The following is a 139,583-nucleotide window of genomic DNA, read 5'->3' as shown; positions in this document are numbered from 1 at the left end:
TTTTTTTTTCTTTTCATCATTTCTGTATCTCTCGTGCATTTATTTCGCGTTTGATAAAACGCGCACGCGAGTGCTATTATGATCCGAGCGAAGCGAGTCTTTTTTCCGTTTTGCGTGTACGTAATTCTACAGCTATATAGAGAATTTTTCCAATTGAATTTTCAATCGGCAGGTGAAGTGGCCAAAAATTGGAAAACAAAAATGAAAAAAGAAAGCATTAATAATCGATCTAGAGCTACGTTATGTATTACTTAATTTATAGAAAGATGTTTTTTTTGTATGAATGACTGAAGGTGAACAAAAAGCAAAGTTATTTATTATTAGATTCTCTAAACAAACAGTAGAAATTCGAGATCTTCAATAGTTTAATATTTTATCATAACGAAAAGTAACTACATATAGGATATTATGTGTACCTCCGCATAGCAAACCCATCGATTACCTTGAAAAGTGAACGAGAGAAGAGAGAGATTGCCACGCCCATCAAGAATAGGCGCAAAAAGGAGGAATAGCCCGTAGTAATCTCGTAAAGCGCGTCAGCGTCAAAATAAGCAAGCAGCCAGGCAGCCATGCAGCCATGCAAAAGAAAGTTCGTCGAAGCTTGCAGCTATCTCGGAGACATTAACGAGTTCTCTCTCTCTCTCTCTCTCTCGCTCCTCTAACGAGTTTATCGGTAATTTTCCCATCGGCCTACAACGTCTACGTGGATATATATATATATATATATATATATATATATATATATATATATATATATATATACCAGGGAGAGTAAGAAAGTCGAGCCGTGAGTGTTTTTGCGAAATATCGCGAAAGAGAGCGCGGCGGCTGGTGCATCTGCTGCACTACGTCGACCAGCAAACTGAATACTAATGTTCAAGAGTAAGAGAGAGAGAGAGAGAGAGAGAGAGAGAGAGAAGCCGCTTGCATACAATATTGGCTACAACACAACGATGCTCAACGTCCGCGCTTCATTTATAAGCGAGTCAAGTGTTTACCCATTCCTATCACTCGCATCTGCGTATCACCATACTGTTGAAATAATAAGTGTTATCTAATAACTGACTGTTCGAGACGTAATGCGTAGTACAAGTTTGAAGGAGGCGATATATGTTTGCGTGCGTTGACTTTTGCTGAACCGCAATTCTTTGCGAAAATATTAAAAAATATTTTCTGAGCGTATTCCGATTGTAGTTATGCTCAGCTGCTCCAGGTGGCATCCAATTTATCGTACCTAAAGTAACTGGCTTGTCTGATAGGCGATAATGACGTGCAACGCAAAATAAAACGATTGTTATCGAATAAATAAGTACGCGAAAAATGGCGCGTGGAAAGAGCAGCAGGCAGCCGTCATCAATAATTGGCCGCGTACGATATCAGGCACAGCTATAGCCAAGCGTAGGCGTACAACGATATACGCTCACTGAGATTTGCAAGCGGCACAAGTCGGGCACAACGAACGGATTGCTTCGCTTGAACCGCGGGCGGCGGCATCGTAATAACGTTGCCGCCTCTAATCCGCTGGATGCAGCCGTGTGCGCGCAGACTGCGCGGGCGAAAAGTTTTCACGTACACGCCGGCAGCAGCGGTGAAGGGGGGAGGAAGGGGCGGCTGCGCAAGCGCCATAACGCGGTTTATACTCCGCGCCCACTTTCGGGCTCTCCGATTGTTCGCTGGGCTCACCGGGGATTGCGCTCGCGCCAGCGAAATATGTGGGTTACAAGCCAACGAGCCCCGCACACGCACACACACGAGCCGCGCGCTAGTTTGCGCCACGTCCGTCGAAACCATGGCTCATTATTCATTGATACAAATTTTAAGGGCGTCTTCGCACGCGTATCATCATACTTCGTGAGCGCGCATACGCGGCCAAGGGATATAGTGTTGTATTTCCATGCTACTCGCTCTGTGCTTGTTGTAGTTGTATAGCCGGTGAGAGTTGTTTAACTAATTATAGTGATGAGCAAAGTTCGCTGCTGCGCTTACTCAACAGGGATTTATTACGGCGTATACATCGGTTTACGTTGATTCGCCTTTGATCCCTGTTACGTAGCTACCCTGTTTAATTACTTTTTGCGCAAATATTAACTGTAGCAGAATTCAAGAGACATTTCAGTAAACGCGGCCCGTAATAAAATATATTCCAGTGGTCGTAAATTTCAGTTTCGTCATTCTAAACATTTTGATGAACGCGCGATGTAATTCGTCTCAATTCTACGAGAAATGATTACATTCAACTTATAATAATGTGCTAAATTTAATTTGACATGGCCAATATATATAAAGAAAATAATCCATAATCGTTGCAAGCATTCACCTTTAATGACGATTACAGTCATATTGCTCCCATAGGAAGATTAACCGCAGAAGCACCCACATGAACGCGTAAGGCAAGTATGCAGAAGCGATAGAGACGTATGCAAAAATCGTATCCCAGACCAGAACTTAGATGGTATAGGAGGCGGCTGTGGCCACTTCTGTTGGCTATAATGGACGCGATTAGTATTCACTCGGTTCCGCTGTGTCAGATGCAACCCAGTTTGCAGCTAGAGAGATGAGCAGCCGCCTACGTACATTAGAGTAATTGCGACTACGACCAAAATCTACGACTAATTACCGAACGCAAGCACGCTGCCGCCGCGGACCTGTGCTCAAGAGTGACCCTTGCACAAAGTAGCCACCTCCTCTTTTTCTTTCGCTGTAGTCGCTGTCTGACACCGCCACTCTTGAATTCTTTTTCCCGTCTCTTCTTCTCTGCTCTATCGCGCGCTTCATATCGCCTTTTCGAGTATCGCGCGCCGCGGCAGACTGTTTGCTCTTCAATGCACTCTTCTACGATATTCTCGCGAATGCTTTAATATTTATGCACGCGAACGCGCTGCCTCTGGACCTCTTTGATATTTTCATCTTTTTACATTTTTTTCGTGAACTTTTCCATTCGTTATTTAGTTTATCCATGATTAAGGTGAATTTTAATAACGGACTGTTGGATATTCCGCATTTTTTACTAGACGAGAATTTCAGTGAAAAAATAAACTGGTTTTTCGACAAACATGAATTGTTCGTATGAGAAAATAGTTATTTGGAATATTAGCATGAATGGCCATAATTATTTTTTTAAATAAAGATATTATTGATTTATAATTAAAATGCAATTAGGAAGATAATTAAGAAACGTGAATGATATTTAAAGTTGAATTAAAATAGAACTTCTTCTGCCGACTGAAGTAATTATCACGGCAATCCATTTTCTACAGCAGAGTTTCCAATTTAAAGCTGCACTACGTCTAGATTGTAATTTGTAAATTACATCCTATAAATAAGAGGATTTTTCTATTCGTATCATTTCCAGGATAATCTTCATTATTTATAAAATTAGACAAACTCGAAGCTCTGTTTATTTGGAGCCGGAGTATTCGAAGCATTTTATCCGAGTGGAATCAATACGTAGGATCTGCACTCAGTGAAATAAAAATCCCTGGCAAACACATGCAAGTGAAGCAGGAGTGCAGTTTGCCGTTGAAAAATCGCACGAATGTTAAATTCGCTTATAGCGACATCCTTATTGCAGCGATACGTGCAATAAAGTTGGCAAATCGAAGTAGAATGGTTGAAAGGCAAGTGTTGCCAGGCGCACACTGCACATGTCGTTTATAGATATATATTTACCCATACGCCATCCGCGATCGCTTGCGCGTGTGTTGTACAGGCAGTGTACGGGGACAAGGCTTATGAATAAATTTCGCTTTAAATGTAAGTCAAGTAACGGCAGAGAGGAAATAAGCTTCTTCGATGCTTTACGGTTATAGGGGCCAATGCAAAATGTTTCTTAAATTTCGAATATCTTCTTGGGCTGAAAGAAGAAGCAAGAGGAGGAAAAAAGAGAAGATCGAGTTTCTTATTCTTCGAGTGGACGCGCGAGGTCGATGTAATTTCAAGCATAAGGGCAACCGAGTTCAGGGAAAGTTATTCGACCGAGGGTGGAATATTTATTGAGTGCGGCAACGGCCGTTTATAGCTTAGCCGAACCATGTTTCAAATATGTGCGAAGCCAAGCAATCGCGAAAATCTCCGTTAAGAAATAATGATACATATGTGTGTTTTTTTAGATAAGTCAATTGTGTTGTCGTTCCACGATATTTGTCAGAAGCTGCTGTTAAGAAACATGCTGTGCCATATTTTCATAATCGAGATGTAAAATTATTTGATTTTAAACAGACGGACAGAGAAAGGGAGAGGCAGTATACAAACTCCTCCGAAACTTACATTTTATTCATTCAGAAGTTATACCCTATAAACTTGAATAACTCCTTGAAACATTCATTGACTTGGAATTTGACTTTCAAACTCTATCTGGGGCTGACTCTCTGACAAAAGCCGCGCGATAACCGTACGTCTGTTCCCCTTATTTCTACATTGAAAGCTTTTGAAACAATAAGAGTAGTTTTCTTATTACTTTAAATCCAAAATGGCATTCACTGGAACATATGCAGGCTAAATAACATTAAAAATGGCAAGTCAGAAGCAGCAACAGCAGCAGTTAAGAGTAGAGAAATTTTTCAGCTATAAATCACAGAGGCAAAACAGCGAACGTAGAGCGTGGGAAGCCTAGGAAAAGCCATTAACGAAAACTCGGACACACACGGCGTCAAAGGCTCTTTTCCCTTGCTCGTGCAAAGCAAGCATTTCCATGAGCGCGACCCTGATTTCGCTCGCATGAAAACGGCCCGCAATTATAGCGGCTTTCTAATTTGCCCCTCACTGCGCGAGAGGGCACCGAGCTTACGGTTCGTGCTACGATCGAATCGCAGGGCCGGCTAGAATTTACGGCTGCCATTGGTATCGAGCCAAAAAAAAACCAGAAAGAGAGATTTCGATTAGACGAATCGTTGCTTTTTTTCAAATAAATTTTTCCTCGAATCGTCAATTTTTCAGCCTGAAAATCACTATTTATTTTAGTGAAAACTCGGCAGTACAGTCGTTTACTCCTAACAATAAAAAAGAAGAGAAGAACCCAATTGAGTCCTTCCGTTCGCGTTTTTTGCATAAAGTAAACAAAAGTCGGTCTCGATGAAAACAAAAAAGCCAGCCAATTCCGATGAATTAAAATAAACTGCGCAAATCCCGCGCGTGCATCGTACGTGACTTTGCGGGAGCGCGCTAAACAATCTTCATCGTTCTCCTGTTCTGGCAAAACCGCACGGAAAGCTCCCGAGAACCCAGTGGAATTCGGGGAAAAATAAAAGAACTTTTGCATCGCACGCTCTGACGCTCGCCACTAACAAGCAAAAACAAAAAAGAAATCTAATCAGTGGAGCGTATAGAGCTTCGATAACGACGTCACTCGTGTGGGATTTAAAAAAGGAAAAAAAAGTCGAGATAGAGAGACAGAGAGAAAATGCGCAAAACGCAACAACATTTTTAGGCGCGGCGGTATGCCGCCAAGATAAAAAGGGACGTGATCTAGGTTGGCGTATGGTAGCGCTCGCGAGCTGCGTACATAGTGCGATTCGAGCGAGCAAAACAAGTCAGTATATAAAGAGAAGACGGTATATAGCGGAGAGGGATGCTTCCTTTTTACCCTTACCTGTATTTTCGCCTCGCTGCTCTGGTAAAAATCTCAAGAATTCCGAACGCATGCACTCGACTGTGTTTACTCGCCACGTGCGCATCTCTCCCTCTCTTTCTTTTTCTCTCTTGAGGCATGCTTGTGAGCTTGCAAAATTTGGGTGAACTTCAACATCACTCTTCAGTTATTTCATATTTTATATTCGACTTTCTCCCCGGGGATGAGTAAACTAATGCTATCTCATGTTTTATGTTTCAGGTGAGTTACAATTTTCACGAGGTTACGAAAAGATTTCAACACCTGTAACTCGTAAGTTTTATGTCTTAATAATAACATTTTTATTTTTATCAACTTGTGTGTCGAATTATCGTTCAATTAAATCTGTCCTCGGCTGGAAACAAGATCAACGAATACAGAGTGGCCTGACTATCTTGAGGCATTCATACGTCTCAATAAACTAATGGATTTACCGCGGACAGCGAATCCATTATCACGTTTGCAACTCTCATGAATAAATAAACGATGTGCGCGCTCTCGTACTATTTCAAGCAAAATCTGCAATTCGCTATAATGAAACATTAAAGCGTAAGCAGCTTTATATATTTTCCTATCGCATGGCAAGCGAAGCGAATAAGTGGGACTATAGAAAGCAGAGAAAGAGATAAAAAGAAAGGTAGCAAAAGATAAAGAGCAGCGGTGCAGGAAAAACTAATGGTTACTCGACGAGAACAAAGTACCACGCGAGAAAAAAAATATATGCACAATATACCCCACACCTACTCCCTCGACGTTCATTATAAAATCAATTCCGCTAAGTGCTTTCGTTTTCCACAACAATTTGCCCTGTCAGCTGTGACTTAGTATACGTCGGCTCTATACGCAGGCATTGATTATCTGCGTACAATCGAAATGCTTTCTCTTCTCGTGCAAGTCTTCAGGTATTCAAATTCTGCGCGTGTAGCAAAAAGTTTCTAACGAAGAGAGGCAAAAGCAATTAATCTGCAATTTGCAAGTGGCGACTATTTTTAATTAGATTTGTGCCCCTGTTAGTACCGAAAGCAATTGACTCGGTTGAGTTAGCTCCGTTAATGAAACATTTCCTACTCCGTTTTATCTGACGAACGCGTTTGCCCTTTCTTTTCCCCTTTTTATCGAAGAGCTCAAAAAAGAGCTTCGCAGCTAGCGTCTCTCTCTCTCTTCTCTCTTCCCTCCGGTTGATCGATGATCTCTTAATTGCCCATCTCACTTTTAATTCCTGATATTACGCTATTTACTTTTTATTTCTGTTGTGACTCGCATTACACTTGAAAAAAATAGACGTAGAATCTCAGCAACGATCGCCGGCATAAACTGCAGTGAGAGAACGACTAGGTCGTATAAAAATAATAATCTGAGCGCTCGATGTAAGTACCATACGAGAGAGCAGTCGATAAATCGCCGAAACAAGACGAGTAAGTCGCGAGTTCACGAGAATCGTGACTCGCATTGAACTTTCTTATTTACTCTCGCTTTTCTTCTCGCAGCTTTATCATTTTTTATTCTAACTTACAAATTGGATTTTCTTCTAGATCTATTCATTTTTATCTGTTTCATCAGTTGATTTGACAATTTAATGCATATTTTATTGCAACAATTTTTTAAATGTGAATATTTATAACAAATTATATGCAAGAATCCAAGTGTGTGTATAAAACTGTTGTTTTCGAGTTTGTCTGACTTAATCTCGAGTATAACTACTTCTATTACAATTGTAACAAAAAATAAGTACAAGCAGTATGATACTTATAAAAAAGAACATAAAAATTTGATCAAAAATAGATCAATATCAAGGTCGTATAAATAAAAATTTTTGCATATCCTGGTTAAAATTTAACTTTTTTCTTTCGAATCCTTATTGCTTAAATGCACTAATTGTACGACGTGAATCTAATTGACGAGGCAACGTGAAAATAGTTCGCTTCAATCTCGACTCCAAAATACGTTCGAATGCTTGATGACAAAATTAATAATGAAATATATCTTGAATAGAAGTATTACAATACGCTTCTTTTGGGATACTATATGTATTAGTTATATAATTATGAATCGCGCAATGCAGTAGCTACTTTAGGAAGAGTACAGTCTCCTTTTCTTGAAAAAGAATATGCTGCTAATAATAAAGATATAAATGAAACATGAAGATTACCTAAAGTTATATTACTGAGCTTGCAAATCCAATAATTGACGATATATTTTATATAATGCAGCTTTTATCAATTACCTTTACAAACCAAGTAATGTTTATAGAAAAGAATAGAGTTAAAATTTTGGATCGAAAGTTGTTTCTAAACTTTACACCGTTACTACGAATTAAATTTAGCCCACTTTCTCAACTCTTCCAACTAAAAATACTTTTTCAACGCAAGCAACAACTTTCCATACATCAACTCGCTGAAATAACTTTATTAACACACGTCGCTCATTAGCTGCACGAAACATGGATACGAGGGTTACCAAAGAAACTCGAAGCGGAATATTTCTCAATATGTGTGAGTTTGAGCAACTCAAAAGGCGACAAATTATTCGCAATAAATGCGAGGAGTTTTTCTATGTGTATACATTGAAAACAACCACAGAAGACTACCAAAAATAAGTAAAGCAAAAAGGATGAGAAATATTTTCAACTGTGAATCAGTCGAACCCATATCTCGTTAAGGCCCGCATGAACCACTCACGCGCGCGAAGCCATAGCTTTTCATTTACTGAATGAGAATTCATTTGAAACTCGCCAATGGAAAATGTTCTGTCTGCCATGCGCGCTCGCCGATTTTTCATTGTCCCATATACACGCTTCGATTAAGCCAACGCTTGCTCTATGTATAATAAAATAAAAAGGGGAGGAGGCATAAAATGTCGTGCGTGTAACTCGGATAGTAGGAGGGAGAAAAAGGAATAATCGACAATCGAATCAGCCATTGTCGTCTGGAGCGAGAATTCACAAAAGTTGTCCCCGATATATCGTTCATACTAGCTCTATCGTTTTTTACACCCCGAAGTGCCGCGAGGAAGAGGGATCGCAAAAATCAAGGTTTATTATAACTTCTCTCTCTCTCTCTCTCTCTCTCTCTCTCTCTCTCTCTCTCTCTCTCTCTCTCTCTCTCTCTCTCTCTCTCTCTCTCTCTCTCTCTCTCTCTCATCGAATGAATGTAGTGCAGGAGTTTGGTGTTTTTCGATTACTACCAAACGTAATTTATTGAACGATTAGTTTCTTTTTATCGTTATCGTTATTGCTTTTATTGATTGCTCAAACTGCATGTTTGAAATGTCCAGGAAATTGATTATTGCTTATTTTTAAAATTGAATGACATATCAAGAACAAAGTTTGATAATTGATATCTGTCCAGAAATATATTTAGAAAAGTCGATTAAGCAAATCAAGCAGTTCGAGCCCAGATAGATTCGCTTGGCCAAAGTTGGAATAAATCTCAGAAAGCATCTATACATAAAACGTCACAACCTAGTTTTTATCTGCAGAACAGTCTAAAACTATCAAAGTTCCACATCTGAAAAAGGAACATTTTTCTCCGTCGTGTGCGGCAAACACGCGCGCTCGATCGATCGTCTCGCGCGTCGCGTCGTCTTCGTCCAGTATACCCGCGGTCGAGATTCGACACTAAAGCGCCGCGCGCAAGGAAAAGAATTGCTTAGCCTGATAACTGATAGACGACAGCTTTCTCGCAGTCACCCTCCACTCTCTCGCTTTTCATCTTCTGCGCAGTGCAATATTCCCTCGAGGAAAATGTAATGAAGTGACCATGCACCAACTCGCTTTTCTCTCGCGATAGAGACTTTAACCTTGCTAAGGCTTCTTTTTCTTTTCTTCGTCTTTGGCTGGTATCAAAGCTCGCTCGATTCCCTTTCTCTCAATTTTCGCTCCTTTGTGTTATGTACTGATTTAGCCTTTTGTCACTGACACTTTTGTTCGTGTGCGTGCGTCTCCAATACTTTTAAAAGAACAATCTTCACCGCCGTTCATTTTGTGAGGTGAACTTTCCGTTCATCGACATCGTTCTTCTTAGTGGAAGACTTTCCTTCGTGTATTTCTTATTTAGTTTTTCGCGGGCAATTGCCATTTAGTCGAGCCAACTGAGAGTCGAGAAACATTCTCAACTGGTGATCCGCAAAAAAACTGCTCCTGCATTTGGAAAAAATTGGCGCAATTCACCCTTGAAACGGTAAGAAACGGACAGTGGAAGCACTCTTTACGAGCTAAACCCTCTTGCAAACGCAATAAACAGCGAGAGTCCCCGAAAACCAATCGGCAAAGTGTCTATCGATGGCGCACAGTATGGTTTCACGCTGTGCCATGGGTGTTCTCGAGATACAATTGTTTTCGCGAAGAAAGTGGTATTCAGAATAGTGCTCGGTGCCGAGCCGGGGTCGATCGGTGACGACAAGGTGCTTTGCTGCGCTCTACCTCCCGCCAAGAGGCCCCCCTATACACCTAATAGAAATGCAAATCGCGTGAACGTGCGTGCGCGTGTGAGTGTCGCCGCCACCGCCGTAGCGCGCAGCGAATTGATGGGCGCAACGCTTTACCTGGATACAATCTCGAGACCAGATTACCAATCGGTCGTTCATCCTATATAGGCGCAGCGGTAGTAGTAGTTGCAGCTGCTTGTTGTCGTTGCAGTTTACGTGCAAGGGGGTGGAGGCGTGTCGCGTGTGCTGTGATCGGGGCTTTGTGATACGATCGAGTTGCTGCTGCTGCTACTGCCGCTGCTATCAGGCGAATGTTGACCGAACGAGTTCTACTTCGCTGATTTTTTCGTCGTCGTTGTCGTTTGTAACTTGGTTATTTCGATGCTTTATTTCATTGCGTGCCACAGCATCATTTCGACTTATATAAAAGGAAGCTCTAAGATAGATGTTTTTGAATTTGAGTAGGAAGCATTGAAAAGGCTTACGTATTGAATTTATAAAGTAACTTGAGCTTTGTTCTTAATTGGAAATTAATCTTGCTGTTATTATGGCGTTAAAAAATAAATGTTTCTTAATAAACAATATTTCTAATGCCGATCGGAAAAGCAAGTTAATTCGTCCTGAAGAATAATTAATGTTGTGAATAATTCATGAATGAAACACTAAACTGCTAGGAAATAATAATTGAAAGAGCATTTGAGATCCATCGGCATTCTTCAACAAATGTTGTTCGGGATGGTATGAGACGAAGTGTCGCGAGAATAAGGTTTGAAATCAATATGCGCAACGACAAAACGATTGCCTGCAAACGCACTTTTGTTTGCATTCTTTCACCCAATTCTCATTCGTAGAATCCGATGCTTGACTGGCGCGTTGACATCTGTTCTAGCTCAGCGAGAGAACTAAGAAAATGTGACTGAGCGATCAAGTGTCGATCGCAATGAATGCGTTTTCGGTTGGGTAACACCGGATAATCTCTCTACGATCGCGATATGCCTCCTCGAAAGAAAACAAACATGTTGTTTTACTCGACTGAGCGTATTTTTTGTTTTTTAAGCGGCGATCTAGTTTAAGATATTTATAAGAACTGTAAATAATGTAAGAAGCGTGAGCGTGAGCATGAGCGATTTGAGCGGTGCGCCCTGATGCAAGCCAAGTTTTGTTTAGTTTTTGTAGTGTAATTAGTTGAGGCGAAACGTTGAGTTTCCTTCAATTTCGTTCCTTTATGATCACGTTTATGAACGTGTATTCCTTTCTCTAATGCATAAGATCTAACGATTAATCCGTCGTCAATGAGATTTATTGTGCGTGAAGCCGCTGTCCACGCCCTGCAAACAAGCACATCACAAAAACAGATGCTGCATTTGTTTCTCAAACCAGCAGGTAAGAACAAGATGGTTCATGACCTCATCTGGGTCTCGTAATTCGAGCTCAAGGTTGAACGGTAGAGGGCGGAGAACGTGACTCTCTCCCGAAAACCAAAAAATTGTTGTTGTATGATTGGGGGGACAGCAGGCATATTATCACCATTGGCTGCGGTGCAATAAAAAACAAAGCAACGCCCATTTGGTCTTATCTTGAGCTACGAAAGTGGGGAGGAATTTCCAATATTTTTCGGCTTGCAGCTAGTGACGCATTGTTCAGAACGCTTCGAACGCTCGATTAGGCAAGTCCCTTTCCTTTCTAGCGCTAGAATTTTGTATCACTTAAAAAGGCATTTTGATTGTTTAGTACTATTAATGGCTCTTTGAGATTGTTTATTGCGATTAATTTAAGTTAGTTTATTTGTGTTTATTCCATAGTTTATTGTATTTAAGTAATTTATCATAAGATTCTCTGTTCTCTAATATTATATGGTTATATAATTAAAATTGTTTGTTCTGAAATTCATTAAAATATTCTCACTCATCCTCAACCCGAACAAATGTAAATCTTCACGTCAACTGTACAAGCTTCGAATAGAGACAACCTCGGTGTTGCAGCCAGACTGTATTAAAGGAAACGTCTTTCTGAATGGATTTTATAATCGTGAAATCCTGCAAAAGAAGAGCGAGAAGATCTTGCCTTGAGAATTCGAAAATAGCACGGAGAGATGCCGATAGTACATCAGAGCGTTCTGCGGTAAAAATTGTCCTCGACGACAAAAAGGCTTCGCACCATGGGAGTCGTTGCCTCCCCGCCATGCAAAATGTTCCTAGACGTACATTTATCAAGTGACCACGCCCCACGTATTTCCTCTGTGTGTATAGTAAACTCGCTCTCTTTGTCGATATGCACATACACTCTCCGGAGATTTATGAGCAAAGTAGCCTGCGCAACCGAAGTTATGAGGAGCCGTTTCAATTTAATTTCACGAATAAACAAGGTAAGGCGCTCGCTGCGAGGCCTCCCACACAATTGTCGCCTAAGATGGAGTTGCGCGTTCACGGGGAAAGCTCTACTCACCGCGTTGTATACTTGTCTCTCTCGCTCTCGCTCTCATCCCTGGTGACGCCGGAGAAAGTGAGACAAACGTACGTCCTCCCCCCTCCTCAACCCCTCGCAGTGTACAAAGTCTTGTTTGCGAGAGTTTCAAGTTACGCTGTTGCTGCAAAGCGACGACTTAATATTGGCATCTGCGGTGTACGCGAGCACGTCTTTGAATTTTGCCCGAGCATCCACATTGTGGATAACATTGTGAACAAAAGACGTTGCCACAGTTAATCTTTGCGAAACTCTGTGTATCATCTTTCGTTAGGTGGCGTAAGCTTTATTTTAAAAGCAACATATCGCATTACTAATGAGATTCCAAAGCCAGCACAATGCTACAAAGGGTCGCGCTGCGTAAGTTAATATAACATAGCGACGGTCTCGCAGCGAGGCATTGACCGCATCGTGAGATTACTTATGCGAAGGGTAGCGTAGCACTGAGAGCAAGCTAAAGTTCGAAAGAAACGAGTTCGCTCAACTACTATTCATTCTTTCTCTTGACTTTGACTGTCGTTGCTGCGGCTGTGGGTCTTCCTTTAAGACCATGCGGCTTTAATAACCGCAGACTAGGCCGGAAAATTAGCGTTAGTTACACTCGATTCCATTCTTTCTTTTCACGAGAGAGAAAGAGAGAGCTAATTGCTCGTTAGCTTCGGTTCTATATTTCTCCGCTGGATTATACGAGCTGCGGAAATTTAAATGTGTCCGATGAATATGAACCTCCAACATCAGGATGTGTGGTCAGGAAGTTGAAAAATTTTCTGGGAATCAGCCAACGGTGAAAAAAAAGTTCTCGAACGCTGCCAAATGTGCGTTTCAATCGGCGGACTTTGAAAAATTGATTCGATGTGCCAGGTAGCCAATTCCGGAACTAACACTAATTCAATGTACTGTCTATTGAAACTAGGACCAGCGCGCGTTTGCCATATTTTATTGCGCGTAAATGATTAAAAACCCCGCGACCTATTCGCCAAGCGATCGATGGATTTTTATTACCCAGAATAGAAGTTTTACTTTTCGGCCAAGCTAACAATATTCTTTTCTATTGTTTCTTAGCATTGCAAGTTTTTCGCGAAATTGCTTGAATTCTAAACTGAAACATTTACTGCACGCGAAGGTAGAAAAAGATAAAATGGATCGTTGGAAATTTGCGTGACGTTAAAAAAGTTTACGTCCGTCGTATTTTCACCTTATACCCTTCTTACTTCGATTAGCAACTGGACATTTTCTCTTGTTTAATCTTAGCTGTGTATTTTGCCAGACGCGCGTCACATATCTAAAATGTGTCGGATTATCCAGTCTTATGAATTATCTCGTCTCTCTCTATCACTCTTTATTTCGAAGGGGTTCACTGTACGCCGAGCTGTCGATGTTTCTCGACAGCTTCGGCATTAACCATAAGAAGCTCGTGGATGCAAACTCGCTCGCTCTTAAGATCGATACATCTGAGTTATCTCTAAATTGTCCTGTGCACCTTGTTAAGCTATGTCGCGTTATAAAAAGGAGCATCTTCGCGCAATAATTCTCAGGTAACTGAGCACCCACATGAACTTCGCGTTGTCCGTCCTTTTCGAATGCCAATCGGGCCCCACAAAAGGACATGAAAGAGAGGGAGAGAGAGAAAACGAGAACGTAAATTTCTAATTTTTTCCATTTTTGGCTTTTTTCTTTTAAGACGACGCGGCCAACTTCTGAGATTCGCCCGAGATCAAATCTATACCATAGCAAGCCTTCTAGGTTTTCGAAAACAACTGTAATTCAGTTTTGTTAAATTTATGTGAGCATTCTACGACCTCATGTACCTTGCTATCTACGAGGCTGTAAGAGGCTAGCGACGACAATCCTTTGCAGCACTAGCAGAGGCTGACATATCTCCTCTGGCCACTAGACGGTATCACAGGGAGAACTGTCCTATCTTTCAGGAATCGGGACTATGTGGCCCTGTCCTTTATAAATTACGTCTAAAACAGATCAGAGATAGAGATAGTTTAAGAGAGTTCTCCATCACCCGAAGCGAATAACCATTCAACCGTAACCTTTGTAAAGGCTCTGCGAACTTACGGTTAACTATAGTGTTATTGTAATTTTGTAATTTTAATATAATTTATTTAACATTCGTACTTTTTTTGAGTTCACTATAATTGTCTACACTCTTTCAGCTTTTTTTTCCTTACTTTCAACATACACATACATTCTCTCTTTCTTAGATAAACTACACATTTAGAGTTTACCTCGTCCATCGTAGACATTCGTTTTTTTTTGCTTGGGACTTGTTTCAACTTTTAATATTAATTATTTTGCCTTACGACTTTGATCGACTATATTTTTATTCTTGGCGCTTTGATTTCTTTAATAACTGAATCGTAGAGGAAAAAATAATCGAAAGTTATATGTGCAGCACAATTGATTCACCTTTATGGCTTACACGGTGACTTTACTGCATGTTATGCTCGGCGAAAGCCCAGGAGAGAACAGAAAAATAATAAGTTACGCGGCAACATAACACATTTAATGTAGCAGATATCAAAGAATAGGATAGAACAAAATTTATTTGTCACAAATAAATACAGTAACTTACGTCAAATATAATTACAGCACTTTCTCATAGAGGTGTACTAGTTACCTTTATGTAAGATGATAAGAGAACAAGAGAACTTTATTATTTCAATGAAAGAAATATTTTACACGCAGACATGTTCTTAAAAACCCACATTCACATGCTTTACCAGTAGAGAAGAGTTGAGAAGAGAGAGCTCGGAGAGTTTCATACTCTCAAGTGTGTTTGAATTTGTTGCTTGAGTTACCTTAGTTACTTTAAAAAAAAAGCATAAATGTCATTCATTTACATAGATTGCCATAAACCCTAAAAGCAGACTCAACCGACTAAAAAACTGATAGTCATGTAGTTCGAACACTACCAATGGAATGAATCTACTTGCTCACGAATTTAAACTTTTGGTACATCGGTTTAATTTACTAATACCAATTTACCATTACTGATCGAGTCGCTTAAAATTTAGCGTTGCATTATAATTGATATTTTTAGATGCTTAAAAATACGTGATTAACTGAAGTACTAAAGTCGTTAAAATAGTCGCAGTGCCGAGCAAAGGTAAATTTGCTTTTTGCAGTCCCCCGGTTTGGCTCTCTGTATTTTCATAGCTTTCATCTCACGAGTGTCACCCCAAGTTCAAATTTCTATTCCCTAGAAATATTCTCTTTGTCACATCCACGTGTCATCAAAATTCGGCTATGTGATACATGCTCAATGAATTTGTTCTCAATGCTTCGATGAACGATGATTTTCGCGTTGAACAGATCTTTTAAAACTCAAGACTCTTACTGAAAATCTTCAAATCATACGACATGTAGCACAATAGTTAATTTTGAAATTATATATCGAACGACAATGATTGATTAAGCTCTCTGTGACTACTCACATTTGCACAAAGAATTAGTTATCCAGTTGTTCTAAACTTGTCATTCACTGACCTTGATTTATATTTAATTTAAACTATGCGAATGTGTAATTGTTAAAAAGTTAATTGTATAGTGCGTATTTATTTTTTTAAATTAAATTAAAAACTAAATTATATTATGGCAAACATAATTAATGTAAAATAAAGGTAGTTGAACAAATGTAAAGATGAGATGTATGGAAAATTGTAGGTTCGGTATAATATTTTGTTTGATTAATCTATTAACAGAGAGTACTAAAGAATTATAAAATCTTAATACGTTGTTATTCGCTATTACCACTCAAACTCGTATCTTCAACAATTACCAAATCGACGACAGGTAAAATTTAACTGCGACAATCATGCCCTGTTCAGTTACAGCTGATTACACTCAAGGTTTCACTTAATTTTAAGTTGACAGTCATTTCCTGCCAAATTAGCGCGCTGCACTGTTGAGAAAATAGTACTATTAAAGAATCGATTCTAGGTTTTATGCGCGTTGAAACGTGAATGTATACTTTAGCATGCTTTACGATAATTGTGCATGAGAGTTTATTACTAACAATCATGTTTTTACCGTAAGCTCTTTTAATCCATGAAAGTATTGTACGATGCCTCTCGATGACGAATACTAATAGGAAATAATTGTATATCTTCTTTTTTCAAATTATTAACAAAAAGGGCAGCTTCAGTAAAATTCGAATGAAACCAGTAAAGAAAAAAAAATAATTTGCTATAAATTGAATTCACGAGATCGGAATTAGTAGATGTAAAAAATAAAAGCCAAAATGTCATTAAAGTGCCTAAGATATATAAGACGAATAATTAGAATCAGTTAGAGAACGCTTAGAAGCATCCGATCCCTATTTATGATAAGGCCAATTAGCTAATCGGCTTATTTAACCCTTTAGTGTGCGCCATATCTCCCCCGACGCGACATATACTCGCACACACTTTTCGATGTGACGACGACGATTCAGCGCATTATTTACCTTAATTACCACGCTCTCTCCCTCACGACGGTTACGTTATCCCCTTGAGTCTTGTGTCGTTTATACGATACTAGAACGCGGTTATTCGGTTGAATATGTATGGAACTTCTGCGGATTTTCTCTTTTCGTTCTTGCTTTCCAGGATAGTGGATTTTTCAAGTTGACTTAATCACTGTAATTCGTACAATATGATGTGTCGAAGATGCGAAGTAGGAGGTATTACGTGGAAAAAAGTGCAGGATGCATGCAATCAAAGTAAAAACAATATGCGAATCCCTATTTGTCGACATACGTAAAATAACTGACTTGTCTTAATGGCGTAAATAGTTTGACGAAGCGATTTACACCATTAAAACGAGCTCTTTTTTGACCGCATTCTTGGCACGCCATTCCCCGCATGACTTACTAGCAAACTTGCAAATTTGCGGCCGACACCCGTACACAAGAAACGTGTGCCACACGCGCGTTACTATGCACATAAACAGTCCTCGTCATACCAAAATCTGAAACATTCCACGACAAGAAAGAACAAACAGAAAAAAGTCACTGTCGCGTACGCATAGACCCTCGGAATATCAGAAGAGAAAATGATTTTTTCGCGTGACATCGTTAGAGCCCGTCAGCTGTCTCCGCGTTTTCATTCTTCTTTGTGAACTGACTGAGAGATATATCTAGATGAATGGGAGACGCGTTTATGCGTTGAGTGACAGCAGTCTAAACGATCGGCTCAATTTGAGGACCTAACCTGGAGATGGCAGGTATGACAAATAGACGTAGCAAACGGTTTTTAATATCATACCACTGGAATTTGAATTAAGAGCTCACACTCTCGTCCTCTTTTTTCGATATCGATTTTCTTTCCTAAAGCTTTTTCTCCAATTCACAATTCGACGCATATAATGAAGTGTACTCGATCGGACGTTTCGTACTCGATACGACATTACGAAAATGTAAATAGTTTGTTAACTAACAATTTTACGAAAGTTCAAAATGATGCAATCAAATGAAGTTTAAGTCATTCAAATCTGATAACAGTTTGTGACATGCAAGATATTTATTTCGATCGTGTCTATCCGTGTGATTCTATGACAAATAACAATGAGCAAGCATCACGTGTAATTTCAACCATTGCTGATAAGACCAAAGGAATATATCAGGCTTACAATAAATTTCGATAAAGATGTATACAAAAGAAATAGCAAACATACCTATAATCTATCTTGTCATCGATGACTATGCATAATATGAGTACGAGTCACATCCATCCGAAAATTAAGCTCGTGCTACTTATTTATGTCCCGACCGAAAACGAGTTCGTCATTGCACGCACACACATGTGCACAAATTCACATGCGATCGTCGTATGCAAATACCATTTGAGAGGTCGGTGTTTACAATGTCGCTCTCGGGCAGCGTGTACATCACACTTTTATTGGCCGCAAGCTTCCGCGCCTTCGTCGACGAGGATTTTCCTTTTACCGACAATGGTTGAGACGTTTGCTTGGACGATTGATCGTCTCACTCTTGCACGCTGCCTAGCCCTTTCAATGCTTCGTTCTTTACCCCATTGTGTCGTGTTGACTTCGCCTCTCGCCTCCAGCGATTTACAGACACAACTATCGTGACAGTTGCATCTTGCCTCTTTCCTCCGTCTGCTGTCCTGTCACAACGTTTATATGGCTGAACTTGTCGCGCGCGCGCGCGCGCGCGCGCGTGTGTGTGTGTCTGTGTGTGTGTGCGCGTGTAGGAGCTTTTGAGCGAAATAGATTCGAAAAGTCGATTAAATACATATATGCATACATTGATGCGCTCTTTAAACAGATCATTTCGTTGATTTATTTCTCCAAATAAATTAAGTATATATGCTGCTCACGATCCGTAAAAAGAGAGAAAATATAAGTAGTGTAATTCTTTTAGTTTATAATACTGCTTCATAAACAATATTCGACAATCCGACTAAAATATAATCATACATATTTAAAAATATTTTTAAATAATCACACTGATACTGCAATATATTACGTTCATTTCAATAAATAATGAAAAATGTAATCTATGGAAAAACGATAACAAATACAACAAACGTGAACTCAATATTCATTTCCAGGTAAAACGAGAATATATCTTGTATGTCGTATAATAAGCTCGAATGAAGCACATTGAGAAAGTAATCGCGTATCTAATCCTCTTAACTAATCCTCATCCATATACAGAAATTTAATTACAGCTGGCAACGCCAAAGAAGTGTAGCTTAAGGTCGTCGCCTTGTGCGTTTTATTCGCAGTGTACAAAACAAAACTGTTTTCAGCGATGATAAGAGAGGCAAAAGTTTGCCCTAGCAGTTCTTAACTCATTCTGCGTTTTCAGAAAGTTTGGACTAACGGTGCAATAATCACGGCAAGAGCGCTGTGTATATACCAAACCAAACCCGCGTCTCTTGTAATCTTCTTGCCAGCAAACGAGTGAGAGAAGGCTTCGCTCAACTTCGAAGCCAAGCGATACGACGTTTACGGATTCGCGCTTGCTAAGTGGTTTGCTTTGAGGGTGGGAAAGGGGGAATAAAAACCATTAATAGAAACTTTACTGTTCATGAGTGGTATTCTTTTTCTTCGTCAACCTCGCGTTGCGATAGACGTCGTATATAGAGGTTGTTTTTTCGTGAAAAAATTATTGTTTGGTTTTATGATTATGTCAATCAAATTTTAGTAATTTTGCAATTCTTTTTTGATGTCCATTTCACGATTGCATTACTGTTATTCTAAATGAGGTTAAAAATTTCAAAAGCGGTCTAATGAATATACATTACGTGACTAAGTAACTTTGATGAATATGCTACAATTCAAATGATATAGCTTTCGTATAGCTAGATAAGCAGCCGTAGACTACTGATAATAATTATTTCTCAATGAAATCTTGGAGCATACCAGCAGCAAGTAAATCATCAAACATGTTAACGAGTAAAAGTGACACTTCCTCACCACCGTCTTTATCGTGCCATTCACTCATCGATTTCACTTCAACAATGTTATGTTCCCGATCAAAATCGGTCATCATGCCACGGAAGAACGCGGCAATGACGAATCCGAAGATTGCACATCTACGATAGTCACACCAGAAGTTCTCGAACGAGTACTTGCTTGCATTCCATATACCAAGTTCTTTCATACATTCTACCAAACTCGAATGGTACACTTCCACGAGACCCCTGGAAATTTAAGTTCGTTGTTTCAATTTACTCGAAAATAACAACATTTATAAATTTACTTACCTAGCGCGATCTCTAATGTCTTCTCGTCTACAAGTCATATATAAGAGAGTTACAATATCTATATTTGGAGATGAATGCATCAATAGTCCAAAATCGATAAGCATCGCTTCCAATTGTAAATCCTCCTTATCTTTCTTTTGCCATCGATAAAGTAAATTATTTATCGTACAATCGCCGTGAATTATGGTACATAGTGGTTCTTTTTGTCTGACACATTCTATCATTACATTGACAAAAGCATCGTCGAGGATATTGCACATTTTTTTCGTAAGTTCAGAATTATCGTTCCTCGCTCGAATTTTTTGAGTTGCTCGCTTGACTCTTTCGTTGATTATGTTACGAAATTTCTCATTGATTGGATTTTCTTTGAATCTACTGTCATGCAAAGACTGAATACATTTTTGAAATTTTTCAGGTTCTTTCTCTTTTATTACATAAGAATGAGCGTGAAACTTTGCGATTGATTTCAACCCTGCTACTATGTAATCCAAATGTACGTTTACTTTGTCTGGACTGTCAACGTAACCTCGAGGTCGCACATCCTCTAGTACAATTACGTTTTTGAATACTGGATCTTCTTCAGCTTGAAGAAAATAATTTGTAATTAGTTTCTTATTGAATTAATTAGTTTCTTATTAATTGTGATCTACTTACCTAAGTAGCATTCCGGATAATGGCTGTGACCACGAGCCAATGCCTTGTAAAACAAAATTTCATTGGCAAAGATTGCATCATAATTAACAACAGCAGTGATTTCGGGATTCTGGGATGGTATTTTGACCAATATTTTTTTTTCACCTTTAGACGAAATAATATTCATGAAGAACGGCTCTGATAAAAAGTAATTTCCACTTGGTCGTTCAATAATGAACTCGACATTGGATTCGCCCTTAACCAACCGAGGAATCAAATGATTCCGAATCCATGGATCTATTATGCGTGATTCATCCATGATTCGTCCACTTTGTTCTTTATTTCGTTTTTTACTTTACGCGTTATCAAAAAGTATTATGCATTTATATTGCAAAAAAAAATACCTACTTGTGGACTACGCGTAAGTATTTAGTAAACTAGATACCCGTTTAGCGTTCACAATTCACTGTTCATACAAGTACTCCGATGCAGGTACATATATTTCCTAATTTTTATAAGCTTGGAAAACATTTTACCTGATGCTGAATGTGTAATCAAGATTTGTTGATTGATTAGATAAAATCATTTTATATCTAACCGTAAACTATATCTGGCATAATGCAATAGCGAGATTGTGAATCAATGTGAAAAAAATGACGTATCTTATCGTATCTTATTATAATCTTCTCTTACTGTAGTGCAATCTTTCAACAAGTCAAGTCGAGTAAATCAAAATTTACTTGATAAGTATGTTTAACTTTAATTAGTGCGTATTAAAATCTTTTAATATCGTTTCCAAGTCACTTTAACATAATTATGCATACTTATTAATTGCACTTAACAAGCAGTTTTGTGACAAGGAGACAAATCCTCTTTTACTAAGAAAAGCTTTGTCTTTTGAACTATGAAAAATAATTCTTTAAGTAATAAGGCTTTGTTCTTGATGTTTTTCAAATAAGAAGCTGCAAAAATGATATAAAAATAGGTAGGTCTTATCACATGGGTTAACAAGTGAAAAAAGATTAACCCTTGTAAATATAATGAAGCATATAAGTAAAATCAAAAATATAAAAATTCTTTAATTTGCTGCATATTTTGAACTTTTGAAAAAAACTTTTTGTTGTATTAATTTCTGACCGAGACTGTATCAAGGACCAACTATTTGCTTAATTGAAAAAGAAAAACTTTTCAGTGCAGTTTAGTTATTTCTCATTTACTGTTTGCTATACCCACATTATTTAATTTCATTTCTCAAGTAAAATAATACTGAACATTTCATAATTTGTCAAGCATATCAATCGAATAAACGAGAAGATCTTAACCTTCAATGCTATCGAAATATTTTGTAATCAACAAGCAACATATCTCATTAAAAAAACATTATCGCGTACATACACTATATCACGACAAAACGGAAAAACGCAGCTGCGCTGACTTTACGGGAGATCTCACGGCCGCGGTACTTTTGCCAGAAGGCTTGTCGAGAGTATTTGTTAAAATGTTCCTAATTCTATGTTCTTTTATACAGATAGATTTGTTGAAGTGTAATTAAGTGAAAAGTGAGATGGCGGATTCATAGATGTGGTAGATAGATGTCTATTGCTACATTTTTCTAATATGTGGGTGCATTTCATGTTTATCTGGTTTGTATTTCGATATAATGATTTTTTTTTAATTGAATATGAATTAAATTTTACTTTAAAAGTGTATAATGCTATTTAATTTTAAGATAATTATTTGAAATTTTTTTTATTACTAACTTTTGTTTGTAAAAATAAATTTTTTTCAACGAAGTTATTTTGCCATCATAATCCTTAGACATTTTCTATAAATAATCGTATTAAGATTTTTATACATGGCAATTATATTAAAGTGACAGGGTTTTGTTGGATTCGAACAAAGTATTATTTTAAAAATTTCTGTATACGCCAATGGAATATACTTTACGAATTTTCATATTCTGATCAATGGTTGTAACATATAGATCATATTGTTATTAAGGAACAATAAATATATTGTAAAAAAAGCTAGAGTTACATGTATACAGTCGCCGAGTGACGTGTCGACGTGGAGTGCCTCAATTATTTTTATTGTTTATATAGAACCCGCAATTGATGTGCACAAAAATAGTAATACATTTTTGTATAGAAAACGGACCAAGGAATACGATAAGAAAAGAATTTTTTAAATCAAAATGTGATTCCATTGAAAATAATTCATTTTTTACAAACATAAGTTAATAACTTTTAAAAACTAAACATTGTTTGTTTTTAAAAATATCTTAAAAGTACTATTCGTATCTTAAAATATAATTGGTATCAAAAGCAGTCACTTCGATGTGATGTCAATATGGTAAAATTCACGAAGTAATAAACATTAACAATACCTATCTTTTTTATTTTTATTGCGTTATCTTTATTTTTTAGATTTGTCAATTATATGATTCAACATTCCAGATATTCGCAAATCGTCCAGCATATTGATCAATTCATCCATAAAATCTTTACCTTCAGTACTCTCAAAAAATTGATCCGCTATTGCTTCAGAATACTCGGGTATAACATCATTTTTCTCATATATTATCATAAAGTACCGGAAAAACACGGCTGCACCAACGTAACCAAAAATTGCACGATCACAATAATCTTGCCAGAAAACTTGTCGCGAATATTTGTTTGAGTCCCAAACTCCATGTTCTTTCATAGATTCTATTAAACTGTCGTGGTAAATGGTGAATAGCTCCCTGTAATATTCCAAGCTAGCATTAGTTCATGTAAATAGAAATTGCTAAAGTGTTAACTCACTCTAGTCGATCTCTGATGTCTTCTCGTTTAGCAGACATGTACAAAAATGTAGAAACGTCAGTAGCTGGCGACGAATGCATCAATAAACCGAAATCAATGAGCATTGATTCTATTTCGCCATCGTTTGATGTTCGATAAAGAATATTGTTCATTGTGCAATCGCCATGAACTATTATAGCAAGTGGTTCAATTGGTTCAGCGCATTTCGTCAATATATCATTGTATGGTTTTTTAAAAGCTTTGCAAATTACTTTATTGAATTCGGGATCACGATTTCTGTCTCGAAGCGCTCGTAATAGTCGTTGAAATTTACCATCTACGTCAACTTTCAATTTTTTGTCATTAGAATCATTTCGATACCTAATTCTGCAAGTGGTCTTTATAATTTCACAATACATCTCTGGATCCTTCTCTTTTATAGCATAAATATGTCCGTGAAACCTACCAATAGCTTTCAAACCTGCTGCTATGTAATGTATGTCAGCGTTAACTTTTTTAGGGCTAACTGTGTAACCTCGTGGGCGTATATCTTCCAACACAATAACACTTTTAAATATCGGATCATCTCCAGCTGAAAATAAAAGAAATTTCACTTGACTGTCATGTAATATACTGACACTTATAACATCGATCTAACGTACCTAAATAACACTTCGGGTAATGTTTATGATAAATATGAGCGATTTTATTGTAAAACAAGATCTCATTCGTGAAGAGCCCATCATATTCGATAACAACATTAACTCCAGGATTACGAAGAGGCAGTTTGACCACGGCACTTTTGTCTTCACTATTATCCGAGTGAATGGTGACGAAAAATAGGTCAGATATGAAGAAAGCTCCAGTTGGTCGCGAGATGGTGAACTTGGCGTTGTTGGACTCGTTCCCGGTTGGCAGCAGCAGTGGAATCAGACGTTCCCGTATCCATAAGTTTATCTTGCTATCGAGTTCCTCCATGACTTCTTGTTTACACTAGTTCCTCCTATTCCCCTATTCCTCGGTCTTTGTTTTCACTTCGTATATAGACTTGAGCTTTCCTTTTCTTTTTCTGGAAAAACTATTTCCTGAGCGAATAATGCTAATTTTTTGAGCATGCGAATTCTTTAAGAAGAAAATACTTCGCGGTAAAGTTGATAACGAAAACGTATTCGGTGGACTATCTTTTTTTTTCTTTTTCACATCGACTACATACAATAATATTTGAGATGAAACTGTTTGTATAAGGCTGATAAAACACCATCTATGCTAGTGTTTTGTGCTTACAAACCAAAAATTTAGTTTCGTTAGATAAGATTAACTCATTTCACGATTGCACAAAGTTGTATTCTATTTTTTAATACTCCACAGATCATTAGTCTCATTATGTAAGTTAATTTTGTACTTTTATTTGAATTATCAGTATAATGCATGACTTGTAGAATCTTTGACGATTTGCTAACGCGCTCACTGAAAAGATGAAGCAAATAGCATTTTTCGGCCTTTTTAAGTATTGATCAATACATATTGTGGCATTGACGTACGTCAATTATCAATGCGCATGACCACAATATTGTAGTTATTAATTTCATTAGCATTACGAAAAATTGACACAAAAATAGTACAACTACTAGTGCGCACGATGAACGGGAAAAAGATTGCTTTGAATCCTCTTAGGAAACTTGAGCCCATTAGATAAGAGTGAAAATTGTCTAGCAAATGTTATCAAGAAATATTAACTGAATAATTCAATCAAAGAAATCATCGCGAGCAAATCACTACTCTTTCTCACTCTTTATCTTTGCATTTGCAGTGCATGAGTAGGCAATAATTTTCTCGTCATTTACTCGTCGGCACGCAAGATCTATAAAAAAAGAAAATAAAGAAAAAGAGGTAAGGGAGAATATTGCTATACTGCATAGCGGATTAGCAACACAGACTCTTGAAATTGATCGTTAAGTAAAATAGTGATATCGTGTCGTCACGGACACAACAGATTCATATCACTAGAAATTTCGATGTATTACGCGTACAATTGCAATCGCTTGCGGACTGTTCGTAAGCGGCAAGTTTGTGTAGTTTCGTCGTGGGCTACTTAGCCTCAAACTTCGATACTCGTGCTCCAACTATTGGGCGTTTGAAAGGATTTGACGCGAAGGGCGGAACTTGCTCGCGCGAGCGCCACGAAGCTTAAGAGTATTAGAGTTGTTTGCACAACCCAAGAATTTTACACTTACTATACACATATATAGCGAGAGAGATTGGTTCAGCTGTTAATTAATTTGAGACCTTGACGAGGCGCTACCAAGCTCTAGGAATTCTCTGTGTATGTACATATAATAGGGGGCTCGGCCTCTCTATTTAGTCCTTTCGCTAACCCCTCAAACGCCGAATAAAAACTATACTAAACAAGAATGCACAAATTTATTAAAACTGTAATTATATTAATAAAAATAAATTATACATAACATTAAATAAAAAATAAACTCATATAAAATTAAATTATAAATAAAAATTTCATCAAGGATGACGATAATGATAACAAATTAGAAGCTTAAGAACTATTTCTCCGTACTTCCAGAATTCAACAGTAAATTCGTGACCAATTTTCTGTATAAAATAATTTGTTATATTTTGAATTAATTTATATTTTTATAAACAATTAATAATAGGAAAGAAAATTAATTTTCATAAGATGTACGATTTTAATGTTGAAATTATAGAAACGCAGGTCAATATTTCCATTTCCTACTTTGACTTGTGCCGTAAACCTCTTGTTTCGTCAAAAAGCCTTTTCGCATCAGTTAGAAACAGTATTATTCCGCATGAGAGCCGAAAATAAGCACCGACGGTGCAAATTGGAGGTTAAAATACGGAAAAGCTTTTAATCCAATACTTGAGACTACTCATATCGTAGTTTTTTATTCTGTTTGTAGTTATATAACATAAAGTATAGTTTGCATTTGCATTATATGCATTTGTAGTTATATAAGATAAAGAATTTATTTTCATTATATAAGTTGAGAATTTTTTTCGAAATTAAATTGAAGCAACTATTACCCTTTTAAATACTATTTTTATTAACTTTAAATAATTTATTTACTAACAAGCACTGAATGCACAAAGATACATACAAAGAGTAAGAAAGAATAACGTAAATTTTGAATGAATTTCTACTTTATTTCATGAGAGGCCAACCTTTCAAATGTGATGGAGTATGGAAGAGTGTGGAGGTTTGGAGATTGTACTTTTCATTTTTATAGTTTATATATGCAACTTGCAAACAAATTTCACAATATTGATAATATTTTGTTCTAAACCCACCACTTTCTTTACAACTTGACGGTTCATTATTAATATGAAACTTTTGTAAGGAAAGTACAATACTGTTATAAAAACTTGGTGCTTTTAGCGATAATTTCTGCTTTCAGCAGTATATGGCTAAGTGGCAAAAATATAAAGAAAATTTAATATGATTTTTAATTCGAGTTCCAAAAACGAAGTTTTTTTTGCGACTAATTAGTAGTAGAACGTTCACTAACTAATAATAATTTCTATAAGATTCATTTTATAATAACGTAGAGTAGATTCATAGTGATACAAAGTCCAAGCTTTACTGTATAATTCATTCTTACTGTATAATTATATACTGTATGTTTACTGTATAATTCGTAGAAAATAATTTGCGGTATAATAGAGTTTTCAGTATTTGGTATTTGATTGAAATGAAAAATTTAAACGACAAATGTTCTCGCTTTTTAATAGTTTCAGATAACAAACACTTAAGCGAGGATTATTAAATGTGAGGTGAAAAAAGAAAATCACGAAAGAAAAATTACTATCTAAAAGTATCTCTCTCTCTCTCTCTCTCTCTCTCTCTCTCTCTCTCTCTCTCTCTCTCTCTCTCTCTCTCTCTCTCTCTCTCTCTCTCTCTCTCTCTCTCTCTCTCTCTCTCTCTCTCTCTCTCTCTCTCTCTCTCGTCTCCTCTTCTATTCAGTCGACTTGCCGGTGTTATCTTCATCAAAACGTGCGCGAGGAATTATTATTTATGCAAGGAACGTAGATTGACAAATGCTAATAAATGACGAGCAAAAATGACGTAACAAGTATGTTTCTACAATCTCATCAGAGCACGGCTTTGACTTGGTGGACTAAAATTGAAAAATACAAATGAGTTCAGGATTAATCCCTGAATTCATTTTGTATTTCATAATTGTTACAAAAAAGTATTTTTGCGTTTTATTTCAAGCTGGTGGCCTAAATCGCAAGAGAGAACGAAAGAAAAGAAAGTCTCGTTTAACCTAATAAAGCAAATTTGATCAAATCCAATGGTTCTCTTTTGCCAATAGAAGTACTCTATTAATCCCACCGCAGAATGATTCCTGGGAATTAGTCCAGGAGGCCGATTAGCGTCGCTCTCTTGCGCCTGAGCTTTTATTTCCCAGCGTTTACCGCTAATTGCTCTCCCGCAAGCATCTACCTACCTATACCACGCTTACAGTACTGCCGCGAGCATTTTGTCGATCGATAGGGATGAAAAAAACTTTTGAGCGAGTTCTTGCTTTTTTTCTCACCCACGCTAATGACTCATACGATGCTAACGGCGAAAATTCGATTATGCGAGGCAATTTGAGTTACTCAATTTTCTGGAATAAATGCGTGACAGGTGAGTTTTCTTATTGTCAGTATGTAATAGGATGAAATTAATTAAACATAATTAGACTTGAATAGTTCCTCGGAGAATGAGACGAATGAGCTTTCATGAATTTAAATTCAAACGTGTGCCTTATTTTGGTCGTATGATCGAACTTTTTCTGCGTTTTTGAAAATACACTGTAAGAGTACTCAAACAACCATCTTAGGAAGAATTTCATTCGATTCGCTTGGTAACTCGATTTTCAGTATACATATTCGATTACATACACGCGTGTATCACAGTAGCTATACTTCAAGTCAAGTTACGCAGCCAATAACCACGAATTCAAAAACTTTTTCTATTACCCTACAATTTCCTTACTTCTCCATTTGGCTCAACTAAAAACTGCTTCGTAACTCTGAACTTGGTGCTATAAACACATGTAAAATCTCCTCTGCAGCCGCGGATACACACGACCAAGTTAGGCATCTAAATGCTCCGCTTAAAAAAGAGTTTGAGGAATATGCATTCTAAGTAGCTTCATATTTTTCGTTGCGTTTGTTTGCACATGTGTAAAAAGATATGTTAGATTAGATAAGGCCCTGAATCAGATTAAATTCGATTCAAGAAAAAAATCGACAAGCTTATATGTTACATTGCACTACAGCTTCGTTGAAATTCCAAATAAATTTGACCTAAAAAAGAAAATTTAAGTTTATTTAATGCATTCGGTATTTATGCAAGAATTTTTCATCCTTCATACTTCAGCATCGTCATCTACCAGAATATTCTCCGCTTTATCTTTTTACGCAGTCTTTTGATATCAAAATAATTCGATGGCATTAAAAATGCAGACACGCAAATTCCATTTTCTTTTGTGAAAATTTGACTTTGACACTTATCTATTATTTTTTAAACAGAAATCTCTAGAAATACGTTTTCTCGATCAATATGTTACAATCGATACACGGCAGGTAATAAATCAGATGAAAAAAAAACTTTTTTGACGCCAGCATAATTTCATCGAGATATATCGTATCATAATGGCGATTTGCCATAGAGAGTTTACGTTCTCTCGTCTTTTGGGAAAAAAACATCGTTCTACGTGCCATATCGTGCCGTTTATCTTCGTCTTGCGGGCTACTCGGGATACTAGATATTTTTATTAGCCTTTATACGCCATGTACATCTTATCTCTGTTTCTCTGTGACTTTACTGCTTTCAGAAAACTCTGTGCTTGTTTATCTGCTTTAGCGTCTTTTTGGCTTGTGACTTCTGCGTGAAATCAAAAGGCGAGCAATAAAAAATATATTACGATCATTTAGTTTTTTAGTTTGCGGTGGCTAATGTTTACATAAGCACATTTTCATCCTACGTAGATTTGACTATTTACGTAGTGACTCATTCGCAGTCATGAACTTCGGAATAGAATCAGAATTCGCAAAACCATTCATTTGTTATTTACCGAATTATGTCACCCGCGATCGATTTAAACCACTCGTTAACTCATGCAAAAGTAGTACTATTGGACACACGGTATAAAAATTATTAATAAAAACGCATCAAAGACATTTTACAAACACTCAAAAATTTACAACTGAACTCGCGCTCATGCAATAACATTTCGAAAAAAAAGGAAAAGAAACCAACGCGGGTAGCTCTCTAGCTGCATCAGGTGCGCGCGGGGGCACGAATATTTTACGACGGAAGTACGTGGCCCGTAAAATCTCGAAATTTCTCGGGGATTTTCACAGCAGCGGCGGCAGCGGCAGTGTTGAAGCTTTACGAGCCGCGAGCGCGAACAAGAAAAAAAAAAAAGAAAAAGAGAGTGTAAGCTCGGCGGCCGGTTCGCACCTTGGAGAGAGTAGCGCCTAATGGAGCAACATCGTGGAGATAAGGCGCTTGTGCGACACCCTAATGGATCTTTGATCGGCAGTTAAAGACTTTTTGGGGCCACGGCTCTTAAGACGTTATCTACACACATATATATCTTATTTGCGTCTTCGCGTGCGCCAGAATTTCCAAATCCATGGAGTAATTCGTGTGACCTACATCACGAGGCCTAGACGAATCATAGTTTGCCCGATAATTTGTTTGATAATTGCCGCGCAGGCTTTCAATTACTTTACAATTAACTTGTACCTAACGTGCTGATGAAACAGTTTTAGTTTATCCAACCTTGACTTTCGGCTCATTACGGTGCGCGTCGCTTCAATTTCAGTATGAGAGCGTTAATAACAAACATTAAAGTAGATATTTGCTAAAGATTTTCTATAGCTTATTTACCCAGAAAGTCTAAGTATTTAGATGAATAATATACAAACTTCATGCATTTTGCTTATTTCGGTTTGGAAAACATTTTCATTTTTTTGCAGAGCTTCTGAAAAATAATAACGAAGCCGTCATGAATTTTGCCAATTAAATATATCAAAAGTTGATATTGGAGCTTAGAAAAACTAAATTGTTTACCGAGTGACACTTTTCATTTTCGATTGATGTCCGAATAAACTGTGCCAATATCTCTCTCGCCGACAGCAAAAATGCCAATTGCCAGAGATCAGCCGACTGACCAGAGTAGTTCAAACTCTCACGCTCGCGAATCAACAATTTCGTACTATATATATAACATCGAGCATATTTCCACATGGAAAAGCAAATTCGGAAAAAATTAACTTATCTCTTTTTTCAGCATTGTTGTAACTGGGGCAAATTTCTCGTTATTACATAAAACCTGTTATCATCGCGCCTCATACCTTCGCATTATATACCATTCCGTATATGTGCATACGTACATATACACATAAGTACCAATTTTATACTCGATTACAGGGATATTCCTTATTTTCCGCTCTATTAAGGTTCGTTTTATTTTTCAACAATGACCTAGCATTAATAAGATATTATGCTGATTTATTTTTTAATCTCGCTGTAAAAGCTTACGATTATGTTTTTATAAGAGTGCCGGAGTTGCTTTAGCGTACTTTTAATGTCAAAGAAAAAGTTCCGTGTAAATGTAGATACTTCCGCTTCTTTAGTAGTTTTTAAGGTAAAATCGATGTTCTTTTTACTCGCGATATTTTTCATTAATTTTACTTGAAAATAAAACTCAAAAGCAGAGAATGATCGCACAACTTGCAGAACCTTATAATTTATTAAAACGTTTATCCATACAAACTCGTATATTTTAATCTCAGCTTTCAGAGAATATAAAAAAATGTAAAGATAGATTTGACATATCTCAAAATTACTTGAGTTTTTATACCATCGCTCCCACGGTTTATTACCACATTAATGCTTTATAACTACGAAATTACACGTGTAACGCATTATGCTCTTTGAAAAAAATGTAATTGGTTAATTAAAAACCACTGAATAACAACACATCACTGACTACGAAAAATCGAACCGCTAAGAGTTAAATATTTAGCAGATAACGCGGTCCACACAAGTAAATTAGAATAATTGTTGGGCGCAGCTTCCCCTCTCTCTTCAATTACACGAGATCTCGTCGGGTGCGAGAGTGATAATACGACCAATGCACTTTCCCGACTAAATAGCTGCGCTTGCTTGGGCCTCTCGCGTATACGTTAATAAGTGAGACGCAATTGTTCATTTTGCCGCCGCCGCCGCCGCCGCGTGGTTTCGACGGACGCTTTGATTAGGTCAGCACTTCACAGCGATATGGCTAAGCCAGTTCTGCGAGCGGGAATTTTAACGAATCTGTGTATAACTATCTGCATTTGGGCAACATTACGATAGTAATAAGTTCGGGAACATACATTGGTAAGTTCGATTGATAATCTAATGATGTTCATTGGAAGAATTTATCATCGAAAACTGCAGAAGCTTACTAAGTCTATTGAAAGACAAAATTCTTATAGATAATTTAACGTCTGACCCTTCGAAAGTCAACTTTTTGATTATCGCAATAATTATATTGGTTCGTTATTTTTATAAAAAAATGTGTTTGTGTCAAATAATAATTTCTCTATAATAGATCTATATTTTTAATTGCAGTGGTTCACGTATCGAGTATGCTGCACAGCAGCAGCGGCAAAGGTGCTGAGAGCTACCAAAACACATTGGACGAGACGTCACGGACGGGTCCGTACATCGACAAAACTGCGTCGAAAAACGTGACGGCACTATTGGGAAAGACGACTTATCTCAACTGTAGGGTGAAGAATTTAGGCAACAAAACGGTCAGTGTCTTTGCATTCAAATTTTTATCGTCGTATCCATATACACATTTTATTAATGCGGCTCTTATTATAGTCACATGCCATTCGTAAACTCAGAATAATTTCAACGTACCACAATTACAAAATCAAAACTTATTAAGCTTTTCTACGAATATTCCTGAATTTCATTGAAATATCAAACTAACTATTTGTACGTATCTCGTAAAAATTATTTTTGATTTGGAGGTATCAAAATTTTCGCTAAGTGTGTTATTAAAATTTGAAAATGCTTTTTGGTAAATTGAAGTTGGTCTAGTATTTAAACTGATAATAATATATTTTTAATGACAGTAGAAAAACGTAAAATATTTTTTCATCGCTTCTTTTTTTTATTTATAATTCCACCTGACACAAGCGGAAAAATGTGACCCAATTTCAAGTGAGAAAATGTTTTCCAAAATGAAGACCTTTCTTACTCGCGCGCGAGCGCGTCGAATGATAAAAGAAAATATCTCTTGATAAAGGATTTCCAATCTCGAAGCCAATATCCTCCCTGTTTTACGTCAGCGCCTCTCTGACAATGTCCAGCAGTTGTCGATTTCACAGAGTTCCTTCGCAAAATAAGATTCAATTTAAACTATAAGGTTCCTGTTCGATGACATGAGAAATTGCAACGGCACGTACAAACTGCACACTTACTTTCAAGGTACATGGCACATAGTACTTCAATGGTCACGCGTCCTTTTTTGTATTGATTTTTTTCTCTGACAATTTTATTTGGATTTTTTCGCAAGTGCAAGCTATTTTTGTTACGCGAACAACCATTTTTCTTGAATTGCCATAGAAGCAATCTTTTGTGGAAACCGTGAATAGGACTTATAATTTAATTATTTTTGTTATTAGTTATTAAGTAATTTCGTTATTCTTGCATTTGAAACATGATATATATTTACGCCAACGGTAGGGCTGATAACAGGCTTTATTTTAAAAACATAAAATCAAGGAAAACCTTTTTCTTTATTAAGATTTCAAAATAATAATAATTTTTTTAATGACAAGCTTCGGATGTATCTTAATGCATTGCGAATAGCAGTTAGTGAAGTCTAAATATTTGTTGTCTCGTTAAGCACAGTCAGTCAATATTTAGCACGAGTAATGGCTTCTTTGCATTAGACATCAAATGGCTTGAACCCGAAATGTTAAAATTACAAAGGAAAAATCGATATACGAACGATAAACCTTAAAGTAGAAGTTGAAATTACGGAAAAATCCGGAAAATATATAAATTTATTAGAGCAATTTGCGTATCTCGAGCAGGAATGAACACACGTAATCAATATCTGTAGCAGACATTAAAGTTGACTTGAAAGCATAAAATCTTCTTCATTTTAGCTCCGACAATGAGTATTTGACTGCGCTGATAGTATTGACATTGCTATATATATGTCGACTGCATGCTTTTCATGCTTCCTTTTTTTGCACACTCCGCTTCTTATTCGTTTCTTCCTCTTTTCTTTTTCGCCAGGAACGCGTCGCAACTCGTATTAGCGCTAAAACGTTCCCAGACTTACTCGAACAAATATTTACAATCGATTAATCAGTCGCTGATGGAAAATTTTCTATCTAGCGAGCTTTTCGAAACCTCGACTGTTCCACTCATAGATAATCTCTTCGTTAAAGTTCACTTGTAGCTTCGATTTTTGTGATTCGAGGTTGTTGCGTAGTTTGAGAGAAATCACAGTAATGATCAATTACCATGTTTGGGGTCAATACTTGGATTTGTTTTACACGATATTTCTAATCAAGTTGTTTTGATAAATAAAAACATTTACTTGACCAACCACTCAAGGTTAACCATTAATTAATTAATCCTTTGAGCAACATTTTGAATACGCGTATTATTGTCGAGACGTCTAAATTGTACATTAATAAACCAAATAGCATAAGCATTCCCAAAAAGAAAAGATAATTTAAGTTTTGTTAACCTGCATGCTTTGCGTCCTCGCAACCAGCCAATTCAAAAGTTGGTTATCTCGAGGCGATAAATCAAGAGTCGAGAGTCTAGGAAATCTCTCGAGAGTGGCCATTATAATTTGCATAAAAAGAATAAAAAGAAAAAGATGAGAAGGAAAAAATGAAAAATACGAAGAGGAGTAAAAGAACAAAAAGTATTCGTAGAAGCAATCCTGAGTAGACATATAGAATTCGATTGCACCTCGGGCACAGCTGAGACCGACGCAACTAGGCAACCAATGCATGTGCACGTCAGTTCAGACGAATAGCATTGTCGATGTGCAGAGAGAAGCTTGTTACATCGAACGGTTAATGCTAATATTTAACCGTGCATGCTCTGTCTCTCTCCCCCTCCTCTCTTTCTCTCTCTCTCTACGTATTCGGTAATCGGATGCTGTACTTGTTGAAATTTTCATTAGAATGATTGAAACTCTCAAAATAATTGAAATAATTATGATATTTTAGGTAGTTTATTTTATAATTGCTAATATAAATAAAAATTCAAAGTGAATAGTATAGATTAAAATTAAATAAAAACATTATCATTTTTTTCTATGAAATTTCCAAAATAATTGATGTATCTTATCAGTATTCTGAGTATGTTGATGAATCTTACAGATTTGATACAAATCGTTTCGGACGTAATACAATCGTCAACCGCACGCAGAAATAAAATGGAAAGAAAGACATCATCTACACGTTCAATTGACATGACTGATGTATTTTCTCTTTTCTTTCAATGGATTTCATCTGCACACATAAAAAAGGGTCCTCTTTTAGAGATACACCCGAGGGTTCGCGCATGAGATCAATATTATGTTAAAATACGTATGCGACGCCTTTTTTTACGTCTTAATTTGGATGATGCGCCATAAAGATTTGTGGCCGATGAAAAATGTAGATTGAACGCTTGATTAAACATTTTCTCGCGCGCGTGTCGTGATTAAACTACGTATACTACTGCAGTGATATTACAGCTATATTTAGTCAATATTTCTGTTGGACCTAAAATACTGGATTGATCTCATCAAGGCTGAAAATAAAGTGACTTATTTGGTAACCTGCATATATAGGATCAAATCAATAACGAAGCCTTATGGATGTATTTACTTTGTATAAAAAATTCATTGATAAACGCAAAATTGCCGTTACATTTTAATTATATATATATATATATATATATATATATATATATATATATATATATATATATATATATATATATATATATTATTTTTATATATATGTATAATTATATAATTATTATATAATTATTAATATTATTATATTTATTTATATTTAATATTATATTTAATATTATTATATATTATTAATATTATATATATTATTAATATTATTATATAATTATATATATTATATATATATATATATATATAAAAATAGATTATGTATTTGACGTTCAATTATATATATAATTGAACGTCAAATACATAATCTATTTTTAATTCTTGAATAACGTGAGAACTATTCAAAGTTTAATTCAACTTTCACATGTCTAACCATCCTAAAAAAATTCTCTGTTAATAACGGGTTCACACTTTAGACATGTCCCTTGGCTAACGAAATGCCTCGGATAGTAAAAAAAGTTCTCTTTAAAGTATCCCAAGCCCAATGGATTTTTTTAAAATTATATTATTTAAAGTGTTTTCATACATTACTTCGTGGACCAGGCGATAATCAGGTCAAGTTAATGAAACGATAACAATTGACGTAGTGAGCGAGAATTCAAACCGCAACTCCCTGCATCTCGTCGCTTGGGATTAGTTCTATTTGTTAGCTCAGTTGCAGTATGTGTATATGTGTGTGCGTATGCGTCACGCGAGTATCTGTTTTTCTGTGTATCTTCGGATGATGCCACGGTTATCCAACTAATTAACCTGTGGCCAATGTATGCATTTTGTCGCCAATTCCTATTAAGACAGACGAATCAAGTTTATTTATCCACGTAGCTGTGGATTACTGAAAATAGAGTAACTAATTGAAAATAGAAACACAGAGTTCACAGAAATTTCATAGTGTTACGGATTGATTTATGTAAGAGAGTTTAAGTAGAAAGTGAGTTGTAAAATACGATTAAAAAAACTTGTATTCATAATCCAAAGTAGCATTCGAAATATTTATTGAAAATTCGTTAATTAAGACTTGCAAACTGCATAAAAACATTAAAATCGAAAAAAATAACCAAACAAATTCAGAGATTCGAAAAAATTCTTATCGTTCGGGTCGAACAAGAACGAAAAGCTCAAAAGCTCTAGCATTTACAATACGTAGAAATGGTACGTACAATATGCGCATATTTAAGCCTGCACGGATTTGCGAGACCAAGTTCGAATGCAAATGTCGTACTTACTTCATCGCACCCTTTACCATCAGCAGCAGCATAATAAAAAAAAGGGAACGCGGTGACCACCCTCCATTCCCTACCTTCCATGTAATTTTTCTAGAGATATTAGAAAGCACGCTTGCGTAGTGCCCTAATGGCTGATTTATTTTTTCAAAAAAACGAGTGGTCGCGCGCAATAAATAAAGGATGTATGAAAGCTCGAAAAAACAGAAACGAATCATGGTGGATTACGCCGTTGCGCGTTTGTGTGAAAGTTTTCTTTTTTAGTTTTTTTTTGCATGCGTTATTAAAACAGAAGGAATTACGTACAGCGATGCAAGTTATTAACAAATGTTTAGTTAACGAATGAAATCAACTTAATAAATATCGTAGACAAGCCTCCTATTCGATTTCGATTTCTCTTTATTTTAGTGTTGTTGTTATTTTTATGTTTCAATATTTTTATATAAATTTAGTTCTATGAGAGTAGTGTTTGCTTATTCGACTACTCTGCCATTTTATTTATATATTTATAAATGAAATCCAGTTACTATATTATTTATATATTTATAAATGAAATCTAGTCATTAAATAGCTGCACGTCTCAACAAATGTTTAAAATGATAAATTTGCTCTATTTTCACTCGATATACATCAGATTTTAAAAAAAGTCAGACGGGAATATCAAGTAGTTCACGCAACATCAAAAACATCCGCAAGCTTTGCATGAGTCGACAAATACAGTCCTCGCGTACGAAATACACGAGTAAAAAAAATTTCCAAGCGTCAGCGTCGTCGTCGTCTTCGTCGTCGTCAAATGCAAAGTGTATACGGAGCCATCAAATGTGACATATACACATACTTGACAGCAACGCGTATAAATGTATGTACGTAAGTGCGCCAACGACATTTGGACGATCGCACTTATACATTTCTTACGAGCAACATCCTTCATGTTTACGGTAGGCTCGCGCGCGCTCGCTGAGGAAAAGGTGTTGGAGAATGAAAAGGTGCGAGCAAAGAGAAAAGAAAAAAGCAATACGATGATGAGATACGACAAGAAATACGAGAGAGTAGTGAGTGAGATATATCGTTGGGAGAGACCAAGCAAATTGTTAACTCCGGGTAATATTTATAATGTTTAAATGTCCTGTTAGATTATTACTGTTATTAGTAGGGAGGTTTGTATTGATGACAATAACATTCGTCATTATAAATTCTTTAAATTTTGTATGGTCTTCACGTATCATCAATCAAGCAGTCAAACACAAAATCCGAGCACTGAAAATTTTATTTCATATGAAGAATCAAAGATACTATATTTAAACGACTTTATAGTAGTCTAATAAAATATCATAGGATTTACTCTGTCTCTCTCGGTAGGCATGAGATAATGATGCGTATAGTTGTAGGCCAAGCGTAACGTGGATCGACAATTTCTTGTGTGCGGCACGAAAAGCGGATGAACTTGATGAATTTTCATCTGGAAACTTTAGAGCCTTCGTAATGCCGCTAGTACACGAAAGTGAGATCATATCCGCGAGAACGTCATTCAGCTATATACTGCGCTTTTATGTACTTATCATTTTCATTTTCACCATAATAAGAAATCGCTTATCCTACATAATTTTATATTCCTTGTTCAGGAAAAAAGGAGGCGAAAAAAAAGACGTTCAAGAAATCAAAAGTTTATCATTTTTTTCTTTTCCATCGCCCGCGTAGTAGTAACTTCCTGCGAACTCCGTAGTGGGATGGTAGACTTACATTTTGTCGAAGACTACTCTCAAGTTGATTAAGCGCGAGAAAAGTCATTAGTGTGGCTGCGGTCGAAGTATAAAAACTAATAATTCTTAGCTCTGCTTGTAATTCAACTTTGCAGGTCAAAAAAATCCGCTCTCCGATGTAATTACACTTGAGACTCGAGAGCGCGCACACAATTATCTCGAATGATTTTCTTCATTATTAAACTCCCAGCGATCTTTTTCTCTTACCTCAGGTAAGCAACGTTGCTCTATTTGAATTACGCAAATGTAACTTCAAGATTCTAATCAAGCTTCAAGAGTCTCTGGTCTCGTTTGAATTGTCGTATTATACTTCACTTTTTTCCCTCTTTTATCTCGACAATGTCTTCCTCGGACTTGAGAAACAAAGAGTTCATAATTATTTAAAATCTTTGTAATGTAATTTCAAGTTCATTTTTCACTTTGAACAATCTGAACCCTCGTGCAATATCAAACGTTAATAGTTATCATAAGCTCGTTCTCATCATTTTTCCGTGCAGCATATAATGTTTAATCGACTTATTCAATCGATATTTTATTAGAAAATTGAATTGCTGTTACTCTAGTAGAGTGAATTAGGAAGAGCCAGCGTAACTCAATAAAACAAGTTTTATTGACACGGCGTCGTCCGATAATTTTTACATCGCGCTAAGAACGAGCAAATGTGAGAACACGAGTTCTATAGCAGTCTGTACACGAACTAAGGAAAATAAAATCTATTATTATTATTATAAGCTGCTTCCTTGATTATTGAAAGCATTAATTACGTTATTAAGGTCTCTAACAAATCTATATTTTCTTCGGCTGTTTATCTCCGACATCGTTCAACTTGACAATTCAACCTCAAGCGGTTTTTCCTAGTCTCTACCTCTGTATAGGTACATCAACCTTCTGTAAGTATTTTAAGATTTTAATGTATACATGAGAGTAAGATAAAGAAGGCGTAATTCCGTTTGAGTCGTGGCCTCGCGAGAGTACTTGCTTGTACGCGACAAGTATTTTTAAGTGCTCATGAATGCATTTGCGTTGCTCTCTCTCTGTCTTTCTGACTCTCGGAAAATACCAAAGGAGTTTCATAAAATTAATGTTGACTAGAGTAGACCATGTACACACATCGTGTTTGCTTATATGAATGAAAGATTTGCAGAATTCAATTAGTTCAGTTACTTGAGGAAATGATTGTAGATATACTTCTCGATGTGTCTGACTAAGCTGTGAGCAATCTACTTTCTACGGCGGCATTACTCTAGAGTAGTATCGTAACAATATGAAATAATTTCATGTTATAAAAGATTCTGAATAGTCGTCTTTCTGTAAACTTGTTACCGCGTATGGTAGAAGTAGCAGCAGGCTATTTCTTTGAAAAAGACGAAAAATTCGCACCGAGGACTCCTTGGGGAATTGACAGTACGCGAACGAGAGCGAGGAGTGCGCAGCTCGGGTAAAAGAGAATGAAAAGGGATGGGGAAGTTTGTAGAAAGAGGGGAGAGAGAACCGACCAAGAAACTTCCGGAAAAAGCGCAGGGCGCCATAATCCAAAGATAAGCTTGGGGGTTTTACTGCGGTCCATTAAATTAGGTTATGAGGCACAATTTATTAACGAGTCGCTGTTTTTTCGTTCGCCTCGGCTTTTCCTTTCCGGCTACGTGTGGTTCGTTTAGTGACTGCGAATATATACTTTGCACATATCTGCGCGAAAATGCCTCATGAACGATTTAAAAATGTTCCTCATTTACTTGGGCCATTTCTTTCTTGAGATAAATATGCAACTTGATATTCTGAAAAAAATAATTAATTTATAAATCTAAATGTAATTATTTATTACAGTAGTCAATGTGATTGGCGAAATTAAAAACTTCTCATTAGTTCGAATGAAAGAAAATTGAAAATAATTACTTCTAACCAAGGGATTTAGACAAGGGATTTATTATACAATTTAAAAAATTTGCTGAACATAAAGACGACAAAATATGGACTAAAATAACATTTGTTGAGCAATAGCAATTTCAAGACTTTTTCCCTAAATAAGAAAATAATTAATCATTTTTACTTCGACATTTGAAATGAGTCTTTTATAAAGCAGTTATTTATACAGAATTTATACATTTGCCGTAAAGCCGTTATTTATACAGAAGTTTTATTGGTACAAAATATCAATTCTATAGATTCACATGCCATTTTCAATCGATAACAAATATAATAATTCACTCACGACGCAGTACAATGAAAACAAACACATAACAAAACACCGAGCTGATTCAATTATTCGATTTCTCATTTGAGTTTTTCCATTCTTATAATTTAAATCCCTGGAAAATAATCTCCCTTGTTTTCGCCGAAAGAGAATGCAGTAAAAAACGAGTAAAATACAATCCGCGGGCACGAGCGAGAAACAAAACGATACGATTGGGATTTGTTTGCGGTGGCGCAGTATATGTACAAAACAAAAAAATATAAACCGAAAAAAAAATAGATAAATTGTAACCGTCGCGGGTATATGGTGTATGCGCGATAGCGGAAGAAAACTCAATTTTCGGCGAGCAAAATTTTCCGAATGAAAAAATCTCTCTCGCATAAAGTGCATGTGTGCACACACATGCACATCGTTGTTGTTATTGCTCTTTCTCTCCCGCCAGGCATCGTTAACCTTTTCATTTGTCTGACAAGCCCGAGGATCACCGAGGCTTGCGCGAGCCACCTACCAATGCACCATTGTTTTCTCCACTAGCATTTCACGTAATAGATTGCTCGGGAGCGAGGCTCGGCACTTCTTTGTTTGCTTTTTTCGACGATCCCCGTATTATCTCACCGATTTTCCGCGAAGCGCGTTTCCTATCTTTTCAATGCGCGGACGAAGAACAACAATACCAATGTCTCTGATTGATCAGAATTTCGGATTAATACTGAAAGTAATCGTCCTCTTTTGTACTAATTGCACATGCAACGTATCGTCAAATAATCATTGTATTTATGAAGGACGTAATGAATTGTTTTTAATGTATTTTAAGAAACTAAGCTGTAACGGTTATCAATCTCATTTTCAAAAGTATTTGCCCTTTTTTCACTGAACTCTGATAATTCCTAACAATACATCAATGCTGTGAAACTAATTCTTTAACTAACGGCCGAAAATTTATCACGGAAAACTAGATCATTAATAAAACTCCCTCACGTTGACAAAGGAAGTGTCGTGCCCCAAAGTCTTAGATTCACTAGTATCTATTATGACGTGCGATTGCTTATAATAAATCACGCTAAAAATTGTAGTTTTTTAAAGTGATTGTTGTTTTTTACTATTCATGGTGATTGAAGGAGCCATCCCTTTTTATTTCATGGAGCCACAATAGTCTTCTAAAGATATTCAATTAATAGAAGAATTTTGTCTTTGTCGTCTTCGATTGACTAGCTTGAATTATTGCAGATACATTGAAATGGATGATGAATATTGAAACGATGACTATCAATAAATAAATAAAAATAAGCTACGTCAACTATTCTCCATTGATTGTACATTTATAAACGTACAAGATATAAAAATCAAATATAAAAATATTAAGCACAACTCAACTTGTGAACTATGAACAATAACTTTCACTTAATTAACATACATTTATTTGACAGCATTGTTAAATCTGAATAGTAAGACCATAATTTAAACGTTAGAACTTATCATCAGATAATAATCAGGCAGACTGGCTATCGCGAACAAATCTTTCCCAAGATCACGCGTTGTCGCATTATTCGCGGTGGCGGCGATATAAATTGGAAGAGCTCGCGGCTAACCACACCTCTGGCAGAACGTCGTCATGGCAGTAGTGGCCGTGGTCGTCGTCGAATCTAGCGAGCCTAAGCGAGCGAGCGCGTCGGGTCGATAGAACGTATATTTACTCTATGCGAGGCTGCGGACCCGCAGCTAGTGAGAGAAAAGGCAAATACAGTTGAAAATGGTCGTCGCGTGTCATTTCAGTGCAACGAGGACATAGTATGAGTATTTTCTGAGAATATTAGTTGAAAACAACTAATTTATTTACTACGATTTTTTTCGTGAAATTTGTCAATTTTATATTCGATTTCGGTTGCAAAAAAGAATGATAATATTTTAGATATGAACATTTTTTTCTCCGATATAGTTTACAAACTAATGCGCTAAGGAGTTGTAAAGTAAATAAAAGAGAAATATTTCCTCAACACTGCAACATGTAAATGAATATCTAAATACATCTTGTTACATCGTAGTATATTAGTAGCTAGAAGTAGTTTTATTGCATTAGACGTTATGAAAAAACTACTTAAATAATTATACATAGCTTTGTTTATGTTATAGTTATGAAAGTTTGTCGAAAAGAAAAATTTCTATTATATATAAATGATATTTCAGCAAGTAGATGATAGATTAAAAATGTCACGGAGTATGTGCAATTGAATGGTTATAATTCCAAATTTAATCAATTAACGCTCACAGGATGGTTTTTCGAGAGCTGAGTTCGAAGGATTACCACGAAATGAATTTGAACGAGAAAAATTCAGAAATTACTGTTCCCTATGTTCTCGAGGGTGCTCTTTCCAATGATGTTGATCAAAAATCTCAGCAAATAAGTTTTTCCATAAAAAAAATAAAAATAAATAAAAAATGCTTAATTTTTCGATAGAATTTTTTTTTTCAAATAGACTTTTCGATCCCTTAACATTTTGGACATATCTAAAACCTCATTATATTGCGGTCTCGATGTCTAAAATAAATATTAATAAGTTTAAGCGAACATGCAAATTTATTGTTTAAACAAAATGGTGGCCGATATCAAAATTTTTTTTTAATTTTACGAATTTTTTCCTTGAAAACTATAGATTTTTGTAGAAATTTCCTTAGGACAAAATTATCTTAAAATTGATTAAACAATACTCTTAAATTTTCTTTGAACATTCTAAAAACATTTGAGGATATTCTTTAATTAATTTTAAGATAATTTTGTTCTAAGGAAATTTATACAAAAATCTAAAATTTTCAAGGAAAAAATTCGTAAAATAAAAAAAATATTTTGATATCGGCCACCATTTTGTTTAAATAATAACTTTGCATGTTCGCTTAAACTTATTAATATTTATTTTAGACATCGAGACCGCAATATAATGAGGTTTTAGGTATGTCCAAAATGTTAAGGGATCGAAAAGTCTATTTGAAAAAAGAAATTCTATCGAAAAATTAAGCATTTTTTATTTATTTTTATTTTTTTTATGGAAAAACTTATTTGCTGAGATTTTTGATCAACATCATTGGAAAGAGTACCCTCGAGAACATAGGGAAAAGTAATTTCTGAATTTTTCTCGTTCAAATTCATTTCGTGGTAATCCTTCGAACTCAGCTCTCGAAAAACCATCCTGTGAGCGTTAATGGATTAAATTTTCAAAAAAGAGCTAAAAAATCCAATTTAATTACGCAAAATTAAGATCTAGACTCAAATAAGGTCTTCAATTCCAAAATCAGCGACACGAACATAATTGCACCTGAATCATTCACTGAGACGACCACCTGTAGTAAATCGCTTTTATTCCTTATCCAACGTGAAATTATCATGGTAGCAATTACTCAAACCGACATATAAATGTATTATGATTAACATTGTAAGAAAAGTGAGCGCGCTTGAATTGCAAACTTAAATTTAATTACAAGCGAATAACTTTGATTCAAAGTACGCGAGCGCGCGCGCGGCAACCAATTAGAACTTGAAACTTCTAGTACAAGTAGTTTACGTCCTCGATTAGTCAGACCAGTCTGTCTGGCACTGGACTTGGCGATGTTTGTCTGAAAGTAAATTTTCTGCTCAATTAAAATTACTCACAAAAAGCGAGCAGTAAGTCCGTTCTAAGTACACACGAGATTGGAAATAGCTCTTGCCTTTTCGACTCGATCACCATTTAAAACATCGTACGACTTTGAATTCGTCTGCTCCTCTTTTATTTATTTCTTTTTTTGTAGAGCCTCTTGCTATCGAATGAAACTGCAACACAACACGGTCGCAGAAATGAAATTTACACACGAGAATAACTCAACGTCCAACTATCTCACATGAGGGAGAGAAAGAGAGGCTAATGCAAATGAAATTCGTTGGCGTTCCGCAACGCAACCGCATGAGCGCGTGTAAACTTTAATAAAATTTGGAAAAGTTACGCGGGGCCCATAAACAGCGACCGAGCGAAAGTAAACTTTTACGATGCAAAGCCAAACATTCTCTCTATCGCTCTTTATCATGCTTTTCAAGTATGGTTCGAACAGGTACATTCTCTCTCTCTCTCTCTGTCTTCCTGACCGCACAGCGAAATACAATGCATATACGCACACACACGTGTTGTAAATAAATTATTCGCTATAGCTCTCTACCGCAACCGACAATTTTCATGAATTTCAAGTATTAATTAGCATGCTGCTGCGTTCGTGTACATATACATGCGTTGTTTGCAGGCTCTAATTGTTAATTTAAAATGTGCGCGCTATGAAAAATACAACGAGAAAAGTTGTATTTAATGAGACATGTGGTAATCGCTGTCGCTGTACACCTGAAACTTTTCTCGCGGGATTTAAACGAGTACTACGAACTTAATACAATGGATTTCCTTTTTTAATTCTCTGTAAGATACTGCGCTGCAGTTGGATACTTAGTATGGAATAATAATTTTTTTTCAATCTAATAATCAATTATATCTTTTATAAGAGATAATTTATTCTTTTGTCGAGGAAAAATTATTACATCTCGGTATCTTTCCTCGAATCAAAAAGGAACGTCGTTTTTGTTACATTGTAATTATTTGTAAAAATGGTTCATCGTTAGAAACCTAATTATCGATTGACGTGAAGATAGCCTTATGTGCATTCCCTTCGAACTAACAAGATTTATTCTGCTATATAATTATCGTGGAAAAATAATAAAACCAAACCATTTTGCATTAATACCCTACAAAAGACCAAACTAATAATTATGACCGTACGTTTCAGAAAGGCGCATAGAGAAATTAGGCAAAAAAAAGAAACGAAAAACCGCCTCAAAAGAAAACAGTTATACCTACATAAAGCTCCAAGTCGACCACACAAACATACAAAATAGAGAAGCCCGAAGTTCATAACAAGGGACCAATTAGGTATTTCCTTTTTCGAAAGAAGGGGAGTACTTTACATCGTAAAAGCGAAGCCGAACGCAAAGGCTGCACCAGCGAGCTCTAGTTTTCTCTCTCTCTCTCTCTCTCTCTCTCTCTGTCTCCCTCAACCCTCGCACATTTACGGTCGAGTTCCGTTTCAAATTTAACGTCAGAAGGCATATCTATAAAGTCGCGACCTGCAATTTGCAACAGCAGCAGCTTAAATGGCCATATACACCGCAGTAATTTTCTGAGCAACGCGACCAGCCCTTTTCCCCTCTACACGTGTGTGTACACGTATGCAGCTTGGAGTTTCTCTCTTATCTTTCTTGTTAAGCGCTGTACTTTCTCTATACATTGAAAATCCACCACCTCCTCCATATATGTTTTTGGTTTTTCTTTGTTTTTCACTCTAATTTTCTCGTGCGGGGCGTCTTTGTTGCGAACCTTTTTCTCGATTTGTTGGCGTGAGCGCTGCGACCTTTAATCCAACGCGAGCTGCTGCTTTCTTTGACTTTGTCTTTACCTTTTCCCCACAGATGAAAGTATATAACGTGTTACATACGAATGTTTGCACTCATATTCCATTACTAAATGTAGGTCGTTGACGAACAAAGCCAATGGAAATATACGTTGCATGTTTTATCTTTCCTAGAACCATTAGTTGATTAATGTTTTTTAGAAAGGGAGAGTTTTAAAGAAGGAATAAAACAAGCGTTATCGTTGAAGCATGCATATGTCGAGACTTGTCGTAAATGTAATACTGCAAGTCTTACTCAAGCGTTGGAATTACAGCATGTGACTCGTAACGTTGGACCTACAGTCTGGAGACCCGTAGCATTGGACGTCCGACACTTTACGAGTACATCTCATGTTGGATCTCCAACATTGGAGCTTCAACGAGTTGTGGGTTCTACACTGGAATTCTATATAATACCAATGCTCGGAGCGTTATATTTGCCCCTGCACGTCACTGCTTACTTAGATATATTTGAACTATTTTCGGTACACACGTGCTCCAATGATTAAGGATGGCTTACTTTTACTTTCCATTAACTTGATACGATTGCATTGAATCCATTTCGGCTCTATAAGTTTAACAAATTTGCCTTTGTAGATCTGGACGGGGTATTATGAATAAGTGATTTGTAAATAAACCGAACATGTACTTTTCTTAAAAGCTTACGAGGAAAGCACCTTTTAATGGTAGCTGACTTTTATAGACAAATGATCAATAGACTCATAATGGAAAATGCGGGGCCACACGTACACACTCACACGAGCAATAGTTTTATAGTCCACTACTTTTTCTTACCGCAAAAAAAGTAAATCAAAAAAGAATGTTAGTTCAAAATTATGATTTACGAGAGAAAATTTTTAAGAAATAGTTTTCAAATATCGGTTTGACCGAAAAAGCTGAAATCAATTCAATATAATTGTTTTTAATTAATCTATAGAATTACGGTTTCTTTGCGACATCATGCTTAGCGGAGGACAAATCAAGGAAACAAATTTCTTCAATTACATATATACTTATTCAATATATACATACTTCAATTTTTCATTCATAGCCCGATGAATAAATAATTTCGAAAACTGTACAGACGAATATTAATTACTTACTCGTCGTAAAATATGAAATCGCACAATGTTTTTATTCAAATCCAATGATGAATCAACCTTCATTAAGCATAATAGTAATGATTAATTACAAAAAGTGACATTCCACTTCACTTCATTTTCTTTGTATAAGCGTCAGCAATGCACTCGTATAATGGCTCGCGCGTAAATTATTTTTGCACCATTAATAGTCTATAGCTAATAACTCGATAGCCCCTGTGAGAACTCAGTTGGAAAGGTCCATTTCGAATTGATTATTTCATTGGCTATACGTATTTGCAATAACCTCGTAAAATTTGACGATGCTCAAATGGCTGCTGAAATTTTGAGTAGAGCACCATTCTCTGTCGTAGTCGTCTTGAGCGAATAATTATACTTGATACGCACATGCACTTGCTTTTGTTTTTTCTTTCTGTCGTAAGGAGGATTTGATTTCATGGCTCTTTGTCAAACTGTCGCTGTTTTCCGATTTCTTGAAACATGTTAATTTCTGCGATAAATAGTAACGGCATAAGCACTTACTTGTTGTGAGAACTTTAACGTTTGAATCATTCACACTTGCCAATCATATTAATTCACATCGTCGATAGCGAGTAGCTTAAGAGTAACTTTTCTCGCAAAACGTGTTCGCAATATTATTAATAATCCTCTTTATAGGCATTAATATGAATTTGCAAGAAGTCCATAAGCAGATTTAGCATTAAGTTGCGTGTGTAAAAACTTTCGATCGTATATAAACAATTGTATAAAAACTGTTACGTGTTCGAGTAATAATGGGTCACGTATAAATCTTATATCTATCGAATAAATATTCTCGATAAACAGCGGAAAAACGGTCAAACACAAATGTTTTCTGGATAGATTTTACTCAATATAACCGAGCAATAGCGATAAAAAATCATTAAAAGAAGCATCGGTATAGCATAAGGTCCGCGGATACGTACAAGCAATGTAGCATAGGCGGGTTGGACCGAGGCCATTTGGAGGTTTGCTCGGGCGCAAAGAAGGCGCAAGCAAAAGAAGCCTTAACGTAAGCGTGTGCGCGCGAGAAGCAACTTGAATAGCAAATAGGTAAAGGCTACCGTATACAGCATCTCTATCTCACTCACCCTTTAGCTCGGCGCACGTAACCGCAGCATCTCTTTTTCTTACATCGCCGACTTCGCAATTCGTTATCCTGGCGTAGCAGCAGCCGCAGCCTCCTCCTCGTCAATAAAAGAGAACTGAAGCTCTTTTTTTCTTTGTCGGGGAAATTCGCTGACTCGTTCGGAAATGCTTTTAGAGGTGAACGCGTCGCTGTGTATAGTCTTCTTTCGGCACACGAGCTATTGTCGGTCGAAATAATGCTTCCGCTGGACTATAGCCGCTCGTGTTCAATTTGAATGACAATTCTGTCGATTGCGATCTCGTAGTGACTATAAGTATCTGATCAGAACGTTGAGAATTCATTGAATATTAAACTAATTAACAACTGTGGTGGATACCCTTGGAGACAGTTCGGTAAAAAATTCTTATCCTTTCACTTAATTTTGTTTTTTTTCTTTCTGAGCGTAGAAGAAAGTCTAGCACAAAATCCATTAAAATAGGTAGGAATGTACGAAAGAATTTAGCGCAGTAACCGCGATTATTTCCAAATCACGCTCGCGTATCTTCCCCAGCATTCCCGACGAAAGAATGACTTTTTTCGAAAAAAAATAATTCACCAGCGCACTATTCTAAGCTAAAATTATAACTTGAGTTGAGCTATAACCACATGCAAAATATTCGTCCGTTTTTCATCAGCAAACTTTAGCATATTGCGTTTAAAAAAGGCTGGTAACATTGAAGCGGAATGGCGATTCATATTTTTCAAGAAAACAATTAATTCTTGAACCTACGCCGTAATGATTATCAACCGTTGACAAAAGTAAACTTCTATAGCTCGAAAAAGTAAAGGGGGAAAATGAATTAATGAGCGACGATGACTACAACGACGAACGTGATCAAATCGATCTCTCGTCTTCGTGGTTACCGTGTAAATACGGTATCTGTCTTTCATCAAACTTTCACGTATCAACGTTAAACCGTGTTCTCGTATATCCTCTTCTCCAGCTGTAACGAAATGTAAACTCGACTGGAATATAACGATCGCCCCCGCTGTGTTATTTACATTTTTGATTTTTTTTAACGTTTTACGTACAAACAACGGCTTCTTCGTTCAATCTACAGCAATTGAAAAATTTTTCCATAATGTAGTTTAGTCGTGCTACAATATAGGTCAAACTTAGCAGGAAAAAATAATTAATATAAAGTTTTAGAGTTCTATTTCCATATGATAAAGTCTAACTATCAACAAAATTGTCTTGTCCCAAACATTTCACTGGTAATAGTTCATGACGTAGAATAATCTAATTCTTCGAAAGTAGCACTGCTGACACCATCACATACTGATGAACTTGTTTTCTCTTGGTTATCAAACGCGTACAAGTTGTATATGCAAAGAGCGGGAGGAAGAATGGGTGAAAAAATTATCATAAAATATCAAAGCGCGAGTTAATTTTCTGTTCACTGGCGTTTTAATTTGGTTGCATACGCGAAGGGTGCGAAGAATAGCCGCGCCAATTTAATTGTGGTTAGCGGCCAGTCCCGTCCATCCATTTTTTTCTCCTTTGCCCGCTATACTATTGATTGGGTGGAGTAGAGTAGGAGTGAGTAAAGTGGGGGATGATTCGTTGAAAGGCTTCATTTCCTGCAATTTTAACGGGGCACGAGTGGATTATCGTGTCCGGGGCTTGAGGCACCGCTACTGCAACTGGACGATTGCTCGTTGAATACTTTGATGCGAAAGCGAGCTTCTTGTTTTGCTTTTTTATTTTGTTCTCGCGCGCAGCTCGCTTGCGAAAGGTAATTGTCGAGGGCCGAGAATAGCGCTTGAATGAGAACCGATGGTCGTTTGAGGAAAACAGCCTGTGCTCCGCTCTTTTATTCTTTTTTTTTTTTTCGATCGACTTCGGTACAACTTTCACATGGAACTAGTTTATCGAAAAGCACTGTTCAACTTTAATGCAGACAATGAAAAGCTTAAAAAATCTACAGTGATACCCATATGGAAAACATACTCGGACAATTGCAATATTCAAAATATGCCTACCCTTTTCGGTATTTATAAACAACTGCGCGTGCGTAAACATTGATATGCATGCATATGTGAGAAATTACAAAATCAACTCACCGACGCAGTAAAATACATTAGGGATGCCCATCGTGAACGCATTTAACAGTCGACTATTTACGAATGGCATGTTTAATCTGCATGTGAATTTACCGGATTGTAGGCATTCAAATGAACAGATGAAATAAAATATTGGCATAATTCAATGTGACTGTGGCTTTTGTGTGTTTGAATTAACATGCGATATTCGCCGTTTCGTTTTTTTTACTCTGTAAAAACACAATACATTTTGCAAAACAATGATACATACAATCACCCAAAACAGAACAACAAGAAAGCAAAAAAATATGGAAAATAAGAATTGCCGAAATAGTCCCAAAAAGAGCCCGTGAATTACAGATGTCTCCTCTGCAGGTGTCGTGGGTGCGACACAGGGACATTCACTTGCTGACGATCGGCCGTTACACCTACACGAACGACCAACGCTTCCGAGCGATACACCACGTACACTCGGACGACTGGATGTTGCAGATCAAGTTTCCACAACATCGGGATAGCGGCATCTACGAGTGCCAAGTGTCCACGACTCCGCACATGAGCCACTTCGTGCATCTCAATGTTGTCGGTGAGTACTGTGCTGTTTACTCGTTCTCGCTCTTTTCGCGCGCTGCAATACGAGCACCGCCTCCGCGTGCACGGGAATTTCTCTTAGTTTGCCAACCGTACAAATTGGCTCGGCCGCGCGTGTATAGTTTCATCGCGCTCAGACAACTGGGAATACACGCGGACACACGCACACACATACAAAGTACGACTGCCGTAGTTGTATGACAAATTTGATACGCGCGCACGTGTATTGTTGGAAAGCTCGGTGCTCTCACTTCCTAAATCTCGTGTTTGTTGATTCTGGTATAACGCTATTTCCAAAACCTGTAATCTAGAGATGTAGAGATGCAATTTGGCTGCACGAATTCCGTAGTTGAGCTGAACTAATGCCACTTGAAATGCCGAATTCAATTTTTCAATGAACATTTTCAATATGTACAGGTTTCATAAAGAAACTCTAGCGAATTGTCTTATGTCTATTTCAAGTTATAAAATAATGATGAATGATTCTTTTCAATAAATATTGATACTATTTGTAATTACTTATCTCTTTCAAATCTTACCCTGAGATTTTTAATTTAGAAATGGTTGTATTCCAATGGAAAAACATTTTATATTATAGTAAATTTACATTTGTTTAATGTCCATTGCCTATTTCTACGTATGTTTGTTTAATGGACCGATAAATTATTTTGTATTAAAGTAAGGTAAGTACATCATGACCTGCGATTTCCCGCACCCATAGATTATACCATAGTCAGAATTTTCGCATTCGAAGAGACAATCAAATATGCCAGCGCTATTCTCATCAGTAAAAATTATTCGAGAGCTAATTAGTAATTTCTCACAGAACAAGCATAATCTTCTCACCCCCTTCTCGACTACCCATGATTATTCAATCACCAAAAAGGCCAAGAAGCAAGCGAAGCGTGCGGATGTAAAAGAAAATCCTCGAGTGAAAAGTTCATTTGGAGCTCGCTCAAGCAGAGCACTTGGAAATTTAATCATGCTCGGCTCAATTAAGCGCGAGCAGCAGTAGCGCCGGCAAGAGAGGTATGCGACGAGATATTCACCAGCCACACCCTCTCCTACTTCTCTATCTCGCAATATAGCGACAGAGAGGGGAAAAAAGGAGTTTTTTGCAAGTATTCTCATTTCTTCGTCGTAGCGCTGAAAATTGCTGCAATGGCTAATCGGAGCAAAGACGCGCAAACCAATTTCGAACATAGCTGCGGCAAACTTTCATCCGGTGACGGCGACGGCAAGTTTACTCGACTCTGTGTCCAACATCGCTAAGATTACCGTTCGAGCAAAGTTCCTACCAAGGGAATCTTGTTTGACGTGTGTTGCAGCATATCTTTCGATAGATACTTTTCCCTTGATTGGAGATGGTTTAAAATTGTAGGAAGTTTGTTTGATAAAGTCGAATGGATTGATGATGATTCGCAAATTTTTGATAGCATTGAATACTTGAAAACGATTGATTGCTCTTGATACGACTGGCAATACGGAAGCTACAATCAAATTTCATATCGAAATGATCTTGTGAAAATTTTCATTTGTATATTTTCAATTTCGATGCGGAATTTTTAAATGAGAAATGTCGTTCATGCTCAACAATTTATCATACAATTTTGTTCCTACCAACAGACAGGATATATAGTTATTGTTTCTGACACTTTAATTTATTATTTACACAATTATTACATAACATAATTTACATAATTTATTATTTACAAAACAGGTGGATGTATTTTAGAAAACTGTTATGCAGAATTTTAACAGCTTTGACACTTCGAGTACAAATGCACATAGCAACTTCAGAGACTGCCACCAGTCGATCATTAAAACGATCCATTTATCCAACACTCATTTTCGGTCGTCAAAATACGAGTATATAAATACCTCTATAGGGAAACTATAGGCCAACAGATAGAGAGAAAGAACAAAAAGTAAATAAAACGCAGTGCCAATTCAATTTCGAGAAGCCATAAACAAAGCGAGCTGTATATAAAACAGCGGAAAGCGGAATGAAAAACCTCGGAGCACACTTGAAACGGAAATCAAGGGGATTAGCGTTGCATAATTCGCACAGTACGAGTTGGCCTCAAGTTCCGAACAATGGAAACCCAACGGGATTATACGATCGGTTCTATAAGGGAAAATAGCTACGAGCGCATAGTAATAGTAGTAGTAGTAGTAGTAGTAGAAAAAAATCTCGAGCATTATAGAAGAAGCCATTATTTTATTCGGCACTAAAATACTGAAGAAATTCGATCATTTCAATGCAATTGAGTGAACGGTTGCTAGACATTAACACCGTCTGGCTAGCTGATAATGAAGGTAACAGGCTGCGACATTTTTATCCAACGTTGGACTAAATAAAAAACAAATGCCATGATTAATACTTCCGTTTGATCTGCTTTTCTCCCCCAAGTCCAATTTTCATTCGACTTTTTAGCGTTGAATCCGGTTTGTACACGAAAGGGAAAAATTGTCATTGGCTTTAGGTTGTTCTAATTTGCAAATAGCGTATGTGTCAAATATAATTTTGCGAAATTCCCATTTCTAACATTTCAAATCAAATTCGACTAATTGGTTTCGAAAAGCTAATACAACGTACTCCACGTGTCTTTCCCTCCTTCATTACACATGTATTATCCAAATAGGATCAATCCACTTGTTCCAGTTCAACGAATACACTTCAAGACCATTAACCATAACTAATACAAGCCGCTGTCACTCAATGAACAAACTAACCTGTAACCAGGCCACTCGAATAACCACTACATCACATCTCGTTCTCTTTCGTTCTACGTGTTTTTGTTTCACTTGTCATGGGAAGTGTCAACTCTTTTTTACTCGTATAATTCATTGAGCTTTTCATCAACGATATACCAAACATCTCACATCAAATGAACAAGAACATTTTTTATCTTCTGTGAAAATACGAAACGTTCTCATGTTATGTTGCATACGTTCAGTATTAGTCATGACAAGAGTCTTCAGAATTGGCTACATAACATTCCATCTATGTGTTAATGGTTGGTTCTCATGAAAGATATTTTGGAAAATAAATTATATTTCAAATAAAACTCTAATTCATTCACGGCCACTAGACTTATAAAAAATAAAATATCTATTGTAAATAAATTACAAACCAAAAATAAGTAATACTTAACTGTTATTTTTACAATATATACATTTTTAATGTAAATAATATTTGAACAAATACATTATTATTTAACGAATTATTACCTTTTGTAACTGAAAATTCAGTAAGAGATTAATTAATATTCCATCTTTATTTTACATCAGGTTTAACATGAAAATTAATACTAAAAGCAAATTCACTTATATAAAAATAATAACAATCGTATTAATTTAACTTTTTCATAGTATTTTGATTGACAGGAGTTTCCATTAAAAAAAATTTCAAAGAAAGATATTTATAACCCAAGCAGTTATCACAGGCAACACCACCTAATTCCTCATCTGTTCGCCTGAACCTATACACTGCCGCAAACTTTCAACAGTCACGTGAGCAATATAGAACGCTCGCTCAGGCCTTTTTACTCGTAGAACAGCAAAGAAAACTTAAAACACTCTCACAAATACAAACATACACACACACGCGCGCAGACATACTAAAAGTGGTTTGTTGGTGGTACTCATCGCGAGGTTCACCATCTTAAATGTACACACACACGCGCGCGTACACATACATAGTGAGTAAGGGAAAAAGTAGGCGATTGCCGAGTGTCATGCCACGCGAGCTCTTTTTTCTTCATTTCTTGTTCCGCTCCTTCGTGAGACTGCACGAATCGCGCTCACACGCATTTACAGCGACAAGCTTTTCGTCGTAAAAGTCTGTCGCAATGTCAATGAGATTTATGCGGTTTAATAGTACCGCGGAAAAAAACAGCTCTACGATGGCTTCGACACTTTCAAGTTACCAGGTCATGAGCGCATTTTTTTAACGCACGTTCGTCTATTCCGATGACTCTTTAAAGATGAGGTGGTAAAAAAAAAGATTATTTAAAATTTATTTTCATATACACACACATATAGCCAAATTTTCCAAAATCAGAGTAAATCAAGTATTTGAAATGCGTTAAGACTTTTCGTTGAACAATTCTAACAATTCACGTGGATTTTGAATTTCGTGCTACCATTTGTACATAAATTACAATAAATTCAACTAAATAGTATAATATTCGTGAACGTGGCGATCCGTAATTTCGTTTTGAAAAATTACGTTTGCTTCGCACATAATTGCGCAAACGCATGAATATTTATTTTTGATAAATATTTAGCTGTAATGTGAACGAATTATCTTCAATATACTAATATTAATAAAAGCAAATGGTTTTGGCGAAGAATTAATAATGACATGCAATAATTGAATTAATGCACTTTCTAGCAGGAGAAATAAGCTACGAATGCTTTTAGGTTGCATAATTAAAATTTGTACCTTCATATGTATTGTGACAGGGTTGATAGCGATACTCGCTAACCCTGTGTGCGGCACTCTCCTCGCACGGATGTAGCGGCCGAGCGTGGCTATGGTTGACATGGCATTCACGCGCTCGTGTCGTTGCAGGGCCTGGAGAGGGGAGAGCGCGACTGGCGGAGAAGACGGTGCGAGAAGAAGCGAGAGCGCGAAGAGCGTGAGAGAGAGCGAGAGAGGAAGAAGAATAGGCGAGAACGCGGAAAGCGCGGCTCGCGCCGCGAGAATTATGAGAGCGGGAGAGAAATTGAGGGCAGTTGGAGAGTGACCGTACGCTAAAGAGGTCACGGCGCGAGAGAAGTCTGAGACGACGCGCCAGGAGAGAGGAACCCCAGGACGAGAAGTCTTCGCGTGGTAGATCTCCGGCTGCTGTTCGAGCAGCCCTTCAGCGACCATCATCAGGCGATCGAGAAGCCGATCCCGGCCGCTAGCTGCCAACCAGCCGCCGCCGGTGATTCAGCGAGCCCCGCTGCCAGCCGGACTGCGATTTCGCCGTCGTCGGCTTTCCACCAGCGAGCCGCGGGAGGAGCCACCCGGTGGGTTTGTTCCCTTATTGTTTTGCGGATCTCTCTCTCGCGTACCAGCTCTCTCCCGGTACAACGCCGCGAATTGAGTTGTCGCGATTATTAGTTGAGCGAATCCGCTCCTAATCATTGTATAATTGTCGCGTATAATAGTTGAGCGATTACGCTCCTAATCGCCGTTTGTTGTCGCGTTTTGAGGATTGAGCGAGCGCGCTCACCATTTCGTTTGTAAGAAACCGTAGCTGTAACTTTTATTGGCGTAAATAAAAGGGATCGCCTCTTTGTACTTATTTCGATTCTGTCAGTTCACCTTCCCCGTCATCGCGGTAGGTTTGCTCCTGTGGAAGTTAGCGCCGGCTTCCTTCACCGGAAAAGGACCCTTAAATAACTCGCAGGGGGCATAGCAGTGGCGCACTTCGCTATGTTCCGAGGATAAATCCCCCCCCCCCCCTTTGCAGTATGTTACGCAGTTTTTTTTTACCACAACAAAAATTCAAAAAACTATACATAAATGAATGTGGTTTAAGAATAAATATTATGATTTTACTTTTATATCTATACAATCTTGACGAAAGAAGTAACTAAAACATCTCCAATCCCAGTATAGATACATGTAAATACTTTTTGGAAACAGATGAAAAGCGCATTCACATTTGTTTTAATCGCACCAACGGCAGCCGTATGTATTATTCAATTTTTAATTATTTTCGGGTGAAATGGTTACAGAAAACAATCTAACAATACTTTGGCACCAAACTACATATAGAATAAGCCATTTGTTACAAATCTGCCGAATTCTAATTTAACACTATCAGCGAATAATCATGGAGTAAAGAGTTCTGAAGACATTTGTATATCTATGTAGAAATCAAGGGCTCCTTTAACAATTTCTTCCTCCACAAAGAAGCTAGATTAAAGCGAAAGTAAGAGTTCGCGAGAAGAAAAAGAAAAAAAAAGAGAAGTCTCTCTCCCGCGTAAATGCGCCACTCTCAGCCGGCGCACGCTTTCAATGCATAATAATTCGGAGGCCCTCGACGAAAATGCAAATGATCAGCCGCGTGTTCTTTCGGCGTCGAACACAATTTGCGAGCGGGTAGGGAGCGAACGAAGATAGTTCGCCCGTTTTCGCGTATTGCCTTGTTGGTTTGCTGCGTGGCGGGCGACGACGAGGACCTCGCGCGCGCTACCGTGATTAAAACGGGCTGCTGTGCGCCGCGGCCTCGCTAATTTCACCACTTACGCTCCTGAACCGTCAAGCGCTTTTTGCTGCTCGGGATTTGGAAATCCAATGAAAGCGCACCCCACAGTGCCGGTTCAGTCGTCGCTACTTTGCAAGCTAATTACTTTCTAGCATTGTACTTTTTTGCGCGTTAGGATTGTTCTATCGGTCTCAGATTTCAATTTTGAGTCGTCTTGTGAAAATTACAATGATTTGAATAATTTCCAAACACGACATTACTTTAATGTTACTGACTGTTTAATGAAATTTAGTAATTGCTTGGTTTCCTTTGTGTGATCTGGACGTGCAAATTTTCCGACTCTCCGAATTTCTCGTGAGCGTGCTATTTAAACTAATTTAGTATAGCTAAACATAAAATATTAACTACGACATACCGTTCAATCCGCAATATAATTTACTCTTTCAAAAACATAGGTCAGACATTTTTTAAGCACTTGATTAAACGTAATACCGCCCGATTATTACTTTTATTCGAGTAACATTAGAAAACGTTGTTATATAAATGATGTTCAAAAATTTATTTGTAATAAAAAGTTATAGCTGTTTGAAATCTTAGAGACGTTATGAGATAAAATTATGTATATCTATAATCAATGCTATGATATTCGAATGTCAATTGAAATCCACATAAGGAACTATTCATATAAATTGTACGTATAACTGGACGAAATAATCAAGAAATAATTAGCTTTTGATAATCACTTTTGTAGAAAATGTCATTAATGTCCAAAATCTAATTTCAAGTTTGGTCAGGTATATAAGCTCTCTCTCTCTCTCTCTCTCTCTCTCTCTCTATATATATATATATATATATATATATATATATATATAAATGAAGTTGCCTCATTCGTAGAAAATTCATAAGTAAAGCTTGTGCGCGTACATCGTAGCGTTCCGATCAATTAAAATAAATCAAGGGCGCGCGGCAGTAATATCGCGTCTTCGTTTAAAATTAAGTGAGGCCATTTCGCTTCGGTAAAAATTGTGCGCTCGCGCATTGAGCAATAAATTAGACTGTATCGTATATTGCGCGCGAAAATTTAATTTTCCCCTAGAGTCTTGAGTGCGCGCTCACGCCGCAGGTTAATTATGAATCAGCGCTATTAAAACTTTTGGCGAGCTAGTGCGCGTAGAATATTCGTTATGTTCTAATTGGATAATTGATATCGTTGTAACGTACGTACGTGTAGAGGATTGACCGACTGACCGTATCCGAACAATTGGATACGCTCCCTATCCCTTTGTATAAAAATTGGAATGCATGCGCGTCCGGTCAAATGTACTTCCACTCCTCGACTTTAAAGCCGAGCATTGCCAATTTACAGTTAAATTAATTTAAAAATCGCACTTAAAAATAGGAAATCGATGGTGAATTACGGCCAAAGGAAATCGTTGTTAATTTGAGGATATATGCCGATAATCAGAAGCGAAAGCGATCGATAATGACAGGGAAGAGAAAGAGAAAGAGAGAGAGAGAGAGAGAGAGAGAGAGAAACGGAGAGAGGAAGCGATAAATAGAGCCGAGGTTTTGTTTCGGCTACGTAGCTATAAGCTCGACGATGCGTGTGACTTTGATAGCTGCTCTGTGCACGTAAGCGAGATTAACGAGCAGAGAAACCTTTGAACTTGAATTTAATTTCTACGGATTTTCCCCTAGCGTGGATAAGCTATATACCTATAGTTGATCACGCGCCTAAAAAAGAAATTAAATCTGTGGATTCCTGGCAGAACCAAATAAATACGTCTTTTTTTCTTTTTGTCATTTCGGGATATTCAGCTTTGACGTTCAAACGAATATGGTGAGTTCAGTTTATTACTTTTTGACCCTTTATGCTGAGCTAAAATTATCCATTTATACTCTCTCAAATAATTTGATACCTATATCAGAAAAGATTCAGGATCTTTCACTTCATCAATGATACCTACGAAGATACAAAAAATATTGTGTATTAATTTTCAATAATAATTACTTTGCAACCAATGCATTTAGTTGACTTATTCAATTATGTTGGCAATTCTCTTATTGAACATACCATAATATTATTATACATCGTCATTTTATGGAAATCTACAATTTTTTGTAAATTGGCAAGTAAATATTTAGGTATTACAGCAATAAAAATGGAAATTAGAAATAGCTATAAGAAAACCGAAGTATTTTCAAATCAATTGCAATGGATCAAATAACGCAGCAGTCACGTTAACTTGATCGCATTGAAAGCTCAAACGCACTAGAAACAACTTGAGAATGAATTAGCCTTTTATATCAGCACCCTCTCTCTCTCTCTCTTTTTCTTTTACAAAGTCATGGTAGGCGTCAAGCGAGCTCGCTAAAAGTTCAGTCGAGAGCTTATTTGCTCTATAGATCGAGCCGTGGTGAGGAAAGTTTCGGGGCCACTTGGTCCGCGAGTTTCACAAAAGACACTCTCGACTTATTTTTGCAACGACAAGGCGTGGCAAAGGCAAACGAGAATAGTTGGTCGAAAGAATGTGCAGCTTGAGTCTTACATGGACAAGAATTTCATTTGACCTGAATCTCCCGACTTTACTCGTGAAGAGAATGAAAGGGTGAGAGAGAGAGAGAGAGAGAGAGAGACGGACAGATAGCAGACCGAAAAAATTGAGTATGGCGACGACGCTTTACTTACGTGGAAAGCTATAGTTGCTCGCGCTTTAAACTCCTATATGTGTTTCTTAAAAAATAGGATGAAATGAACTTCATAATAGAAATGCCTTGAAAATATGTCGCGAGCTTGCTTTTTTATTGAGCTATTTCTGGATAACCGAGTTATGTTCCGAATTATGTTCATGGTTGCATGATCTTTACGAGGATAAGAGCTCACAAAAGCATACAAATAATTTTATTACTTTTTTGTGCATGTGCACAAGTTATGTTATGCGCTGTCATTTTATCTAAGGAAATGTATGTCAAATATGATAAACAAATGACCTTTCTGGGGAATTTGGCTTTTGAATGATTTTTGTAATATTCAAATGTAGGATATCGAGAAGGGTGAATAACGTACTTTAGCAACATTAGGAATTCTAACGTTGTATGTGCGATAAAGTAACGTTTTCTCGTTGACAAATAGTATTTACCTGACCAATGCAGAATACTATAGCATATCTAATAAATGCAATAAATTTACCTTGTAAATAGGACTATTTCAAAATTTACATGATTCGTAATGTCGGGATGTTATAAAACTCATCATTATTTCTTAGTCACATTGGAGATAAGAATAACATATTTATGTTCCCTACTTATGTGTTTTTCGAATCAATGAATCTGAGCTCTGCGTGGTAATGCAATTAATTAAATTAAAAATTTGCTCTGCTTTCTTGATTAATTATACAATTACCTTGCTGTGTAGCTTAAAGAAATTTTATTTCCATGATGAATAACCTCAATCGAATAAGAAAAGTACACGCGGTATCCAGCTTGATGTAATTAAATCGCCATGATTAATCACCATGATTGTCGTTGATAACATTGGTTGTAGAAAGCAATTAATTACTTTTATTTCAAGGGCTTATCCGTGGATTCACTGATATTTGACTGTTTTAATTGTAGTAAAAGCAGTAGTCTTGCAGAACTTATTGGATTTTAATTAACTCTATTACGAATTTTAGCTTAAAAGGTGAAAATAACTAAACTATGGTTAGCGGTGAAAACAACAGATAAAATTCCTATCGTATTTTTTACATTATATTAATTTTGCATAAATACATCCTTTGAGAAATTCTAAAAGAAACCTGTTCTAGAAATCGTAATGTATTATCAAATAATGTTAGTTACTCAGAGGCAAAGGCAAGACTGGTATCTTTTTCCATAATTAATTAGTATGTCTAGTTCTCTGTATCTTGCTTTAACTTAGGCAATCGACAAGGCCATTGAAGTCAAAAGAGAAGTGAGGCGAGAGAGAGAGAGAGAGAGAGAGAGAGAGAGAGAGAGAGAGAGAGAGAGAGAGAGAGAGAGAGAGAGAGAGAGAGAGAGAGAGAGAGAGAAACGTGGAAGAGAAAACGGAGCATTGACGCGCATCTCATTACATTTGCATTCACTTACAGAAGAGACTGGACAATTCCGTAATTTCATTCGTGCAGCCTTGTTCGATGACCGAGTCAAAAGAAATGCGATTAAAAAGACGCTGATCCGAGCGAGCGAAAAGGGAATTGAATTGATTCGCTCGCATGTCCAGTGGGAGGAGCAAATAAAAAAAAGGAAAACCCGAGGACAGATGCGAAACGACAAAGGCATCACAGATCAAAGTTGGTTGCGACTACCGCGGAAAGAAAAATCTTACCGACGATTTTATCAGCTGCTAGCTGCGCCTACATGAGTTTTTCCTTCGAGAGCAACTTATGCAGGAGACCAACTTTCTCAGAGCTCAATCTACTAAGTGAAAACCTTCTCTCTCAGTCTTCCTCTCGTCCTCCCTATCTCGTCCTCTGTCTCTCGCTTCGCTATGAGCTTCACTCTGACCTTACTTACATATTTTAATTTTCTTTTATATCTGCGCGTCTCTCCATGCACTTATTTTTTTTTCTTTCTCTTGTCTTCCTGGCTATTTCACAAGAAGTTTTTTCGTCAGTGAGAATCCTCTTTTTCCGTGTGAAATCACATAGTTGTTACCTGGTGAAGTTACGTGACACGGGAAATCAAACTTATCAAACTTCAAAGCACTTTTTTTTGTTTCAAAACACTACTCTTTCGTGCTTTTACAATGAGCTAAGTTTTTTGGATTTCTGATTTTGATATGCATGAATTTGACCTTGTTGAAACGGAGTATGTTTGGCCTAATATTTATTCTAACATTTTTTGTTGTAACAAATTTTTCACGGGTACTTCTCCACTGCTGATATACTGAAATGATTCACGGCTGTATATTTATTTATAAACTTGAGGAAAAAATCTTTTCATAACAGGAAGATCCCTTGGCCTAGAAAAATATTTCTCATGGCACATGCACGTATCAAAAATATTTGTCATAAAAATATGAACTTGTGACGAAAGCAGGCAGTAGTCTGCTTCTCGCTAGTCCCTCTCCCTCTCCCTTCTACTTTTGGCTAGGTGTAGTGGTCGGTATTGGGTGCACTAATTTTCATGCGCCTAATACTTTACTTCTTTTCCAGCTGCCGAAGATTGCTGAGATGGCCTGAAGAAAGAGAGAGAACGCTGCAGCTGAAGAGAGAAAGAGAGAGAGAGAGAGAGAGAGAGAGAGAGAGAGCGCATATGCATGTACTACGTAGGTTTAGGCAGGCGAGTGACGCGCGACCAATTAGCGTGTTTTGTCGCACGCTGTCTAATAAGTGGGCTAAGTGGGGATCGTGCGGCAAGAGTGTGGTTACTGGCCGCGCGCTGTATTTTTCCTTCTTCTATCGGTAACCTTTGAGGAGAGAGTTTCTTGGCTTGCTTGCCAAAAGGAAATAGTTTGTCTCACATTCGCTTTTGTTCGTTGGGTTGTTCCTGCGAGTGCTAGGCTATGGGTATCATTCTGTGCGACGTATATTTCCCGGGGTCAGTCCGTCATCGAGTGCAGCAGGACGCCTATCCAAATCGATGGCAACAGCGACGGTGAGAAGTCTGGCGATTGACTTACGTGGTCGCTGCCACCTTCGCCTCCTAGGAATCACCTAAGAGACTTCAAAGTCAGGTTATCTCTCGCCCGGTTATTCTCTCCCATAGGTAGCCTGGCAATAACTCGCTGGTTAACTTGATTCAACTCCTTGCCGTCCATTATTTGTATCGCGATTAATTGTATGCGCACATTAGCTAGGCGTTCACTTGCCGGCTAATTTGCAAGGTCTTTTGTTTTCCAGTTTTTTTTGTATTAGAATAAGTCTCGTTTGTGTTCGATTAGCATACATAATGTTGTAAGTATTCAATTAATAGGTTTATTTTGTGATTAGTTTAAGCGCGCATTTTTGTTATAAAGTAATAATAAGGTTTTGACATTTTGAAATTATTGATTGTGGTTTATTTCCTCGCCTATTCTCCCGATTGCATTTAGAGCGAAAGTGCCTCTCTTGCCTTCCTCTTTCAAATAGGTAGCAGTGCGTCAAATCTGCTATAAACTTGTAACAACAAAGCCAGTGTGTTACGGATCAAGTTCCCGCAATTACGAGCGAGAAATTTTCAAACGCGCATGTGTCCAGCAGATGTTCGGAAAAGGATTAAGCAGAGATCTTTGTTTCCTTTTTGTCGTCGAGCGCACACCGGTAGTCTCCATTAATTTAGCCCGCGTGGCCTTTAGAGCGAAACCCCCATTAAATATCGACGCCTGTTTGTTTTATTGCTCTTTTAGTGTTCTTTTTTGCATTATTACCCGTCGTTGCTCGTCTGGTTTCATGGGCGCACGTTTAGCGCAGGGGGGTCTGTTGACACGTTTTCTTAGACTGGTTTGAAATGTTGGAAAGTCTACTCGTCGTGGACAATCGTTAGAATGATTGCGGCATATGCGATGAAGCTGTAGTCTTGGGTGTGTGAGTTGAGTGTAGATCAACGTTTACAGCGCGAGATGCGAATGGCGTATGTATCAGAGAAACATGAAGCCGAGAAAAAAATGGCAAGCGGTTTGGGAGGGAGGCGCGTGCTCGCGTGGGATCTGGGAAACAGAGCTGCAATTATTTATATTAGCATGCGTGAAGAACTGTTAATCTCCTCTTTGCCGTTGCTCGTCGTGACCAGCAAGGTTACTGTTTAGTTCGTAACCTAGGCGGTGAGCCCAACGACCCAGACATCGACCTCTGAACCCAGGCAGAGGGTTGTACAGCTCGGGCCCTGCAAGCGGGCGGGTCCGAGGCTGTATTGACAGTCTACGAGCAAGTCGAGAAGAGAGAGAGACAGAGAGAAAGAGCGCGCTAGCGCTATTTGTTTTTTCAGGCCCTCTACGGGTCACGCCCCAGGTTGGCGACGTCACCAAAAGAGAAGGGAGGAAAATTTGCTTTCCCGAGAAAGAGAAACTTTGACGGCACTCTGAGCTCAGATCTCGCACGGGCAAGTTGTTCGTGTCCTTTAATTAGTATAACTTGCGTGCGATTTGCGTCTACCGTAATCACGGCCGTAAACGTATGTTTATTGTGTATCGCTTCATTTGTATTGTATTTGTAAATTAATTTAATCTTATTTGTGTTTGTCAATAAACTTGTCAGCCTTAATTTCGAATTTAAATACGCACATTCATTCTTATTCACCAACCCAAACACAGTGTAACTGTAAGTTTGAAATGTTTTTTTGTGAACATTTTATTAAAATCTCCAATTTCGTTGACCTTTAAAACCAGAATGAAATAAAAAGTCATTAAAACAAAACTTTTTGTTCTATAACCAATACAAAGACCAATATTCCCGGGGAAACGTAGCAACTTCAATCGCACACTTGACAATTTTTTGTCATTCAATCGTTCCCTTTGTCTCTTCCGCGTACGCTCGTAACATCATTCTTTTGCTTCTATTTCACTCTCCCAACTGGTTTTTAGAGTAAAAAAAGAGCTTTGACGGTTTCACGCTCGTGATCCAATAAAATTAGATCGCGCAACCACGTCAAAGAGCAAAAAAAATCTGCTCACAAGAATCGAGCGGCTTTCGGCTTTCCAAAGACGCGTAACGAGTCTCATATACCCGCCTTTGGCATTCTATGCTTTTGTGCATGCTCTTGTGGTTACCACAGCAATAAGTTAAATTTGTAATTTGTCCTTGGAAAATGTTTCATAGATAGCTCTTCTTTTTTTCTTTTCTTCCTTTTATGTATGCATAATCTGTATAAATAAGATACTGAATTAACATTTTTTTTCGTCTTAACGAATTACTATGCAGTTTTGAATTCAAAGTTTTTGTCAATCATTCGCATGGGATTATTTTGATCTGAAGTTGAAAATGGCCGAAATTCTTAATGTAATTATTTAAATAAAACATTAGCACACTACAGTATACATACGTAATTATTTACCAGGATATTTGGCTCTTCAGCTTACTCAATTTCATGTCAAAAACTCATTAAATTATCGTTTGATACTCATAGAAATACACTATAGTTTCTTCATCACGATTATAGCAATCTTTATAAAATATTTGACTACGCGTTATTATCCATCATTTGAAGAATTCATTATTCTACCTTTTTGATAATTACATATACGCACTAATTTCTTAGAATTCCCTATTTTTTTTAAATGTCTCTAGGCAACAATTAAAGAAAGATGCAAGGTTAGAGAAGATAGGGGATCAGCAACGTATTCGTCGGTATACGGCGGCGATTTGCCCAGTTTTTCCGTTGGCGCGCCCGCGGGGCTTAAAGTTTTTCCGAAGCCAAGCGAATGCGACGCGACGTTTAAGCCCCTCTTTATCTTCTGTCTGTCGTCTCTTCGTTCTTCCTTCTTTTCCTCTCGCGAGATGATGGCAAAGAATTTATGCTCGTCGCGCTGACCTCTCTGTCTCACTCGCGCGAATTTATAAGTGAGAGTCAAAAAGACCTAACGCGAGCGGATAATATCGATCCACAACCCTTGTAATCGACACATTTCTTTGCTGGCATCTTCGATTCTACATATGGTAAAGGTTTGTAAAGGTGTTTTTCACATTTTTTGTGACCATAATTCTTGGAGCATTTTGAATGCTTCGACATTCTCGAGCGCGATTTCCGATGGAATTTTTCCGCAAAACTATCGTCGAGATCTTGGCAGTTAACATGCATCATTAAAATAAATGATCCGAGGACGATTCATAGGAAAATTTACCTACCGTCTTCTCTTCTTCATCTACAATTAAATAAAATTCCAGCTCGTGCGTGTAATCTGCCACAATTTCAATTTGGCAAAATCGCACGCTCGCACGCGCTTGTGAAAAATCGCCATAGAGCCGCTGAACAGTACGCTTGTATGGGAGTTTCATCCATGGGAATTGAAAATTTGTCAGTGTTATACCTGCTGTCCGCGCAGCGGCGTCGGCGGGAGAGAGGAAATAAATCACTGCGCGCGCAAGTAGAAATTTTACAGCGGTAGTTCTCGCTTTCCGCATTGCAGCCATTACATCGCTCGACTGCAGCAGCGCGACGCGGCTTTCACGCTTAATCTCGACGAGGCCACATAATTGCACGCTCGCTCGCTCTCCGCCTTATTCTTTTCGCGTTTATCGCCCGGCTGCAGCAGTAGCTAGCAACCTTATCCGACCTATGAAAAACGGGATTGAGCCCCCTCCCTCTCCCTGGCATTTATATGTAAGGTCACGTAGTTCATACTATCGCTAGATTTGCCATATATAGAACGCCTTTTTCCCTCCCAAGAGACAGACTGGCTCCCACTTGATGCTCCGCGCTGTAATACCCTAAGCAAGAGCGTAAAGCGGGATGGATGAAGCCGTAGCGTCAGATTTTATAAACTTCAATTTAGGGGATATTTTATGAATCATAGTTCAAAATTTTTAAGTCCTGGAAGTAAACAAAACTCTATTTTTAACTATTCAAAATACGACGTTCTTCTATATGTGAGCAAAATTCAAATGTGAATAATAAATCTTCGAAGGTAATCTTCACAGGATGTATAGAATAAATTCAAAACTTCACTATAATATTCTTGAGGAAAGTTTCGAAAAAGAGATCAAGTCAATTCTATGTCTAATCCTACCTTTTAGCGTGGAAATATGGGAATATTTATGGGTTATGCGCAGCTGAATAATCCATAGGTAGTCGCGTACAGCACAAAAATATGTTCGTTCTTACCCGCCGAAAGATAGCGCGCGCTGGTACTTTTAAAGTCTGGATGAAATGAAAGCAAAGAGCACACATCCTCGCCGTTGCATCCGGTAAATCGCATCAATCATAAATCAGGCAAAACTAATCGCGCTGCACGACCTCGTCGTTAACGGATATTCCTTTATATGCTGCATAATCTCTCGAGCTTCTGTAATACGCTGAGCCGCACGGGATGCGTCTATTCGCATTACAAACCGTCGTTGCCGTCGAGCTTTCTATACCTATATGGAAAACTGAAGCTTCGTAGTAATCCCATCCGCCTTACTTCCTGTGTACCGATGCTAACTTCCTATAATTATCGAGTCACTTGGAAGGTATATATGCTGCCTCGACGTCGAACTCATCACTTTTCCTATCACCGCATAAGAGAGAGAGAGAGAGAGAGAGAGATTCCGTAACGAATATATCGACGTCAATCGCACTCGCCTTGTAAATTTGTAATTTATGCTCTTCAGCAACTACAAATTGCTTTCCGTTAACGAGTTTTCGATGTTAGCACGAACGAGCTCTATATCTAAGATTATAAATACGTTTTCTTCGTCTCACTCGCTCGCACTCCGATATGATTATTACCCCGTCGTTAAAATAAAATTGTAGATGCGAGCAAAAATTTATTATTTTTTTAATCTCGCTTGATTAATTAATGGAAAATAAAATTTCTTTTCTCGTAAATCTAATGAAAATAACTCGCATATATTATTATTATGACCCAGTTATGTTCCACCTGAAAATGGACATCTCGCTTGGTATAAATCAAAATCAGTTCATAAATGTCTCTCGTATACAAGGGTCGTTCAATAAGTCCTTGCAGTGACTTCTTATAAAATAGTGCTGTTATCATAACATATTTTATACTCTAAGAGACTCCTATCTAGTATGAGTGAGCACATACAAAGTTACAAGTTAGTACGTTTGTTTGAAAATTCTTTTACAGCTATTTAAATTTAGTTACTTGTTGTGTATACAATACATGAGAAAAAGCGAGTTTCGTGTGCTTATTAAACATTATTTTCTACGAGGAAAATCAATCGAAGAAACACCTGGCAGGATTCAAAACTGGTTTACGAAATTTCGCTGCGGCCGTAAATGTACAAATGATACTGAGTGTTTGACCATCCAATAAAGGTGACTACTTAGGAAATAATTGATAAATTTTATGATATTGTGTTCGCTGATTATCGATTGAAATTACACGAGATTAATGAGGCTCTAAACATTTAAGCAGGATATACATCAAACATTTTACATGAATGTTTTGGTATGAGGAAGATGTTTGCAAGACGAATGCTGCTTTTGTTCACAGCTGATAACAAGCGAGTGTGATTACGTCTCAGCAATGTTTGAGCATATTTTAATGTAATCCAAAGGAGATTTTTTAACGTAACATTACTGTTGATGAAGAGTAAATTCATTGTTATACGCCAGAAACGAAAAATCCGTCGATAATCTGAACCGAGCCTAGCGAATCGGTATAATAGTAATTTTCTGTTTTGCAGTCCATAACCTGCTTTTTATCGCGTAAATATTTACATACGAGATGAGTAGGCATTTGTTATTGTGTTGCCATTTTACGTGCGTGCACGACTGTCTTTTTTGCTGGTTTATACCGGCCAGCGCGTTCGCCGGCAAGAAAGAGAAAGCAAGTATTAGCCGAGAGCTTACAACTCTGTCTTTTTCACTCTCACGCGCACTGACATAGAGAGACAAAGAAAAAGAGAGAAGGAAATAGCAGACCTACCAGAGACTAGCTGTCTCTTTTATTCGCGAGTGCTCGACAGTGTAAGAGAGAAAGAGATAGCAAAGCTATACCAGAGACTCTATAGTTGTCTCTCTCACTGGTGAGCGCGTGGTTAGTCAGCGAGAGTAGCACACAGTATACTCCTTGATCTACATCCTAGTGATGTCGTCCAAGGAGTATAGTGCGTGCTAGGTGAAGAGTATAGTGTGTGCTCCCTCGACGACATCCTAGTCATTACCCATTGAGCGTGCTCTATACGAAAAAAGCTGGTTACGGACTCCTAAACTGAAAAATTATTAATGCTATACTGAAGGAAAAACAGCTCCATCTAGCGAAAAACAAAGGTTTTTTTCATCAAGACAAGGCACCGGCTCATTCAAACAACCGCCAAATTATTTGATTTGCGCTACGAAATACTTTCTCGTTTATTTTATTTTCCAGATTTGGCCTCTTCGAATTATTTTTTGTTTCCTAACATGAAAACTTGGCTTCTGAGTAACAGATTTTCATGGAACGAAAGAGTAATTGCTGCGAGAAATGAGTATTTTCAGGAGTTTGTTAAAAATTATTTACAAAGGTCATACAAAAGTTTAAACACCCCTGTGATTAACATGTAGAGGTAAAAACGGACCATATGGAAAAATGAATTAGAATTATTTAAATAGTATTATTTATTCCAACGTTACCGATTTATTGAACGGCCCCCGTAAAAGCCGCACTTCAAAACTTACAACCAAAAAATTAATTGGGCAAATAACAAGAGCCGCAGTATAAAAACGTACATTTCGAATCAATCCCAAAATAAAAAGCCTTTTTTGGAAATTTGTTTCTAATACTATGCTTCTGAAGCTTTTCCTTCTACTCATTTAATGCATGTAATGAAGGAAAACGCTCGTTAAGATTAGATAAGTTTGCAGGAACTGTGTTTCTTTTGTTATTTTTATATTATAAATAAAATTTTTTAGTGGTTTTTTAGTGGTTTTTCGTGTTTGGTGCTTTTGATATAAATCTTCTTTTAAAATCATTGCAATCGTATTCTCCGCCAGAAAATATATCTAAAATATGTCAGAGCTTTTGAAAATAATGTTAGGTTGTCCTAAGATTAGAAAAAAAAATAAAAATTTACACAATTAATCACTTGAAACAACCAGCGTCGAATATTATTGCTGAATATATTCAGAACTACTAAATTATTTCGAAAGATGTGATACATTTTTTGCTTATACTCTATGGTAGTAGATTGGTTATCAGACCTACTTGAAAAAATTATAGGGGGTGAAAAACTACACGCATCCTGTAAAACCACTATTTTGTTTTGAAAAAAAATATATTTTATCACATTTTTGTAATCGTTAAGATTTTTTTAATACTAATATTATAGCCTAAAAAATTTTAGGAATGCTTACCTTCATATAAATAATTATTTATATGAACCAAGTTTTAAGATAATCGACACCTACGTTTCATCTCAGGTGAAAATCAACCATACACACAATCGACGTTAGGATTTCTGCGGGGAGCAAGCAAGATTTACCCAAACGATCGTGCCAAAGTCGTGTGTCTCGCGGCTTTGCTAACTTTCATGGCTCCCTCGCCAAATGTACACATACACGTGTATACTCGGAAAAGCGCTTCTCGATTTACATCCGACGTTAACCGCCCTGCTTCTGCTGCTACTGCTACTTGCTCTCTGTGTAATCTTGCTCTTCACTGGCTATTGAATGCCTCAGCTATTAGTGTGAGCTTCGTGTTTAGTTTTCGAGCGCGTCGAGTCATCTACCTCTCCTCTACTAATTCGCCCGGGAAATTGTATTATCAGGGTTAATTAGTTTACGTTAGATTTTCAGAGAGAAGAAGAGAGGGAGCGAGTGAGTGGGACTGAGAGATCTGTGAAACTTTCTCTTTGAGAATTAATACGTTGCCGCCGAGAGCAGGTTTCATTCACACTAGTACTCTGCCACATATTCGTTGTGTGTGTGTATGTGTAGATTCTCGCTAATTAATTACACACTCCGCCGCTCAGCTCTCATACTCCAACCGCACTTCTCTCTTACACTTCTATTGCTGCCGTGTTGCGCGTAACTCGCTATTTGTACATTGTCGGAATGAGATGCTACATGTCAAAGTTGAGGTTACACATTGGTGTATTTACATGTTCTCGTATGTTATTCAATTATTTTACTAGTTAATTTTTACGATTCTTATTATTATCTTTGCTGATACTACAATAAACTTTTTTCAAATACTAACAATTTTTAGTGGAACTAGTCAATTTTAAATCAAGCGAAAAATCTTGCATTAAAAATTGCATGTAAGTAGAAAAATCAGTTTTTAGTCAGACAGAGATCATATAAATTTTTGTATCTAGAACCATTTATAATAAATAAATTTCCGTAAAAAGTTTTAATTTTCTGTTGGTTTAACATTTGATAAAGTTAATTACACTTTATTGATTCTAAACTGTTAACTGCAATGATATCACAATAAAAAGATCAAAATTATATGTAAGATATTTAATAAAACGCATTACAGAACAGTTTACGGACGCTGTATTTGTAATATGTAACCGCAAGCGCGAGTGTGTGTGTGTGTGTGTATGTGTAAGCGGCGATGAAAGAACAGATCACTGGCTAATCCGCAAAGACTTGAGCATCCTGATCAGAAAGCACTAAAGCTCGAGAAGCAGTATAGCAACACCCTCCTGACCTATTTAACGTTGCGATGCACCTGCTATTCTCGTGCTTGCATCGCTATATGGCCTTCGAAACCCCGAGATTTATTAATCTGTTACGGCCCTTCTCCTGTGCATTTACGTTGTAAAAAATTTAAAATCACTTGACTTACAGACATGGAACTTACTGAGTTCTCTCTCTCTCTCACTCTCTCTCTCTCTCTCTTAGTCTGATGAGGGTATAGCATAACCATACACGCGAGAAATTGGCTAGGTTTACTATATTAATCTGTTTTTCTAAATATTTGGTAATTTGCAGCGCCGATGCTATCCGTCCTGGTTCCATAAATCTGATCTTATCCCTCAAGCGCTCACTGTGGTGGTTCCATCTGAACGACTGCTTGTTCTTGACCCATTTTGGATACATTTTCCGTATTCTCTCCACGCCTTTTCACGGTTCGCATTCAAGGTTCTCTCGTTGCCAACTTATCACGCGCGAATATTCGACTTAAAAATACAGCTACGACTGTCATTAACACTTATCTATAAATATATTTTTGATCGATTAAAACATTCATAAAACGAGGGAAAAACTTTCAATGATTATTCTTTATTGATAAAAATATATTTATATCGAGATGTAAAGCTATCGTATTTCAGGTGAAGTGGTGAAGTTTGTTCAATTGATGAATAACACTAGTACATAAGTTAATTCAAACTCGTGTGTCGTATGATAAGTAAATCGAAATATTACAGACACATTTTTATCGCAACTTGTGTTTGTATATCAGTAGGATCAAAGAAGAATGAAATTCCTCTCAGAGTAATTTCAGGTAGAATTGACAAAACAGTCACGAGGTATCATGAATCATATGCAGCCGGTAGCACCCCAGGACTGTCAATCGAATTTATAACGTAGGTATAGCCTCAGGGATATAGGTACGTACGTATGTACATCGTTGTTGCCGCCGACTGTCGGACTTGTTAATTTTAACTGTCGACTTTGACCGGGAATGCGTTTTATTGGGATCGACATACGACTGCATGACACTCATCCACTCTTAGTAAACTTTTGTGTGACCTGGTTTATTTTATTTGGAATTTTTTTCGTAGCTTATGAATTGTTTTGTTTTACTTTCTCGATTCGCTCTCTCTCTCTCTCTCTCTCTCTCTGTCTCTCTCTCTCTCTATCTCAAGATCTTTAAATGTTAAACTCTATATTAATTATAAATTCTATTTACGAATACTATTTATTAACTTTATGTAAAATAACTCATTTCAATTTTTAATGTATATTTAGCAATGTAGCTCTTATTGTTGATTATATTATTCTTCACTGCAATTGTTATTGAGTGCAACTATATGACACATATCAATCTTTGTTATAATTATGTTTAAATTTATGTAATTGTTATTTTTGCCATAAAGTTGCAAAACAGTCATTGCATTAATAAACGTTGTCTCACCTAATCGCTTTTTCTCTCCGTCTTGAACGTTTCTTTTTTTAGTTTTATTTTATTTATTTACTATATTACTGGTTACCATAGGCGAAATACGTAAAAAAGAATTGAGTCCTAATTTTTAATAATCAATACTCAAAACTTGCTTCAGATAAGTATTTTCGAAAAACTTATTCTTAGCCGAGTCATGAGTTATAATTTGCTCCAATTCATTTATTCAAGTATTTATTTAATAAAGTGCGATAAATATATATTCCCCAAACGTAATGCTTAATGCCAATTACGGCGATGTATTTGCGGTGAGAGAAACGCCGTTAATAAGTCTGCACCATTTCGCAAAGCCGCTTTAGAGCGAGTGAAAAGGAATTTCTTAGCAAGAGAGAGAGAGAGACGCAGACTTATTCTACGTTCTCACCTCGAAACAAAAAAAAAGAAGGATGGAAAGAAGAAGAAAGAAAAAGAAAAAAAAGAAGCATGGCAAAGCCTTCTCGGGTTTCTCTTTAAAACTTTCTACTCCGGGCTTCTTTTTTTTACACTTTTCGCGCGCGCCACCTGGGACAAAAGAGGCCCACAGAGCCGTCGCATTGTTAATTTATGCGGCGGCCAGTTCGTCCCGATAAATTACAATGTTTTCTTCTTTTTTTATCTTTTTTACTTCGAAGCAACAATCTGCTCGTTCTACTTTCCTACGAAGGTGGAGAATCGTTAGGTCAGGCAAACTCAAAAACGCAGTCTACGCGTAATATCAGCGATCGAGTTTTACGAGATGCAGAGTTACGAGCGTTGCAAATTTACCTTGTTATTTTTCTTGCAACGCGTGCGTATCGGCTTGAACGATCAATTATAAGCTTCGCGCGCAAATCAATGTATTCGTAATGTGTAAATCTTTTCGAACCAGATTCCTTTTTCACGGTGAGCTCTAATAATATAGCTTTTGAAACTTGTACATTTATCGAACGTCTAAATCGTTTATCACTCATTCCATCCATCCAGGTACTCAGCATTTGTATAGAGGTAGTTAGTAGAGCTTCCTTGCGCCATTTATTTCCAAGTGTATCGTTTTTCTTTTGTCAAAAAAAGTATTGCAAACTTTCTGTTCACTCTAAGCAGTTAAGCGGGCGATAAAAAGAAAGCAACGAATGGTACTTTATCGCTGGCTCTTTCAAAAGAGGTCGGTTCGCGCGCGAGTGCAAAAAAAAACAGCAACAAGAAAAACAAAGCAAACAAAGTAACGCAGTCGTGCTATACAAGGCGGGGGGGGGGGGGGGGCACTTAATTTACGGAAAGCCAAAAAGTAGCCCGTAACGCTACATTTCTTTGGCTTTCACTTACACCTTTTACGGCATCATTTGTCAGCGACACACAATGGCAGTGTGGCGACTGTAAAACCGCAAAAAACCGAGTCACGCGCGACTCCTCTACTAGGCCCGTGGGTTACAAACAAGTATTTACATCACTTTTGTCAATGCAATAGTCCGTGAGATTTCTCTTTTCTCTTCTCTCTCTCTCTCTCTCTCTCTCTCTCTCTCTCTCTCTCTCTCTCTCTTGTTATAAGTCAGCGTCTATTAGACGGATGCGTTATTTACACGTGTCTTTTCTTGTGGGATTTAAGAGTAGCCCAATGGAAAATTATGGTTCAGGGAGTGTCGTCGTCGCGCTCGAACAGAAGTCTGCTCCACCTTCTCCTCCTCCTCCTCTTTATGTGTGACTTTTAGCGGCTGGTGTAACCTCGAGTTACTTTCTCAGCCCCGTTGACTTTCTTCTCTTACTTGGGAAGGGGGCCTAACTTAGAGAGAAAATGCACGCGCGGAAATGCGACTTGGCACTCTACTTGTTCGTTTTGGCCTTCTCTCTATGCCCTTTTTTCTTTCTTGTTTTTTACGTTCCATTAGTCGTCCCAACGCGCTTCACATCTTGGCATCGGGACAGATAATTCTCGCGAGACGACAAACTTTTCGAATGCTCCTGCTGCCGCCTGCTGAGCCGCTGATGCGTGTGCATTTGACGATTCTCTTGATATATGCCAATCGTAAATAATTTTTAAATATTTTTCTGGAAAATTGCAAATCTTTTATCGCCATTTGTAATGTAGCTCTTAAATAAAAGCATCACGATGGTACGGTTGTTACTCACTTAGTTAGACCAATAATAAAAGTTGCAAAACATCTCTGTTGAGGAAATGGATAAAAACGATAAGATTGCATGCACTCGGGCAATTTTTCTGCATCGCAAAACGCAAATATTTGTATACACACATAGACACGGACAGAAGCCGTCGAGCAGCCTACATATGTAGATTTATCATTGCAAACGTTTTCGCGCTGTCATGGCACACGCAGCAAACGTATCACGTCTGATTAATGGACCTGGAATTCAGCATAACCTAAATTATTTGTGATGAACGAACGCACCGCGCGTGCGCGCCAGTACAAGCTGTGCCATGTGCATTTTTAATTGCATATTATGATTATTCCGAACGGACATTGCCAACTCGTCAATCAACAGTGTCCATTGCGAATTTACCAATGATCAACGTTTGAATAATATACAATGCTATAATGCTGTTTGCCGCGAATTGACATCAAGAGCAACTAGCTACTGGCATGTGATTTGTCAAACTCGTTACGTGCGGCGTCGAACGAGTCATACAAGCTCAACGAAGTTTCGATCGATTTCAAAAACAGCAGAAATACACGCCGAGGTGTATAAACTTTACAAAGTTCAGCTTATAACGAATGCTTGCATATATCACAAATACGGTTAGTACTTATACCTCACAACCAATATAAGCTCGGGTTAAAAGTGAGATTTCGGGTAGTTGTGCAAGCTTAATTGATGGCAACAATAAAGTTTAGATCTATTCCGAAAACAACGGAAATATTCAGTACAAACTTTATTGCCCAACAAACGTATACAAGCACACGGTAATCGAATCCTATTGATACAACTTCGCCAGTGCATTGAGGTCAAAGACCGTCAGAAACAAAAATGAAGAACGTAAGAAACCAATCGGAATCGTGGGGCGATAAAAGATAATTACTTTCGAAAGCGCGACAAGTTCTGGCAGCCTCGTTATCATCTTTCGCGTGCTCGAGGAATAAAGTTCTTCGAGGTCGGAAGGAAAAAGGGAAGCCGTAAAGATTAATAAATAGAAGCGCGCTCGCGCGGCGTCGGCCGACTCGTAAAGCGCGAAAGCAAATTTCACACTCAGCCGTAAAACACTTATTTGACTTACCGAAGCCGTAACCGTACACTCTCGCCCGCGTATGCCTTGTGCTCGTCACCGTACTCCAACCATTTTTAATTCTACTCGCCGACGGCGTTAATCACTTTGTTCAATCGTTCACTTCGCGTTAGTGACGTTTATATGATGATGGCTTTTGCTTGCGATAATTAGATTTCTTTTTAGACGAAAAATCTCAGCGTTGGCGCTGAATCGTTGAAGTAGTGAATTTTTTATTTTTTTCAGCAATTTTAAAGCGTTGTTGTGCTAAATAATTCGTATATTCAATGCCAATATTTTTTGGAATTTATTAATTAAACAATAGCTAGAATTTTTTTGTAAACACCTGACAAATATTCTGCGAAAATATCATAGGAATATATTGCTCAACATTATCAATTCGTGCACATTTAATTATGAAAAAGAGTACATACCAACTACTTCATTAAAAGCTTTTAGCTCATAATATTCTGTTTTTCTTTCTTGCTCAATACTTTTTTATATCACCAAAATATAAATTTTTGTTTCGATACGTAGATAGAACGTTTAATAATTCCAGCCATTTTTTCGACAATCAAAAAAGTATCCGTAAAATATGTAACATCCCGTCATTCAATTCCCGGTCCATTGCACTGCATTTAAGTGAAAAGTTAATTTTACGGTTATTTAAGAGCCATATACCTACCTTTCTGAAAAAATTAACTCATATTCCTACTGTTCAAGGCAAGAAATGCTCTACATCAGCAGTAATATCATTTTGCAATCCAATTTTACCGAATGATCACCTTCGAATGTTAAATTTTTAATTCTATAATCTAACCACCTCTTAAAATCTATTTGAAATAATAAATATGGTGTACAATATCCTTTTATCAGTGTATTATACAAAGCTGCTCCCCCCTTATTATTCCTGAATTCTCAGCTTTTAATCTGCGAGCTTTACATAATCACATCTCAATCTGACATGACTTGTGGTAACTTCAAAGAATATTGCTGGCTTTCGTGCTCGTTAGGTACAACTGTATTAAAACCCTGACGTCAATCGAGCGAGTCTCATCAAACTGGTGGCATGATTACTAGAAATTACTCAAAGAAAAAGCATCTCTTTATCGGCCATCATTACCTTATACATAAAATTGTCATTATACTGATATTATTCTTTTATTAAAAAAAGATTTTCTTCGCTTCCGTCATTTTCAGTATATTTTTCAAAAATTATCCATTGAGTTTGGCAATCGGCATAAACTTGTAGATGTTAAATAGAATTAATACGTACAAATTTTACATTTGAAAATTAGTTCGGAAATTTATGTAAAAAAGGTTACTGGAAAATTTGGCGACTGGAGGGATTGTTGACATCAAAAATTGTAAAAAATATAACATATGCCCCCAGAAGGCGTAGAAACGAGCGAGTACTAAATTTGAATAAAACCTGGATTAAAAAGGAAGAGGTGGAAAAAAATGAGATAAAGCGCGAAACCAAGACAAAGAAAAGAATAAAAACGTTTAAAATATGTAGGTACGAGGAAAGAGAGAGAGAGAGAAAGCAAGTATAAGTGCATGTGTGTTGTACGCGTGCAGACGAGGCGCAAAAGTGACTGCTGAAAATAAAGAATGGACGTCCACATGGCGCGTCGCCGTGGCTCTCGCCTTGACAAAACTTTAGTCGTATCGCGCGCACGAGCGTAAATAAATTTATGGGTAAAGTTCAAAAAATTGCCTGATTCTCGTTTATCATTTTTTTTTGTTCCTTCTGCTCACCCTCCGTAAAATTAGGTTACGCACGCATACAGACAAATAACGCAACGAAAATTCTTAGCTCTCGATTTAATTAACTCCCGCGCCAAACATACAACGTACGTGTGTGCGTTGAAAAAAAGGGGTACGATGTTACTTTGTAGAAGGAAAAGCTGATAACACACTGGTAATTTGCCAGATGCAAGGTAGAGACACTAATACACGCCTTCCCTGTAGCGGCTGCAAAATTTATCAAACGCAGAAAACGCTGCGACGTATTCCCTTTTTCCGCTTCCTTTGCCAGGCTTTACACCAGCCTTCGAGCACTTTGTAAGCTTTAAATGAAAAAGTTTCCAGGCCAAACTCTAAATGTGTGTATGTGTGAGCATATTGTTCGTAAAACGTGAATTTTTTTTTTCAAATCGCTTTAGCTCGAACGTTTCAATTGACGGGTCTCGCTCGCTTTGATTCATTCACTGACTCCCCCTTCTTCCTCTACCTTTTTAATGCCTCGTTCGTTTGTTTTTCATTAAAATTCTACCAGTTTGAGCGTTTACGTGCTCTGATTAAATGAAAATGTTGTTCTAACGGAGCTTTATTCTATCTGTGCTTTACTGGAAAACTGAATTCTACGTATCCTCGTCACTTTTGCCAGCGTTTATTATTAAAAGCATTAAAAACGCGAGGAAAGAGAGAGGGAGAGAGAGAGAGAGAGAGAGAGGAGAGAGAGAGAGAGAAATAAAATTGTATGAGAATATATAATGAAGAGAATTTGAAAAGCTTACACGCGCACTAAAAAAATCATATTTAAAATAAATTTGCACCCACGAGGATATTAAGCTAAAGTTACAATATAACATTCATCGAGTTGCATTGAAAACTTTTCTGCGAAATCCCATAAAAGGCTGTATGAATATCCAATTAGCATGAGTCAAAACTAAATCTTGTCAAAGCATCGAAAAGTCAGGCACGAACGAATTCTCAATCCCCGAAAAGGATCAGAGAGAGAGAGAGAGAGAGAGAGAGAGAGAGAGAGAGAGAGAGAGAGAGAGAGAGAGAGAAGAGGCAAAGCGCTTCTCATGCAAGCCGCTAATAGATTAGCCTGCGCACAGTCGAAAATTCGACTTTGGAGTATTCATTCCAAGCGCATACGCAAGTAAGAGAGAGAGAGAGAAAGAGAGAGAGAGAGAGAGAGGGAGAGAGAGAAGGTCGAAAGCCGAATGGATTCGGAGTAAAAAGCCATCGATTATGTGTGATTCCGCGAAGTCTCTTTTCGTGCGCGCTGCCTCACCCCTCGAATCGCGTATAAATCCTGTCTCACGCTTCGCTTGCCGTTTATATTCATCAAGCGGCGGACTCGCGCGATCGCAACTTGCGAAAGTTTCTAGTTGGCGCTGGGAATATTGACCGCGTGCGCGCGCACACTAACACGTACACGCGCGTTCTGTACCTTAAAATTTATCACGCAAACTTTTCGACTTCCTTCGTTTATTTTTTCAATTAACATCGCGAGACTTGATCTTTTGACGACTTTTTTCGTTGTTATTTTTCGGTACCGAAGATACATCAATCAAGTCGCGCTCGCGCACGCCTGCAGAATTTACGGCGCGTCGAGTATTTCTCGGGTTTGACGTTGGCCTCTGCGTGTGGGCGCGATATTTATTTCATAAAGCTGATGCACTGCACAGCCAAGCGGGTGTGTTTTGCTTTTGTTTTGCAAATGCAAAAACTTTCGTCGGCTTCGTGCTAGATGTCTTGATGACTAGTAAAATCCGACGATCAAGTTCATACCTCTAAATATTGTTTTCGCGTTGAAATGAAATTTGATAAAAGCAAATGAGTTTTACGTTGTATTCATTTAGGATTATAACATCTTATTATTTATACATTTGCACATATAATTTTAACACTTTGAAACGTATTATTTATATTTCATTTACGTTGTGTATGATAACAGATATGAATAATAAAATTACTCGATACAGAAATATTCCAGGTTGCAGTGAAATACTTGATGAATTTACAGCTCGAATGCATTCGATTCTCAATTTCAAAAGCAGATAAAATAAAATGGTCAAACTCCCACAGTCATACAATAATAAGTGACATTTTTAGTTATAAAAAGGAATAAGAACGGTAACTTTATTTATAAAACTCAGAGCAAATCATATCTCATCATAGCTCATCAGAGCATGTCATATCAGTAACGAACTGTCAACACTACTAACTAAAAAAACTAAAAATCAACTAAAGTAACTTAGCAACGTAATTGTTCTTTTTTTAACAATCGAGCAATATACAACAATATGTCGTTATTAAAATACATGTTATGTTTTTTTAATTCGTGTTATGACGATACTATATTTTTACAATACAGCATACAGCGAAATAAATTTCTCTATATCGCGGTAAGAATGGACGCTCTTCGCTCTTATCTACTCAAAGGATTTTTATGAAACCCAATACTTAATGAGCGTTTCCAATTTAATCGTCTGATTCACAATCAATTATGAAATCTTTGAACTCAGACAGAGCTTTGTGCAATTACTTGAAAAGATCGTCTTTCTGTTAAAAACGAACTCGCAGTCATATGATCATCATCGTCTTGAATTGCAAGATGAAGCAGCTTTGAATTAATGATCCAACTCATCAATGATATCTCTTTACGCGTACTTCCACTTGCAAATGCTCTAAATCATTCGAAACGTGCATCAAGACGGAAGGTCTAACGATCATGAAACTTTCAAACGCAAGTAACGAAGATACTCAACTGTGCCTATCCCTAACAAGAGAAAAAAGCAGCAGCGTTGTAATGTGCAAAAATGAACGTTGCTTTAATATTACCTTATACAGAGACCTTGATGGTTATTTTATATTGATCAGAGCTACAACGGCGGTAACATTCTCGCCGCAAGTTCGGTCGTTTAACGCTGCACCTCGAAAACGAACAACGCAAAATGCATAAATTCATCAAAGAGAAAGATAGAGAGATAGAAAGAGAGTGCGAGAAAGAGAGAGGGAGATAGAGAGAGAGAGAAGCGTCGTAAAGCGCTTCGCCATCGTAACGCAGTCATCATCTTTTGCTGCTGCTCTGTAGCCTCCTCGCTGTTTCTACTGTCAATCTTATGCAGAGACATGGATATGAATAGATTAACTTCCGCAAGCTTCTACCACATCGAAGATGATTTCATTGAATTTGTCGCCATTGCCCCGAGCAATTATCTAGTTGGATTCGTGAATTCAATAAGTCAGAAGTTGTCAAATGTTATTTCTAAGTCAATTGAATTTAATGCCGCTATTCCGATTTGAGTGGAATTTCAAAAGACGAAGTATAAATTTTAGATATATTTTTTTTAATTTAATGAAATTTAAATAATTAAAATCACAAAGAATACGATCTAAAATATAAAAATAAAAGCTAAATTAATGACTAATCAATAGACATCAAAAACCTTACAGTGCACTGCAAAAGCCGACTGATTCACAAGTTGATGTTGAATGGAAAACTAAGTACAAAATAAAAATAAAGCTCGACGGAGATTGTCAGACTTAGTGACTTTGTGACTTGACTAAACGGAGTCTAAACACCGAATGAATTCTGTTGAAAAACGAAAACTACCTTCCCCACTTAACTATAGCCGCGCGGCACTAAGCCTTAGGTGTGCATAGTCTATACATGCCTTTGCTCTCCGATTTTTGTTCTCTCGCTCGCTCTTCTCTTTCACCTTACGACTTAAAACTATATTTATCAATAGCCTACCTGAATGACCCGCGATGCCCGGACACCACGTGTTTTCTCGTGGGGTCTAAAGACCTTTGGTAATCATAAACAATCCTCGAGGGCGACACTAAAAGGGCGTTACGGTAACGATACACAGTGCACTTGTTCACGTCATCAAGCTCGCAAAGCAGTTCAGAGCATATTACGAGGCATACAACTCATAATAATTTACATAATTTCGACGCATTATAAATAGCCTTAAAAACAATTCATTTTTTAAAACTGAATAACTATGTATCCTAAAATTAATACAGAAAGTCAAAAGCAAAACTCGCACACTTTCTAATTTTGGTTGTCGTCAATATTCCAGTGACGCATTGACAGAATCAATAGCATTTACAATTTTTCGAGTGCCCTTCCAAACAGATAGAAACTCGAACTCGGCCACGCGTGTAGGAAAGAAACGCGGTGACATTGCAGAGTGCACAAAAATAAATGGAAACGTGAGTAAGGATCTACGCCGCTCAGTGACCGCTTAAATAATTTTATTGCCTGGGCCATTATGTACCATCGCAATTTTATCTTTTATTCCGGATATTTTACCGGTGACTAAACTGGCTTGTACATGCGGTTGTTTTTTCTTCTCAAAAATAAATCACTTATAACTAACTCATAAAATAGAATGCGCTACACTAATCCTACGAACTCGTTACTCGTGTAAAAAAAAAAGTCCGACGGAAGTCTGACTTTAGCCACTATGGAAAACTTTTTTTTTCAGTTTTACAAAGTCTGGGGAATTTTTCCAAAACTTTTTACCAAACTTTTTTTAACCCCCCTAAAAATAGTCTGGAAACGGCAACCCAGACTTTTTCCCATATTATTTGCTATTGAAACTATTGCTATTCTATATATCTTCAATCTTTCATGTAAAACTTAAACAGTTTTTAACAATAAATAGTTTGGTAATTTTTTCAAAATAATCAGTGTATAGAATCGTATAGTAAAACTACTTACATCAATTTTTTAAAACTATTTTTATTAAATATAAAGCCAGGGCAAAAATCTGGCAAAATTTTCCTAGATTTATATAAATAAAATTGAATCTGAAAAAAAGGCTGGATTGCTGTTCCTAGACTCTTTTTGGGAGTTAAAAAAATATCTGGCAAAAAGTGGTGGAATAATTTCCCAGACTTTTTAAAATTGAAATTTACGCGGGTAATAGCGGCTTTTTCAACGGAATAACGCACGTACCTGTACATTTAGTGGCGTATTGGATATGAAACATTTTCTACGATATTCTACGGAATGACATTGTTGAAACGGTATGTGCTATTTACTCGTTTAATACAGTTAAAAACAGCAATCTAGTCATCCACGCTTCGATATATGTAGATCAAGTTACTTTATAATAATATCGTTTTATCAACGGAAATAAAGCGGGTACTTTAATACTTTACATTCTTTAATCTCAAAATTGATAGTATGGTAACTGATGGATTACATTGGGCAAACCAAATTGGAGTGCGTGGCGTCAGCAGTGGCGGTGGTAGTCTATTCTCCGTTAATATTGATCGAATAGTCATAGAATCAATTAGCGTCAGCGATAACCCTTAATTTAATTTCATGCACAATGTGCCCAATACTAATGGAACAATCACTATTATTACCTTGGTGAATGCCATCCTACCCTCGTTATCTTCATAAACATCCATCGATTCATTATTGGCAGCACTTGCAACTAACTGTCGTCGAGTTAGATGTATGTATGCATGACGGCATCTAATGGGGGTTTCGACAAAGGATTGATTTTATTTTACGTAATTTCAATTTCAAATAAATTAGCAGTTATGATAAACCAAATAAAATAGAATTGGATACCCACGTGTTTTGTGATGCCAATTTTTCATTTTTTGCGAGACGGGTTCGGATTGATCTTTACGTTCATTCGAAGATTATTAGGTTTCCTTCGCGTCATTCGAATACTGAGTTTTTTAATAAGAGACCTATTTTGTATTCATTACTACTCGAACTACGAGAAAAATATTAATTAAAAACATGACAATTCCGATTCAGTTTTCTAAGTTCAGCTTCACTTCATGAAAATAATTTATTATGAGAAAAGCCTTTTAAAAAGACTTTGTTATTACTAGTCTTTCTCAAGCACATCGCTTTATAGGAAATTATAACTAATAAAATTTGTCATTAAATACATATTACGATAACATGGCTATAATAAATCTCTCAGAAACTGTATCATTTTCTCGTTTTTGTAAAAGTAGCATTTGTTCCGTTGAAAGAATTCGAAATTAAAACCATCTAGGAAATGAAAAACCATAAGGTAATATTTACTTTTAGGTAATACCTTTTCTACTTTTAATGAAACTTGCTTTAACTTTAAATAATAAATTAATTCTTTTTTCTATCGTTTTAATCAAAAACCAATCACACACGATCAGATACTATTCTTTTTTTCATACGAGACACATTGCATTTACATTACCCAATGAACTATAATTCGAGTTTAAAAATTAAAGCTAGACCATCTGAAGGTCAACTTGTAAACAAGGCATTCTGAGATTTTTTAAATAATTTCTGCTTTATCAGAATCCCATATTATTAGTGAAAAAAATCGAAACATCCTATCGTTCATCCACTCAAATTTTCCTTATCACTAGCTACAACTAATTGCAACAGGCAAAACAAATCGCAACGAGTACCGGCAGCCGATAAATGGAATAACATCGTGTTTCGCGCGTTCAGGCAATTAATCGGGGAGGGGAGGGGGGGGGGGGGTAGAGCGCCGATATATCGGGACGATCTGATGAATCGGCGCTAAATCTCGCGCTTGCGTAATTGCGCACAGCGTTACAATGATTAACGGAGGCTAGTGTGTGCCTCTATTAGCGCCAAATGCCGTTTCTTGACCCAATAGTATTACACACTCTCACTACCGTCGACTAATTGCCGTTGCCATTGCGATACGCTCTAGCGTTAGCACTGATACCATTATTTCGTGCCTATTTGTTGGCAATATCGTAGATACCCTGTTATCGTGCGTTGTTGCTATTTTTTTTCTTTTCAAAAACTATCGATGGTTGTGTTTGGATTTGAGATTCACTGGTATTGAAATTATGTGTTTTGGCGTATACATTTAATTAAACGCGTATGCAGTCACTTTAGTTTTCCAAATAAAGTCTATACTACATTATTATATATATATAAAATTGAATATATAATATCACGTTAGTTTTAGATTAAAATTTAAAACCAACCTAGAATGACAATTTGATTGATGAGTTGTTGCAGACAACTCTGGGACACGCACGACAAAATCTCGCTCTAGAAAAAAAGAGACTTGCCTAATTGAAAGGTCGAGAGGTTCTGTCTATGTTGCGTTTAACGAGTCAAGAGAAAGTGTAGGTTTTTTCCCTCCCGTTTTCCCGTCAGTTTTCTCTTTTGCAAGTCAAGTGGGGCGTCGCTTAGTTTTGCTAATAATGGTTGATTCGCAAGTTAACATCAGTTTTGACAATGTGCATTCTTGATTTGAGTTTACGAACTGCGGCTTTCGCTCGTACGTGCAGTTCAAACCATTCAACTTATAAATCTTATATTTGAAGTTTCAAGGAATTCTACATACTGTTTGTTTTAATAATCTGATGAATTTAAAAATCAACTCATGTCAGCGTATATCACACAAAATTGCTCATAACTCATTCAAAATTGCAGCTCAACCTATTATTTTACATCTCTGTGCTTATTTTTGCACCCAAAGTTACCAACTCTTATTACTTTCAAAATTTATATTATTTGGCATAGATTGCTTACAATCTTTTCTTATAAACTATCAAAGGATCAGAAACATTTTCGAAGTTGCATTTTCTTACGCTCGTATTTTCGTATCAGGTACGACACTTAATGCACGCGTCATTCATTCAAGTACAACGACGAAACGAAACTATGTTTTATTGCTTTTCAATGAGGCTCGTGGAAATTTGAAAGAACACATCTGTGTGTTCGTCAGTCACCATCGGGCACTAATTTTCTTGCAGGTGAAATTCGGCGATGCGGTAGTAAATTATTCCTATGCGTGTTCGGTACATTTTTTAAAGATATAACATAAAATTTGGATATGAGATAGTTCAAATATGGTTACATAAAAGTTATGTGTGTGTGTGTGTGTGTATCGCGAGCAAGCATCTAATCGCCCGCATGTAATTTCGCCTTGATTATTTTGCAATTCAATTTATGATGTTTAGACATCCAGAACGTCACACGAATAACACATAATAAAATTATTGCTTTATTTCAGTATTGTAACTTGATCATTCGTTAGAGATTCGGTTTAAAAGACGAGGACGAGGTTTCGATCAATAACTTCGCTGATATTTTATACAAGACATTGTGAATTATTTTGTAAAACTTTAAAAATAATTAAAACGTCCAAATATCAATCTAGTACAAAATATAATCATTTTATTGATTTTCAAACAAAATTCTACCTATCATAAAGTCCAGTAATACTCTTGCAAGTAATTTTTTTCGGTACTTTTGTGCGTAAGAAGATAAAATAAAAGTCTCGCAAATGAAACCAAAATAAATTACGAGATAAGTTATTTTTTGATATTTTTGTTTGCAAATATCATTATTGTCTGCTTATATTATCATCAATTTACACCAAAAGCTTACAATTCTTTACAAGCCAAATATATGAAATATTAACATAAGCGAAAGAAAAGAAAGTCTTATGCTTTCTTTTGATAGCACACGCAATTGTTAGCTCTTATTTGTTAGAAATGCCTATCTCACCACGAGCTTTCCTTTCTTTCTTGCTCGGCTATTCTTCCGCACTGCTTACAATCAACAAAGCTTTTGTACACCTTAAGCTACTTATGCATCATGGCAAATGAGCTACTCATACATCTACTGCTTGCAAATGATGATACGAGATTTTCTTTTATACGCGTTGTGCAAAAGAGAAAATTGTTGAAAGCGGTTCTCCCACAGCGACAGATACGTATTATCTGTTGCACTTTTTCTTAACAATAGCGCGGTACACAGTACGTATCTATCTTGAAAAGTGCTTTCTTGGTATGTCATTGTGGGACTTCGCATCAGCATTAAATCTAAAAACTTTTGATAATTAAATGTAACAATTACTTAATGGCATTAATCAAGCCACCTATGGTTAGTACATCGAAACAAAGGGTGAACGCAGTGCGTGCGCTCATATATATGTATAGTTTCACCACAATATCGAATAACTACACGTCGCGCTGCGTCCCGAGAATGCTTGCGCGAGAACTACTAGCAGCTAGCTTGCTCTTCGTCATTCCAAAGCGTGCAATGCTCGGTCGGATTCCGCATGGATCTTGCGCAAGTACATCTCTGTTTCTCTCTCCCTCTCTATCAAAGGCATTCCTTCGCAACTTCATTTCAGACAGAACGCGCCAAGCTCGCGCGCATAGTGTATGTACGTGAAAATGTAACGGCTTGTATTTTTCATGCCGAGAGCGAGAGCGAGAAAGACGCTTGGATTTCTAAGCCGAGTAAACGAGGGAATTAACAGTAAGCCCAACAGTTTATTATGCTGTGAGCTCGGAATGCTGCTGCTGTAAAGTCTCAAACTGTTGGGGCATGTTTCTGCGATGCCTCGTCTTCTGGATGAACAAATCTTGACTTGTACTACTTGGCTGCTGATAAGTTTGCATTCGATAACGCATTTTTAATATCAAATTGATTGTACGATTCAGCGGTATTGGTAACATTTCTTTAAATTATTGTTATTGAAAAAGGTGGAATTTGTAAGTAATCTACCAAAAGTGTTTTCTTCTAAAGCAGTTGTGGAAATGTAAGTTTATACGAAATCAATAAAATTCTTCGATCAAGAAATCAGTGCAGCTAACTCAATGGAAATTATTTTGAATCTAGAAGAAGTGATTGAATGGGAGAAATATTAGGTCAGCGATGAGCTCTTCCCGCGTGCAAACGCTCACAATTTTGATTTTATCACTGGAACACTCGATCACTTACCGAAGTGTATAATGCGATCCTTAACAACTAAATAAATTCGAGGGCCAAGTCTCTTCGACCACTTCAACAACAACGACGACGACAACAACAACAACAACAACAACAGCAACAAAAGCTCTATTATCCATCGTACAAACAACTTTCTTTGAACGTTAGCCGGAAAGTCAGCGTAGGACAAGAATACGTGCTCGCAAAACTTTTCAATTCCCTTTTCTCTCGTCTCGACAAAGACCGTGAGAAAGAGTCTTTTGTCCCTGCGTAAATTCTTTGGCTAGTAAGGAAAAGAGGAGTGAAAGATCTGACTGAAAAGAAGCCGACCACTTGTACAGGTTCGCTGCAAGATTATAACGACGAAGAATCGCCGTACTGGGAATATTCCTCCCTTCCGCCCTCTCTCTTTCTCTTTTCTCTCTCCCTCTCTCTCTCTCTCTCTCTCTCTCTCTCTCTCTCGGCCTCGTAAAGGTTCCTCGAGCGATGAGGCTTTTAGCGTGCGCGCGCGTGAACCGCGTAACTCGATTTTACGACGTTGCCTCTCACTGGAATTCGGAGCCACCTCTCCGGTAATTTTTATGTGCTCTCTTTTTCCGTCGAATGCTGTGGAGGTGCCGCAACGATAGTATAGTGCGGGTATTAAGCGCTTCTTTACTCTGAACATTTTAAGGTCCGCAATTAGTTTGAGGGTGTGACGATCGTTCGATGGCTCGCTTGCTTAAACGCATTTGCGACGAGCATTTTTTCATTAAATTTTCGCCATCAGTTTGTATTATCAAGTGAAATTTTCGGCAGTTTTCTCGTTTTATAATTATGCAGCTAGATAGTATGAGGATGTGTGTGTGTGCGTATATGTGTGTGTACATGTGTTGAGTCGTTTAGTTACTTTTAAATTTAACCTTAGATTTTAGTTTTCGAATGAGTAATGAATTGTACTAATTATACTTTCATATGTAAACGATAATAAATTACCAGTTTCAATGGAAATATTTTAATCGGTTACATTTTTTTTTAATTTTCTACTGTTATCAAGAATCCTCGAAGACTGTAATGAATCATAAATAAAATTAAAGACGAAACGAATTATGGAACATTTTCAAACTCAAACTAACCGCAGCATAAATGCAATTTTGGACTCTAGGCGCAACGAGAGAGAGAGAGAGAGAGAGAGAGAGAGAGAGAGAGAGAGAGACCACCGCCGAATTTTCGACGAGGCGGCTTGCGTGAATGATTGATGAAGGAATTTGCGCCAAGCTCTTTTGTGCCGACAATGACAACGACAGTGCTGCAAAGTGAATGCCCTAGCGATTTTCACCTGAACCCGCCCTCTTTTCGTCTTTCGCGAGTATGTTAATCAGAATATCTTTTGTGTGATACTATAAAGCTTCTTTTCTATACGAGAAGATGATCGTCACTGTATAATGAAGGTTGATTAAGGCTTACAAGGAAAATTCTTCATGCACGATTACTCAGTTCGACGTCAAAGTTAGAGTTATGCAAAAAGTCTCAATTGAGTCATTCCCTTACCGTTCCTGATTAATTGACAAAATATTTGCACAGCTTTCGAACAAGAAAAGCCGCAACTCATAATTTAAGCAAACAATTTAATTTTCTCAACTACCGAACTGGAAAATTTGCCGAATTATTCATTTTCTCCATGTAAAATAGACTTGTACGTGCTATTTAAACATCGAATTATTCGAGGGGAAAGGGTTAAAGTTTGACGTAACCTATAAGCAGGTATATACTTAGATAATGAAACTATCGGATTTTAGCAAGCAGAGAGACAAAACAAAGAACAAGGTCGACTACTCTGATCGTTGGCGCACTAACTGCGTAAGTTTTGCAAAATGGCACGAGCGAGAGAAAGTCCCAGGTTCGCAGATTAGGCCTCCTCCGAGAACGCTAGAAATTTGCGCATCCATCTTAGGGGGCTTATATTAGTTAGGCACACGATAAACATAATAAACTCTCTCGTGATGCCCGAGGGGAGTAATAAAAAGCAACTTCAGGTACGCACATACACTGCTTCAATAACGCGTTCTCTTGCAGTCCCATCTCCGTAACACTATATTACGATAGAATTTGTACGTGTACGTGGATATTACAATTGGAATATTTTCTAAGAAACAGTGACGAAACTTTTAGACAACGATAGAGTCAAACGGAGTTGGTTCTTCTTCCTGTTCGGAAAAGTCGCGCGATAACAATGACAATGTTGGATTGAAAGCTTCGAGTATAAAGTTTTAATGCTCGACCAGAGGCGTATTCTTATCAAGTGGTGATTTCTCTCTCCAACGGAAAATAGGAATTTATCTTGCCCTCGTAACCTTTCCCTTCGATAATTTTTTACACTCGGCTACATTTAGTTTCGCGAAATGCTTGACCGGTGAGATTTTTCGTTACTTTTTTGCTGAGATATTATTCACAAACTTAGCTTATAACAATAAATATTCTTTGAACCATATGAATAGAGTTCATTTAATGAAAAATTTTTATTCCATTGTTTTTTTATAGTATAATTTATTATATGTTGTTACAAGGGATGTGCTATTTGATAAAAAAAAATTCAATACAATATTCGCGATTTAAATAGATTGTACATTTTCGATTAAAAAATCTTATAATAAATTTATCTGTTTTAAAATCCTACCGGTAATTTTTACATTTTTTTAATTATACGTGCAGATATTAAGAGAATGGAGCACATTTGAGCTTCGGTAAAAACCAGTGTGCTTCAATAATTTGCAGATCAAATGAGAGATCTCAGTTATCTCACATTCTTTTGTACATCATGAATCACCCTAATTGAGAGAGAGAGAGAGAGAGAGAGAGAGAGAGAGAGAGAGCGTAACAAAATCTACGAGGATATCCATACCCTGCGAAATTTTGTTATGGCTGATGTACGTTCAGCATTTAGTTATTTAAGAGATTTTATATGAACAATAACCTGAGGATTGATATAATAATCTGCAAATACTTGAAATAGATTGAGCATAATGGTTTCAATAAATTTATAGGTTAGGCTGAACTCCGTTTTATTCTTAAATAATCAAATCAATACATGTTTCATGCAAATAAATAATTAAGCAAAATAAACCAACAGCGAATCTTGAATAAAAAATCGAAGAAGCAGCCACGGACTCTATTAATAAAAGATAATACCTGTCTGATGAGCGTATCAAGCTGGATGCGATCGTCCGCTCACACGAGAGCAAATCGCATTATAAAGCCATAACTTCAGCGGAGTGAACGGTCGTGTATCGCGGAAGTTATGCGAATAATCATCGTTCCATGAATAATAAACTCGTCTCTTGACTTTCCTCTCCCGAAAGCTCAAAGCTCTTATTTTCTGGCCTGCGCTGAGAGCATATTAACGAAATATATACAGCGCGCAAAAAAAGAGAGCGAATAGTGAAGCTTGCAAGCGCATTGAGGGAGAAAAACTAAAAGAGCGAGCGATAGTGCGAGGTAGTAGCACGTTCATTTCGGTAACAAGACCGAAATGAAAGGCATAAATTCGCAGGAGGCTGCGAATTGACAAAATTTTTTACGCGCCCAAGTTATCCAATGTTGAGGCTTATAGAATTTTTTAATATAGAACAACTCGATGTCGACCTTGTTTTCATTACGAGATGGAAATTATTAAACCAGCAACAAGTTTTTAATACATATGTTTATATAATGTTATTTGATTGTAAATAACGTATGGCATAAAATTAACAAAGTCCCGCTATAAATCTGTTATAACGTACATCCGGCAACCCAAGCTTTATGATGAAAAATACTTTATAGCTGAACTCACAAAGATGGTAAATGGTTTAATAAACTAAAAATTACAAGCAATAATAAAAGGGTGCTATATCAAGAAGAATTTCATAATCCACTTCACCTCCTTACACCCGACCGGTATGTATTATATCGATACCTGCTTACAAGCCGTACGTGTGTAATGGTTTATAGCACAATTTTACGAAGCGCTCGCTCTCTTTTTAATTATCATCCTATGAATTTTATGTACTCAACCATATTTTTTTATAAGATCGCTTCTCAGCACACATTTCCTCTACGGTAACCTTCTCTTTATTTCCAGGGGTGGTTTCTAGAATGTAAAACGTGTAAGAAATGAATTTAACTGCAAAGCAAAGGGTCACGTTACCTAAAAAATTTCTTAAATATCATTGATGAGCCCAGAGTTCATCATCACAATTCAGTTAAAGCTGTCAATAGAAACAATAAAAAGACCCCTCGGAAGTCGCATAAGAAAATAATAATAAAATAATAATCCCAGAAAACTTGTCTCGGACAAAACCTCGGTGCAGGGACACAGAGAGTTTATATTCCATTCATGATAACGCGGCTGCGTAAGCTTTTGTCAGTAGTATATGTATGCGCGGCGACAGAAACGGAGGGGTTGACTCTCTTTATTATGAAAGTGTAGTCGCGCTTGTAGTTGTGTTTCGGCGATAGCACGTCTGCTTTCACGTTTGATATACCTGACTGCTCTTTTTCTCTCTCTCTCCCTCTCTCTCTCTCTCTCTCTCTCTCTCTCTCTCTCTCTCTCTCTCTCTTTGTCACTTCTTTTACGTTGGTAACATTCCCTCTCCGGTGATTACTTTGATAAGAGTTAGTTGCGCTTTTCGCTGATATTATTTATGTGCTAAGGTTATACATAAAACAATTCTCTCGTATAAATATTCTCTATGCTTCTTAACGATATTTTAACTAGGTGTTTTGTCCAAGAGATCTGAAATACTGCTATACTATACGGCGTGTGGACTCATTTCTTTTTCAAAAACGACAAAACAAAGAACTTTTACTATCTAGATATTGCATCTGATCAAGTTATTTATTCACATTTACCGTGATGACTGATAAAATCTCATTCATTCGATTACATATAAGATATTCAAATATTTGCAATAGACGTAGTCTTTGAAAATACAAAATGAATTTACGGTGTCCTTTATCGTTTTATTTTATTTATTATTTATTTATTTTTTGAATAAACTGTATCAACACTGAATCATTTATCATTTTCCAAAATTATTTTTCTCGTTAATATATGATATTCTTCGAACCTTTCGAACTTATTCACGTTTTTTCGAACATAAGCACATATAATTTGAATTTTAACTTAATGGTCAGATTATTTGATGAACGCGGAAACTCGAATATTTTGATAAACTAGCAGTATCAATGCGCGGTGAGCAAACTGGATACCTATATTGCGTTTATCAGATAACAGTATTCATTAATTATCGTTTTAATAAATTACTTCTAGTTTGCATAAATTTATGATTTACTTCATCCATTCAACAACAAATAATAAACACGGGTACTATATTTATTATCATCGTTTTAGTTAGAAAATAGCTATAAACTTAAGTGTTTAAATTTCAATTACAAGATCAATAACTCCGCATCCAGAAAAAGCTAATTTATACTTAGTAATGTAAAAAAATTATATATATATATATAATTCTGAGAAGGCCTTGCTAGAGAAAACAAGCGAAAAAGAAACAACTAAATAAAAACTAGCAAGAAACAAGAGAAATAGTAGCAGTCCTATAGATAACAATATTATTAAGAAAAGACAAACGAGCATTTAGAATTACTGACTCGGTATACAGAATGCACAAGTAGAAACAGAAAAATCACTTGAAGTATTAGAAAGTTGAAGAAATAAAATATTAGAAATAAATACAAATAACGGAAATATCTCCAACAAAAATTCTCCAGTACTAAGGAAAATAAGAATGATACAAAGATCGTCGCCAATCTTCGTAAACAGTCTAATAAATATCTCTAAAATAATGACTTGATAAAATTTCCAAAAAAAATTATAATATAAAAGTTCTCTAAAATATTAAAGTTAAAATACAGACAGCAAATCCAAAAGCATTTGTCCTAATTGTTACAGAATAGCAAATAAAAACACGCTATAAATTTAAAAAGAAAATAAACCATACAAAGCTATCTTAAAAAACATGCACCCATCGGTCGATATAAATGAACTAAAAATTGAAACTAAATCACATAATCATAATGTTATTAGAATCACGAACGTCAAACATAGATCAAAACAACCCCTTCCGCTATTCTTCATATAATTAAAAATAAAAGAAAATAATATATAAAGAAATCTTTGAGATCACAAGACAACAGAATTAAATCATTATCTTTGAACCGCCGTGTAAAAAGAGAAATATCCCGCAATGCACTCACTGCCGGGATTTTGGCCACACCAAAAACTACTGCCATAAAATTCCCTTTTGCGTTCAATGCACCGAAAATCAGCTTACCTTCGAATGTTCGTTACAGACAAAAATTAAAAAAAAGTGGCCAACTTCAATGGCAATCATATAGCAAGCTATAAAAAATGTAGCGCAAGAAATAGTACTGCCACAAAAACTATTTTCTTTGCTAAGACCAAAGTAGATATCACAGGCAATTTAAATTGACAAAAATAACGTTAGGGCACATCTCACGTGTGCGTATGCACTAAATAGTAATGTTTACAAAACACAAGAGGAATCAGGACAAACACACTCAACCATCACTCGTAAATAACAGTCAGCTGGAAACTATAGATACAATGCTTAATCTGACTACAACGCTCGTAAATAATATTAAATGAACGTAGAAATTAAAATAATAATTAGGAATGCAAACGGATTAGGCTAAAAAAGTCTTGAACAAAAAACTTGTCTAATAAACAATAATATTACTATAATGTTAATATCCTAAACTCACTTCATGCATAACATTTTTTTAAATAATGCGACATTGTAAATATAATACGAATCGCTCTGACAACAAAGCACCCGTGGAACAGCAATTATTATTAAAATACACATTAAACATTATGTAAACGAATCTCACAAAAATGAATACGTATAAGCTACTAATATCACAGGTGAAGATTAAAAAGGTGCATTTACGCCTTATACTGTCCAACATGTATAATTACCAACATGTATACCAACATGTATAATTTCATCACTAATTGTATTCTTATAAAATTTACTTATTGTCATTTTGTAGACAGATTTCAAATAAAGATAGTTGAAAAAAACTTAATATTTTGCAAAAAATATTATTCAATTAAATTATTTTTACAGTTTACCTAAACAAAGTTTAATTTATAGCTTCAAAGTTTTAGATAATCAGAATATTATTAGATACAGGAAGAAAAAATTATTTCTATAAACTAAGAAAATGATAATTCAGTCATCGTGATAACTAGAGACAAGCATTACTAAATTACTCAATGAAATTAAAGAATCAATGAATTATTTTAAGTGCCTTTTCAGAAGTCCATCGCAAAGTAACTGTTTGCTCGTGATTAAATTTTGGAAATCTGAACTAAACTCGTGACTAATCGTCGCTCGCATTTTCCCATTTATTTTTCGAATTTTTCCTCTATCTCACATCTACCATCGGCCGTTTTTTCTTCTTCTTCTGCCCCTTCAGCGTTTTCCTGGTTTTCTCAGATAGCGTACGGCGCCCTCCAACGGTGTCAAGTTCGTTACTTTTTATGGAGCCGAGACGAATGTTACGCACCCCAAGAGTCATCGATACCGCTTTGATGGCACGATTTTACTTTTATTTTCGATGGGGCTGGGAAAAATGTGATACGATCCGAAAGGAATGCTTTCGTGAGGATATAGACTGTGCGATTGAGTTTCAAACGATTCTTCAAATTGATGTTTAATGTAACCTGGTCCTTCGAATTTCATGCCACCTCCGCCTTTTACTCGAACTTGCTTTCAGACATTTACTAAAGTGAGATTATGTTATTTAATAGTTACACATTTTTGCTACGCAATATCATATAACTATAACTTATAAAATTACTATTACCAGTATCAAGAATTTTGCATGGAAATTAAAAAATTCACAACTATAATATGTTACCTAGATATATTCTCATTAGACAAACAGTAAATAACCAAAGCCTCTTAACAACACATATCTCAACATCACCTCGGACATTATTCGATATGAAGAAAAACAACAAACGTGCATTTATAATGTAAGGTACAAGAACGGTAGATTTCATCAACCGTAATTCAAACGAAAAAAAAAGATAAACTAAGCAAAATAAAATAGAACATACCTTGAATTGAGGAAATGAAGTTGCCAAGTAAATATCGATGATTGTACTAGACTAGGTCGCGGTGTATCAAATAAAAAGCGTACCGTAGAAATGAGATTGGAAAAATGCATTTCGTGATTCGTCGTAGTTTAGGTTGCCTTCAGAGGGAAATCATTACTCGAGAGAGAAACATATGACTGTATCCTCTCTACATACGCGGCGCATTCGCGATTTCACCTGCGTTCGTAGATCACGCAGTGAACACTCGTCCGACAAATTTCAAATCGTAAATTTTCTTTTGCTTATAGTATCCATCTCGGATCTTTGAAACTGGGAGAACATATTTCGTTTGAAGTGAAATGCGAAGTTCTGTGATGTACATTACTTCTTTAAACGGAACTCGTTGCAATTTTTTCACGTGTCATTAAAACGAGCACTAGAAGAATTGCGAACTAGTAAAACCATTGGAGTAAGTGTTATCGATCTTCAGCAATATCATCAGAACTTTTGTCAAATTAACAAATTTATAGACATTCATTTTTCTGTGATGTTAAAATGTATATATCGAAAGTATGGATGATAGGTGTCATCAAATAAATGAAAGGTTATACCTTTCTCACCCTAGTATATTTTTTCTCGCTGAGTACGCAAATACATCTATAGGCGAAACATCGAGGGGCATAGTACATCCGTTTGAAAAAAACCCTATTTTTACGTTTTTTCAGTCCACGTAAAACGAGAAATTGAGAGCTGCTGCACACATTTCCACCTGATATTTTTTACGGAGATCATTCTGCGAATGTTACGCCTTTTACGAGAATTTTTAAACGACAAACGTTTTCATTCCAGCCGCTGGATTTAAAATGGTTAAACGTTGGATTTTGAACATTTGAAGAATATGATTTTTTCTTATTCAAATAAAATTGCATTTATTGGATGAATAATAGAACACAGTATAATATAATGAATCTACCACAGTTGTAAGAGAAAAAGGAAAGCCAAGTATATATGCAAGCCTTTTCAGAGGAACTGGAAAAGGTTAAAAGAACGAGCAATAGGAAGGAGGCAGAAAGAGAGAGAGAGAGAGACAGACAGAGAGGGAAAATAGCATGCAGCTTATAAATAGGTAAAGCCTCTCTCTCTCTCTCTCTCTCTCTCTCTCTCCGAAAAGCGAGAAAGAGAGATGCGGTGTGGCGAATTTTCAGCTACAGCGCGTATCCGACGGATGAGCTGAAAATAGAATATGTAGAGATTCATTTCCCGCAATCGAGATCGAAATTTCCCGGGCGATCCGCAAGTACAAAATTCTCATTCCCTTGCAAAAGCTACTCCCTCTCCCCCCGATTTTCCGATTGCTGATCGTGTTATTCTACGCTTCTTTCTATTTTTTCCCTCGGCTTTGCCTTATACACACTCGATATATATCTGACCACAAGAGTCGTTCTATTTTTCACTATTTGCCCTGTATTTTCCTATTCGCCCACTAGTACCTCGATCTCTCTTTCTATGTTAACACTGTTTGCATTCATCGCCTGAATGAGAACGAACAAGCTTTCGCGGTTTCTTTTTTCTTCTTCGCTTGCACGAGAAAGGGCGTCAACAATTCACACATACCTGGAAGAACTGTTCTTCATAAATAATATTAATTCTGTATGGAGGATACTCAGTTGTAGCAATTGAAATTATCGATAAGTTCACAAATAATCCGCAGGTGAATAAAGCTATCGAGAATATTTATTAGTAACCTATCGAGGAAGGATTACTGTTCTTTTTTTTCGAATGCTGATTAAAAATGACTAATTCTTCATTCTTAGTTTCGAATTCCTTGGAATTCTTTTCTCGTAACTGTACACAGGTTTCATTAAAAAATGCATCTGCGCTAAGCTTCTGTATATTTATAAAGTAATAATTTAAAATTTATAAGAAACGTCAAGCAACAAAGGATAGCGTTTACTAAAGAGAAAAAATAAGCAAAAATTACATGTCAAAGTCGTCTTGATCAAGAAATATAATAGATGTCATTAGCATAAAGTCAATCATGAAGTGTTGAAGAGGGCAACGTCAAAAAAATATCGTCGAAAAATATAGTACGATCGAAATTTGGTGATATACGCTAGTAGGGATCGTATCACTTCCAATTTCAAATATTCGCCCATACTCGCTCTCTTTCTCTCACTTTCGTACACTTGTGTGTCACGTTATTTCGCGGTGCGCTTTGACGGCGTGCGTGATGCAATTTGTCTGTTTGGCTGGGTGTGTATTCCGAACTAGAGGTGAGACCGCGGTTCTCTCTCTGTCTATCTCTTGTCGTCAAAAACAAAGCAAATATTCTAACTGCAAATTTAGAGGACGAATATATCGAATATTTTTTTGCAATAACTTTCGTGTCTGCATTGCAAAAATGGCCTTTTAGGGAATACATAGATTTTTGTTTGCTATCCCTTTTTTTTCTTTCTCTCTGCTATTGATGACCGAGTGCTCGAGCGACAATATGAACCGCATTTGGAAATGTATATTCGGGAGACAAGAGGAAATGTTTGTTTTATGTTAGTATGGATACCGACCAGTAAATGCTTTCCCAAAATATTATTTCAGCCGTTGTAACCAATCTGTTTGTTTTCCATTATATATCTTTACTTTAACACGTATGTACTGAATGTTTATTGTTGATTTATTGATCATTCGCTTATGTATTATAGTTTTTTTTCTACAAAATAAACATACGTGTACTTTATGAAAAGATGTGTTATCGTGCGTAACTGTTCACACGAGCACAATATCTATAGAAGGGCAAACTACGCTTACACGTTGTAAACGAAATTTAGCCCGAATATTTAAAAATTCCGAAGTACTCGTACGTTATTTTTTCAATATAATCATTTTATCAGCATACTTCTAAAATACTTTTTATACGAGAAAATACCAAAGCTTAATGAAAATCGGTAGCCGCAATTAACTGAAATTAAAAATATTAAAAAGCATGAAGTAAAATCCACGGCCTCTCTTGAATCCGAAAAACTATTCATAACCCTCGAACCTCGATAGAAAAAAAAAGAAAGGATTGTCCGCGAAATCGACAGCAAAGAAAAGGAAGGAATGTGGAGTATCGATCGGAAGAGAGAGGAAAAAACGAGTGCAGATTAATCGCGCGCGAAGGCAAAGCTTCGTCTTTTCGAGGCACGCGCGTGATTTATCGCGCAGCCTCTATCGCAAGAGCAAGCCTTTTCTTTTCGCGTCGTTTCACGTACACATGCAGCACATAAGGCTGTGTATGAGACCTGGCTAATAATTCACCTTCTTGCTCCCAAGAAGCTTCCGTGATTTTTATCGAATTTTCGGACAACACACCTGCACTTGTGATGCCGCGCGAACGTTGTTGCGTGCCTTGCCCTTTTTTTCCTCCATTTTTCTCTTTATAAATCTACGGATTCGAGTGGATTGTCGTCGTAAATTTGCCATTGTCAGTTGCTTAGCTTTATTGAACGTTCAATTCACTTTTAATTGAACGTGGCGTTTATTAACTTCATATCTCGAGGTAAAAGTGAGCAGCTAACGAATGATAGAGTGAAATAATTATTTAGACTATATCGTCGAAATGAAAGTAAAAAAGAAATGAATTACGGTAAGTTCGACAGCTAAACAACTAGGCGAGAAATATCGCCCAATTATGTATGCTGTCCATCGTTGAGTCAGGCTCTGAGCAGCAAGTGCGATGGGTAACGAGGCAAATCCTTCGCGACATATCCACTCTAGAGTCCCTCAGGAGAGAAGTGAGAAGAAGGGAGAATCTCTTCCTGTCAGTATATTCTCCCGGATTAGCGTACTTTGTCGAAAGGCATACACCACTCGCCACACGTACAACTCAGTCGTAAATTGGCTGTGTTGTTTGCGACTCTATGGCTATAAAGTTTGAAGATCTAGCCGCGAGAGTTACAGATTAACCCTCTTTTGATGGATATTCTCTCAAGTTTGATCGTTTGCTTTTTGATTGACTTTAACGTGCAATTACCAGTATATAGTACCGAAAAGAAATTTTATTGTCGAGAAAATCCGTATTTTGTTGCAAAATATTTTGTTGCTAGAAGTTCAACTTTTCGTGCGATGTATGAATATTTTTCAAATTACAAATTTCGCTACTAAACGGATGCCTGAATTGTAAATTTAAAACCTTGAAAAGAGTCAGCTTGAAAATAAATATATTCATAGACTGTTCACGCTATAAATTAATACTATTTATTTATTTAAAATAAAGTAATATATATTAATAATATCTTATCAAATACCAATACATTACAATAGAATGTAATCCAGTAGAGGAAACAGGTTTGGTGTTTGCTGATCTGGCACTAATTTTGATAACAATATAAAATACAATAAATATAAATAAATTTTGAAACAGTGGTCCAAATGATTAATGAGGCAAGCTCAACGAGTCTCCTAAATGATATTTTGCCATTTTTGAGCTAAAATTGCTAAATAAAACCGTTCAGGCACATTATTTTGACAACTTTATACGTACCTGAACGCGTCAAAATATTTCCATGCTACTTTTTTAAAAAAAGTCTATTTATTAAATAATTCATTTCATTTTTAAGCAAATTTTTTTATTGGTAACTAATATTACACCAGCACAAATGTGTTACTATTTGTTAATACTGTAGAATAGCACTCCTTGTCCGTCTTATTATTAGTTCAAATTCTTATATTGACTACTAGGTGGATATCTTCTACAAATATAAGAACTTAATTTCATGAACTATTAATTTATAGATTTTAATTCACTAAACAATAACTTATTGTATCAAAATAATGAGGTTATGAATGTTGCTAGATTTATTTAATTATTCGTTTTTCCTTTGTTGTTCTAAAAATCTAGTACTGTAAATTACTGAGCAAAAAACAAGCATTATACTTGACAATTTATTTAAATATGAATTCCAATAATTGGATAATGTTTTCATCAGTGAAAAATTAATTTGTTATAATATGTAAAGGAAGCTCCTTAAACACATTAGCATTCGTTAGCTAATTGACAATAACACTAAAAAATTGTCTAATAATTTGTGTTTTCTCAATTTCAGAGCCGGTAACCGAGATCTTAGGCGGACCGGATCTGTACATCGACCGTGGTAGCACGATCAACCTCACCTGCATAGTACTGCACAGCCCTGAGCCACCGGCTTACATATACTGGAATCACAACAACGCCGTAAGTAAACTAACCTAGGCCTTTCAAACTTCACAAGCCATTAGTGTTAAAGGGGTCGCACCAGTGCCTTGAATAGCTCGACAGATAGAAACAGTTAAGCAATTTCGCCCAAGTTTCCTATCTGCAAAGGGGAAAGAGAGAGAGAGAGAGAGAGACCCCAAGTTTCTTATCAGTTTGATATTCCTTGCCGCCGCACCACCTGCTTCACGCTCTATATAACGATGTTTTCATTAACGCAGCCGCTTCAGCTATCTACGTTGCGACGGGGAATTATTTTACTTGTCGCACCATAGTTTGTAAGCGTATCAAGCCAAGCGTTTCCTCCCGCGCGTCGCCGCCGTGGCTTTTGCTGTGACGTGCTAATGATTTGACGGATTGTTGAGCGTTTATCAGGTGCGAACATTTTCTTGGCCATGAGAGAGAGAGATAGATAACGTGATTTTTACTCGTTATTTAAGTCATATGACTGCTGTATTGGTGATCTTACAGTCTTTTCATAATTGTGGATTGAAAACTGTATAATCAAGTCAATGTTATTAGCTCGAGATGTCACTACAGAATTATCTTTCATTTCTATAATCATATTGCAAACAATCCAAGTTGATGAAATTAATCAAAGTAATAAAATTTATCATAAGAATTAATTTTATTACCATTTACACCAGAATCGCAGCTAAATTATCGCTTTTTAAAAACATACTTTACACTTTTTTTTTACACTTCGTTTTCCAAATCGATATTTCCTTCAATATTTCAACACGCACGCACACATGCCAAAAATACGTCAATCGTAAATATAAACTTAACATTCGCAACATTTCACAGTTCAAAGAGAACCTCATTCGCCTGCAAAAGGTGGTGGCCGAAAAGCACTGTGCGCTTAAAACAGCGAATGAACCCGCTCTTGTTACGCATCAAAAAAGAAATAAATAAAAGGAACGTTAGCGTTGAAAGACAGTGATAAAGGTCTCGGTAATTGCCCACATGGGCGAATACATCAAAGAATAAAAAAAAAAATAAAATAAAAGAGTGACAGCGAGAGAAAGAGCAAGAGAGAGAGAGAGAGAGACAGAGAAAGCGCGGCATACCTAATAAACCAGATAAAACGCGCTCGATTCTCAAGCTACTGTATGCACAATCAGACTAATGCACGCGGCTGTTCGCATGCCAGCTCCGCGCGAGATAGCATACACGTGAAAGCATAAATCCAAACAAGTGCGTCCCACGAGCAAGCGCACACTGTAACGCGGCCTTACTTAGCAGTCTAGTTCAAAAGCTCTCTCACTCTCCGACCCAAGCTCGGTCAGTTTTTACATATTTCGCGTGCCTCGGCGCGTATAAGGCTAATGTGTGTTGTGCGCTACAAAGGATCGCAAAAGAGAGAGAGAGAGAGTGAGAGTGAGAGAGAACAACGTTCCCTGTGAAATTCGCACGAACGAGCTTTACGTTGTGATTTCTTTTGTCGCTATTTAATGCTCCCCTGCGCTGCTCAAGAGCAGCACTCACAGTGCCCGCCTAAGTTTTTTTCGAGCGCGCTTTTGTACGCGACTTCGAAATACTTTTGTATTCGCAGCTTTTATAAAGAACGCATCCTTTGAAATATTTCATTCCTAGACTTGCTGTCGTGCGCATCAAGTATTAAGTATCTATAATATCAATTCCTGTACTGGTGATGAGTTTAATTTTTGATCAAGTTTCTTTTATTGACAATTACCATGTTTACAATTGACATTCAGTACTGCTTGTCGATGCTGTATAATGTGGTTTTGATGCAAAATTCTCGGTATTGCCGCCATCTGTACGGATAGGAAGAGTTCGAAACTACCCAATTTGGTAAAACAAGTCATTGGGTCACCACAGGTCTTGATAATTCCATCTTCCTGACTATTATTTGTTCAACTTTGTTTAAATTACTTTCCCTTAATAGAACAGTGTAAAAGTATATTGTGAAGCTTAAATAAGATTATTTTTATCGATAGACGATAATATTTTCACGAGTACAATGAACCAATTTAAAAGTAATTTGCAATTTTTAACGTGGCTTTTTTTCAACGACTCAATAAAAATGCTAATTGATAATAAAAATAAATAAATTTTAGATAAGAATAGCCTAACTTTGATAGCGTTACGAAGTATTTTTTTCAAACCAATGGCTTACCACACTCACCGTCTGTAATATCAGTTCGATCCGTCGGCAATCGTGACTAATAATAATCACTCGCTAGAATTTACGTGCTTCATCTTCCGCAGCTGTCCAGTCGAGAAAAAACGCCGCGTATCGCGAGTTTCGCTCGTTGCGCGCCGTGCCGGCTAATCTACAATGCAGCCAGCGGGCACAACGAAAATAAAAACGCTTTTGTGCGCGTTCTACGTAGACTGCGGTGACGCACGAGCGCGCGATCTCTCAGGCTGATTTTAGTCGAGCGTTATGTGCGTGCGTCAAACGATTCGACGATCCAAGCTCGTTAATGCTGCGGCAAGCTCGAGATTTTTCACAACTGGGCTCTCTATTTCAGCGATTTCGCGTTGGTAATGTCATTATTTCCGAAGCACGCTTCAAAGCACTTTGACTCTTGAAAGGTTATTGCATCTATTGGTATTCTGTAAAACAATCGTCTGATGTTACCGAATGATTTGTTTACCTTCTTGAAAATAAGTAAAATAAGTAATGGTGAAAAACGTCTTATAACAAAATATATTTCGTCGATAACGTATATGCTGCATCGGCTGCTATTAATCAAATAGGACCGTATTAGATCACCTTTGACCAACCGATATAATCCTTAACCAACTATAGATGATATGGAGATGAGATTGTGCATGTAATTATGCAGATAATTAGCGTCTTAGAAATATCCCTTCCTGTGCACGTATCGCGATAGAGTCTGGCTCAATAATCTTCATCGTTAGATAGAACCCAAGCCATATACATAATTAATCATTCAAGATCCTTATCGCTCAGATATATTCCAAGGCGAGTTGCTGAAAATACACGAAGCATTTTTTTACATCTGGTTATTGTTTCGCTCGCGAGGTTCGTGATTTTAGGCGGTCAATTGCCGCCTGTTTGCTTTTTTTAATGCCAGCGCGCTTATTTAAGGTGACATTAACTGCCGAATAAATCTCGACGTTGTTTTTTTTTCGTACTCCCGCTATTAATGCACACACACATATACACACTGAACTAGCTGGGCGGATGCTTTGAAAATGATATATCGGTGGCAAACAGTTGGGATTCTAAGCTCACTGCTTCAAGGACGAGCGTGGAAAAATTATTTCGCGATGCATAGATTAACGGCACGAAAAAAGTGAAGTATTTGTGGGCACATAATTGATTGTTTTATATGTAATTCCAATGCAGGTTATCTTCAAAATTTTTTTTATCGCTGCACTGTTAATTTCCGTCCAAAGCGTTACAAAGCGGTGTATTTATTCCTATTCACAATTCAATCAAGATAAAATTAAATATGGGATGCGATATTCAGTGTCGCAGATTGAAAATATAAACATACTTGCAATGTGTTCGTCGAATTGAAAATAGTGTAATTTACTGGCAAAGTTAAAATTACAAGGACTAAAATTAATATTACGACCCACGACTCGTCGTGGTAATTTACTGATAATAGTGTGAATTTGCATCAAACGCGAAGCAATAACGCACACTGTGTCAGGTTCAAGGCTCCCGCCGTATCATATCATCGAACACACCTCTCTAGCTGAGACTACTTCTGATATCGCCAGCCACATCAGCTTACTTCCCTTTCGACATCGCGCAGGAACTAACGTTAGGGGCGAGATTTTCTATTTACTTTGTCGCCGAGTATCCAGAACCAAACGTTCATATCGTCATTACTGTTAGGATACCACAAGCTCCGATGAGAAGCACCTTCGTTTAAATTCGTCATAACAAACGTAAAAACATTCATCATGGCTTCGGTTTGATAGAGCTATTGTAGCCATAAGCAAAGCGTATGTATTCTTCATTACCAAACTATCAAACTCTATAATACTGATAAAAGCTCTGTGCGTGTGCGTGCGTACGTGTGTGCGAGGGCGAGTGCTTGTGAATGACGTCATCAACTGTCGACTAAAATTACATGATTGGACCTTCTTCATTTTCGACATACATCTCTTTTCTTAAGTTAGCAATCATAAAACTACACAACATTTTAATAATACATCGCCCGAGTGAGCATGTGTTTATATATTGCCGTGTGAAATTGGTGATAATACTCGCCAAGGCTCATTAGACGCATTAAGCATGTGGTCGCGAAGCCAACTCTGGGGGATTACCTTGGATCGGGTCGCGCTCTACTCGCAAGCTTGCTGGCTCTAGCTTTGCTCCCCGACTCGCTCGGGGGACACCGCATTTATCTGGATATGTTCACTGGAATCCTTCACTACTCGACACATCCTTTTTATTTACTCACTGGTTTATTATCTGCTACGATGAACAAGCTGCGTTTGGTTTGAATATTAAAAGTAGAGTGGCGTGCCCGTTAATGCTCGAGGGATTGATCGAATAATAATATTTATCTTCCATTGTTCCAATGATGAATACACATTAATTTAAGGAGACATATAGAACTTATGTACATTAATTTTTTTAAATAAAAAATTTATGTATATTTTTGCATGAAAAGATGTTGAAGCAAGTTGCAACTTTATTTATTAACGTACATTTTGAAAAGACAATGCGTTGCAGCGACCACCGCTATGTAGCTATATTCATGGAATCACGTTTCCATCCACGAGGTTCACAAGCTAGTGCCCTCTCTATTTTTGCAGAAACTCAATCCTTTTATGAATGGCTGTTTCCTAAGTACCAATTTTCAGCTTAAGAATGTCGTTAGCGGCGGAAATTTATCGTAAAATTTTTATTGAAAGAGAAACAATAATTGGTGACATTAACGCAATACTTTGTTCCTCGTATACATACTGAGAATAAAGTTAGCAAAATGATCGTTATTCCATCAGGCTGCATCGCACGTACGTCGTACAAGCCAAACCGCAGTAATTTAGCATAACGACTTGCTTTTACTACGGACGTAAAAATGCATTATGGCGTTTTATTGCGACGCAGGATATACTTAAAAAAACTACGCGAGTTTGCGAAGCTTTTACTGGTTGTATTCAAGCGAACATTAATGCGCTTGGTTTTATTTCTTTGTAACTCTTTGTAATTGGTTATAATTCTTATTCGATAAACAAACTTGTTCACGCGCGAATAACAGTACGTTCCCTGAATAGTCAGACGAGAGCTGCAATTTAACGTAAATGTAGTATCGCGCCAGCATGATCTAGTAGGTATATGTTTTAATCGCGATTGCGATTAATCTTTAATTAAAACGTTTCTCTAACAGCCACAGTAATAATAACGATAAAAGTCGTTACTTTGATGTGCTTAGTTTGCTTTACCTACACCAGTGCTAACAACACATCAATCGATAACCGTCAAGTTTTCATCTCGATTGTGAAAGGATTGTAGAACGACAAGTCATTCAAACGATAATCTTTGATATACGCAGCTATTCAAAAATGCATATCATATTAATGTCGTATGATAACGTATAAAAACGACTAGTTTTACCAAGTGTTCAGGCACATTTAATACGTATCAGGAATTATTAGTTACAAACGACACGGATTCCGTATACCTGCAGGCTGACTCGCGAGCATCAATTTTGAAACTATACGGCGATACCAAAACTAGGTCGTTCAAATAGAACTTTTTGAATCGATATCGCGCGTAAATAATTGATTGTTTCCGAACGCAAAGTGCACGCTCCTAAAAATAACTAACAAATTATTTATAATTCAATGATCTGCACTCATTCAGATCGCAGCATTGCGTGCGTGTCGTAGGCGCGCTATTGTCTGCGCGCACTTTATGCATGCATAAACACAACAGTAGGTTTACAGCGGCTTTACTGTGTCACATACGCGCGCACGAAACACAGGAAGTATTAAAATAAGTATCCGCGTGTACTCGTACCACACGCTGACTTTATTCATACGCTTAACTTCGCATGTGCGACTTCGACACAAGAGTCGAAGAATATGTACACGAACAAGGTTGCGTGCGCGTATCTGATCCGTGAGGAATTTTATTGTATAAAAGTGATATTATACTGCATTTGTCGTAATGATTTGCCCAGAGGAACAAGCAAAGAGAAAAAGCAGATGGGTTCCTTGAATGGAAGAAAGTTCATACAGCTTACCTGTGTGTACGAACGTGTATCTTTATTTAGTCGAGATTTCTCTCTCGCTTGGCGACATCTTTGCGATATATAATTCTAAGGAAAAACAACTGCGTGTTATACTTTGTGACTCGAGAATAAACGCAGCTTTGCAAGAGTATCTGGCATCGCGTGTCGCGAGGTAACCCCGAGAAACTGTCTCTAAATTTACATTCCTTTTTTCATAATGTTTTCGAAAATGCATATCACGTTCTACTTGTTAACGATGATATTCGATAAGTCAATACCCGAAGCGTACCGCCGTCCATTGGGCACCTTTCAAAGGCTCGGCGTAAATTCCTGATCTCGGCCCTCCCCGAAAATTCCCCGGAGTCCTCCTCGAAGGAGACAAAGGCATCTTGCGACAAAAGGAGATGTCGAGCTTCGATACCAGCCCGACGGCGCGGCCTGTCTCGTGGTTTCTCTACATCACACGTGGGACACGTTGCTCGGCCTGATTTATGCATATCCGCGAGCGGACGCTGGCTATCTCGCAGCTTTCATCGTGGACCACCGCTACTCCTGGCCTATACCATCTTTTGCTTGCGTTGGCTCGACCTCGAAGGATGGGCGGCTGTCAGTTCTCCTTTTTTTTACTGAACTACTTTTGTGCCCGGCAACGTGTGATATGCTGAATATTGAATTTTTACGAGGTTGCGGGCTTACGTTATTTATCAAGAATTCAGGTTACAGAGGTCGCATGTTTTTAAATGCCTTGACAATTGAAAATAATTTTCATTGCAATATCAAGAGTATAACTAAACAATCTAGAAATTAATTTTAAATTGCTATTACTTTGCAATATAGGTTTTCAACCTCTATATGACATCATTCTTGCGATTTCAATGAAAAGTCGAGCAGAACCCTTTTCTTTAATTTAATTTATCTAGTTAAAGTCATGTTTGCCAGAATAAGTATTAACAACATAATTACAAACATATTTACAAGACCTACAACAATTTAACTTATACATACAATGCTTACATTACTTATACATAATATATTTACATATTGAAGCTATGTGTTACATCGAGCATATATATAGTGATTAACTTGAAGGTCAGATGAGTGCTTATATTTTAATTTCTATTTCTTTGATAAATTGGATTACTCGAGACATACTTTTTTATTATTTAGCATAGGACTCATGTCTGGCTTGAATTGAAATTTGGAGTGTTGCGTTTGGTATTTTAAGCATTTTATAAGGATGTGCTTAATGTTGATGCGCGATTTGCAGAGATTACATTCTGGGGGCTTATTTTTATTTCAAAGATACTGAGTAGTCAGTTATACTACAATGATTCTGAAATCCACTTTGAGTTTTGTCATGATATAGTTTGTTTCGTACATCCATTTCAGGCTTTTGTTGATAATTTTTTCTAATATCTTGGACATGCAACATGTCAAGGCAATTGGTCTGTAAATGTTTTAATTTGTTTTGCCTTTATTGCATTTCATTATTCATTGATACGACGTTAGATTTTTTCATGATTTTGGAAATATCTTATGTGATTAGATTTTGTTATAGATAGTTAGTAGGTATTTGTTTCAATCTGCTTAATGGCATTTCTATCTGACATGGTGTAAGTCATCGAGTTTTTTTTTTGTTTTTGTTTTTTTTAGGTAGGTAAACTATTGATGTTGCTACAGTTTCTAATGCTATGATTATTGGTAGTTGTTTGTTATATATATTGCTTTTTGCTAGAATTCTTACTCCCCTACTAGCTGCCAAATAATAAATTTTTATTTTGTTGTATAGCAGTTATAGTTTTTTATACTTATTGTTTGATTATTTCTAAGATTGGTTTTTTTAAACATATTATTTTTACCTTTTATTTGACGATTAATTTTGATAGTACAGTTGCGTACAAAAATGTCCGGCTAAAGATAATCCTAATAATGCATAAAGAATGCAAAGTGAAAACACAAATAAATATACCTCCGTAAAGTATTTTTATTATACTATCAAATCATGTAATCCAAACATGTATTTTAACAAATTTTTTTTTTATAACTATCCGGCTAACTACGAATTTGGCACTTACGCATAGAAATATAATAACATGAAAAAAAAACAACTGCAAATCGTATTAAATGTAACATAATCATTGATACTTTGTAGTTATGCCCTTAAAAGTTATCACGGTCACACATCAGTGAGGTGTCGATTAATAAGTTTCATAATTCTATCATGAAAGATATTTTTTCACTCTTCTTGAAGCTTTTTCCATAAAGCAGCTTTATTAGTATAATTTTGAGTTCCTAATTTTTATTTAAAACCCTGCCATACGTAGTTTATAGGATTGAAGTTCAAAGATTGACTTGGCCATTTTTAAACTCGAGTTTTGTTCTTTATAATGACTTGCTGAAGGAATTGTGATCGATGTTTTGAATCATAATCCTGCTGGAACATCCATCCTCTTGACATGTTATGACGAGCATAAGATAGCGTTTACTGTAATATAATATCCCTGTACACGGCAGAGTCCATGGTGCCCTCTATTTTTAATATCGAACCTATGCCTTTCTAAGAAAATGCACCCCATAGCATAGTGCTACCTCCACCATGTTTCACAGTCGTTATTTGATATCAGAAATAATATATACTACCTTCTGGTCGTCGTACATGTTTTCTACTATCATTTTCAAACAAATTAATTTTAGTTTCGTCCGAAAATAGCATCTAATTTCAGTTCTCAACAGTCTAGCTTTGATGTACCTTTACAAATTCTACTCTGGCCTTCTTATTTTTCTTACTAATAAGTGATTTCCTCACACCAACGCTTCCAAAAAGTTCCAATTCTCTCAGTTTGCGTGCAACAGTACTTTAACTTATGTTTGCTAAATTTTCTTCGTGTAATCCGCGTGCAATGATGACAGCATTCTTTTTCACTTCTGCAATAGCCTTTCTTTTAATCACTTTATCAATACGATTAATGTTTTTTTCGGCCTCTAAGAATATTTTTTATCTTAGAGAGTGTAAGCATTCTTGAATTTATTTATTATATTATTCACATTCCAAAATTTTAGCTATTTCTAAATAATAACGTGAAACTTTTTCTTCATTGTGCAATTTAATCACGACTTTTTGGATATCTAAAGACGTGGGCTACGGCATGTTTACTGATTGACACTAAATGTAACAGAAATCCAGCTCCAACGCTTTCACACCTTTGCAATCGATAATGTTAACAATGCGAAGCGAATTTTATCTATTTAATATTTGGTCGGATACTTATGAATAAGCAAAATATATTATTTTAGTTATAAAATTTAGTTAACAGTTCAAATAAATGTTTGGATCACATGTTTTGGTAGTATAATAAAAGTACTTAAAGAAGAAGGTATAAGTATTTGTATTTCCACCTTGCATTCTGTAATTAGTATTAATTTTTTAATCTGTTTATATTTCACTGTATTAATTTAGTTATATTGAAAATAATATTTCAATTCTATAGTGGATTAGGAGGGAAGACTTATTCAGAATCAGAGTTGATTGAAGATGTATTGGGAGTAAAATTTACTTCCGGTTTATTTATGCTTTTTAGTAATCAGGTGCAACGGTTTTTAAAGCTATTATATTATATTTTATATATATTATCTCTTACATTTGAATAAATATCTTCATTCATGAATTTCGTAAATGCTTAGATATCTTTATTGTAATTTATAATTAATTTCACTGGTTTTTTAGGTAATTTCTAGTAAGCTCTTGAATTGATTATAGTCGAGTAAGGTGTTACTATTGTCCAGGTAATCTCTAATGGGATGTAGTTTGTTAGCTAGATGATATTTGATTTTTTATCATCCATTTTAAATGTTTTAATTTTTTAGTTGTTTTTTTTCTCTATTGTAATAGTTCTTCGTGTTGACTCGGTTGGGACTCGGTTGAGCTTGTTTGTTTTTTGTGTTCATATTTATAGGTACTTTTAATTTAATATTATAGTGTTAGAGTATGTTGAAAAGTCATGAAATGTATTAGACTGTGAGGCTTACGAGTTGATGATTTTCTTGTTGTTGATATTAGAATTAGTAATAACATTTAAATGAGAGTTCGGAGTATCATTAGGTTGTGTGTTTACTTGTGTGGATGAGGATGATTTATCTGTATAATGTTTGGTTAGATGACCCTCAAGATAACATTTAAAGCATTTAAGAGTACCAGTCTTTATGTAGATGTATTAGTTAAGTAATTCATAACTAATTTAAAAAATATTATATACTTTGTTGAGATTGTCAAGGTGCACATATATTTATCTGTGAAAGTTGAGCACGCGGTGGTACTCTTTTTTGCTGATAGTAGCTTTTTGGATGGGTATTGGAGATACTTTTTTAATGTTGTGTTGTTTAAGTATATTTTCTAATATACTGTGCGGTACACTTAAACGTACATTAAAAAATATGATGTTTTTATTTTTCGAATTTAGAAGGCAGATCGTTATTTGATGAAGGACAATTGCGATTGTGTATTTATCGGTGATACTATTAACTAGGTCATTGCTCGATAAATATAGACACACGTGGTTATTAGAAATTCTTGAAGCAAATATAATTTTTTTAATTAACTATGTCACCCCTTGCGCGTGTGTAATATGTCATATTTGGATTACTGACAGAGTCGAGAATGATGTTTTGATCTCTTTTCGGGCATGACATTTTTCAGTGAAGTTTGCGTAGTATAAAATTAGTAAGTTATGGACAGTGAAGGTTGGGAATTATTTAGTATAAGTCTGTGGATTGCTGGTTAGCTATGTCTCCATGTTACAGTCGTGATCTACCTTGCGGGCATCTATTTATTTGGACTAGGCTTATAATTGAGTTATCGATTGCCAAGTAACTCGTGCCCAGATCAATATGGAAATACGTCTGATGGCACTAAATTCCATAGCATAGCTGAAAATCCTTTTAAGCTCTAAAATACAATAAAAATAAAAATAGCTTTTATCCTAACTAAACTCTGAATGACAGTTACACAACAGTCGAGTCACAATGCAAAAATCGAAAATATGTAACAGAAAAGAAAGAGATATCTACAAAAGATTTGCCGATCTAGCTTTTTTTCATGCGCGATAAACCACAAGAAGAATACCTGGATGTTCTAAATCAAAATCACATATGATTCGAAATGCGCTCGGCGAACACGAGGCTCGAAATATTACCTGCTCCTATCAATGATCTCAATTTCACATCGATATCCGCCACGTTGACAGATGCATGTATGTATCGTTCATTTTGCCTCGTGTATTCCAACAACCTGCCCTGTATATACAATACACGCTTCACCTCGGCAAATATCGAAAAATCACTTTCAAGTTATTGCTCCAATTCTTGTTTAGTATCAACTACACTGCACGTCGTTGTCGTCGTGGTAGCTTACTCCGCAGATTTTCCGGAGAAAATCTTTCTTTCTTCCGTTCTATTTTGCGTTTATATGAAATCCTTAGACGGAAACTCCGTGGCGAGCTTATGTGTACTGTCTCTTTTCTGTTAAGTTTATTGAAAATCATCTTGCCTACCGCTATATTTTTCCAACGTTTTTTTCGCAGTATAAAAATCACAATCTAAATAAATTTGTCGACTTTATTAAATTACGATGTTTGCATTTCTGAAAAAATAATATCAAACTTAATTCAAACGAAGTATTTTTTATTAATACAATTCCGTGATATACACATAGATATGCACACTGCTTAGAAGGCCACAATAAACTCGTAAACTTTGCGGCTCATTGTAACTAGTAAACAAGCTGTTGAAGCGACAGGAGAAGCAAAAACCTCGGAGCTCACACAAAGGCTGAGAATTTGCAATGAGTCGTGCGAAGGGGAGGAGAGCTTGTGATTAACTATCTTTTTAATCGAAACAATTTCGCGGACCCTTACTCATGAGTTGGAAGCTGGCCAAGCACTCCGATAAATTGGCCCCAACGCGCTAACGGAAACAAGAAGTTCCGCGCGCCGCTTGAATTGGATCAGGTCACCTCTCATCGCGGCAATCGCAATGCGTAGGAAACTTATAACTCAACAATTTTCCTCCCGCGAGACTTGAAAATTATTTTCGTTACCATCTAGCTTAGGCTTCCAAAATTTCTATTAAACTTGTTCTCAGAATAATAGAGATAACTTTCAAAGTAGATTTTAATTTTTTTCTAACTGTTAAGATTTTAGATGCATAATACGCGATGGCAAGTCGAACGTATCATCTCACTCCTAACATATACCTTTCGCATCGTGTACATAAGATACAGTTTCGAGCTTTAACTTCATCAAAGTTTTATAATTTCTTCATTTTAAAGAAAAACTTCATCTCATTTCTCAAGTGCATCGGCAGTCAAGATACGAGAATAATAAACTAATTCGTGAATTAGTTTTCTAAGTTAGACGTATTCGTTGACTGACTGTGCACCAACATAAGAATCGAATCAATTTCGGTCGTTCAAAAGCCGGCATAAATTACGCGCAACATTAAAACGAACATTTTGAGCAAAAGAATAACCGTCTGAATATTCCTTACTCTTATTTAAGAGCAGGCCGCATCGGTCACTCCAATATTCCAAGCTAAATTCACACGAATGGACTTGGAATATTATCATCCATGCGATTAATTAGCGAATCTCGCTCTGACTGTGTTTTCGATTTTTCATTGTATTTTTTTCTTGCCCGCCGACTGGCACATTTGCATAAGGAAAACAAATGCGCCGCACGAGAGGAGTAAAAGTTAGCAGCGCGGCACGTATTTTATAAATGAATTTAGCAAGCCAAAGCAACTCGCTTTTCGGCCAAGTCAGATGAAGAGAAGTTTGTCCGACTTTGTAAAGCAAGGATAACTGTAGAAGTCGTAAAATTTTGACGAACGCCGAAGATTCATTGCGTTCCATTCTTCGAGCGCGTGCGTTGAAGGCTCCGGCCAATCAAGCAAATACATTGTGCGCGTAAATCAAGCGAGTTTGCCTCATCGCCTCTGCATCAGGGTTGTTTGTCAAGCGCTCAACAAGTTACGTTAATTCTGCTTAAGCTGTAGAGGTGAATTTGCAAATAACGATTGATCAGCTGAAACGAGAAGTCGTAACGAGAAATAGGAGTGATCCCGAAAAGCTCATGACCTATAGCACAAAGCGGCCGAAAAGTTGCGCGCCAAAGGAGCAGAGAAAAAAAAAAGAGTGTGCGCCCGACGTAAAAGTATAAAGTTCATTGAGTTTCTTTGGCTGCGCAAGCTGAGCCGGAAGGAAGTAAGTTTGCACGGGGTGGGAGTGCGAATGGCTCCCGACAGTAGCAGAAGGCAAACAAAAGGAGAGAAGAATATTCGCAAATGGGCGAAAACACGTGAAAGCTTGAGTGAATGGAAAGTACGTAAAGAAGCGAAGAGAAAATAAGCCAGACAAAGAGACACAAGCTCTTGCACAATGAAATGGAAGAAGCTTTGCTTGGCGGCGGCGGTGTCGTTGAGAACGATAAGATGTAAGGAAAACGAAAAACCGCGAGGTCTTGCCCTTTACCTCCTCTTCTCGTTTTGGGAATAAGGGATGCGGCAAGCTCTCCTTTTTCCTTCGCTATCTCTCACCCTCCCTCTATTTCTCTCGTGTACAACGTGAAAGGAGAATCCAAGCATTAATTCGATCCGCCAACGCGATACCCCAGGCCAGCAAGTTAAGTGCTCTTTGATGCATATCGCGTAAATTGGATTTTTATTTCAACGGCTGTTTATGTCGTCCTCTCTTCGAATTTCTATCACTTTCTGATATATTATATAAAAGGTATAATCCTAAGCGTTTAGATTGTCACTCTACATTGGATTGTAAACCAATGAGCAATTAGGCTAGAAAAAATAAATGATCAATTACACAGGCACACAAAAAAAATAGGTTGTCTGTATCAAAAACGACATACGTATATTCGTCATGTTATCGAAACTATGCTAGACAAACTGAAAGTAACAAGAGGCTCACCTATTATACCGCTACAATAACCAAAGTTGGATACGAGTATGTAGGTAATTGGTATCAACAAACATAAGTGAAACCCGAAGACAGAAAAAATACCCGATACTTTCAAAATCAATTATGAAGAAGTAAACTATTTCATATACGCTAACATAGATTCAATTAAATGCTTCTCTTGCAACCTAGAAAACCAGCGAGCGAAAAATTGTACAGACACTGCAGCTAACATTAACATTAAAAATATCGAAACCAATATGGACGACAAGCTAAGTACTAATGAATTTACACTAACTAACGCGTCGGACAACATCATACCTACATTGAAAAGACAGCGCTTAGAAATAAGCTCTAATGATTCTTAAAGTGAATTTCCCAAATTCAACCCGATCAATTCATCAAAGTCATACATGAACAGAAGCGAGAACTCGGCAATTCAAACCCAATATAACAAAATAAAACAATTACTACAGAATTGTCTCGCCCAAACGTAAATAAAATAAGCAACGCTAAAATCCAACAAGACAACATTAATGACGAGCTAGACGAAAAATGATACAGCATCAAAGATTACTTGAACTCCGCTAATGTACTACTGAATTACAACCAATTCAAAAGTCTCTTCGATAAAACATAAAAAGTAAGACAACCCTTAGAAATAATGAAGCAATACATCAATGACCCGGATAAAGTTAAGGTATTTATCAAAGAAGACATCTATCGGAACGTTGGTAACACTAGTATAAAAAATCGTTGCACTAGATTACTAAAAAGTATCGAGAGAGAGAGAGAGAGAAAGAGAGAGAGAGAGAGAGAGAGAGAGAGAGAGAGAGAGAGAGAGAGCTACCGAACTCTAACCTAACCCGCCAACTCCAACACCTACTAATTTCTACTCCGATCTTGAAGCTACATATACTAAATGTGGTGAAAATTATTTAATGGAATTTAAATAATCTATCACAACAATTCGGTTACTTCCAGTCCCTCATATGTAAAGAAAATGCAGATATTGTTTGTTTACAAGAAAGAAATCTTAAAGGCAACGATAAAGCTAAAATTAAAAAATTTACATGTTACAACCAAAACAAATAAGATTGCATAAACGGTAGTGGAGGAGTATGCATCCTAATGAAAGAATGTTTCTATAGTCAAGAAAACGTTCTCAGTGAAAGCAAAATACTACCCTACATCTCAAACAGAAAAAATAAACATAAATTACGCAATAAAAATTTTACACTCGTCAAAAAATCAAAGTTTCGTATTAAAAAACTGCCGTATATACGACGAAAACAAACACCAACAAAAAAAACTGTTTTACTACCAAGCCTATAAATATCTTATCAATTATAAAATAAACTACGACAAATTTCTTATATATTTAATCTCATACTCAAACCAAACTTCTATAATATAGGAAGATAAATTAACACCAGTTCAATCAGCAAACCCAATCGAGAAATGTTAGGGTGAGAAGGACTGAGAGTGGAAGTTTTAAAACATTTGATATAAGAACGCCGGATTTATTCAACTCACAATAAATTAGCTTAAATATAACAAATAAACCGGAACGCTCGGAACCAAAGTAAGATTGCAATTAAAAACTAACGGTACAAATTGCATTTATAAAGGTTTGAAATCTCAATCGTAAACTGAGTTAGTTAAAATTAAGAAATGATTAACTTTATGTCGGCTCGGAAATCGTATCTCTAAATTTTACAAAGGTATAGTTGACGGAAGTACAATTAATAGAGTATGATTAACGCACGCGTGCTCAACGATAAGCGACTTGCCTTGTCAGAGCCTGATCTAGAAAGAATGAAACGCATCGCCGCGCCAGCTGAGTCCGAGGCAAAAAAAATTTTTTTCTTATCTCAATTCCCTTTCCTCGCACGAAGGTCGAAGGCGTAAACTTCTTGACCTCATGGTTCATGAATGGGGTTTCATTATTCACGTATCAACTGCTCCTTTCTCTGTTTGATTGGCTCGAGTCGAAGTCTGTGATGATTCCGACCGTGCGCTAAAGATTGTGCCGTGTTTTGGTGGCTCGTGTTGCGTTGTTTGATATTACCGGCTTTCGGCTCAAACAACGGGGTGACGGACGCTCAATGTCCGTCGTCGGCAATCAGTTTTGAAAGGTAACCTTTCAACCAATCTGATTGCCACAATGCATTTGCCATCTTTTTTAGCGATGTATGCATTTTGGCGAGTTTGGAAGCAGTGATCGTAGCAATGTTAAATAGTAAAATCTGATTCCAAATCGCAACTCAGCTTGATACGGCGCACGCCTCTCTCACACACTCATTTCAAGTAAACAATATTCGAGTTAAGTTTCGAGTTTCGAAGAGGCTGTAATTGAATTTAACAACAAAGGGACCAACCGACAAATATCGGCAGATAAGAGATTCTTTTAGAAATGAGAGTGTCGATGCCGCTACGCATGGTCACTCGATCTTGATTTCGAGTTCGATATCACACGCGCGCATCGATTAGCAAAACAGTCCGCGGCGTAATGAAATGATCTAAGCGCAATGTCTTTGTCCAAAAATTCTGTGAGAGCATATTTCAAAATATATCCGTAACAAGAAAGTTGCAACCAAATCCAACTCTTTTCGAATCATAATCACATATTTACTCAGATCATTTCTATGAACAATAGCATTGGAGCCAACGCTATCCTACTCAATCAAAAAAAATTTTTATTAAAGTTTCCAAAATACTACGGACTTCAATCAGCATGCGAAATATTTATTCTACACATACGAAACAATATAGATCTTACAGTAATACACTTATCAGCAATAAAACTGACCAAATAACTCCAATACTCACATTCACAAAACACTATTATTCAGCATATCATAAATATACTGACCAACATAAATGGAAAAATAGAAATACGACCAGCAATATGACCAGCAATAGACAAAAGACAAAAGACACTGACAACATGTAAACTCAAAACGCAGCATTACTGATCTACCAACTAATATTCCCCAATGTGAGTACAAAATTAACAAAACTATTGGCCTCAGAAAGATAAACTACAAAATTAACAACGAAAATAACCACAACTGGACAGATAACTTAAGTAACTGTTTAAAAAATAAAGAACAATAAAGAACAGCTTAAAAAAAAAATAAAGAACAATAATTTTTAAATAAATTTTGCAAATAATTTCAACGGAAGAGAACGAATCATAATAACTAGACTTAGAATCAGATACACATCACTAACACATTAGCACCTCCTAAACAAAAAAGAACCCCCAGTATATGGAAATGTCTAACTAAACTAAACACCAATCATATACTAATACAATGCCCAGAATACCAAAATGAACGCAAAAGGTATAAATTATCGAGTGATATAAGCATTGTCGTTAATTACATACAACAATGTCAAAATGTCAAATATCTCCAAGAAATAAAACTAGCAAGCAAACTGCAATAACCCGATAAATCGTACAAACATTACTATCACTATTATTTGTACTCCTTATGAATAAATCGATGTAAATAATCATACCTTGTACTTTATACTCACCAAGTCAATAACTGTTGTAATTAATCATCTCTATTAATAATATTATATATTGAACTGCTATTTGTATCACTATACCACTGTCGCTCATACCCTCCCAGAGGGATGCGACAATAAATAAATGAAAAAAAACAATGTTCGATTCTTTATTTCGTTAAATAAAATAAGGAGAGTTAGAAATGAACTCTTCAAAATTTAAAGTGTGCTTCGAAGAGAAAACACTTGCAATGAATACATGAATAACTTCCACTTTCAATGAACTTGTGAGCTTAAACTGTTGTTAGTTAGTTAAAATTTGAAGTAGTCGTTATGCACATATTTATAAGAAAAACAATACAATTCATTCTAAAAGTATTAATTAACAAGTACCTTCGTTATTTCGTTAAATTAGTTTCATTTCTTGGCGCAAAAATTGTTATAACAATTTTACGCAACATACGAGTAACATGTGAAAATAAAAATGTATCTTCATTAAAAAAAAATCTGTTGTGCAACGAACACAAAGTTTGAAGAAAGAGAAGAAAAGGAGAGATGGTGTTCAACGCTCATAATATCCCGGCAATCGTCTCGCGACAATTAAGCTCAACACATAATTCCGCTAAAAGCGCTGCGTGCACGCTAAAGCGGCCTGTTAGTTTCAACTTGCTAGGAGAGGAAAAAAGCGCATGTGCGCGCGCGCGCGCGCGCGCGTGTGTGTGTGTGTACATACATAGGTGTGCGCACGCGTGTGGTTCTGTGTGTAATATATATAAGACGGACGCGGAAAATCCTTTCTGTGTCAAAAGGTCGCCGGCAATTAACAAATCCGCATTATTCTCGTTGCAAAGTGACCCGAATTAAAACAACGAAAAAGGACTTTTTTCCTTTCTCGGCAACTCTTTCATTCTACAATGAACACTTGAAATGTCGTTTGCGCACTCTTAATTTCAACCCATTTTACTCAGAAATCAAAATGGCTCAGATTTTTTTTCAGCTTGTAGAGAAGGTCACTGCACCTACGTAACTTTTTTTTTCGTTGTACTGTACTTTCCTCGAGTAAGAAAGATGCAGAATTACAAGAAATAAAAATCAGGAACTGGTGCAAACAACCGTGTACATAATTTTTAAAACGCTAATTAGCCAAGACAAGATGATCCATCTAACTGCTATTGAGCAAGCCGAACTCTCAAATTTCCCTCTCCTACGCTTTCTCTCTCTTTCTCTCTCTCACTCAGCCTAATGACCGTAGGTATGGCCTTTTCCGGCTAATAGTCAGTTCGCCGGATTATCTTACTCTCCGTTTACATTCTTTGCGAGTTCTGTCAGTGCTGCTGTGAAATATTCTTTTCCAATATGTCAGTACAGACGTCTAATTTTAGCGATGAGAACATTTTGACACACAAGTGACACATAAGTCACATTTTGTAATGTGACCATCTATGGACATGCTTATAAATGGGAGACAGTGGCTTGCCATATCCCCCTTTTACAGAAATTACTTGTCAGTTATAAGTTATAATGATTTTCAAAGTATATAATCGTCACTTAATAATTACATTTTCTTCTCGTCTTACAGACTTTCATTTTCTCAATTTTTCATATTGTTAAGCTCTTGTGCTCTCTTGTTTGCTTTTTACCAGACTCTCCCTTTCCACAAAGCAGAAAAAAATCTTTAGGATTTGGCAATTTCAACGAAAGTGTACAACATCTGGACGGGTGTGACTTGTTAGCGTGTGTCGAGTAAATTTCGAGAGATTAAGGGGCCCGGTCATAAATTTGCTCGAGTTTTCGGGTGTCGCGGCGGTCGTCCGAGCCGTCATAAAATTAAGTATCGAGTGATTTGAGGGTTTCTAATTATTGACGAAACCGGGGAGAAAAACAAAAGACATGAGAAAATGACGTTTGAAGGCGGTCTGTTAATGTTCGCACATGCGGGAAATCCGAGATATTTTGAGCGAAGCGCGAACATATGCAAAAGTTGACGACTTTTTTGATAGATTAACTGAGGTGTTTCATGAGGTGTTTCATTTTAGAGACAAAGTTTACAAAAAGACGATAATAAATAAATAAATGCGAGGAACGAAACGTAGCACGCGCGTCGAGCGACGGAGGGAACAAGAAAAAAGTGTAGCTTAGAGAAAGAACGATGTTAAGAAAGCGCCCTGTTATTTTCTTTCCTGCAGTGACATGTCTGTTTCTTCAACTTATGTTTTCTTTGTATTCCCTGAACATCTCACGGCTTGTCTTCTTCCCTTTTCTCGATTTTTTTCTTTCTCTTCGCTCTTACTCTCTTAACTCTTATTCAACTGAAAATAGTTGTAGTGCTGCGGAGTTAACTGTCGGCCGACAATATCGATTACGAGCTGTTTGAGTATTTTTCCTAGGCAAAACCTTTCGCTGCAGCCGAGACAAATTTATGTAACGTTTTAAGTGTTTGACTGTAAAAGTAAGTTTACTTTTTGTGTAACCTGTACTGCTCTATACTAGCGTTTTTCGTGATTTGTAAATATCCTATTACTGAAATAATAAACTTTAAAAAATAAACCTCAATGAATGAAAACTATCTCTTTTAAATATTTATAACTATCTATTTAAAACTCTTTCAAATAGATGGCTTATTATACGGCCTAATAAAATGAACATTACAGACTAATAAATCTACTCAAACGTTCAATAGAATTAAACGAAATAGAAATAATGATGTGTTATAGTAAGAATAAATGATTATCTTCTTTTTAGTTTTTGTAATGAAAGGCATGAAAGGCAAGAAAGGTTCAAAAATTCAATCAACCTGAAATTTGAAGTGATTAAAAATCATATTAATTCTGTCATAATCAAAAAATAAATTTGTAACGGAAATCATGAATACATTTTTTTAGAGACGTTAAAGAAGTAAATACTAATATTTAATAAAATCATTCAACTATGAAATTAGTATTATTAGAATGAAAAATAGAGTGAAAAAAGACTTTCTTCGACTACCAAAATCCGACGATCGAATCTTTTAAGTTATTTTAAAAAGATATCAATCAATCAAAATTAAAATTGACTCAAATAGATGAGACCAATGAAAATCACGTACTAAAAAGATCCAATGCACTTTGTTTTCTATTCGGCAGATAATCAGCTACGACTCGTCACGAGGTGGCGTGTCGGTGGTGACGGAGAAAGGAAACAGCACGTCGAGCTCGCTACTGGTCCAGCAGGCCAAGCCAACGGACTCGGGTAGATACACGTGCAATCCCAGCAACGCCCAGCCCAAGTCCATTACTGTGCACGTACTCAACGGTGAGTGGTCCTTTCCTGAGTCTCTTGTTTGTACGTCCACTTAAAACCACTCCATTTTTCCTCAATAGCTTGGCTGCGGATCGCGCTTCCAACCAATGTTTACTAAAACTTAATTTCAATCGACGTTCACTCTCCCCTTTTCCCGTTTTTCCTTCCCTCAAGTTTGTTTGCATTGATGAGTGCTTGATTGATTTACATAATCCATTGGAAGCGGATTCCCGGGAACAGCTATACTTACCAACATTTCAATATAATTTGTTTACTGTCACAAAGTAACTGTTGAACGGTAAAAAATCACAAACTTTGAAAAACTTTCGGTTTTTCTCAAGTCAAACGTAAAATCAGGACTTGTTGAAATGGAAAAACCATTTGATCTTTTGACGTCATGCACTTTATGGCTTATTTCGAAACACGCGAGAGTAAGTACAATTCAGAAATCGCAAAGTGGGAAATAACACAGCGACACGTAGCAGTTAGATACAATTGCCATTTACCCTTTGTCTACATCTTTCTAACGCACCAAAAAATACACACATTTCTTGTGTCAAACATGACTGGATAAAGTTTTAAAGTTTAAAGTCGACGTCTCCAAAACATAACAGCAATGTGTAGCTGCTTGTTGGGCAAAAAAACTTAGGCAGGTTCTACTATTGCTCAGCCTCGGGTCCACGTTAACAATGCATTTACACAACTCGCAAGAAACTTGCTACAGTATCTGCTAAAGACCTTTGTAACTCGCCGCAGAAGAAAATATAGTAAATTGCAAATACTTTTTATCGCGTCGACAAAATAATTACAATAATGTTGATATACTACGTTTTCGAATACACGTTTGTAAAATCGTGTACTGAATAGATTTGTCAGCAGTTCTTTCATTGCCCATTGGATAGAGCTTGATGCACAATATTTACTTATTAATTGAAATGTTTTTTGAAATCAAAATAAGTCATTAGCTTGTGCTCGTGGAAAATAGGAATGTTTGCTGATTATATTTCTGTACGTTTAGCATCCGTGGAGCCGTTCCATCCGAAACGCGAAACAAATCAAATAACAAACTGATGTGGTGTAGACAAATCATGAATATTAAGTGATATAAATTGCTTTCGATAAAATTAAGTGATTGTTTCCGTGCCACTGACCGTAAAATGAAATAATTCTTAAAAAACTACTCTCGCACGTGCTGTTTTTATTAATACTACGTCGTAAAATGTGCTGTGATCAGCTTTTATATACGGAGGACTTAAGTGTGGCCCCTTGTTTCAGGAGAGTACCCCGCGGCAATGCAGCACGGCGGTCAAGCCCATCAGCCCCGACTTTATTCGCTGTTACTCTGCCTCTGCCTGCTACTCTACTAAAACGTCGCAGGACGACGACGACTCACGACAACACGGCGGCCGGCGACTGCATCAACGCATACGAGCGAGAGACTATTTATTACTAAATGGTGATGATCGACAAAAGTGACGATACAATTTATTTCTATCTTCAGTTATCTAGCAATATGTAAAGAAAGCAAAGAGTGGTCCGAGATGATCTTTTACGTATCCTACGATGCTTAATTTGCATTTAAGTAGTACAGTCTGCGTTAGGTCAGGCACGACTTTTTAAAAAAATGTGAGAAAATAATTATAACGACTGTTAAAAAATTCTGACAAGCCACGATAATGCTTAAGTAAAATTTACGTTCGATAATAATCAATAAATAAATGAATCGATAAATATTGTTACACTCAAGTGTTGTCTACGTTCAAAAGCTACTGCCTCTCTAAATGATTCTATGAATGCCCATGCAATATCATAATTTGAGAAAGTATAAGATATCATGTGAAAGCACTTCTCTAGTTAAATTAAGGAGATTTCGTAACTTAACTGGGCGCGAGGTGAGAGGTGTGCATCTGATTCTCACCGCGCGTGCCACGCCGCACCCCCGTGTAACCGACACACCCGAGTTTTCGTTCATGTTCCAATCGAATATTTACGATTTTTAATCGCGACCTCAGTTCAAGCATTGAATTTAGCTTTATTTTATATATACGTATATATTTTTTTAACATTCTGTGCATGTTTTCTGAGTTTGCACTTTAAATCAATTACTTCTAACGCCGCATCTCCCACGAGGGCCCGTGTTTAAGAGCTGAATTTTTCGATTGCTTTTTTTTAGCATTTTGGTGGCAATAAATATTTTTAAATATACACAGATGTTTTTCTCGTGCTTCAGTCTATTATAAATTTTAATTTTATCTCGATCTGCGTATTTTGTTGTGACTCGTGAACCTTCTTAATTGATTGCTTAGTTCATTTAATTAAATTTTTAATTAATTCTCTTGAACGCAATTACGGTACTACGAGAAATAACTTTAAATTACAGCAAATATTAAAAAAAGAAAGAAAAACGTAACGCACTAAAAAAGTGCTTATTTCACTAAAGTTCAATGTTCTCTTGGCATTCCCTTGTGTCAAAAGTCGTCTCGGAAAATTAAGCTTCGACGACGACCAGCAGCGAATCGTGACGCAGCAATCGTCGTCGTCGTCGTCGCGTAATTTCGATCTGTCGACGTGATCATGCGCGCGCGCGCGCAACCTTTTGCCTTCTCTCTCTCTCTCTCTCTCTCTCCTCCGAAGATATAAGGATACTTAAGCTCGTTGGCGTGGAAAAAGCGCTGAGCGTCGGTGTGAATCGTAATCGGCGTTTTTCACGCCTGCCCGACTTAAGAGTCTTCTCGCTGCTGCTACGCGAGTGAAAGAGAGAGGCAGAGAGTTGGCGTCTTTCGACTTTGCAATGCAAAGCGATTCATTCGAAAAATTGGCTGTGCGCGCGAGGGAAAATTCGTTAATTAAAAGCCCCTCTCCGCTAGCGCCGTTTTTATTTTCTTCAAAGAGAAAGCGGAAAAGTATAACAATAAAAGAACTATAATTTAAAAATAAAAAAAGGACTTTTTTCCAGGCTAACTGGCTGTTCATAGTAGTAACAACGCTGGCGATTACTTTATGCCAACACTCTCTCAGTCGTATTTCTTGCCGTTATAGCTGTGGGAATGACTGCCAATTCTAATAAATTCCCCTTTGGAAAATAACGCGCTTTAATGAATTCCACCTTGTGGATTGGTCCAAAAAACCTCTCGTGGTGTACACATACACACACATACATAACTGCCCGACTGCACGACTGTTAAGCAGAAAATAGCCAGCTACACCGAAGTTATATTCCCCGGGACGGGACATTCAATATTTCCTGGTCGACTATCGATCCCACGAGAAACCCGATTTTCACAACCGTAAAATTACCAGATTTCGCGCGCGCTTCGTCGATATTTTGCAATCCTGACAATCCTGCCCATCAGGATTTTTATCTCGCGCTCTTTTAAACGCGCCTAATTGCGTGGAATTCGGTCACAACAAATCTTCTTTGACGTTATTTTCAATCAAAATTATATGAAGCCGTACAATTTTGATCGAAACGAACGACCAATGAAAGTGGATACGAAGCATATGTATACTATTTGTTGATTGTCAAGTCAATTTTTTCAGTAAAAATTCAACTATAGCACAGAGAGTAACTTTTTCTACGTACATTAATTTACAACGTAAGCCGTTTGAAAAATAGCATTACCAAACATTTTTTACTTGTGTAAATTAAGGCGATTGTGCACCTTTCTATAACATTATCCATTATAATAATTTTTAATAAGCATTTCGGTGATAAAAACAATATTTAAATATTCAAGAACATTTTTGTCATACTTTAATCTATTACAGATCTTAATTTTGTCTCAATCTTAAGCCGATGTATTCAAAATAAAAGCCAAAAAGAAAGAAACAAACATTCGATCGTTCGAAGAAAAAAGAGGTTCTCGCTAATGACATCCAATTTACTAAGATTGTTAAGTTTGATATGTGTCGAAGGCAGTCAAAATGAATGCGGTGCAAAAGAAAAAAAGATCGACAAGTTTCGTTGGCAGTGGCTTTTCACAGTCGATATAGATAAAGCGCGAGTGAGCCTTGGTGCCATTAAAACGTAACGAGCTTAGTTTAGCAGGTCTCACGGATCATCTCTCTAGCGGAAAAACGAAAAAATTTTCGGCGAAAAATCGAATAACAATATTTGCCCGCGGAGATTGCAAAGCGTCATCATTTTTTTTCAACTTTTAAATTGTTAAAAAAAAAAAAGAAAATGAGGGTCGAGATGGACATTTTTCATTAGGTACCTGACAGTGCTTAATCACCTATGTAATATAGAACAGCCGATGCTCGTTATCGCATTTCGCAGTCGTGCCGAGAAAATGGAGGTTTATAATCTCGTGTGCGAAAAATCATTTGCAGAGATTAACTCGTGTAAATATGTACTTAAAAATGGAAAAAAGTTACTTAGAACGTAAGAGAATTGTGGTGAGAATGTAATATGATGAGAGTGACATAATCGTTTAAATTGTTTCTTATGAATGGACAATATGCTGTGCTATAAAACGCCTATACACATATATATACACACACACATATATCTATGTATATATATGTGTGTGTGTATATGTATATATAACAAAGTCGTTTTCACACCATGATTCTTTTTTATGTTATTGCAAATTTTTGACCAAGCATTCACCTATTTAATTAATGTTGTATGCTTGTAGGCGAGAGACAAGTATTAATATTATATTTGCGTCATGGAATCACAAATATTTGAGCCTCTAATTGTTTACTAATTCGATAATATTACTGTATAATCCTACTTGATTAAGCTTTAAAACAATCATACTTTGTTTTTCTATGGTAGTATTGTTCAAACTTTTTTGTGGAAATCAGTGGCCCAGATTGTTGCATTTTCAAATAACAAAAAAAAGTATAAAGAAAAGGTGTAAAATAAATGAATTAGTGTGAGTGCGATCGATCGAATTTTATGGTTAAAGCGTGTATGTCATGTAAAAAAGTATTAAAAACAAAGCGCGAAGAAGGAAAAAAGTGTGCGTGTATATGAATGATGTGTGAACAAATACGACATATAAAATAAAAGAAAAAAGGAAAGAAATCGACGATTCGAATAGGTAAAGTAAAAATCCAATGGGACGAAAAATGCCCCGATATATAATCTTTAATGTACCAATATCAGTATAAATACTATCGCGTACCCCCTGACCGTATTAAGGATAATAACTGTATTCGCATTTATTGTCAAACTTACCTACAGCCTAGTCAGTGTGCAAACCATAAAAAAAGGTGTGAGACACGTGTCTCATAAACCCTAAAGTGTCGTCAAACAAAAAAAATGAATAAATAAATAAATCACAATCACAAAAGTCTGGAAAAAAATAATGTGAACACACAAAAATCTACCAAGTTATAAGCGAGAAACTAAGCTAGATTTTAAACAGCAAAAAAAAAACGCAAGCGAAACTATCGATTATCAAATGCTGTACATCATTTCTGCTTCCTTTTACGTCGATGTTATTTTAATCATTGAAAAAAAAAATTGTGTAGTTTTTAAGGTTCATTTGGAGGACGACTATTTTCTCTGTCGATTAAGTTTTTTAATATAAGTGTACAGTTTATTTTTTCATTAAATATACATGTACTCATGATTGAAACTCATTTATATAACAATTGTACACTTCATTCGAATGAACGCAGATGTAAAATGAGATACTACGATAAAATACTAAAAAAAATGTGCTTAAAGGTATTTGTAAAATTCTATCAACATAGGAAAAGTTTAAATAAAAGATGGATCTCACTTACGTTAATTGGTTTTATTTATCTATACTTGCACATTCCGATCAATTATCCAATTTCAATAGAAATTAAATATAAAATTTTTATTTTATTTTATTTCCTCAAGTATATTTGCTTTATTCAAAATCATGAATTTATAAAAATATTTTGCTAAATAAATATTTTTTTATTGCTATTTTCTCCTAATGTAGGATGGTAAGTACAAGGTAAATGCATATCTTTTTGCATAACATTAAGCGTCTAGAAATCCATATGTTATGGGAATGTTTAAATAATTGATTTTAGGTATAACTTCGGTCCTCTTCGAACTAAGTTTTCAGACTAGCTCTTCAATTTTAAGAATTGATAATTTTTTAATATCAAATTGGCACTAACATAAATAAGTAATTATAGAAATAATAATTATCGTTTGAATTAACTTAATTATATTATAATGTTAGTGATTAAAATCAGTTGTCCAAAGTATGAACAACTCTATATAGATAACAAATGCGTTAATAACTGATAATTAGTTAATTAAAGATTTACAAAATAACCCTAAGCAAACGAGTTGTTTATATATTTGGATATTTCATTTTCAAATAAGTACGGACACATTTAGATGGCTGCAGAAAAACGATATTACAATAAGCAATGTCACAAGCAAAAAGTCGAGCAAATCTTCTTGCTTATTTCCTTTCCGTGACATTTGTACAAGGCAGCGAGCTAAGCCGAGAGTTTCTGAACAAGTGGAAATGAAAAAAGGCGCGCGCTTGAAAATCATCGAGTCGCGAGGAAAAGGTGAGAGCTTCTGGGTTAGCACTATTATGAGGTGTTCCAAACGCAAAATATACGGAAAGTCGGCATGCATTAGTGTGAACTGTGAGTTCCAGGTAAACAATAAGTGCTTACGTGAGCGGTGACATTTGCATACTCAAAACGGAGAGAAATAGAGAGAGAAAGAGAGACAAGGACTTCACAGTGTTTTGTCCAAGACGCACGACGAAGACACGGAGAAACAATCAATCAAGCGAAAAAGCCAAGCGGCGAAATTGCATTCGCGTAGTCGCTGCTGTTGGTGTAGATAGTAGCTTGCGACGCGTAATTAACCGTCGGCTGATTTGAGTAATTGCTCACCGACTCTGTACGTGTGTGTTTATGGTGAAAAAGCAATCACCGTGATTGTTTTGCAGCGCTAGCGCCAACGGAAAAAAAGCGGCCGTGTGGCGGTTTATTTCTTGTTTTCTAAGTGAACCACAGCGACGGAGGCGAGTTAATTTTTTATTTCTTAGAAATTAGCGGATTATGCTGAAGACTGTGGCATATACACGAATTCTGAATCTTTTAAATCAAAAACAGTTTATTTATGTTATTATTTATATGTTATTTATAGGTGATATTTTGTTTGTAAATTGAGCATGAAAACAAACCACAGATTTTTTATTATTATTAAACTATTCTAGCATTTTTTATCCCTACAAAATCCCCTTTCGAATTATCCCCACAAAATTTGACTTGGATACCATAAATATGAAATTATAATTATATATTTTATGCACTTATTACTAGGTGTCATATACGCTGATTTTTAATAACCATTAAGTACAGTTAACTACTTCATAATAGAGAAAATATATCACCTAATAATCGTATTATATCGTGATTGTATGAGTATAAGTGTAATCTTTTTGCTTTGATTAGTAAATATTTTGATGTAATATGTAAACATATATAATTAATAACGTACAGCTATGATTTCACATAGCTTATGGGATTAAAATCAACTGAGAATAGCTCAATAAATTCATAATAAATGTAGTCAAGAACTCATAAGATAGAAATATTACACCATTGTGGGTACGCTTTGGGAATTAATGTCAGGAGTGATATTCCCTCCTTAACAATACCGAATACCTTATCCGATAGGAGATCAACAGCTATTTAGATATCTTATATTGCAACAATTACTTGAGATGAAACCATCAAGAGTTACACAAATAAAAAATATATCATCAAATTAAAAGAGAATAAAATAATGAAGTTAGCTGGATATTTTACACCCATTTATTATCTTCTGGTATGTCTAAACTTATTTGTTGAACGGCTAGTTCTCTTTAAAATATGTAGATGATAAGTAAAAACGTTCGCGAATCAGGCAAAGAAACTGGCCGGTAAAGAAAAAAGATACTGTCGCAACATATTGTTTTAGAGTCAATAAAGGAAAAGCGTTGATCCTCGTTAAGAAAGAAAGAAAAAAGGGCCGATAAGGAATAATACCCGCGAAAACGGGGGCAGTCATGGCGAGCGGTAAAGCCAGTTAAGTCGCTAAAATGGGTCTTTAAACGAGCACTCGGAGATCGACTCGGACGACGAGGGCACGTCCGCGCCCTGACGCGAGCGAGCGCGCGCGACCCTCCGAGGGCGAGATTTTCTTTTCTCGCGTTGTCGGCTGCGCGTCGAAAATAGGTCAGCTTTCGCCATTCGCTAATTCGCACGTCAATATCCCGAGCGCGCGAGAATTAGCAGCTGATTGTTTGTTTCAATTCGGCATAAGAAACCAAAGTGCCGTGTTAATTAGTCGTGCGGATGTCGAGGGAGTACTCGAGTGCGCAAAAGACCGAGAAATTTGCTGTAAGTTATCCGACGGGATTGGTAATGATTTCGTTTATACGTGAAGGTTGGTAAATAATGTGAATATAAGCTTCGGAAAAGTAAATGAAACACGATCGACCTTGGATATGCTTTGAGATTTACCTTCAGGTCACAGAAATCCGCACGTATTTTAAGATGGAATCGATATAGGCTGGTTTTATTCCTCTATAGCTGTACTCGAAAATATTGCGACGCGACATATTTTTTTGTCGAACGACGACATGTGCCTTGAATTTTTTATATATCGGGAGAATTTTGAAATGTTAGCAAGATTTTTTTTTTCAATATTCTCGCTCTCTATTTTTTTATATTGCTGCCGATGTACTATATTTTACAGATACCTTCTATTGTTTTTTTTGCGAGAACGTTACTTTTTTTAAAATTGTATGCATTTTACTGTCTGAATGAACAATTTTCAAAAATTATTAAAATTATTGAGATTTAACTTTTTTTTTCATTGAAGAATTGAATATAGGAACGATATAACTACAAGTTTATTGTAGAGTTTTTGATTTCAAAAAATACATATTCTATTATTTTCACAATATTGATATGAATTTATACACTCTAATAAATTAATGAATGCATTTTTGAAGAAAATCTTCAAGCACTGCGAATAGTTAAAAAAATACAATACAAAGCATCAAACTCATAATCATGACGATTGAATAACAGGGTACAAAAGATCTAATTTTCAGCGTGTCTCAGGCGCCGTGCTGCGCTATAAGTCTGACAAACACAATAAAGCTCAAACTCTCGTATAATTCTCGCGGCGGCGGTGCAGCGTTTCGATCTGCTCTTTGTGAGGGTACGAGGGAGTTTCTAAAAGCCATAAATCTCGTCATTAAGCGGGTTTCAACGCGGTAAAAAGCAGTAATTAAAGGGACGAATTACCGCTTTTACGAGGGAGCCTCATGCGCGTTGAGAACAACATCGCGCACGGAGCGTCTCTCCCTTCGGGAGAAAGATTGATTAACAACTCGTGCCCTCTACATGCATCTACGCATCGCGAATTTATTGATAGCGTAAATTTTGCAGGCCGCCGAGTTTACATCTGTCTTGGGCTTTTGGGTAATGGTCTCTCACTTAAAATGAATACGAGAGTGTTGTTACATTTAAATATTCATGACAAATTCGCTGTGAAAACGTTCTTACTCCTTGTTATTGATGTGAAAAAGCCGGGTTTAGCAAAGGAAAGTGGTTTTTTCATATTTTAGGTAAATATTTTTATTTGTTTACTTTGCGAAATAAGAACTTGATTTAAAATTTAATTAATAAGTGCATTCAATCTATGTAATTAGTTTTTACATTTTTGTTTTCTTCTTTGAATTTACAAATGAATTTATATTAAAACGTAATTATGGTATATAAAATACAACAGTTCAAAAAATACCGTTACAGGTTTGGAAAGATAATAAAAAAAATTGTTCAGCGCTATTTAATATCACGAACGCCAAGATAACTTCTTCTTCAAAGAAACTAAAGATACTAAAGAAATAAATTGTTCAGCTTCAGCGAGTATCATTATAGAATCAACGCGCAAGTAATTAAAATGATATCGACGAACCTTTTGCCTTTTACCCCCAAGGCTACGTTTTTCTGTCTTTCTCTCTATCGCATCTCCGTTATTAAAGTATCCTTACATAGCCAGGAAGGAAGAGAGGCGTTGCCAGAATTCAAGCGCATGACTTTTTCCAGAGGACGCGAGCTGCCTTCACTGCTGAATTCGATTTGTGTAATATTTTTAATGATGCTTCGAACGGCGAAGCAGTGTATAAGTTTGATGCACCTTCCTAAAAACTATAGTATATATAGGTTAAACAAGGCATGGATTTTTTTCCAATCTTACAGGAATAATAGACGATATCCATCAATAGCTTACAAAGCGTATGAATGCTGTCTGATATGCCAATACGTTTGCAACATGCTAATGGAATCTTCAATAAGGTTTGTATAAACAGACAGAGATAAGTACGTGACCGACACACTTATTATTCTATACTGTTATTGTTGCCTATAATATCCAAGGCACAAGAAAATTTACAAAAAAATCACAAATAAAATGTTAGCTTAAGGCTTAAGAAGTCTGACGTAAATGATTAATACGATACCGGAAATAATGAGTGCATCTCTCAGATAGCAGCAGAAAGAGGTTGATCCAACCGCGAGTTGCACTTTTCCAAACAGTCTTTCTCCTTTTCTGAATCCCCATCAACTCGTGGAATAGCGTCAAGCGATTTCTCTGAGCGGCGGCGCGACGAGGATAAGAGAGCGGCGTGTTTCCCGCGAAATTTTCAGCTCGTTATTTTCCGCTGCTCTAAGACCACGACTGGCAGAGGATTTTGTCATGCTCTCTTGGGATATTAGTGTTTCTCAACTTGCCAACTCGGCCTCTTCATCTGCGTGCGTGAGCGTGTGTACTTGTAAGCTGTTAAGCATCGAGACGGTTATTATCCAACTTCTCTCTTTGAAAATGGCGATTATTTGGCATTTAATTACTGAGATTTATGGAAGGAGCTTTCCCATTGTTTCAAGCCTCAGATATTGTATTTTACGATTTAATGACCAGGTGCAAATTGAAAGTGTTTGTTTGATTTTGAATAAGACGCTTCTTTATATCGATAAGCTGAATATTCTTCGTTAATGCCGATAGGAAGATTTATCAATTATAAATCTTTCAGAAAACTGATGTGTATTAAAAAACTAAAGTGAACTCGATCGAATTCAACGGGATATAGCGGAAATTTCATGAGTTCCATTTTTTCTTTTGCTTGTCACACAAATAGAAAAGGGAAAACGAGGTATGAATTAAATAATCTAAGAATATAAAGCAAACCCTCAGGTAATCATAGAAAAAAATGTATGAACGCCATACTAAAAAAAGAACGTGACTATAATATCGAGGCCCATCCGCCACGTCGAAAAAAACAAGAGCAATGACCTGTATTTATTCGGGGTCGACGCAGGTGTGCTGCGGCCGTCCACTCACTCGCTGGGGATGCGCGGCACAGGCTGCGCCTCACGGTATTGATTACAGCCTCCTCTCTCCGTCTCTCTCTCTCTCTCTCTCACTCTCAGGTGCACAGGGTCAACGCCGCCCTGCTTTATACTTTCCCGATCTGCAGTTCTCGTTCGACTTTCTACATTTATTTTATTTATTTTTTTTTTTTTTTCGAGCTGCGAACAAGTTGGAATGAGTTTTTATTTCTAGTTTTTTCTCCTGTCACGAACTTTTTCACTTAGTTTTATTGAACGTGGAGAATAAAGAAAGATGATGAAAATTAAAGTTCAGATTTATGTTTTGTAAAACTGTCTTGAATAATCTTTAATTTTTAGAATAGTAACTATCTGGAGTGTTACGTATGATTCTAATTAAAAGAAAAAAGTCTCGTAAAAAAAGATTATTGCTCTTTCATGAAGAGTAATATCTTCATTATGCAATATAACGTAATATAAATTTTTACGCGAATTCTGCAGAACATTTATCATCGAAAACGATAATTTTTTATGATCCTAGAATTTTTCACCATGAATAAGTTTCTTTTGTTGAGTAATGTGATTTTACAAGTGGTAACAATTTTCATATATGAAAATTTATTATTTCCGTAAGAATATTCTTATTTTCATTTTAAAAGAGCTCAAAAATTAAATAATTTGAAGAATTCGAAGTTTACTGTTTATAGTTTAATAGTTGCTGTCAAATTAATAGTCGCAATGGAAATTCGTTTATCAATGAGTGTACGAACTTTCTTTTAGTTAGTGATATCTCTAAAACGATTTCAAAGCAACTTTTTTGTTGAAAATATATAAAACTTGTTTTCATTATAATATTTAACAATAATAACCGACAAATGGCTCTTGTAATTCTAATTACACAACCATCAAGCAGTGAAATGCAAGTACACGTTCGGTATATAGAATCTAACAACGTAACGTTCGAAATACTCATGAATTTCAGAATCATTAGCGTCTGTACTTAGAATATTTCTGTATTGTATTAATTCACCATTAATTGATAATTATAATAGTGTAAGAGTCATTCTTACTAATTAATAAGCTGCCAAAGCGCAGGAATAACTAAAATCAATAAGCGGCTTTAGAGAATTAATAGACGAGTTTCGCGTTACAGTCGCGCAGATGCAATAAATTATTTCGAAACAAATTAGCGCTCTAGCATTCGAGGCGCGGGAAGCGAGAATTGAGGACGCGCACGCCTCGGCGCAATATTAGGGGTCAAACATCATTTGCGCTTGAAAATTGAATAAATATACCAATAATTTATCTCACTTATACACATTTCTCTCTCTTTACCTCGTCAGTTTCGCGTGAATGCCAACCATCAGTCATATACCTGCTGCTGGCCTGTCTCTCCGTTAAAAATATCTCTCTCACTTTTTCTCTCTTGCCGATTCTCCCCTCTTTCTTCACTCTCTCGCTTGCACGCGCTGTCGGAAAAATGACGAGGTGCAGGCAGTGAATTGATCAACCTTTGTTTTACCTCCTTTCGTTTTTTTTCTCTTCTTTTTTCGGTAGTGGCAGCGCTTCTCTCTCTCTCTCTCTCTCTCTCTTTCCCTGTTCTTTTTGCTTGTTACTCGTTCTGCCACATTTGTTTCTATCGTCGTGTTTTCTGAATGCTTTTGGCACCTTTCGAAGAATTCCAAGTGACGTTCACTTTTGTTTGTTTACAAAGACGAATGACGATTTGAATAACAGCCGACGTTTTTCTCGTCTTTATAGCCAAATTCTCACTCTTGATACGGCTCTTTCTCACTTTCATCTTTTTTTCCTTCGATCGAAATTTTCATCAATAGTAATTTTTTTACTAAACAGTACCATAAAAGTCAAAAATATAATGAGAGAATTATGACAAGCAGTCAAACATATTATGAAAATTCATTATAGCTATAATTACGTAGTAAATAAATATTCTCTTTGCTATAAATCTTATACTTTGCTATTCGACTAAGCTGTGCTGAGACGGGTGGTGCGAGAATCCTGGCGTGACTCCTTAAAACTATTATTATTATGTGTTTCAAGCGACGCGCCACTTCTTGCACCTGTCGCAAAAGTTGCAGCCAACTTTTGAATAGAGCCAAAGTGCTTTAATGTCAGTTTGATAAGGCACTGGATATAGTTTGCTCGACCGACACCGATTAGAGATTCTCGGGGGACTATCATACATATATAATCCTTTGATGATCATTTGCTACTTTTGTTCAATTCATTAATTTATCAATTTTGTTTCGAATAATTTGAGTAAATCATAAATTTACCCACAGATGGTTGGTTTCAGCGTAAAAAATTCATTTTCAAAATGTTCACTATCGTACTGTATTTTTGTACCAATATTAGAATTTAAAAAGTTTGAAGCTAAAACAAGCATTGAAATTATTCAATCTGTAAGCCTTTAAAGAAAAAAATCCTGAACCAAATACTATTCATATAGAAATAATAATAAGATAAGTATTAATATCTTTTCAGATTTGAATATCATTGGCACTTATGCATTGAAATAATAATTTCCATGGGAAAATATGCACAGCACGTGTATTGATGCCTTTTCCCAATCACCTTCATCCGAATAATTTGCAAGCCCTCTGCATCACTTTCTTCTCGCAAATCTCGCAAGTCAATTTTTCTCTTTACACGAATGTCAGTCGCACGCTTGCCATCCTCTCTCGCTCTTTAATCCTCCCTTATAACTTTAAACGACTGGAAACCTAGAAAAGCTGCCGGACGGAGAGAGAAAGCGAGAGAGTGCTCCACCTACCTTGCCTATCGGACAATGAAATGAATTAAGCGATGTTTATCGGCGCAGCTGTGAAAAATAGCTTACGATTCCCTAGGAGCTAACTGTATATGTGTATATATAACGACTGCGCCATACCCTGGCGGATAAAAAAGATCTTGAAAAAAAGAGAGAGGTGGAGAGAAAATCGAAGAAAACAAAAACAGAGAGAAAACAAAGCGGCCGTACGGCACAGGCGGCAAAGTGTAATATATTTCCGTGGCGCTGCACAGTCCTAACGACTGCCCATTGGCCCTTTCGCTTCGAAACATCTCTTTCTCTCTCTCTCTCTCGAGAATTTTTCAACCAATTGCATTTTTATCAGACCCCGCTATTGGGTGAAGGCGTGACCCATGTAATATTAATTACGATTCCAAAGCTGCGTTTTCTTGGGCTATAACGATTCGACTTTTTTCCGTAATGGTTATTAAAATGTATATCAAGTCCGCAAAGCGTTAGCGAATGATGACAAATTTTTATATAATAGTGTACTTGTTCGATAAGTTTGTACAATTAAAATTAGGTTTCTTAATAAATTCGATAATTTCTTTATTCTATTCATCAAATTTATAATACAAGACATGAATACTAAAATCACGGATTTCTTAAGAATTCGACTTATGTGCCGAAGACTCGTAAAATATTAATTGAGTTCAAATTAGTTATTACATTTATACTTTCGTGGAATTATACCTTCAGTAAGAAACATTATCGCTTAACTGTCCTAAAATCTAGACAACGAAATATTAGTTTGAATTGATGATAGCGTAATATATAAAACGAAACATTCTCATTTATAAAACACCTCGCTCTAGCAAGTTTTGATTAGGTTTAGTGTTAAGAAAAAAGAAATAATAAAAACGCAAAAAAACGGGTCGATCAGGTAAAGCTCTGATCTACGTGCACGCAAGGCCTGAAATCTATTTTGCAGTCGATGTGTTAACTAAAATATTCAAGGGCTTTTCTCTCGTTGCTCCTGGCCAAATCGAAACTATCTCGCGTATCATCGTGAAGGCGCATCTATTTTCACCAGCCAAATCCTCACTCGTCTCGTTCCGCTTTTTTTTTGTCCTGCATATCTAAAGAACTTCATGACTAGGAAGTTTTCGAGCAAAACGATCAAATCAATATAATTAAGTAGTAATCAAATTACGTATAAGAAAGTATGAGATGAAGATATTATAGAAAATTATGATTTTTTTAAGTGTTGACATCAGGCAGCGGTACAGATATTTAATATAAAATATAGTAAAATAAGGTAACAAAGTAAAAAATAATCTTATATTACGTAATACACACGTATCTCAAACTATCTATCCCGAAGTTGCCTCAAACAACAGCAGTAAGCCAACGAACAAGACAGAGCTAATCTCATCCACACTAAGAAACAGTAGAATGTCGAGAGAAATTTGTACTATCAAAACAATGGTTGAGACTCGCTGCCAAGTCAGCAGAGAAAGCGGATGGCCGAGCGCCATTTACGTAAATTGTCGAAGTTGTGCTGTGACTCGACGCACGTAGCATTGACGGGACGCGTGGACGCAGCGACCGCAATTTGACGAGAGCTATCGCGCTAAACACCGACGTAAACGGATTGCCACCTATATAGCACTTGCGCACCGCTAGCGCTCGTTCGCTCTGCGATCATCCCAGGCGAAGCCCAAAGAGAGATTTGCGAGCTTTAGAGCCGTAGGTCATCCCACGAACGTTTGACCGGCTTCTTCTTCGCCTCCTCGAGATCTTAGCTTCGTAATTCTAGCTTTAATTTTTTAGCCTTCGATCCTTTGATACTTTCTACCCAATTTCCTGGATTGGTGTTGTGACTTGCTGTTGCATTTATTTTAATTTGTTAATGATAAGTCACATAACGAGTCAACTATTTTCGCGCAAATTCACTTGGACAAGTAGAATACTATGAATATGATCAGCCATGAATGACAACTTATTTCTAGATATTGAAAATGCCGTATATAATCAGTCAAGAACGAAAATATAACTCGTGCGTAAGTCTTCTATTGGTTTAATCAAAAAGCGCAAAATTAGAACAATTAATTAAGATTGTATGCGTTTATACATCCGTAAAATTGTTATTAAAGATATAAGACGTATTCAAAAATATATGTTTTTTCTTATCAAATATCAATATTACTGCGATTATGAAGTTTTATTTACACTTTTTATATAATTTTGATCATGATCAACTGTTCAAATGCTTGTTAGCGTTTGCCCAACATGAGTAATCTTCCTTAATAATCTTATAAGCTTCATAGTAACAGTAAATTTATCGTCAATCATGTTGTGGTATCTGTATGATAAGATACTAGAGAGAAGTTGTTTAGTTTTATATATATATAGCAATGTGTTGAATCAACATCATAATTCAACGTTAAGTTACAACGAAGCTATGTGAAGTAATGACTTCATGTAAAAATACGTCTTAGCTTGTTAATGAACACATTCATTTTTATTCATCTTGATAAAATTTAAAAGTTTCACCTTTTATCACGTCTCAAAATAGATATGTTTGACTGAACTTTTGCATTCGCATGAATATATCGTTCTCATTCCCAGCAATTCCTAACAAATTCAAAATCCATAGGTATCTAATAGTATACAGATATTCGCATCTATCCTTCGTCGTTTCCTAAACGATATAGCGGTCTCAGGGGTCACGTTGTCAAATATTCCAGGTCGACGTTGCCATCACCTCCCCGCGGGCCTCTCTCTTTCTTTTTCAATGGATGCGCCTCGTGTGCAACCGTGCAATCTTGTCACTTTGTCTTTCTGCACAAACATCATACATTTATATATTTCGCAATTTATAAAGCAACCTAGATTTACATTTGACTCTTGGAAGAAGAACCATCGATCGCGTTTTGAACGAGATAGCAGATAGAACAAAATGGGTGATACGACAATCCTCTCTCCTCACTCACAGGGTAGGCTAAATGTACAGAAACAATTGGCATGGAACCAAGCTGTGAGTAGGGGCAGCGTTGCAGGGAAAATAAATTCATTTTTAACGGCTCACTCGTGTTTACTTCGAGGCTAACACACAATGTGACGTTGAAAGGGAAACAAATGGAGCTGATTATGTGCCAACGCAGATACCGCAGAGCATTCGTCAAAGTCGCTTGGCGCTCGTTCTCGTAGGTCGTCGACGTTTGCACGTGAAGAAAACACGCTCCGCCCGCGTATCAAACAACCAAGCGAGCGAGCGCCTCTTTCTTGCCATGCGGTGATTTACATCGCACGCCAACAGTCACTCTCACTACCCCCCCCCCCCCTCTCTTAATAGGCGATGATGTTTCTCGGCTTTACATGAATCGTGAATATGAAGCTGCTGATGTGAAAGCTGTGAAATTTATATACGTAAATTTTTAAATAAAATTTTTTCTAAGATACCGAATTTCTTATTCACTGTTTTTTGAAATTGGATCATTGAGTGTAAGATAATGAGAAAAATAA

General features: G+C 36.7%; 3 protein-coding genes across 9 annotated transcripts; 1 reads left to right on the top strand and 2 right to left on the bottom strand.

Annotated features, from left to right (window-relative positions):
• Positions 1 to 17,995: 17,995 nt before the first annotated feature.
• On the bottom strand, positions 17,996 to 21,338 carry LOC131673528 (uncharacterized). The gene is made up of 3 exons (XM_058951573.1): positions 20,872 to 21,338; positions 20,218 to 20,800; positions 17,996 to 20,154 (listed from the first exon to the last, which is right to left on the bottom strand). Exons 1-3 carry the CDS (start codon positions 21,167 to 21,169, stop codon positions 19,845 to 19,847), a joined length of 1,191 nt encoding a protein of 396 aa, XP_058807556.1. The 5' UTR covers positions 21,170 to 21,338; the 3' UTR covers positions 17,996 to 19,844.
• A 1,010-nt stretch (positions 21,339 to 22,348) lies between these two features.
• On the top strand, positions 22,349 to 127,686 carry LOC131673540 (zwei Ig domain protein zig-8-like). 7 transcript variants are annotated; one of them, XM_058951591.1, is made up of 7 exons: positions 31,405 to 32,049; positions 32,148 to 32,206; positions 32,284 to 32,468; positions 50,884 to 51,109; positions 100,866 to 100,993; positions 121,804 to 121,972; positions 123,236 to 127,686. In XM_058951591.1, exons 3-7 carry the CDS (start codon positions 32,301 to 32,303, stop codon positions 123,325 to 123,327), a joined length of 783 nt encoding a protein of 260 aa, XP_058807574.1. In that variant the 5' UTR covers positions 31,405 to 32,049; positions 32,148 to 32,206; positions 32,284 to 32,300; the 3' UTR covers positions 123,328 to 127,686. The 7 variants fall into 7 exon arrangements, with proteins under 7 accessions (XP_058807578.1, XP_058807577.1, XP_058807576.1 ...); XM_058951595.1 differs by lacking the exons at positions 31,405 to 32,049; positions 32,148 to 32,206 and adding an exon at positions 22,349 to 22,493 and having other exon boundaries at positions 50,899 to 51,109; positions 123,239 to 127,686; XM_058951594.1 differs by lacking the exons at positions 31,405 to 32,049; positions 32,148 to 32,206 and adding an exon at positions 22,349 to 22,493 and having other exon boundaries at positions 50,899 to 51,109.
• LOC131673539 (uncharacterized) lies at positions 23,188 to 26,037 on the bottom strand. The gene is made up of 3 exons (XM_058951588.1): positions 24,296 to 26,037; positions 23,655 to 24,225; positions 23,188 to 23,593 (listed from the first exon to the last, which is right to left on the bottom strand). The coding sequence occupies exons 1-3, from the start codon at positions 24,609 to 24,611 to the stop codon at positions 23,266 to 23,268; spliced, it is 1,215 nt and encodes a 404-aa protein (XP_058807571.1). The 5' UTR covers positions 24,612 to 26,037; the 3' UTR covers positions 23,188 to 23,265.
• Positions 127,687 to 139,583: the final 11,897 nt, after the last annotated feature.

The sequence above is a fragment of the Phymastichus coffea genome, unplaced genomic scaffold, assembly GCF_024137745.1.
Source record: "Phymastichus coffea isolate CEN01 unplaced genomic scaffold, Cenicafe_Pcof_1.1 PCOF00183, whole genome shotgun sequence".
Classification (NCBI taxonomy): domain Eukaryota; kingdom Metazoa; phylum Arthropoda; class Insecta; order Hymenoptera; family Eulophidae; genus Phymastichus; species Phymastichus coffea.
This window is presented reverse-complemented; position numbering and strand designations above follow the sequence as displayed.

Excerpts from the sequence above, each read along its gene's own strand:
- LOC131673528 (XM_058951573.1), bottom strand. The coding sequence starts at position 21,169 with ATGGATGAATCACGCATAATAGATCCATGGATTCGGAATCATTTGATT. Across the intron at positions 20,801-20,871 it reads TTATCCGGAATGCTACTTAG|CTGAAGAAGATCCAGTATTC; the intron begins GTAAGTAGATCA and ends ATTTTCTTCAAG. Across the intron at positions 20,155-20,217 it reads GACATTAGAGATCGCGCTAG|GGGTCTCGTGGAAGTGTACC; the intron begins GTAAGTAAATTT and ends TTAAATTTCCAG.
- LOC131673539 (XM_058951588.1), bottom strand. The coding sequence starts at position 24,611 with ATGGAGGAACTCGATAGCAAGATAAACTTATGGATACGGGAACGTCTG. Across the intron at positions 24,226-24,295 it reads TTACCCGAAGTGTTATTTAG|CTGGAGATGATCCGATATTT; the intron begins GTACGTTAGATC and ends TTTTATTTTCAG. Across the intron at positions 23,594-23,654 it reads GACATCAGAGATCGACTAGA|GGAGCTATTCACCATTTACC; the intron begins GTGAGTTAACAC and ends GGAATATTACAG.
- LOC131673540 (XM_058951589.1), top strand. The coding sequence starts at position 32,301 with ATGCTGCACAGCAGCAGCGGCAAAGGTGCTGAGAGCTACCAAAACACA. Across the intron at positions 51,110-100,865 it reads CGTGCATCTCAATGTTGTCG|AGCCGGTAACCGAGATCTTA; the intron begins GTGAGTACTGTG and ends TCTCAATTTCAG. Across the intron at positions 100,994-121,803 it reads ACTGGAATCACAACAACGCC|ATAATCAGCTACGACTCGTC; the intron begins GTAAGTAAACTA and ends TCTATTCGGCAG.